The following is a 144,179-nucleotide window of genomic DNA, read 5'->3' on the forward strand; positions in this document are numbered from 1 at the left end:
TGACAAACTTAAATCCCATCACTTTCAATGGGTCTATTCTAAATATGACTAAGTCTGGATCCAACCCAATATGGTTCTTGTCATTATGCCCCAAATGTATACTGATACACTGTATTATATAAACCGATTTTAGCCATAAACTTTCATTCATATTTTATGTCAGGAAAGATATTGATGCCAAAAGAGAATATGGTCTGAGGGCATATGTCATTACTCAGAAATGCAGTCAAGCAAATCATCAATATTACTTTCACTATCATCAATATCACTCTCCATCCTAACTATTCCAGTGTTAACATGGATGTGGAGGAAGGAGGACAGAGAATGAATTTAATAGCCAACTCCATGTATTAACAGAACAGGAAAAAAATCCTTTACCCAGGTGTTTTGCTTTACACTTTACAGTCTATGGCAGCCTTCTCCAACCAGTTGCCCTCTGGATGTTTCGGACTTCAACTGCTGTCATCCCTGACCATTGTCTATGCTGGCTGGATCTAATGAGAGTTTTCCATCTAAAAGCTTGTTCCAACCCGTGTCTGTAAAGGGTTGTGAGTATCCCTCCTGCCCCACATGGCCACTCATGCATATTTCAGTGTGCGTCTTTCAAAATGTACACAAATTTTGCAATTGTATGCATTGACTAAAGCATTTTTGTGCACATCTTAAAACTGTATGCTTTTTGTGTGCTTTTTCCAAATGCACACATTTTTTTTCCAACACACTTTTTGGTTGCACAAATCGCACTGCCAGCTTGGAAAAGTACAGACTTTCAACTGCAAATTGCATTTCAGGCCACATTCAGTTCCAGGAGGTGAAAACTGGATAAAGTGGGGTCAAAACCAAACTAAAACTGATTTCTTCCCCATCCCTAGTAGTCACACAAACTGGATTTGATTTGAACCAATGAAAGTGTCATGCTAAGAACAGAACAACTGGAGTGAACTTTCCTTCATCATGTGGAATGCTATATAGAACATGCTCAGGTTTGCGAAGACCTGTGGTCTTCATCCACTGGAGCTATAATAATTTATAAATATAAAATAAAGCTATAAAAGAAATAAATATCCTGTGCTGTTTATTGTTTTGTGTTATATTGTATTTTATTCTTTTAAATATTTGAATTGTAACATTTTAACTATGTTTTAAAATAGCATTTTAGTTTTTTAAATGGTTTCTAATCTCCAACTGAAGCTGTCAGCCAGATCACTGCAATGACTCAGATGTGCTGCATGCTAACCAAATCGTTGCTAAGCTGCCTGACATCTCTTTTTGCTCATTCCACCTGCCAAGATGGTATGCACAGGTCTCTGCGGAAGCAGCAGTGTCAGCTGCTCATTATGCTACAGAGATTTTGTCGCATGGAATACTAAACTACACAGGGGACAGCCATTGTTTAAATAGTACCTTTGATGGGAACTTTTCAGCGAGAAGAAATACTACAGGGGTTCTCTCATCACTTACACAAACATTTTTTTTTTCATCTCTGATTACTAAAGTGGCAGCTTCCAAAGATGTCTCCTGGCATTGCTGTGAGGTACTTGAAAACTTAATGGTCTGAACACTCTGTAAAATGGATACCTACCAGATGAGGAAAATAAACTATCCTATCAAGCAATCTTCTTCTGTATCAAACACATATGTCAAGAATGCAGCCTATTATTTTCCAGTAAGAGATTTGAATACCTTTATTTTACACTGAAGCCAAGTGGTGGTAGTTTTCTCTCTCTCTCTCTCTTACTCTTTCTCTCCAGATAGATCATGAAACAATTATATTCCCTTTTTCTGCTTATAATTATAATTGATTTGAAGACATATAGATACCATGAACATATTTACCTCCTTTAACCAGCACAACTGGTTTAAAAAGATATTTTTGACCTTTTCTATCCTGTTCATTTGATTAAAGGAGCAAAAGGGGGTTCAAAATTTTTGATTTGAGAGATCCCTCCAGATATATTGCATGTGTCTGCAACTGCCTCCCAGAACACCTATATGAACTGCTTTTTTTTTCCTTACCTCCCTCAGATTCCCCCCACCCATCCTCAAAACCCACATTTACCAAGAAGGTTTTCACACAACCCCATAGTCCCCATAATCTACTGAAACTAAGCCAAAGTATATGTATGCACCTGAAATAAACACACATTCTTCTGCTGTTTAGCCTTTCTCCATTTCCCTCCCTTTCTACTGTTCTCTCCTCGTGTCCTGTCCTAGCTTAGCATGAGGCTCCTAGGGGAGTCTGAGTTGTAGCGGTGGTATTATTTGGAAAGACTGGATCACATCTGGTACAGCAAGGTCTCATCTGGTAAGGCAAGGTCAGGTTAGGCAATGCAAGTTCACAACAGGCAAGGCAAACCATGTCAAGGCAAGGTCTGTTAGCACCCTGGACAGATCACTGACTGAAACTCACCCAGGAAAAGCAATTGTCTCAGCAACATGCAGAGGCCTTCTAAAGCCTCGTGAAGGCTGGCAGGTCTGGACCTTCTGTTATTTAACACTGCACCCTTTGAGGAGCTGTCTACTTCTTAAAGGGCCATTGTCTAATTCTACAGCCACTGGCTTCTATGGTGGGGGACCAGGGGTGGGTGGGGTAGAGACAACTGTCTTGGGGGGGTGGCCTCTAAGGAGTCTGGTAAAGTCCAAATAATCTTTCCTGACAAATAACTCTCATACCCAATCAACTGGCTTGTGGGGGTGGGGGGAGACTCTGCTGCACCCCTGCATTTCCCTCCACCTGAACAAATGATCTGTAACATTCAAGAGCCTTTTTCTGGAGCTATGTGTACACTACTCCAGTTCCTAGATTGCTGTTTTCAAGAATAGAAAATGCACATGTTTTTCCTCCTGTTGGGTCTGGGCAATCTTCATTTGCCTGAACTATAGCCCTGTTCACAGTTTCACTTGAACATGTGAAGGATTAAACTGAGTAGAGGAATGGGGCTCTGCACACCTTACATTCCCATGCATGCCCCTGACTTCCTTGCAGTGAGCAAGGAGGTCTGAAGGGGTGCTCTACTTTAACAGAGTCCCTGCTCATGAAGGAAGTTCTTTTTAAAGTTTATTTATTATTAACATTTATATAACACCTTACTTGCTAAAAAAAACTATCAAGGTGATACAAAATAATTTAAAACAATTAAACCTTAAAACATTTTTTGAAAAAAAACACATTAAAAACAGGAAAACATTAGAACATTAACTGCATAATTTAAAAGGCTAAATAAGAAGTTGTTTCTTCTTCACACCCTTTCTAAAAGCAAAGAAAGTGGTGGCCAATCTTAGTTCCTGAAGGGGCACATTCCATAGTTTCGGAGAAATACAGGAGTAGGGATGGATGAACTCACCTCGGTCCAGGTTGGCCGGGGGCTCAACAAGCCACTGCCCTCACTCATGTGGTCCGCCCCCACCTGCCCAGCCACACAAGCCTCCTGACAGCGCCCACTGCTGTCCATCCTCTGTGCGAGTCACCATTATACGTAAAAATGGCGACCTGCTATTTTCCATAAATTAAATCTTGCGCAAAATGGCCAGCCCTTTGCTCTTTTCACCCCCTCCCATCCCAGGCCAGCTACCGTGGAGGCAGTGGCCTGATGGGAGAAGGACAACAAGAGGAGCTTCCCTCTCATCCTCCTCCCATCAAGGTGCTCCCTTTGTGGTGGCTGGGATGGGAAGGGCAGAAAGGATCGTCTCCCCCGCTTGCCGAGCCATGCAGCCACAGCTGCCAATCCTCTGTGCAAGTAGCCATTATACGTAGAAATGGTGACTCGCTCTTTCTTGTAAATTAAATCTTGCATACAATGGCTGGCCAGAAAGTGCGCAAGATTTAATTTACAGAAAAGAGCAAGTCCCCATTTTTACGTATAATGGTAACTTGCACAGAGGCTGGATGGCTGCAGGCGCTCTAAGTGGGACTCCTAAGTCCCAGCAGCTCACGCAGTTTGGAAGTAGGGGGTGGGGGCTCGGCAAGCCACATCTAGGGTACGCGCTTTTTTTTTTTTCTTCCCAAAGTCAGCCATGATAGGCTATGTAAACATTTACGTAGCCTATCACGGCTGACTGCAGGCGATCAGACTCCATCCCCTACACGGGCACTCATAACATCACTATACAGGAGGAAGCCTTTTCATGTAGGGATGGACGAAAGTCACCTACCTGATCCCGAAGCTTGCTTCGCGGTGGGGGGGAGGCGCTCCGTCCCTCCCCCCGAAATTCTGGGCATGGGGGGAGGCGCCCCATCCCTCCCCGCCAAAATTCTGGCCGGGGGGGAGCGCCCCATCTCTCCGGCCGCGAAATCCCTTCTCCTGCCGGGACGCAAATGGCGGCGGCCGTAGCCACTGCCGTTTGCGTCCCTGGCCTGCAGTCAGCCGTGATAGGCTACGTAAATGTTTACATAGCCTATCACGGCTGACTTTGGGAAGAAAAAAAAAAGTGCGTATGCAAATGGCGGCGCCCATGGGTGCCGCCATTTGCGTTCCTTATTTTGGCCCTGGTAGTCTACGTAAATATTTACGTAGACTACCCGGGCCAAAATAAGGGCAACGCATATAGCGTTGCCCTTATTTTCACCGTAGTCTATGTAAATATTTACGTAGACTACCCGGGCCAAAATAAGGAACGCAAATTTCTGATCGACTACCCCCTGCTCATTTGCGTACGTGCTTTTTTTTCCCCCCCAAAGTCAGCCGTGACAGGCTACGTAAACATTTACATAGCCTATCACGGTGTTTTTTGAAAATCTAGCCGTGATAGGCTATGTAAATCTTTACGTAGCCTATCACTTAGGGATGGATGAAAGTTCCTTACCTGCTCCCACAGCTGTTTTTGGTGAGGGGGGAGGTGCTCCGTTTCTCCCCCCGAAATTCTTGGCGGGTGGGGAGGCGCCCCGCCCCTTCCTGCCGAAATTCTCGCTGGGGGGGAGGCACCCCATCCCTCCCCACCAAAATTCTTGCCGGAGGGGAGCACCCCACCTCTCCAGCCACAAAAGAAAAAAGTTATGTAAAAAAAAAAAACACATGATAGGCTATGTAACGATTTACGTAGCCTATCGCGGCTAGATTTTCAAAGTCAGCCGTGATAGGCTACGTAAATCTTTACGTAGCCTATCACGGCTGACTTTGGGGGGGGGAAAGCGCGTACGCAAATGGCGGCACCCATGGGTGCCGCCATTTGCGTTCCTTATTTGGGCACGGGTAGTCTACGTAAAGATTTACATAGACTACGGCAAAAATAAGGGCAACACAAATAGCGTTGCCCTTATTTTCGCCGTAGTCTACGTAAATCTTTACGTAGACTACCCGTGCCCAAATAAGGAACGCAAATGGTGGCACCCATGGGCGTCGCCATTTGCATACGCGCTTTTTTTTTTTCCAAAGTCAGCCGTGATAGGCTACGTAAAGATTTACATAGCCTATCACGGCTGACTTTGAAAATCTAGCCATGATAGGCTACGTAAATCGTTATGTAGCCTATCACTTTTTTTTTTTTTTTACTTTACTTGGAAATGGCGGCGGCGGCGCCGCCAAACCGCTGCCGGGAGCCACTGCCACCAGGGACATTCGCTCAAGGTAAGTCCCATCCTGGGGGGGGGGCGGGGGGCAGACCGTTTCTCCACCAATTTCGGGGGGCCAAATGTGTTGGCATTCAGCCTCTCAGAGATTCGTGGAGAAATTATCTGACATCCCTACCATGCATGCTTGATGAACTAGCCTCTGAGGGTAATGGTGCCTTCAAAAGGGCTTCTTCTGCATATCTTAGTACCTGGGCCAATTTATATCAAGACAGGTAGTCCTTCAGATAGCCAGATCCTAAGCCATTTAGCCTAGGGCAGGGGTGAGCAGAATGTAGATCTCCAGATTTTTGAACTTCAACTCTCTGAAACCCATGCCAGCATGGTCAATGGTCAAGAATGCTGGGAGTTAAAATCTAAAACATCTGGAGATCTACTTTCTGCCCACCCCTGGTTTAGAGCTTTAGGGCGCAATCCTATCGAGATAGGCAGCCGCCTCCAAACTCGGAGGTGGCCACCTATCCAAAGCAGGGAAGGAGAACCACAGAGGGGATCCTTCCCTCCATGCTCCTCCTGCCCTGCTTTTTCAGCTAGACAACCGATTGCAGCTGTCTAGCCGTGGAAGCATGGAGCAGGGAAGGAGGCTGCTGTATCACACATAGGATGTGTCGTACAGGCAGCTACACTCTCCCCTCCCCAGAACACCCCCAGACATGCCCCCTTCCGGCCGCTCCGTGCTCCTCTTGCGAGCACAGAGGATGGGGCTGTTCCGTGCTGCCTCAGAGGCTGCGCTGAAGTGGCGGGAAGGTTGGTTCCCCAGGAACTGATCTCGGAGTGCAGGCTCTGAGGTTGGTTCCCAGAACACCATTCTATGGCCGTCTAGCCACTGTCTAGCATCCATAGGATTGGTCCCTTAAAGGTTAAAACCAACACCTTGAATTGAGCTGAAACGCAATTGCCAACCAGTCCAGTTCTTTCAAGACAGGTAGAATATGGTCCTCATACCATGCACCAGTTAACAGCCTAGCTGCCATATTTTGCACCAATTGTAGCTTCCTGACACTCGTCAGAGATTGTCCCACAATCTATTCACATAAGAGTGAATGCAGGTAGAATGACACTTCAATTCCCACTGTTCAAAACAGCAAGGTTGGGAACTGAGCAGGCAGAAGTTGGTATGCACAGGGATGTAGGGGCAAGTCCAGCATGGGTGGCCCCATTCCCCTACCCAGTTTAAGCCTTCACACATTCATGCAAACGCCTGAACAGGGCTCCTTTGGTTTATATTTGTAATATGGCCCTCCCTTCATCTTTGCAAGAAGACCTTCATGCCTTCTGAAGCTCTAGTTCTACAATCATGTAATCAATGGCTAATTATTATATGATAATGACTAACTTAGGTCTCATTGATTTCAGTGGGTCTACTCTAAATACAAGTAAGTCTGGATCCAACTCAGAATTATTAATGATCAAACAACGGTTTGTTTGTTTGTTTGTTTGATCTTTCGAGATAATTCTCCTCAAACTTGTAAAACTAGTGATTTATCATTGGAAGCTAACACAAACGACTTTAAAAAAGAAGAAAGAATGTAAATTGTTTGAAATATTATCAAGTCTTTCTCCGATGCCATTTCAAAGCCAAACTTATACAAGGTCAAGGGAGTCGAAGGCACTTCCACTTAACTTATATTTATGCTTCCTCCAGACTGAGGTGAGCTTTGCATTTTCTTTCTAAAGGAAATAAATCAATACAAATGGACATAACACAGATAAGATACATGGTTAGATGCAGCTTAATAGAACTGGGATCACTAGGAATGTAAAAATAAAAACATTTATCAATGCCTTGCAGACTTTCTCTGTGTCCCTGAGCAGCTCCTGCCCACCTTTACTCAAATGAGACAAGCTGTAAGCGGATGGAAATTGGCTCATCCACTCTTTGAGAGTCTCACCCTCAACCTTCAGTGAACTGTGGTTCCTAGGATGATAAACCTCCCTATCACTCAGATAAACACTGTCAATGATATATATCACAGCCACTTCAGGATACATCGATCTTTAAGGCTTGCATATTTGTCCCTTATCAACCCCGAAGGGCTCCCAACAATTTCATACCTATGTACTAGCTTGTGACTGTCTTCCAGCAAAGTGGTGACTGATGGTGCATGCATGACATTTAAAATGGAGCAAAAGCAAACTTGAAACAGCTGTTCGTTCACTTTAATGCTTATTTTTCTCAATATTTACTGCTAATTCTTGGGTTATCCCCACAGATGTAGAAGAACATTAAAATGAATCCAAATTTTACTGCGAACAGAACTGGTTTCTCTGGATTGTATACGCGAAATGGCCCATTTCTGTATTTTTTACAGGCATCAGTGATGCCGCAGGCAATCTAAACTTGTGTCCCAGTCTTTTCTGTGCTGCCATGTGGGTTCCAAGGGCCAAACCCTTCACATCACATAATGTAATCACTTGTAGCAGCAAAAACTATGTGCACTGCTGTGAAGGTTGAAGCCTGCAGAGGCAAAGAGAAAAATGGTCAGGCTTAGAGACCTGGAGTTTTCTGTTGGGAGGGGGTATCCCTGAGAAGAGTAGTTTCATTTCTCTGGTTAAGTTTTTCTTTCACTTCTGGTAAGTTTCATTTCTTTAGGTTTGAAGCAGTACTTTCAGTTTTGGGGGTGGAGGGTATAAAAAGAGAGAGTCATAAAATCATAGAATCATAGAATAGTAGGGTTGGAAGGGGCCTACAAGGCCATCAAGTCCAACCCCCTCCTCAATGCAGGTATCCAAGTCAGAGAATCCCTGACAGATGGCTGTCCAGCCTCATCTTGAGTTCCTCCAGTGTGGGAGAGCCCACCACCTCCCTAGGTCATTGGTTCCATTGTCGCATTGCTCTAACAGTCAGGAGGTTTTTCCTGTTCAGCCAGAATCAATAAGGCCAGCAGCAGAAAGAGCAGCAAGAGCAACAGTGAGAGCAGACCCTGAAGAGAGAGCAGGAAGAAGCAGCCTAGATAAGTCTACGGACAGCTAAGGTAAAGGTACTTGCATTTTGCAATTTTTCTTTGCTTTTAATGCCTTCTGTATCACTCAGCAATATTGTGTAAGTACCTTTAGTTTTAATTTGTTTGCTTCAAATCTACTAGTAAACTGTTGGGGTTAAACCCTGTGTTTAGAGTGTCAGTCACCCCATGTCTACAGTCTAAATCCCACATTACTGGGAAGGAGAAGTTTAAAAGAAGGAAGGTGGGGCTCTTAAGGAGGCAAGAGATCCTTAAGGGGTTGCTCAGGGGGTCGAGGTCATAAGGGGAACCTTGACAAGTGCACAGTGCCAACCAAAATGCATATAATTCACATGGAAAGTCATCATTTTACACAAACCATCATTCATCATTAATGTTATAATTATGAACACAATGTTAATTCACAGCTAACAGAAACCTAAACAAATATATATCTGAAATTCTAACTGAAATCTTCTGACTTTTACAATGAATCCTATACTTGCCTTAAGTTAAATTAAGTTCAAAGGGGTTTACTGCCAGGTAAGTGGGTATAGAATTGGCGCCTTATCTACATAAGGACTCTAATATAGTTCTCTCTCCCTCTCCCTCTCTTTCTCTCATACCATTATCAGCAGAAAGGCTTTACCACCAATGCTATTCAAGCACAAGTCAGATATGCAAGCTGGCTAATGCTAGGTTGTCCCAGCTCCAAATGAAAACATCCCACCCATCTTATAAATGGAACAATCATTCCAGGACTAAAGATTGTGGCTTGGAGGCGGGGGAGGAGACAGAAGGTTAAAAAATGTCACATTTGCATCTTTGGTTTCCAGAAAATACCAAAACCTTCCAGCTTTTATTCTTTTCCATAATTAAAATGGGTAAATTCAAAATGTTATGGCCTGTAATGTTCCACTTTGGTGGGGTCCCCCTGCAGTATGAAAAGGGGAGAAAATAATTCTAAGCAAGGTCACATTTGATGGTTGAATTGCTTAACAGACATTAGAGATTTCTAACTGAAATCTACACACACACACATTCAATTATCCTAAAAACCTGCCAGTTTAAAAGACTAGAGTTAAGGCCATGTTGACTAAAACTCCACAAAGCCAGCAAATGGGAAGCTAAGGCTGATGCCTTACAGACATGCCCTGTGATCAGTAATGATGTTGTGCAGTGTGCTTGCTTACAAGTTACCCTCCATGCAGCCATGCTTTTCCTTGGTCCTTTAGGCCCAAATCCAGATGGGGAGGATGGAGTTCCCAGGACCAGCCCCACATTGCACTGTTCCTGTATTGCCTTCTGAAGCATCTGACCCTATTGCTACAGTTATTTTTGCTTACCAGAAAAAAGGTTGTTGTGTTCTGTAAGGGCTATTCAGCTATGCTCCAGGCAACCCTAAAGTTTTTCAGGGTGGCACAGTCTGTGACTACAAACCAAGATCTAGGATTTGAAACCAACATCTGATCCTGATTTGTAAATAGTGCCACATGAAAGAGAAAGGAGAAGGGAAGGTGAGGTGAGGAGGCAGTATGCACCTATATTAGACTGAGATTGTTACATTTCAACTAGTTCAAAGTCTGGCGGTAGTTGCTACTACAAATTTAAAACATAAAATGAAAATATGTAATGAAGATCAGCCTAATTGTAACTAAACATAGAGCTGTTGATGGGTTTATTTTTGACAGTGTAAAAGAGGATTAGACTCAAGAAGATAGCCTAACATCTTGGACATGAATATAAAATTACTCCAGGACTGTATGGTCCTTCCTTCAGTTTCAAGTCAGAATGTCTTATTGATGAAGGAGGAGAAGATTAACTATAGTGATACAGAACTAGTTATTCACAGTGGATCATAAATCTTGCCATCTTTTCAATAGCAAGTACATGATCCTGACATTGAACTTTGCCATTTTTGTAGCGGCATGACAAGTCCATATGTTATTTCGGGTTTTGTTATATATCATAGGGACTAGAATGCCTAACAAGGTAAAACTGTCTGAGCTGAGGACAGTCAGGATTATTAATGCAGAAGGATCAACGTAGAACTTGAGCCACCTGTTTCCCCTTACTCCTAGGATGTGTGTGCTCATACCACAGCACACCAGGCTGTAACTGGGAATGGAAGGTTCACATGGCTGTACCAGTTTCCATCCAGATTCTTTTATCTGGTTAGCAGTTCCAGCAAAATTCTTCCATGTGAACCCCCTGGAGGGAACCCTCCATTACCTGAGCAGATTTATCTCATTATCTGTCATTTATATGTCCTGATCATCCCCTGGATTAATTGAACAACTACTCAGCCACTTTAATTGGCCTTCTGAGAGTCATATGCCCCCTGTTTTACTTCATCTTGACAAATTCAATATGTTGGTACTTTGCATTCTCATGGAACTAAGAAAATGCTCTGTCTGGGAAGTTATACAAGCTGCCAGTGCCATCAGCAAAATAGTCTTAAGTATGGTTCACCATTTACAGAGTTCAAATGTTACATCATATGGATCAATCTAGGACCAATTCACAAGATTCTTTGGTGTGTCAGGACATGAACTGAAGGATGCTATTTTGCTTATGGTAAAGCAGTTGTCTGAATTCTTCCCTTGTGTCAAACCACGTTATGTTAATTACGTCACTTGTCGCTGACCCCTTTGTTCTTTATTATAAGTCCAGGCAGTCCTGATTCAGACTGGGGCCACAGTGAACTGGGAGGGGAGGATTAAACCTTCCCACCCAACACACACGCACCCCATTAGTTTACCAGAATCCATGCATGCATGCATGTGCACACGCGTGCACACACACAGGGATTTTTAAAAGAGGAAAGGCCTACAGTGATGCCACTGAGTACTTTTTTGTTTTGTTTTTTAACCTCCCAGGGATGGTGGGTTACAGCAAACGGTGGTGGGACATCATAGCTCCTGAGGAAGCACATTCCACAGTTTGGGAGTGACATAGGAGAAAGCCCTCTCACGCGTGCTCGACAAACAGGCCTCTACAAGCAATGGTGTCCTCAAAAGGTGTCCTGCAGATCTTAATAACCAAGTGGGTTCATAATGAAATAGGCGGTCCCTCATATAGCCAGTTTCTAAGCCTTTTATGGGTTTAAAGATCAAAACCAACACCTCGAATCTCACTGCGAAAGCACCTGGCAACCAGCGCAGGTCCTTTAAGACAGGTGTAACATGGGAGACATTTCTCTCTCTCTCTCTCTCTCTCTCTCTCATAATCGTAGAACCCGGGGTTATCCCATGAAGCTGATTGGTGGGAGATTCAGGACAGATAAAAGGAAGTACTTCTTCACACAGCCCATAGTTAAACTATGGAATTCGCTACCACAAAATGTAGTGACAGCCACCAATATGGATGGCTGTAAAAGGGGATTAGACAAATTCCTGGAGAAGACTATCAATGACTACTAGTCCTGATAGCTATATGCAACTCCAGTTTCAGAGGCAGTATGCCCATGTACACCAGTTGCTGGGCAGGAGGGTGCTGTTGCACTCATGTTCTGCTTGTGGTTTTCCTGTGGGCAGCTGGTTGGCCACTGTGTGAACAGAATGCTGGACTAGATGGACCCTTGGTCTGATCCCGCATGGCTCTTACGTTCTTGATAATCGGTTAGCAGCCTAGCTGCCACATTTTACACCAACTGAAACTTCCATATAGCCCCACATAGAGCACATTGTAATAGTATAAGTGTGGTGTAACCAAGGCATGGATAACCACTGCCAAGTCAGCCAGACTCAGGAAAGGTTGCAGGCAGCTTGCACAGCAAGTGTAATTGTTCAAATGCACTCTGCCACCTAAAGTTCAAGGGACAGCAAAGGATCAAGGAGCTTTCCCAAGCTACAAACCTGATCCCCACACAGTTCAAGACCTTCCAGCTTCTCAAAGTCAACAAATAAGTTCTAGCAGTTTTCATCTCTACCAGGGGCAGTCCTTTTGTAAATCTAATGGGTCTTCATTGACCATTCAAGACCACCACCACCACCCCAATACTTTGCATTACCCAATACAGGGATAGCTCACAACAGTATATTGTGAAAATCCATTCCCCCCCAGCTATAACAAGTATTGCAGCTGAACTCAGAGAGAACAGGGACATTTGAGGGGGCTGGGAGATGATGTCATTACACCTACTAATGAAAAAGACCTGGAACCTGTAAGTCCTGGCTGCACTACACCACTGGGCATCCCTCTATCATGTCTGCGTCCTGCTCCAGCTTCATTCATTCATTCATTCATTCAAAACATTTCTATTCCGCCCTATATCACTAAGATCTCAGGGCAGCGTACAGATAAAATCAATTTAAACAGTATAAAAGAATAAATAATTTAAACAGCTAAAAACATATTAAACCATTAAGCAAGCTAATACCAATTAAAATCTAAAACAGTGGGCTACTTTAGGGAATGCATTTAGCCCTCAAAGGCTTTGATAAAAAAAGCAATGTTTTAACTTGGCACTGAAATGAAAACAATATATGCGTCAATTGGGCCTCCAATCAGGATGGCATTTCACAGCTGGAGTGCCATAGCAGAGAAGGCCTTCTCCCACATCCCACCAGAGTGTATGTCTTGCACTGGTGAGACACAGAGGAGGGCCTCTCCAACAGACAGGCAGGCATACATAGGGAAAGACACTCCCTCAAATATTGAGGTCCCAAGCCGCTTAGGGCTTTAAATGTCATCATCAGAACCTTGAATTCCGACCGGAAGCGTATTGGTAGCCAGTGCACTTCCTTTAAAAATGGTGTTATATGATCTTTATGAGATGTCCTGGTCAGCAGTCTACCTGCTCCATTTTGCACTAGCTGCAACTTCCAAGTCATCTTCAAGGGTAGCCCCATGGAAAGTGCATTGCAGTAGTCTAATCAGGAAGTTACCAGAGCATGTACTACTGTGGCTAGGTTATCCCTGTCCAGGAAAAGCTGGAGCTAGCTGGCAGATCAGCCGAAGCTGGCCCCAAGTACTCCAAGCCATGGAGTCCACCTGGGGCTCCAGTGACAGGGATGGATCTAGGAGTACTCCCAAGCTACACATCTGTTCTTCAAGGGGAGTGCAACCCCATCCAGGACAGGTTGCTTACCCAATTCCCAGACTCAGGAAACACCAATCCACAAAGCTTCCATCTTGTCAGAATTTAGCTTCAGTTGATTGGCCCTCATCCAGCCCATTATAGCCTTCAGGCACTGGTCCAGCACCTTCGCCGCCTCTCCCAACTCGGATGACAAGGAGAAATAGAACTGAGTATCATCAGCATACTGGTGACACCCCACCCCAAAACCCCTAATGACCTCTCCCAACGGCTTCATATAGATGCTGAACAGCATGGGGGATAGAATAGAACCCTGTGGCACCCCACAGCTTCATAGCCATGGGGTAGAACAGGAATTCCCCAACACCACTCTCTGGAATTGGCCCTGCAGGTAGGAATGGAACCACTGTAGCACAATGTCCCCAGCTCCCATCCTGCAGAGCCAATCCAGTAAGATACTATGATCAATGGTATCAAAAGCCACTGAGAGATCCAGGAAGATCAACAGGGTAGCACTCCCCCTGTCTTTCACCCGGAGTAAGTCATCAGTCAGAACAACCAAGCGTCGTACCCTGGTCTGAAACCAGACTGAAATGGGTCCAGATAATCAGTTTCCTCCAAGAATATCTGAAGCTGCCCAGCCACCACATTCTCAAGCAACTTTCCCAAAAAGGGAATATTAGCTTAGAATTCTATTCCTCCCAGCTAACATCTGCCATCACCAAGGCCATCAGAGGGAGGGGGAATAGCATTGAGGCCCATTTTTCATGCCTGGAGTCAGATGGAGAGGACAACCCCCTCCCCACCAGAATTTTACAATGCATTTTAATTTTGTGAGCTGGTTGGGACCGAAATTTTTGGCTTAGAAGTAGGAATGATGATGATGATGATGATGATGATGATGCAATATGAACATGTGCTCATACCAAGAACTACATGTGCTCAATATGACTACAGATAATGCAAGGAGATCTTTCTCTGAAATATTTTCTTTCCAAACATGTCATTATAAAAATGATGTAGTACACAAATACATCTTTTAAGGCAAAATACATTTGGACATGGGTGTCTGTGAAGACTCACTCTGTCAAAAGCTTTTTGTCAAAGAGTTGGACATCAAGTATAGATTTGTGTTTTGCTCTTGGTGCTTCTCTTGCATTTATCATGTACAATATACCTTTCCAAAGGTGTCTCATTTGTCTTGGAATCCATTGTGATTTTCAAGTGAAGTGACACATCCACCATGATTGAAGACTTGCGTTTGCACAACCATACATGAAAGAAAGAAAAAGATGTGTTCTCCATTGATTAAGGAATGTTGCCTAATTACTGTACTCATATCTATCTACTTCCATGGAAGGTGCCATGCTGTTCACGACTAACTGGCATCTCTGCAGCACAGTCAACCAGTCACACCATTAGGTGGAAGTGATGTGGATGGCTGGAGGAAGTCTCAGGCTCTGTTCTAGGATTAAAGTTTGCAAGGGCAGAGATTAGGGGCAACTGACTCCATACCAGAAGAAGAGACACCTTAACTGATGGACAGGAGCTCCTTGCCTGACCAGCTAGGTGATACTCCTAAGGACTAACTATACTGGCTGGCCTGCAGACAAGACTGGCATAGCTCCATCTCAGTGAGTTGTCTGAGAAGCGTCCATAGGTGCCACCAAAACATTAAAGTAGTTATTCTCCTTTTTTATTCACTTTCTTCCTATTTTAGATGCCAGTGATAAAGAGCTCACCAGCATCTGACTGGTAAGGTGAGATACCTAGGGACATACCAATCAGGCTGGAGCTGTGCGTTCTGAAGGATCAAAGTCTGCACTGCTTGCCAGTTCTGGTACTCATCTTGAAAGCTTCATTCAATCCTGAAGGATCACTTGCTTAATCTCTGGTCCCAATCCAACCTGGCCCATGCTCAAGTCCTATGGAACTGAACAAATTCAATAGGACTCATGTAATTACACTTTCTCATAATTGTAATACACTTTCTGAATTGGAGTGTTTGGGTATGTTTAGTTGGGATGAGTATCTGATTTACTAGAAGGCTGGCCAGGCATGATTTAGAATCCTTTAGTCCCTGCCCAAAGACAGTCTGATGGTACCTTTGCTTACCTCCTTTCCTTAAAGAAAAGCTACACAAGGAGCCATAAGGACCACAAACTAGATTGGCGTCATGGTGCTAGAGGAGGTTAACACAACCTTCCTGCACCATTTTCTCTGATTTAAATTACCACCACCACCACCACTATCACCACCCCAAGCTCTTATTAGCCATGGAATGAGAAAAAAGACAAGTACACTATTGGTAGAATTATATCGTCTCCCTGTAGCAAATACCAGCTTCAAAAGGTATCCATTAAGACAATTCATCTCCTTTCCTCCTCACCCAGCACCGCAGCTTGGATCCAAACTAGCCCTACTTCCTACACTTGCTTTTGAGTAAACAAAAGGGGGTTGGACTCGATGGTCTTGTAGGCCCCTTCCAACCCTACTATTCTATGATTCTATGATTCTATAAAAACATTGGAAGATCACATCTTCTGTGGAATGTGTAGTAAGTCCAGCTCTCTGAGGACCAAACAGACGTTTCTTTAAAGATGTAGCTAGCAGCTATGTCTTCCCCCCATTGTTCTCTAGAATAGGTGCAGCCCCCCCAATCCAGAATGGAACCCTAGCTTGGGGGTAGGGGGCATTAACCTTCCCCCTGCTGCTATGTGCCTAATCCAGATCACACACACCCATCCCTGTAATTTCTATGCAAAACAGTGATCCATTTGCTTTATTGTACGGCCCCCAATCCAGATTGGACCCATAGAGGAGAGAAAGGGTTAAAGCCCCCTACCCCCCCTCACTATAGTCCCAATACCCCCTGTACTTAGAGAAAAATCCATACAGGTAGTTCTAGCATCAGTTTATCAATGGAAGCTTATATAGGGAACCCAGTTTTGAGGATCTTCTAAGGAAAAAAAGGCTTGTGGATAACCATTTTCAGTGTTCCTTGTTCACATCCATGCCTTCACAGGAGTGATGATAAACACAGTAATGATAAACACACAATTCTATGGCAATCAATCCTAATTCAGGGCCAAAGCAAACATTACTTTAGAGAGGTAGCTGCTTGATTTGCAATATTTGTCACATGGTGAGCTAATTATGATTTATAATGGGGTTAGTTCACCCATCATTAGTCGTAATAGTGACTGGGTAAAAGGTAAGCTTTTGTAGAGTGGTTAACAATACCTATAAACAACTGCCATTTTTAGATACATTCCCCATGCAATTAATAGGTGCACAGAGCAAGAAGCTGGACCCTAAGTTCAATATCTACATGTTTTGCCTTTTCGCTCTTCAAAAAGGGAACTTTCATACTACACACACACACAAACCCTGGTTCAGTGATAAGCATTCCTACCACCTCATTATTGATTCTATTCTTGGGTTTCCTATTAGACTTAGAAATACACATCCTTCTTCCAAGTGGTAAATAATTAAAATGCAAAGACATTACAAAGCTCTGAGGGCCAATTTGAGAGCAGAAGCTATTTTACTTAAAGAGGAAAGCTTCGAGTTATGGACAGCAGTTGGGGTTGTCTTTATTAGTCCAGACTGCTACTATTATCTTTTTTCCCCAATACAAACACTGCTGAAAAGTGATGCTGATTATGTAGTAATGGGAGCAGTAAGTAACTATTTATCTGCAAAAGAAAATAAAGGCTAAGCTACAACTTCCTTTCTTTTTTTCCTGTTATCTGTGTGCCTATAAAGAAATGGAGTTAATTACTTGACCCAGGACTAAGAGTAGGAGCAATAGTCTTAATCATAGTACATGGAACTATCTTCATTGTAGCTAAAGCAATGCAGATTCTTAATATGCATACCATGAACTCTCCCTATATTTTTTTAATATATTTATTAAGTAATATTTTACAGTGCAATCCTATGCATGCCTACTCTGAAGTAAGTCAGTCCCACTATGTTCAGTGGGAATTACTCCTACCTTAATGTATATAGGATTGTAGCCTCAAAGTCTGTTCCTAAGTGTAATAAGTTTGGGTCCATATCTTAAGAAGATAACACTGTGGTTTTATTAAACAGAGTTATAACAATAAACAGTTCTTTGCTGTAACTCCCTCAGCCAGTCTAGACTCCACCCCCTCACCCCACTCTCTAGGGATCATTTCCAAATTCCCATCCCAATGTTTCTTGTAAGAAAATGTCTCTAAATTGCTACAATCACTACATCTCCTTTTTTCTCAACCAACAGTAACCGACACCAACAGTCAACTCTGAACTAAATTCTGCAGAGGAGAGGTTACTAGCACATCACTCTAGAGTGAGTCTTTACCACTCACTTCCCTGCTTTATACCAGGCTGCTCAGCAAGTTTCTATAAGTCTCTGTGGAGCTTTCACTGTCCTTCCTGACTGCTGGGGCATCTCACCTTCCTTCACCTTTTCTTCCATAATGTCATGCTGAGGAACAACTCCTTTTTCAACCTGCTCCTGTGAACATTCAAGTGGTGCTGATGTACAGCCTGCTCTGTTCTCACCCGCTGGAGTAATTTGTGGGGAGTGCTTGGAGATCCCAATGATTTCACCGAAAATCTCTCCCTGATCTGCCTGAACTAAATATGATCATAGGTGTACTAGCTGCTGGACAGTGCCCCTCTGATCCCAGATATTGGAACTGTTATTTCTCATGCACACGTTGTCACCTAGTTGCAGACTAGGGAGCTCTTTTGCTCTTTTGTCAAAATGATGTTTTTGCAATTGCTTCAGAGCATCTTTCTTTTTTCATACATCAACATGCTCATACATTGTAAATAATTCCTCAGTTATGGGTAGTGTAGAGCATATTCTTTTTCCCATGAGTAACTGTGTAGGGGACCAGCCATTGTCCAGTGGAGTACTGCGGTAAGCCATTAGTGCTTTATATAAATCCCCTCTGCTGTCAGCTGCCTTTTTAATCGGGTTTTTAACAGTTTGGATGGATCTTTCCACAAGACCATTGGATTGGGGGTAATGGGGACTGGATGTACTGCGATGAAAGTCCCAATCCTTTGCAAACTGCTTAAACTCTGAACTGGAAAACTGAGGCTCATTGTCACTAAAAAATTAACATGGAATTCCATGCCTTGCAAACACTGCCTTCAGGCTAGCTATTGCTGACACGCTGCTTGTACCATTCAGATTGCATATCTCTGGATACAGAGAGTAATAATCGGTAACGATCAAGTATGTTGGTGAATTCCAAGTGAAGAGGTCAGTGCCTACCTTCTTGTATGCCCTCAGTGGGGCAGGGTGCAGATGCAGAGGCTCTGCCTGCTGGGTTGGCTGGAACTTTAAACAAGTGGAACAGCTTGCTACTGTGTTAGTAATATTCTGGTTGATCTGTGGCTGATACATGACCTCCCATGCCCTCTTCTTACATTTTTCAATTCCTAGATGACCTTCATGGATCTTTCTGAGCATTTCATGCCAGGGGATCCTTGGAATCACTACCTTGTTGCCTTTGAAGATCACCCCATCTATTACTGAGAGGTCATGCCTGCAGTTCCAGTACTCCCATAGGCTTGGATCACAGCTATAGCGGCCCTGTGGCCACCCTGCAAGTATACATTCTTTTTAGGAGACCCATGGCTTCATTGTTCTCTGTTTCCACTTTGATTTGCTGGAATTTTCTATCAGATATGGGAAGTGACTGTACTATCAGATCTTCATATGCCTGCACCTCCATGTCAGAAATATGCTTTGGGTGTAATGAAGGTTGTACAGCCCTGGACAGTGCATCTGCTGTGAACATCAATTTCCATGGTGTGTAAAACACAGTCAAGTCATATTTTTGTAGTTTGAGCATCATCCTTTGGATTCTCAAAGTGCAGTCATTTAATGGCTTCTCAAAAAATACTATCAGAGCTTTATGGTCAGTTTCTACTTGCACTTTCTGTCCACTGATACACTGATGAAATCTCTGGCAAGCAAACAGGATACTCAACAGCTCTTTTTCGATCTGGGCATACCTGGCTTCTGCCTCTGTCAGTGCCTTGGGTGCATATGCCACTGGTTGCCAGTAATCACCATGGTCCTGCATAATCACTGCACCCAGCCCTGACTGTGAGGCAACAGAAGAAATCTTGAGTGGCTTGCCAGGGTCATGGAATTTTAACACAGGAGCTTTGCTAAGTTCCTGTTTCAAGATGGTCCATGCTTCCTCCTATGGTGCATCCCAGAACCACTCAGGTTTGTTTTCAAGAAGTGCCCAGAGGGGTGTTGCTTTAGATGACAAACTTGGTATAAATTTCCCAAGGTAATTAACCATCCCAAGGAATCATTGCACATCTTTCTTGGACTGGGGCCATGGCATCATTTCAATAGCCTCAACTTTTCTCTTGTCAGGTTTTACCCCCTCAGTAGAGATCACATCTCCCAAAAATGTCAGCTCAGTGACCCCAAATACACAGTTTTCTTTATTTAATTTCAGATTTGCTGCTCTTGTTGCATCTAAGCCTTCCCGAAGCCTCAGAACATGTTCAGCTTTGGTAGAACACAAGGTGTCCACTCCATCAATGTGTTCATATAGCATGTGTATAGTTCTGTGGTACACCTCAGATGCTGAAGCCACACCAAATGGGAGCCGCAGAAAGAGATATCACCCAAAGGGGGTATTAAATGTGCAGAGCTCGGAGCTCTCCTCTGTGAGCTGCAACTGCCAAAAGCTGGAGGACACATCAAGTTTACTGGAAAAACAGGCATTCGCAAATTGTGCCATGATTTCCTCCCTAGTGGGAAGTTTGAAATGCTCCCTCTCTATAGCCTTGTTGAGGCTTCTGGGATCAAGACACACCCGTAACTTGCCAGTAGGTTTCTCTACAATGACTAGAGAGCTCACCCATTCTGTGGGGACCTCAGTCTTCTCTATGACCTTTAAAGGCTCCATCCTCAAGAGCTCCTCTCTGAGTTTGTCACGAAGTGCAAACGGCACTCTTCTGCATGGATGGATCAGGGGAAACTGATTTATTTATTCGCCTGGTATGTTCACCTGGTAAACAGCCAAGCCCTTCAAATATATCCTGATAACGCAAAAGCAGTGTCTCATACTCTTCTTCTCCATTGGTTTGTATGGCTAGTACCTGTTTAACCAGGTTCAGCTTCTCACATGCTGCCAAATTGGAGTCATCTGTTTAGGGGCTTATAATAAATGCCAAGTTATACACAATGCCTTTGTATCTGATGCTGGCAATACAGTGCCCCTGAATACACAGTTAGTTGAACACCTGTGGGATGTCTTTTCGGCCTTACTTGGAATCTTTCATAATCTTCTTCAGGCAACACATTAACCTGAGCACCTGTGTCTAGCTTAAAGGACACCATTGTTCCTTGTACTTCCACTGGCAGATTCCAGTCCTTCTTATTCTCTCTGCCTGATTCCACGACATCCACAAAAAAACTGCTTCTCCTGCTCAACAGCATGTACTTGTGGTTTTAGTACTTGTGACCTACAATATTTTGCAAAGTGGTTGTGCTCACCACAGTTATAACAGACCTTACCAAATGCAGCACACTGTTTTTGCCCATGCTGCCTGCCTGTTTCTGCAAGTTTGGCTCAACCCTCTGTTTCCTTTCCCAGCAGCTTTGTTAGGTGGCTGCTGCACTCTCTGATTTAGTTTTCACTGACCCTGTTGTTGCTTGCTTAATGCATGGATAGTCTCTTCAGCAGGCCTCAGTTCTTTTGTTTGGGCCCAGACTACCTCTGCTGCCCAATATATCTTGAGTTTTTCCTAGTGTGAAATCTTCTTCATGCTACAGCCTTTCTCGTATTGCATTCTCCCTAATACCACAAATAATCCTGTCTCTGATCAGAGTCTGTTAGGGTCCCAAAGTCTTGCTAAGAGTGTTGAGCTCCATAGCATATTGGTGTATGCTTTCATCCATTTTCCGCATGCGTGTAAAAAATGTATGCCTTTCAAAGGTCTCATTCTTTGGGGGTATACACTACTCCCCAAATTTTAACATTACTGCACTGAACTTCATGTTTTCCCCTTCCACAAACTGGAACTTACTGTAAATCTCTAATGCTTCCTCCCCCACTACATGAAGCTGTATTATTTTACTTTATCAGGTTTCCCTTCAGCCCCTGTGGCTGTCAAACAAACTTCAAATCTTTGCTTGAATTTTCTCCAGTTTTCTGCAACATTCCCAGACATTTGCAGGCTGGATGGGGGTTGTAACAGCTCCATAGTTATGTCTGTGCTATAGAAGCTGGTGGTTCTGTTGCTAAATTGAGGACAGGCCACAGGCCTTTGAGTAGAGCCCTTCTTGCCCACAGTACTCAGCTGGCTCAAAGCAGAAGAAAGCTACACAGCTTCAGAAGCCTTGTGGCCTCCACTTGTGACACCATGTAATAAGTCTGGGTCCATATCTTAAGTACATAACATGGTGGTTGTATTAAATAGAGTTATAACAACAAATAGATCTTTGCTGGAGCTGTCCCAGCCAGTCTAGATGCCAACCCTAACCCCAATCTCTAGGGATCACCTCCAAATTCCCATCCCAATGTTTCTTGTAAGGAAATGTCTCTAAATTACTACCATCACTACAATAAGCATGTTGTTGTTGTTGTTGTTGTTGTTATTTCTCTACTGCCCCATAGCTGAAGCTGTTTGGGCATTTCACAAAGGTTACAAAGGTTAAATGTTTATTTGGAAGTAAGTCCCAATTATTTCAATGGGGTATACTTACAGTTAAGTCTGTTCTGGATTGCAGCCTTAGGAGTGTCCTCATCTTCATAACACCCCTTGTGAGATAGGTAGGGATGTCAGAGAATTCTGCGACGGATCTCAGTGAGGCCGAATGCCAGTGCATTCGGCCCCCTGAAATCCATCGTGGAACGGCCTGCCACCCCCCCGCCCCCCGTGGATTCCCGCCCCCCAGGACGAGACTTACCTGGGGCGGGTGTTCCGGACGGCGGTGGCTCCAGTGGCAGCTTCGGAGGCAGCAGCTTCAGCAGTGGCAGCGGTGGCAGCTTTGGCGGTAGCAGCGGCAGCAGCTGGTCTTCCGAACGGTTGCCGCCGCCGCCATTTGCAGTCTGTGTCTCCCCCCCCCCCCATAGACGTGATAGGCTACATAAAGACTATGTAAAGTCTGGGGTTTTTTTAAAAAAAATGCGTACGCAAATGGCGGCGGCTACAGCTGCCGCCATTTGCGTTCCTTATTTTTCGCCGTCTTAGTCTTCGTCAATATTTATGTAGACCAAGACGAAGAAAATAAAGGGGAACGCAAATAGTGCCCACTACGCTATTTGCGTTCCCCTTTCTTTTCTTTGTCTTAGTCTACATAAATATTGATGTAGACTAAGACGGCGAAAAATAAGTAACGCAAATGGCGGCGGCCGTAGCCGCCATTTGTGTACACGTTTTTGTTTTTTGTTTTTGTTACACAGAGCCCTCCGCAGCTGGAAATCTGGCTGCTGACAGCCCTGGCCTGGGCCTGGCCGGCTGCTCCGCGGAGCCACCGCGGAGCACAGCCGGCCGTCGAGGATTCTTGGGGGGAGGACCGGATCGCCTCCCCCCCCCGTCGAGGATTCCGGGGGGAGGGACGGAACGCCTCCCCCCCCACACCATGAACAGAATCTGCGAAAAGGTAAGTCACTTTCGTACATCCCTAGAGATAGGTCACCACCACCATTTCATTTGTGAACACAAATAACACAAACAATCTGGTATAATGGAGAAAAGGGCTTTGAATCCAAAACCCCAATTACCAATTATTTAGTTCGTTCATTTCCATACCACCCAATAACCGAAGCTCTCTGGGCAGTTCACAAAAATTAAAACCACAAAGCACAGCCTGAAACAATATAAAATCCGAAAGCTTAAAACCACAGTATAACAGTACAACCAGAATAAAACCTAGCAGCAATGCAGATATTTAAAATACAGATTTAAAACACCAAAACTGAAAGACTAGCAAACTAAAATGCTGGGAGAATAAAAAGGCCTTCACCTGACGGCGGAGAGAGTACAATGTAGGTGCCAGGCGAACCTCTCTAGAGAGCTCATTCCACAGCTAGAGTACCACAGCAGAAAAGGCCCTCTTCTTGGTAGCCACCCACCTCATTTCCTTTGGCAGGGGCTCACAGAGAAGGACCGCTGAGGATGATCTTAGGGTCCGGGCAGGCACATATGGGACAAGGCAACCCTTCAGGTCGTTAAAGGCTTTGAATGTTAATACCAGCACTTTGAATCAGGCCTGGAAATGGGCTGGCAGCCAGTGCAGCTGGAAAAGTACTGGCGTAATGTGATCCCATTGGCCAGTCCCTGTTAACAATCTTGCTGCCCTATTTTGGACTAGCTGAAGTTTCCAGACCATTTTCAAAGGCAGCCCCATGTATAACGCATTGCAGTAATCCAGATGAGGGATTATTATCAGAGCATGGATAACTGTAGTGAGGCTCTCTGTGTCCAGATAAAGGCATAGTTGGTATATAACGAAAAAGTGCTTCATAAGGTATTGGACCTTCTGTAAGGTATTGGACCAAGTCCAATACCTTACAGAATCTACTGAACCATAGTTGTCCAGGTACGTATGCACTGCAGAATGCAATCTTGCCTGTGCAGCTAATACAAGGGATAATGCATGACAGGGATGTTGAGCCTCTGAATTCCATTTTGGAGAAATCACATTCCAGCTATTGGCCAAGGAGGCAGGACAAAAACACCAAAAAGACCATCATATTTTAGCTTAAAGCGCTTAGTGCCAATAACAAAGCTTTAGGAGAGGCATGGCAATCTATTAGAATGGGGGAAAGGCACAAAAGCTGGAAATCAGAAAACAATACGTGGTTGGGGAAGGGGGGTGGGACCAGGGGAAAGGGACGTGGCCATCTGGGGAACCCCAGAGGGCCAGATTTGGCCCTGGGTCTAAGGTTCTATACCCATGCTGTATGACATCACATGGTCATCCATCCAAGGGTGGGTAGTAATGACGTGACAAAGGAGGGATTTGGTATGACTTAAATTAGAGCAAACTATATGGAGAAATGAGACTTGGATCACTACAAGTCTCTGAAACTAATAGTAGGAAGACTATCCTCCAGCAAGTGGCAAAGCCTGTGATGATGACAACCATGGAGTTTATGTGGGGAATCCTTGGAGGGGCATGCATGCATCTTGCAGGTGCATGGGATTCATTTTATTTGCTTAGGTGTTTGAGTGGGCAGAACTGAAGCTTATTGGCAAGACCAAAAGAAAGGTTGCCAGTGGAGTTCTAACTAATTTAAGGTCACAATCCTATGGCCACTAGACAGCAGCTAGATGGCTATAGGATTGGTCGGTTTCCAGGAACTGCCTCCCCGCCACCTCATAGGTGGCGTGGAACATCCCTGGGCTCCAGGCTCATAAGAGCAGCGTGGAGCGGGGCAAAGGGGGGCATTCCTGGAGGTGGGGAGGGGTGTGGACAGCATAAGCCTCTTTACAAGGCTTCTTATGTGCCGTCCATCCTCCTCACCCCAAACTGCTCCAGCTAGATAGCCAAAATAGGCCATCCAGCCATAAATGCAGGGCAGATCGAGCGTGGAGGAGTTGATTCCCTCCACATTCCGCTCACCCTGCATTGGATAGGTGGTCACCTCCGAGTTCAGAGGCAGCTGCCTATTGCCATAGGATTCCTCCCTTAAGGAAATTAGTCTCCACTGATATAACTCAGACCAATATTTCTTAAAATCACATTATAACAAACTTTCTTTCAGTATGACTTTCTACCACTTAACTTTATACTTTTAAGTGCCTGCATTTCATTCAAAGGGCTCAAATACAGTTTTCAAAACTGATTCAAGAATGGGGGAACTTATTGTCATTTACTTTCATTGCAAAGTTGAGGTGTTAATGTCATCTCTTAGTTATTCCATGAGCTCAGAATGGCATAAGTAGACACAGAGTGTGATTATACATTTCTGCTTGCTTCCAAGAGATTTAGCTTCATTGTACCTTTGAAGTTTAAACTGTCATACCAAAATATTCCATTTGTATATTTTTCACAGAGGGCTCCTAAGATCCTTGTCTTTTTTATTACTTTCAGTTTAGCACTATAATCTGACCTCACAGTCATTGTTGTTGTTGTTGTTCAGTCGTTCAGTCGTGTCCAACTCTTCGTGACCCCATGGACCATAGCACGCCAGGCCTTCCTGTCCTGCGCTCTCTCCCGGAGCATGCTCAAGTTCATATTCATTGCATCAGTGATGCTATCTAGCCATCTCATCCTCTGCCGTCCCCTTCTCCTTTGGCCTTCAGTCTTTCCCAGCATCAGGGTCTTTTCCAGGGAGTTTTCTCTTCACATTAGGTGGCCAAAATATTGGAGCTTCAGCTTCAGTATCTGTCCTTCCAAGGAGCACTCAGGGTTGATTTCCTTTAGGATTGACTGATTTGACCTCCTTGCAGTCCAGGGGACTCGTAAGAGTCTTCTCCAGCGCTACAGTTCGAAATTATCTATTCTTCGACGCTCAGCCTTCCTTATAGTCCAGCTCTCACACCCATACATTACTACTGGGAAAACCATAGCTTTGATTAGACGGACCTTTGTCGGCAAGGTGATGTCTCTGCTTCTTACTATGCTGTCTAGGTTTGCCATAGCTTTCCTCGCAAGGAGCAAGCGTCTTTTAATTTCATGGCTACAGTCACCGTCTGCGGTGATCTTGGAGCCCAAGAAAATAAAATCTGTCACAGCTTCCATTTCTTCCCCTTCCATATGCCAGGAAGTGATGGGGCCAGATGCCATGATCTTAGTTTTTTTAATGTTGAGTTTCAAACCAGCTTTTGCACTCTCCTCTTTCACCCTCAACAAGAGGCTCTTTAGATCCTCTTCGCTTTCTGCCATTAGGGTGGTATCATCTGCATATCGGAGGTTGTTGATAATTCTCCCGGCAATCTTAATTCCGACCTGTGATTCATCCAACCCGGCGTTTCTCATGATATACTCTGCGTATAAGTTAAATAAGCAGGGTGACAATATGCAGCCTTGTCGTACTCCTTTCCCAATTTTGAACCACTCGGTTCTTCCATGTCTGGTTCTTACTGTTGCTTCTTGACCTTCATACAGGTTTCTCAGGAGACAGGTAAGGTGGTCTGGTACTCCCATCACTTTAAGAATTTGCCACAGTTTGTTGTGATCCACACAATCAAAGGCTTTAGCATAGTCAATGAAGCAGAAATAGACGTTTTTCTGGAATTCTCTTGCTTTCTCCATGATGCAGCGAATGTTGGCGATTTGATCTCTAGTTCCTCTGCCTCTCCGAAACCCAGCTTGTACTTCTGGTAGTTCTTGGTTCGCATGCTGCTGAAGCCTAGCTTGTAGGATTTTGAGCATCACCTTGCTGGCATGTGAAATGAGCGCAATTGTGCAGTAGTTTGAACACTCTTTGGCGTTGCCTTTCTTTGGAATTGGAATGTAAACTGACCTTTTCCAGTCTTGTGGCCATTGCTGAGTGTTCAAAATTTGTTGGCATATTGAGTGCAGCACTTTAACAGCATCATCTTTTAGGATCTTAAATAGCTCAGCTGGAATACTGTCATCTCCGCTAGCTTTGTTGTTACTAATGCTTCCTAAAGCCCACTTGACTTCACTCTCAAAGATGTCTGGCTCAAGTTCAGTGACCGCACTATCATGGCTATCAGGGATATTAAGATCTTTCCTGTATACTTCTTGTGTGTATTCTTTCCACCTCTTCTTAATCTAATCTGCTTCTGTTAGGTCCCTGCCTTCTTTGTCCTTTATCATGCCCGTCTTTGCACAACACGTTCCCTTGAGATCTCCGATTTTCTTGAAGAGATCTCTAGTCTTTCCCATTCTGTTGTTTTCCTCGATTTCTTTGCATTGTTCATTTAAGAAGGCCTTCTTGTCTCTCCTTGCTATTCTCTGGAACTCTGCAGTCAGTTGGATATATCATCCCCTTTCTCCCTTGCCTTTCGCTTCACTTCTTTCCTCAGCTACCTGTAAAGCCTCATCAGACAGCCACTTGGCTTTCTTGCATTTCTTTTTCTTTGGGATGGATTGAGTTGCTGCCTCCTGAACAATGTTACGGACCTCCGTCCATAGTTCCTCAGGCACTCTGTCTATCAGGTCTAATCCCTGAAATCTATTCCTCACCTCCACTGTATATTCATAAGGGATATGATTTAGGTCATACCTGAATTGTTTAGTGGTTTTCCCTACATTCTTCAATTTAAGCTGAAATTTTGCAACAAGAAGCTCATGATCTGAGCCACAGTCAGCTCCAGGTCTTGTTTTTACTGACTGTATAGAGCTTCTCCATCTTTGGCTGCAAAGGACATAATCAATCTGATTTCGATACTGACCATCTGGTGATGTCCATGTGTAGAATCGTCTCTTGTGCTGTTGGAAAAGAGTGTTTGCTATGATCAGCGTGTTCTCTTGACAAAACTCTATTAGCTTTTGTCCTGCTTCATTTTGTACACCAAGGCCATGCCTGCCTGTTATCCCGGTGATTTCTTGACTTCCTACTTTAGCATTCCAATCCCCTATGATGAAGAGGACCTCTTTTTTTGGTGTTAGTTCTAGAAGGTGTTGTAGGTCTTCATAGAACCAATCAACTTCAGCTTCTTCGGCATCAGTGGTTGGGGCATAGACTTGAATTACTGTGATGTGGAATGGTTTGCCTTGGATTCGTACTGAGATCATTCTATCGTTTTTGAGATTGTACCCCAGTACTGCTTTTCCCACCCTTTTGTTGACTATGAGTGCTACTCCATTTCTTCTAAGGGATTCTTGCCCACAGTAGTAGATATGATGGTCACCTGGATTAAATTTGCCCATGCCTGTCCATTTTAGTTCGCTGATTCCCAAGATGTCGATGTTCAGTCTTGCCATCTCATGTTTGACCACCTCCAGCTTACCTTGATTCATTGATCTGACATTCCAGGTTCCTAAACAATATTGTTCTTTACAGCATCAGATTTTCTTTTCACCACCAGACACATCCACAGCTGAGTGTCCTTTCGGCTTTGGCCCAGCCGCTTCACTCTTTCTGGCGCTACTTGGAAATACCCTCTGCTCTTCCCCAGTAGTATATTGGACACCTTCCGAACTGAGGGGCTCATCTTCCGGCGTCATATCTTTTTTTATGATATGTTCCATGGGGTTTTCTTGGCAAGAATACTGGAGTGGGTTGCCATTTCCTTCTCCAGTGGACCACATTTTGTCAGAACTCTCTGCCATGACCTGTCCATCTTGGGTGGCCCTGCATGGCATAGCTTATGGCTTCACTGAGTTACGCAAGCCCCTTCGCCACAACAAGGCAGTGATCCGTGAAGGGGTCACAGTCATTAGGCATTGCTTTTTGCGCATAATGTGCAAGGAAAAGGAATGGATAGAATGAATGTGGAGGACCAATAATATAGAAAAACAGAATCTGCATCCAGTTTTGGTGACGCTGAGCATTTAAAGGTCTTATTATTATCTCTGGTCAAGGAAGTGGGATCCTGTAGGAGAAAAGGCCTTTTCTGCAGGCCTGAACCAAAGTCACCAAGATGGAAAAGTATTAAGAATGTCATAGGAGAATTACTGTGAAAAATAATACACAAACAACCGGGTGAAAAGGTGGAATAAACATGCCTAAGCACAGATAAAGACTCTGACTAACTCTTTCTGAGTCTTGGGACTCCTATCTCATGAAGACAATGGTTCCCTGTTGCTTCATGAGATAAGGAACTGCTTATGAGATAAGTATTTCAGCTCAAGCTGTGCTTAGGGGATGTATAGGGATGGCGAAGAAATCTGCCACGGACTCCAGTGAGAATTCTAAAGAATCCAGCCCCCCAGAGTCCATGGCGGAACGGACTACCCCCCCCCCCGCCACCCCATGGAATCCCCCCACCCAGTCGGACCCTACCTGGTCGTTGGCTGTCCGGTCCATCCTCAGCTGCCTCATCCCCTCTGCGGATGCAAATGGCGGCCAGCATAGTGACCGCCATTTGCGTCCCTGCCTTAGGCTGTGATAGGCTATGTAAGTATTTACGTAGCCTATCACAGCCTAAGGCAGGAACACAAAATGGTGGTCGCAGCCCAGCAGCGGCCAGAAGTCCGGCTACACCCAGCTCTGGCCGGCAGCTCCGTGGCCTTGCCGCAGAGCAGAGCCAGCTGGGGAAGATTCCAGGGGGATGGACAGATCGCCCCCCCAAAGCGGACACCCCCGGTGAATTGGTGAGTGGGGTTCGTACACCCCTAGGTATTCCTGGTTCTCATAGAAAGAAGCATCCTGTACATGTGATAAATGCCAGATGCATGTGTGATCAGCTTAAACTCTATGTGATTGGATATAGGTAGCCTAGTGGGCCTTAGGAAGCATTAGTAACAACAAAGCTAGCGGAGATGACAGTATTCCAGCTGAGCTATTTAAAATCCTAAAAGATGATGCTGTTAAAGTGCTGCATTCAATATGCCAACAAATCTGGAACACTCAACAGTGGCCACAAGACTGGAAAAGGTCAGTTTACATTCCAATTCCAAAGAAGGGCAACGCCAAAGAGTGTTCAAACTACCGCACAATTGCGCTCATTTCACATGCCAGCAAGGTGATGCTCAAAATCCTACAAGCTAGGCTTCAGCAGTATGCGAACCGAGAACTACCGGAAGTACAAGCTGGGTTTAGAAGAGGCAGAGGAACTAGAGATCAAATCGCCAACATTCGCTGCATCATGGAGAAAGCAAGAGAATTCCAGAAAAACGTCTATTTCTGCTTCATTGACTACGCTAAAGCCTTTGATTGTGTGGATCACAACAAACTGTGGCAAATTCTTAAAGTGATGGGAGTACCAGACCACCTTACCTGTCTGCTGAGAAACCTGTACGAGGGTCAAGAAGCAACAGTAAGAACCAGACATGGAACAACCCATTGGTTCAAAATTGGGAAAGGAGTACGACAAGGCTGCATATTGTCACCCTGCTTATTTAACTTATATGCAGAGTACATCATGAGAAATGCCGGGTTGGATGAATCAGAGGTCGGAATTAAGATTGCCGGGAGAATTATCAACAACCTCCGATATGCAGACGATACCACCCTAATGGCAGAAAGCGAAGAGGATCTCAAGAGCCTCTTGTTGAGGGTGAAAGAGGAGAGTGCAAAAGCTGGTTTGAAACTCAACATTAAAAAAACTAAGATCATGTCATCTGGCCCTATCACTTCCTGGCATATAGAGGGGGAAGAAATGGAAGCAGTGACAGATTTTACTTTCTTGGGCTCCAAGATCACCACAGACGGTGAATGTAGCCATGAAATTAAAAGACGCTTAATCCTTGGGAGGAAAGCTATGGCCAACCTAGACAGCATAGTAAGAAGCAGAGACATCACCTTGCCGACAAAGGTCCGTCTAATCAAAGCTATGGTTTTCCCAGTAGTAATGTATGGCTGTGAGAGCTGGATTATAAGGAAGGCTGAGCGCCGAAGAATTGATGCTTTCGAACTGTGGTGCTGGAGAAGACTCTTACGAGTCCCCTGGACTGCAAGGAGGTCAAATCAGTCCATCCTAAAGGAAATCAACCCTGAGTGCTCATTGGAAGGACAGATAATGAAGCTGAAGCTCCAATATTTTGGCCACCTAATGAGAAGAGAAAACTCCCTGGAAAAGACCCTGATGCTGGGAAAGACTGAAGGCCAAAGGAGAAGGGGACGGCAGAGGATGAGATGGCTAGATAGCATCACGGATGCAATGAATATGAACTTGAGCACGCTCCGGGAGAGAGCGCAGGACAGGAAGGCCTGGCGTGCTATGGTCCATGGGGTCACGAAGAGTCGGACACGACTGAACGACTGAACAACAACAACAACAATGGTAACTTTTGATTAGGGATGTACGAAAGTCACTTACCTTTTTGCAGCTTGGATTCGTGGTGGGGGGGGAGGCACTCTGTCCCTCCCCCCGGAATCCTCCCTGGGCTGACTCTGCTCTGCAGCGGCTCCGTGGAGCCGCCGGCCAGGGCCGTCTGCAGCCGGAGTTCCGGCCGTGGACAGGCTGCTGCGGACGCAAATGGCGGCCACCATAGCAGCCGCCATTTGCATCCAGAGAAGCTGCCATGATAGGCTACGTAAGTATTTATGTAGCCTATCACGGCAAGCCAAAAAAAAAAACAGCGTATGCAAATGGCAGCGGCTATGGTAGCCGCCATTTGCATTCCCTATTTTTCGCCATTTTAGCCTACGTAAATATTTATGTAGGCTATTACAGCGAAAAAAAGGGGAACGCAAATAGCATAGTGGGTGCTATTTGCATTCCTTTTTTTCCCCACCGTAATAGCTTACATAAATATTTACGTAGGCTAAAATGGCAGGAAAAAAAGGAATGCAAATGGCACCCACTACGCTATTTGCGTTTCCCTTTCTTTCGCCGTAATAGCCTACGTAAATATTTACGTAGGCTAAAACGGCGAAAGATAGGGAACGCAAATGGCGGCCGCCGTAGCCACCGCCATTTGCATACACTGTTGTTGTTTGGGGGGGGCTTGCCACAATAGGCTACGTAAATACTTACGTAGCCTATCTTGGCTATGACGAAGAAGTGAATGGCAGCCGCAGGGCCAGGACGGACGGCAGCAGGTAAATGCTCCATTTCGCGCACCTTTCGTGGGTTGGGGGGGGCAGGGGCTTCATTCTGCCATGGATTTTGGGGGGTCAAATGCACTGGCATTCAGCCTCACAAGATCCGTGGCGGAATTCTCTGACATCCTTACTTCTGATAGGCTAAGACCTTTGCTTACCATGTTTTTTGTATGTATTTTGTTTTCTTTATAAACCATGTAACCTGTAGGGATGTACGAAAGTCACTTACCTGTTCGCGGATTATGTTGATGGTGGGGGGGGAGGCGTTCCGTCCCTCCCCCTGGAATCCTCGCCGGGGGGGGAGGCGCTCCGTTCCTCCCCCCCGGAATCCTCCGTGGCCAGCTGTGCTCCACGGCAGCTCCGCGGAGCAGCCAGCCAGGCCCAGACAGGCCAGAGCCGTCCGCAGCCGGATTTCCAGCCGCGGAGGGCTCTGGGTAAAAAAAAACAACGCGTACCTTATTTTTGCCCTCTTAATCTACGTAAATATTTACATAGACTATGACGGCGAAAATAAAGGGGAACGCAAATAGCATAGCGGGCGCTATTTGCGTCCCTTTTTGATTCCCTTTTTTAGCCTACGTAAATATTTATGTAGTCTAAAACGGCAAATCAAAAAGGGACACAAATAGTGCCTGCTACGCTATTTGCATTCTCCTTAGGGATGTCAGAGAATTTCTCCACGAATCTCAGGGAGGCCGAATGCCAGCGCATTCGGCCCCCTGAAATTGGTGGAGAAACGGTCTGCCCCCCCACCCCCACCCCCACCCCCCAGGACGGGACTTACCTTGTTCGAATGTCCCTGGCGGCAGCGGCTCCGGCAGCGGTTCAGCGGTGGTTCAGCGGCTGCAGCTGTGGCAGCCGGTCTTCCGACCGGCTGCCGCCGCCACCATTTCCAAGTAAAACAAACAAACAAACAAACAAACATGATAGGCTACGTAAAGATTTATGTAGCCTATCACGGCTAGATTTTTAAAAAACACTGTGATAGGCTACGTAAATGTTTATGTAGCCTATCACGGCTGACTTTGGGAAAAAAGAAAGCGCGTACGCAAATGTGGCCATGGCCATTTGCGTACGCGCTTTTTTTTTTTTCCAAAGTTAGCCATGATAGGCTACGTAAACATTTATGTAGCCTATCACGACTGACTGCAGGGACACAAACGGCGGCGGCTACGGCCGCCGCCATTTGCGTCCCAGCAGGAGAGGAGGTTTCGTGGCTGGAGGGACGGGGCACCTCCCCCCCGGCCAGAATTTGCCATCCCTAGTAACTCTGCCATCCCTAGTAACCTGTTCCCCCAATTGGTAGTTCTTTGGTGAATTACCCATGTATACACATTTTGAATAAAGTATGATTTCAGGTACATGACCAGCCTCATCCTTTGGGCAGGGATGGTTCTCACTCTGTTTTTTCCCCCGACAATCCTTAATCACTTTATCCTGGAAAATACACAATTATTATTCCTCCAAGTCTACTACCAACATTGAACAAGCATTGATCACACATAGCATGGGTAGTTTCATATTTATAAGTGCTTCAGTGATCTGATGTTAAAAGAAAGGATTCTTTCACAATTTTGAAGCCGAATCTCAAACAGGGATCAGTGAGAATTTCAATTCAGTTATTAAAATTCATTTAATAATAATTTACCAAAATTTGCAAAGTTCTCAGTTTTCAGGACAAAATGAACTTGACATTTTTTTTAAAAAAAACCTGAATGTGGAAGAAAGTGAAATGGACAGATTTAGCCATCCAGGCCCAGGGCTATGAGTGCTTAACTCTCTTAGAGGCCTGAATGCAAATCCTTGTGTATTCAATCAGGTTAATGCTGAATTATGGTTGACACCTCTTTTTTTCTGACAGACTCCTAATCTTTAACAGCTATATGTCAGGAATGTACATCGTTGTCCTCTCCATGCTGGAACTAGCTGTGCCTACTGAATTCAGCTGTGTAGATGGGTGAGAATTTCATTTCAGTTCATTTTTTATTAAAGTATCTACCAATATTTGCAAAGTTCTTCATATTCAGGATAGAAAGACCTTGATAATTTAAATACAGGACAAAATAAAACTGACAGATCTGCCCATCCCTAACTTCAAATAAGACAACATTAATGGAACCAATGCCTATTTATTTGAGGAGTATGCCTGCTTGAATGTATAAGTCTTAAGGCAGAGATGTTAACGCTCCAACAAAATATATAAATCCACTTTCCCTACTACCACCAACCCTGGTTTGTTCTTGACTATTTTTCTTGGAAAATTCTATTGCTTCCTTTTCTTGGTGTTTATAAAATGTGTGGCATTCATCTTGAAAAACATTCAGATAAGAATACCTCCCAGGTAATTGCGAATACATTTTAATTATACACTTCCATTTCTATTTTTCCTCACATTGCTTACAGAAAGTAAGCAAGAGGAAGAAATTACAGAACATTGCATTCACACTAATTATGCAATTTAACTTACTTAATGTTGAGGTGCTCTGGGTAGCAAAAACATTCCAGCTTCCTCTGCAGAAACTACAAAACATTTTCATGCCCAAGCACTTGGCACACTGTGCATCAATCGTAAAAATAAATATTACATGTACTGTTGGTGATGAGAACTATGTAGTTCATAGTAGAAACAATATTCCAACAGAAAATTTCCTGGGCATGGGACCAAATGTCCCGAGTCAACATTGCTGTTGAGCAAAAGACAAAAAAAGGAAAACTCTACAAAGGGGAATATTCACAGCCAGCTATCCTACTGTAGCTTGATGTAGCCCCAGAAACATTACAGCCCAAAGCAGTGCTTCCAGAACATTTTGTCTTGCATGTAGGAACATATGAGAATTTCAGTTCAGTTCACAAATGAATCACCTGTTTGCAACCTCAAACATGAATGGGAGCGCATGTTCTCCAAAAATGTTCATACAGGTGTATGAACTTCTGCTCGCATTTGAAAAAGTGCACTTTTTAAAAAATGCACCATTTTCCCATTTGAAATGGGCACTTTTCCTGTTTGAATAACCCCAAAAGCAGGTCACAAACAAGAACGGGAGCAATCAAAACTGAGCTTTGAAGAAAAAAACATAATTCCATTATACTGATATGCTGAGAATATATAACCATTAAAAAAATACTCCATAGATATTAAAATTCATTTGGGTGAAAATACAAAAAAAAAAAAAAAACACTAAGGCTTCCCACTCCCTTCGTTTTCAATAGCTTTCTTTTAAATGGCAGTATTATAGAGTTTTTTGTGGTTTTGTGTCTTGTGGTTCCACCTCAAAACAAATACCTCAATGGCATTCCAGTTATCAGGGACCAGGACAAGTCTACCATTAGGCAGAGGAGGGCAAAAGCAACAGTCCCCTGGCCATTCCTCTTGAGCCTCTCTCCCCCTTGGTCATCCCGTCTGTTAGAGGACAGAGTGGTGTGTGCTCTGCAGCCTACCTTACCACATAGCACACACAAGCAAGCCTGCTGCCCTCAGGTGTGGTGGAGGACACTGTCCCATTACCAGTGTTGAAGCAAGATTCACCTGCCAGTCCAATCACATGGAATGTGTTGGGCTGCCATTTTGCCCTTTAGTGCAGGGAGCAATTCTGACTGATCGATCGATTGTGTTGATAGCTTTATTGTATTTCATTATGGATTTGTGATGTCAGAGTCATGGTTTTAACATTGTTTATGAGGTGTACTGTGTTTTATATAGGTTGTTGGTCACCGTCAGGTTTTTGTAAGGAAGGGCAGGATATAAATCAAATCAAATCAATCAATAAATAAATAAATAAAATGTCCTGGGCCAGTCCTGGGGACAACAAAAGAGAAATCGCAAGGGCTTACTTCTTGTTTACTGAGACCTGAAAGGATCTCCCTGTAGACATGATAGATACCCATTAAGACATCTATGCAATTAGTGTTTTAAATTAGACATGAAAAAAGTGTAATTGTTTGGGTTTTGTGTTGTGTTTGTTTATTTATTTATTTATTTATTAAATTTATTAATCGCCCATCTGACTGGTCACCCAGCCACTTTGGGTTTGTTTGTTTGTTTGTTTGTATTATTATTTTTTATTATTACATATTAATTTATTTGTTATTATTAGTAGTAGATGATGACTATTAGTAGATGATGATGATGATGATGTTGTATACACTGCCCTGAAATCCTATGGTTGAAGGGTGGTTTATAAGTTTATTTATGTATTGATTTATCACATTTCGATACCACCCAATAGCCAAAGTATAAAAATTAACAAATAAATGAATGAATAAATAAATAAATATGGGAAATGCCTTAGAGTGAACATGGACTGATGGACATAAGAATAAGAGCAAGTGGAAGAAGGTATATATGAACATGCAATAACTGAAAGCATCAATTCTGAATATCATAGAGATGGGGTCAATAAGCAGCCCACAGGCAGATTAATTCACAAAATCTGTGGTACAACATGCCACAAAGCATAAGATAGAATAGATGGCACCAAAATTATTTTAGCACCATTTGGCAAAATTAACTTTGTTTGGCAAAATGGGCATAACTTTAAAAGGGTCTAGGGTAAGCATGACTGGATCCAACCCATTATGCTTTGTCAGATCATGGACCGTGGGAGAACTCACATTTCTGCTCTCCACTATAATTTGTATTATGTTAAAAAGGGAATTTAGGCACATCCCTTGTGGGGGGATACGTGGGCTTTCCCCACATCTCCAAGTCACACATCTTCCCATGAGGTGGATGTTGAAGTTCCATTTTCACATATTACAAGTTGCAGCAGAAAGCCAGAGCATGAGTCCACTCATATAGGCATGTACAAAAGTCACTTACCTTTCCGTGGATTATGTTGATGGGGGGGAGGTGGTCCGTCCCTCCCCCCGGAATCCTCAACAGGGGGGAGGCGATCCGTTCCTCCCCCCTGGAATCCTCCACGTCCGGCTGTGCTCCATGGCAGCTCTGCGGAGCAGCTGTCTAGGCCCAGGCCAGAGCCGTCCGCAGCCGGATTTCCAGCCGCGGAGGGCTCTGGGTAAAAAAAAAAAAAAAAAGCATACACAAATGGCGGCGGCTACAGCTGCTGCCATTTGCGTTCCTTATTTTTGGCTATCTTAGTCTACTCAAATATTTACGTAGACTTTGACGGCGAATATAAAGGGGAACGCAAATAGCGTAGCGGGAGCTATTTGCGTCCCTTTTTGATTTGCCGTTTTAGCCTACGTAAATATTTACGTAGACTAAGACGGCCAATGTAAATAGTCTACGTAAATATTTACGTAGGCTAAAACGGCAAATCAAAAAGGGACGCAAATAGCGCCCGCTACGCTATTTGCATTCCCCTTTATATTCGCCATCAAAGTCTATGTAAATATTTGAGTAGACTAAGATAGCCAAAAATAAGGAACGCAAATGGTGGCGGCTGTAGCCGTAATATTTATTTTAATAGTCTACGTAATATTTACGTAGACTAAGATGGCCAATGTAAATACTCTACGTAAATATTTACGTAGGCTAAAACGGCAAATCAAAAAGGGATGCAAATAGCGCCCGCTACGTTATTTGCGTTCCCCTTTATATTCGCCGTCAAAGTCTACGTAAATATTTGAGTAGACTAAGATAGACAAAAATAAGGAACGCAAATGGCGGCGGCTGTAGCCGTAATATTTATTTTAATAGTCTACGTAATATTTACGTAGACTAAGACGGCCAACCCCTTCATGGATCACTGCCTTGTTGTGGCGAAGGGGCTTGCGTAACTCAGTGAAGCCATAAGCTATGCCGTGCAGGGCCACCCAAGACGGACAGGTCATGGCAGAGAGTTCTAACAAAATGTGGTCCACTGGAGAAGGAAATGGCAACCCACTCCAGTATTCTTGCCAAGAAAACCCCATGGAACATATCACAAGGCTAAAAGATATGATGCCGGAAGATGAGCCCCTCAGGTCGGAAGGTGTCCAATATACTACTGGGGAAGAGCAGAGGGTATTTCCAAGTAGCGCCAGAAAGAGTGAAGCGGCTGGGCCAAAGCCGGAAGGACACTCAGCTGTGGATGTGTCTGGTGGTGAAAGGAAAGTCCAATGCTGTAAAGAACAATATTGTTTAGGAACCTGGAATGTAAGATCAATGAATCAAGGTAAGCTGGAGGTGGTCAAACATGAGATGGCAAGATTGAACATCAACATCTTGGGAATCAGTGAACTCAAATGGACAGGCATGGGCGAATTTAATTCAGGTGACCATCATATCTACTATTGTGGGCAAGAATCCCTTAGAAGAAATGGAGTAGCAGTCATAGTCAACAAAAGGGTGGGAAAAGCAGTACTGGGGTACAATCTTAAAAATGATAGAATGATCTCAGTACGAATCCAAGGCAAACCATTCAACATCACAGTAATACAAGTCTATGCCCCAACCACTGATGCCGAAGAAGCTGGGGTTGATCGGTTCTATGAAGACCTACAACACCTTCTAGAACTAACACCAAAAAAAGAGGTCCTCTTCATCATAAGGGATTGGAATGCTAAAGTAGGAAGTCAAGAAATCACTGGGATAACAGGCAGGCATGGCCTTGGTGTACAAAATGAAGCAGGACAAAAGCTAATAGAGTTTTGCCAAGAGAACACGCTGATCATAGCAAACACTCTTTTCCAACAGCACAAGAGACGACTCTACACATGGACATCACCAGATGGTCAATATCGAAATCAGATTGATTATGTCCTTTGCAGCCAAATTGGAGAAGCTCTATACAGTCAGTAAAAACAAGACCTGGAGCTGACTGTGGCTCAGATCATGAGCTTCTTGTTGCAAAATTTCAGCTTAAATTGAAGAACATGGGGAAAACCACTAAACCATTCAGGTATGACCTCAATCATATCCTTTATGAATATACAGTGGAGGTGAGGAATAGATTTCAGGGATTAGACCTGATAGACAGAGTGCCTGAGGAACTATGGACGGAGGTCCGTAACATTGTTCAGGAGGCAGCAACTCAATCCATCCCAAAGAAAAAGAAATGCAAGAAAGCCAAGTGGCTGTCTGATGAGGCTTTACAAGTAGCTGAGGAAAGAAGTGAAGCGAAAGGCAAGGGAGAAAGGGGAAGATATATCCAACTGACTGCAGAGTTCCAGAGAACAGCAAGGAGAGACAAGAAGGCCTTCTTAAATGAACAATGCAAAGAAATTGAGGAAAACAACAGAATGGGAAAGACTAGAGATCTCTTCAAGAAAATTGGAGATCTCAAGGGAACGTTTTGTGCAAAGACGGGCATGATAAAGGACAAAGAAGGCAGGGACCTAACAGAAGCAGATGAGATTAAGAAGAGGTGGCAAGAATACACAGAAGAACTATACAGGAAAGATCTGAATGTCCCTGATAGCCATGATAGTGCGGTCACTGAACTTGAGCCGGACATCCTAGAAACTGAAGTCAAGTGGGCCTTAGGAAGCATTACTAACAACAAAGCTAGTGGAGATGACAGTATTCCAGCTGAGCTATTTAAGATCCTAAAAGATGATGCTGTTAAAGTGCTGCATTCAATATGCCAACAAATTTGGAACACTCAACAATGGCCGCAAGACTGGAAAAGGTCAGTTTACATTCCAATTCCAAAGAAGGGCAACGCCAAAGAGTGTTCAAACTACCGCACAATTGCGCTCATTTCACTTGCCAGCAAGGTGATGCTCAAAATCCTACAAGCTAGGCTTCAGCAGTATGCGAACCGAGAACTACTGGAAGTACAAGCTGGGTTTCGAAGAGGCAGAGGAACTAGAGATCAAATCGCCAACATTCGCTGCATCATGGAGAAAGCAAGAGAATTCCAGAAAAACGTCTATTTCTGCTTCATTGACTACGCTAAAGCCTTTGATTGTGTGGATCACAACAAACTGTGGCAAATTCTTAAAGTGATGGGGGTACCAGACCACCTTACCTGTCTCCTGAGAAACCTGTACAAGGGTCAAGAAGCAACAGTAAGAACCAGACATGGAACAACCGAGTGGTTCAAAATTGGGAAAGGAGTACGACAAGGCTGCATATTGTCACCCTGCTTATATGCAGAGTACATCATTTAACTTATATGCAGAGTACATCATGAGAAATGCCGGATTGGATGAATCAGAGGTCGGAATTAAGATTGCTGGGAGAATTATCAACAACCTCCGATATGCAGACAATACCACCCTAATGGCAGAAAGCGAAGAGGATCTAAAGAGCCTCTTGTTGAGGGTGAAAGAGGAGAGTGCAAAAGCTGGTTTGAAACTCAACATTAAAAAAACCAAGATCATGGCATCTGGCCCCATCACTTCTTGGCATATAGAAGGGGAAGAAATGGAAGCAGTGACAGATTTTACTTTCTTGGGCTCCAAGATCACCACAGACAGTGACTGTAGCCATGAAATTAAAAGACGCTTGCTCCTTGCGAGGAAAGCTATGGCAAATCTAGACAGCATAGTAAGAAGCAGAGACATCATCTTACCGACAAAGGTCCGTCTAATCAAAGCTATGGTTTTCCCAGTAGTAATGTATGGCTGTGAGAGCTGGACTATAAGGAAGGCTGAGCGCCGAAGAATTGATGCTTTCAAACTGTGGTGCTGGAGAAGACTCTTACGAGTCCCCTGGACTGCAAGGAGGTCAAATCAGTCAATCCTAAAGGAAATCAACCCTGAGTGCTCATTGGAAGGACAGATACTGAAGCTGAAGCTCCAATATTTTGGCCACCTAATGAGAAGAGAAAACTCCCTGGAAAAGACCCTGATGCTGGGAAAGACTGAAGGCCAAAGGAGAAGGGGACAGCAGAGGATGAGATGGCTAGATAGCTTCACCGATGCAATGAATATGAACTTGAGCACACTCGGGAGAGAGCGCAGGACAGGAAGGCCTGGCGTGCTATGGTCCATGGGGTCACGAAGAATCGGACATGACTGAACGACTGAACAACAACAACAACAAGATGGCCAAAAATAAGGAACACAAATGGCGGTGGCTGTAGCCACCGACATTTGCATACGCGGGTGTTGTTGTTTTTTACCCAGCCATGATAGGCTACGTAAATCTTTACATAGTCTATCACGACTTGTAAAAAAAAAAACAACGACAAGACTGCAAATGGCAGCGGTGGCGGCGGCAGCAGACGGTTGGAAGACCAGCTGCTGCAGCTGCTGCCGCCCGGAACATCCGCCCCAGGTAAGTCTCGTCCCGGGGGGGATCCACGGGGGGGCAGGCCATTCCGCCATGGAGTTCGGGGGAATGCCCATGCATTCGGCCTCACCGAGATCCGTGGTAGAATTCTCTGACATTCCTATTCATGCACCTTCTTATTCCCTGGAAGCTGGAAAATCCTAAGCGGTCATGAGACCAGCAGCATCCATAATAAGGGCCTGTGATGTGGTTGGGTAGTGATATGTGTGCCAAATGTATTTACTTGGAAATAAATCCCATTTGGTTTCAAAAGAATTTAGGAAGCTGTATAAAATATTAATGCCAGATTAGACTTTTTGATCATGTAGACCAGTGTTATCTACTCTCTCTTCCCCATCACTTGTCACCTGATTCTTCACCTGGAAATGTCAGGGATTGGATCCAGGACCTTCTGTGTGCTTCCAGTATGCTTCTCAGCTGCCACTGAGCAGTTCCTCTCCAGGCAAGGAGGCTTAGGAGCACAACTTAAATATTTTAGAAACCCTTGATGAGTTCTATCAAAACATTTTATTTCATATTACTGTCAAAAATAATTCAGTATCTGAGACCTCTGTTTGGCTCATTAGCAAAGGAAATTTCATCTTTTCTGGAGGAGAAATGTTAAATAACTTTTTTTTTCCATATCCACTGCAAACATCTGCTTGTCCCAGTTAGCATATTCACAATGAGTGTAAGAAATCTTCAAATTAGGACAAAGGGACTAATACACAAAACTGGGAATCCTGCCATTGTATTTTCCTTTTAGGTAAAAAAAAAAAAAAAAAAAAGCTCATTTCATCCATTCTCAGATGTTTAGAGTTAAAATTACAGTTTAAGTAATATCGAGTTAGATATTGCAAAGCTACAGCGATTTGCAAAAGAAAATTAAAAAATAAAGCTAAAGCAATTTTAGAGGCTTTGGGTTCCAAGATTAGAAGTAAGCTCTGATATATATGGGGAACAAACAGAAGGATTATTTCTCAATAAAAATCAATCTGGGGCTAATCTTAGGGCAGCATTTCTTTTGGTTCCTTCCACCCTCCACCCCCATACTAGTATACTTAAATTTTTCCACTAAAAAAAAAAAGCAGATCTCTCCTTCCAAAATTTAACACACTTTCATTTTCAGAAAACAACTAGGAATATTAATATTTCAAGAATGTTACTGCCCAATACTATGCATGCTGAAAAGTAAGTCTCTCTGATTTATTCCCATGAAAGTGAGCATACAAACACGGTGAGACTTCCTTCAAGGTCAGCAGGTTTATGTGCAAATAGTTCCACTGAAGCTAAGATAACACTTGTGACCTATGTGGTCCTACATTCTTAGAACCTTTTCTGATAGATGTGTGTGTGTGCGTGTGTGTGTGTGTATGTATGTAATGGGACCGCTACGTACTTCCATAGGATTGCAATCTGAATGTTGTACCTGCACTTACTTACTTATTTATTTATTTAATTATTTATTTATTTTATTTCTATACCGCCCAATAGCCGAAGCTCTCTGGGAGGTTTACAAAAATTAAAACCAAACACACAATAAAACAATTTAAAATATATAGAACATTAAAACCACAGTATAACAATACAACCACAATAAAATCTAGCAGCAGTGCAGGAGTTTAAAATACAGATTTAAAACAGCAAAGATAAAAATTTAGAAAGCTAAAATGCCTGGGAAAATAAAAAGGTCTTCACCTGGCGCCGAAAGGAATACAATGTAGGTGCCAGGCGAACCTCACTAGGGAGCTCATTCCAGAGCCGGGGTGCCACAGCAGAAAAAGCCCTCCTCCTAGTAGCCACCCGCCTCACTTCCTTTGGCAGGGGCTCATGGATTCCACTAATTCCAATTCAGCACTACTACTGTGATTTCCAGGCTGAATCTATACATAGCAGTTACACTGTTTTTATTAGTATCATGTGTACAAATAGTTATGATAACTGTATAAATGCTATGTGTAGATTCAGCCCCAGTCCCGTGTAATGAATGGGGAGGCAGTCTAAGGCAGAATCTACACTTGGAATTTCTGTCGTTTAAAAACAGTAGTCATAACTGTTGGGGCACATGACATTCCTTGTATACCATTATAGTTGCATCACAGTTCACATTTTCTAACATTACTGATCTAGCAGTATATCTTCTATTTCACCATTGTAATAATGTAATATATTATCTAGGGGTTTTTTTTAACCTTTGCATTTTTGTTCTCTGTGTTTAGGGTTTTTTCTCAGCCATTATGTGGGACAGGCAATAGCAGCAGAGCGGGCGTGAGTGACTGCTGTTGATGGCTCTACCACTAGGGATTTTGTTAAATCCCTTCCTTCTGTCCTCCACAGTGATACTAGGTTTGTATTTAATCCAGCCAAGGTTTTCAGGTCCACCCTTCCATTGGCAAATCCCTGAAGTCTGGTCTGCCTGTGCCTGAGTCTTTTCAAGGAGGGAGGGAAATCTGATTGAAAGCAAGTTGCCTTTAAGGGTTCTTTCTGATCTGGAGGCAATGGAGAACGCCTTTCCCACCCAAGCATGAGTGCCTTATCTAAAGAAACTCCTTAAAAACATTTTAAAATGACCATGCCAAGCTCTGCATGATGAATGTATTCAGGCGGGCAGGGGGGAAGGCACTTTAAATTAGGGATGTACAGATTCTCTACCGGAATCTTCATGGAGTGGCTCCCCTCCATGTGGATTCCGCAGAGCCGAGGGCTGCCCCGTTCCGCTGTCCGCATGCCCCGGATTCTGCCACTTTTTTCGGCTCCCAGAACTTATGTAAATAACTCCATAAGTACTGCCAAAAAATCCTTTTCGCGCGCCTGCCGTTGGTCTCTGTAAGCCTCGGGTCACAGGGAAAATGCCTATTTATTTTCATAAAAAAGATAAAGCCCTTTGCAGGGTTTCCCCACATAACTTCCAGTCACCTCACCTGACCTCACCGGACCTGACCTCACCTCACCTCACCTGACCTCACCAGACCTGACCTCACCTCACCTCACCTGACCTCACTGGACCTCATCTCACCTCACCTCAACTCACTCCACAGACAATAAACAGAAAAGATGGAGCATTTCCATGGACTTCGCGACTCAGCCCCAGCTAAAGAAAGCCTCGGGTCACAGGAAAAATGCCTATCATAAAAAGGGTAAAGCTGTTTGCATTCTTCTTCCATTTCTGATTTACGAATTTCTTTTTGCGATTATTTTCGTAAAATCCGCCATTCGGTGGACAAAAAAAAAAGGGTCCACATGAGCTCCAGGCCGCCCCATTCCGAGGAGGATTCCGCAGACCGGATTTGTCAAAATTCGATCCCATTTAAAATTTGTGTGGAATTCTCTGACATCCCTACTTTAAATAGCCCCCCGTCCATCAAACTGGTGAGCAAAAGGCAGAGGAAGCAGGCAAGGGTTAAGGATGCACTCCTCTCATAGATAAAAACTACACTGAAGTCAATGGGAGGGGGAGGTTCCAAGTAAATCCACTGAAGGGGATGTGGGATCCTAAAACTGCTACTCCAAGCAGACTTACAATGCACTCCTATGCAAGCCCACTCAGAAGTAGGGAAGTACGAAAGTTCCGCCACGAATCTCAGGGAGGCTGAATGCCAGCGCATTCGGCCCCCCGAAATCGGTGGCGGAACGGCCCGCCCCCCCCCGCGGGACGGAACTTACCTTGGGCAGATCTTCCTGGCAGCGGTTCAGCGGTGGCGGCTGCAGAGGTCAGTCTTCCGACCGGCTGCCACCGCCGCCATTTCCAGTTAAAAAAAACAAAAAAAGTGATAGGCTACGTAAAGATTTACGTAGCCTATCATGGCTAGATTTTTAAAAAAAACACTGTGATAGGCTACGTAAACATTTATCACGGCTGACGTAAAAAAAAAATGCGCGTACGCAAATGGCAGTGGCCATGGCCGCCGCCATTTGCGTTCCTTATTTTGGCCCATCTTAGTCTACGTAAACATTTATGTAGACTAAGACGGCGAAAATAAGGGGAACACAAATAGCGTAGCGTCTACACTATTTGCGTTCCCTTATTTTCGCCGTCTTAGTCTATGTAAACGTTTACATAGACTAAGACGTGCCAAAATAAGGAACGCAAATTTGCGTACGCGCGTTTTTGTTTTTTAAATCAGCCGTGATAGGCTACGTAAACATTTACGTAGCCTATCACGGCCGACTGCAGGGACGCAAACAGCGGTGGCTACGGCCGCTGCCATTCGCATCCCTGCTAGCCAGCGGCCAGATGTTTGTCTGCTGGCGGAGCCGGTCAGCAGCTCCGCAGAATCGCTGCGGAGCACAGCCGGCCGGCCAGAATTTCAGGGGGGAGGAACAGAGCACCTCCCCCCCTGGCCAGGATTCCAGGGGGAGGGACGGAACGCCTCCCCCCCAGCATCAACATAATCCGCAAAAAGGTAAGTGACTTTGGTACATCCCTACTCAGAAGCAAGCCCCACTGAATTCAATGGCACTTAGTCCCATGAATGTAAAGGGTCAGGTGTATTTATGAAGCCCCACTTTTCAATGCAATCTACAAGTCAGTTCAGTCAAACTCCCTCTTTTATTATTGATTGGCATCCTGTTGAAGATAGAACTGACACTGGATTCTAAACACTTGGAGGACTGGAGCAGTAAAGCACAAGGTTTGTTGAGAAGACGAGACCTCCCTGTGCCCTTACAAAAAAAAACCCCAAAAAAGCCTTACAGCCAATGTGTTTACTCAGAAGTAAGCATTGCTGTGTTCATTGGGATCTCAGAGAAGCACTGGAGATGGTTAACTAATTTACAGCTCAAGTCTGTGCATGTGTACTGAAAAGTATGTCCTACTGATTTCAGTGACAGTTACTCTCAGGTAAGTGTGGATAAAATTGAAGGCAGGAATGCTATCAGTGGGCACCTTCCCTCCATGCAGGCAACCTTTCCCTGCAGACAACCATTCAGAAAACTTTCTGCAATACCCATGAGAGGAACTGGAGTCCTTTTATGGAATTCCTGGAAGTTCACCAGCATGGAAAACATTACTGCAGACTAGGATTTAAATTGAAAAAAAGAACATCCACACCACCCACTGTGTTACTGGTAAGTAGGGATGTTGGAGAATTCCGCCACAGACCCCAATGAGGCAGGATTCCAAGAATCCGGCCCCTTTGGGGCCCGTGGCAGAATGGAGCACTCGCCTCCACCTCCCCCGGAATCCGTCCAGGTCGGCTCCCTCTGCGCATCGATCCTGTGGAGCTGGCTGCCAGGTCCACATAGCTGGCGATACGGCCAGCCACCATTGCCGTGCCGTATCGCTTCGCTGGGCTAACTCCGGATGCAAATGGCGTCCGCTATGCCATTTGCAGATGCAAAGCTGTTAGATTTACCTAAATGCAGCCGTAAATGGCTGCATTTAGTTTAACCTAACAGCTTTACGGCCGCAAATGGTGTAGCGGATGCCATTTGCATCCGGAGTTAGCCCAGCAAAGCGATATGGCATGGCAATGTCGGCCGGCCGTATCGTCAACGGTGTGGACCTGGCGGACGGCACTGCAGGATCCCCATGGAGCGGAGCCAGCCTGGACAGATTCCAGGGGGAGGGACGGATCACCTCCCCCCCTGCGGACCCCCCCCCCCGGACAGGAAAGGTAGGGGATCTGTACACCCCTACCGGTAAGCACAATACTGCACACACATACCCATATTAAATTTATAAGGAAGTTGCTGCTTCAGTAAATAAAATTTTAAAAGCCAAGGAAATCACAGACCAGTCCAGACTCATTAGAGTCTGCTTTGGATTTCTCCAGCCTCCCTAGTCAGGCTAATGTGATTTCTGGAGGTATAGCTTGGCCAGTCTGTTGCTCTTTCTTGAACCACCCTCTTTTACCACATTAACCATTCCCCTAATGAAAGTGTGGGGCCAGGCAACACTTTCCAGGAAATAAGAGAATGAGGAAAATGAGTGGGTGTGAATTAGGATGTTATAATCCAATTATTTTTAAAGTGATCTTCTGCTGCCTTTGTTGCACTTACATGCAAGATGTAGATTCTCCTTAACTGCAGGGTGATATTTTTTAAAAATGGAAAACATCCATACTCCTGTGGTTGACTTAGACAAAAATAGTCAAGGGAGATGTATACCCCTCTGAAAATGATAAGTAGATAGCAAGCAAAAGAAAAAAGAAAAAGTTCACAAATGGTGTTGCATTATTGCAGGCAATTGTATTAGGGTGGAGATATTGTTATGATATTCACTGTTGTTGTTTGAAAGGTGACTCCTTCCATGGGGAATCCTTGCATTTTGGAAGGTGTGAAGAGAAGGTTGGGATCTCTCTGTATTCTAAATGGTCCACTGGCCAGAGAGCATGAGACAGGCAAAATGGCAAAGCAACATGGCACCTGGCTGCAAACAAATGACTGGCCACATGAAGCAACCAACAGAAGGGGCTGAACTTCAAGCCCTATGCCTTCATTGGGAAATTCTAGCTTTATACACATAGTTGTGGACTCACATTCAGTAATCAGAATCCCTGCCTCAGATGGGGGAATACATTGCTGGAAAGAATCAATTACCAATCCCAGAGGCAAAAGAGGAGTGTGAATGAGCAGCATGGGTAGAAATGGGACTTGGCCGCAAGCTATTTTGGCAATGACACATGGATAAGCCACCCACCCTCTCTTAAAATGTGGAAAAGATAGTTGGTGACCAAATCATTATATATTCTATTTTACCCCTTCTTTCATGCTATCAGAGTAAAAAACAACAAGATTCAGTAGGTATATAGATACGACTTGTAGAATAGCATATTGAAGGACTTGGTAGGGAGTGCAAATAAAAAAGCAGGTGACTAAAGTGTCATTGGTTGCTTATAATTTTTTGTCAGGCTCCCCAATGTTTCAACACTTCAACTAAATACGTTTTTAGTTATAATCCCCTTTCTAAAAAGGGCCTGCCCATCTTGTTTCCGCACAAACTAGATAAAGCGTAATGTGATTTTCAAAATCTTAGCAAATGGTAATCTTTAAAAAAAAAAAAAAAAACCTCCTTTAAACTGAATGCATGTGTTCCTCTATCACATAGCTTTCAAGACAAATATAACTCTGTGTGTGTGTGTGTGTGTGTTTTAAATCCATTTATGCTGAATAAAAAGCAAATTTGCATTTTATTAATTATGTTTAAATACAAGAAGGGTGTGACAGCATCAGAGCAAATGAGGCAGATGAGTGTGTGCCCGGGTATGCATAAAGAGGAGATGTGAATTGTTAAAAACAATGAGAAAATTTAATCAAGGAAGGGAAGTTCAGAGGCATAGCAGAATAAAAATTAGTTTCATGACACACAAGTAAGGCTTTCATTTTTGAAAAGGAAAGACATGCTTTTGTAACAACATAATTATCAGTGCAGCCAGAAAATCCATTTGCTTATAGATTAAAATCTGGATAAGTGGTTTCAAACATGCAATTAAATGCCTCAAACACTCAGACATGGAATATGTGACATATCGGGGAATATTATTTACTTAAAATATGAGGATAAGATACCCCTCTCTGTTGTTCTTGCACGGTCAGGTAAAAATGTTTTTATTCAGGCAGGCCTTTGGCACATAAACTGATCTGTTTTTAATTGCTTGGTTCTGTTTATTTGTTCTATTGTTGTGTTCTTATTTGTTTTTACATTATGCTGTTATGCTTTAATTAACATTTGATTTTAATCAGGATTTTATTGTTAGCCACCTTAAGTGCCATTTTTTGGTGGATATAAACTATAGCACACACCACCAGGAGTATGTAAGACCCAGCCAGGAATTCTGATCTCATAGATCAAGGCACATGGGATGGATCTACATCACTCTCTTCTCATATCCACACTGTTTGGAGAGCACACAAGATGATGAGCGCTTAGGAAGCACACAAGGGAGCAGCTGTCACACAGGAACTGCTCAGCTGCTGGCCATGAGGAGCTAGCTGCACCAGTGGAAGCTTGGTTATGCTACACTGTGAAAAGGCACTCTGCATAAACAACCAGCTTGGTGAGCAAAGTGGTGAGGCCATATTGTTCACACTTGCCTTTACATAGCCCTTGCAGCAGGAGTGGGCAACTTATGGCCCTCTAGATATTTTGTCCTACAACTCCCATCGACCCCAGTCACCACAGCCAATAGTGAGGGATGATAAGAGTTGTAGGCCAAAACACCTGGAGGGCGACAAGTTGCCCGCCCCTGCCTTCCATGTACTCTGCTTTGGTGTTCCAGATACAACCTCCCAGCAGGAGGGAATTCCTACTTGCCATGTGGGTGCCCTCTCTCAAATGCTTCAGAAGCCAGCCATTCTGCAGCTGATAAGGAGAAAAAAGCCTGATTATAGGAGTGATAGAGGTTTAGATTCGGGCTTCAAGACAAGATTGTTCCTGCTTCTTTTCTTTGAAAGTCCTCCATAGATTTGATTGTTTAAATGGTCCGTTAACCAGACAAATTTGTGTTTTTTCCCAGTTGGAAATGTTTCTAGAGCATAATACTGCAGCAAAGCCCTTCTGGTATATTATGCATTGTCAGGGATTCTAATTAATATCTCAGTGGACTGCATTCCCCACAGGCCTGCAGGCAGAGCTGCAGTGCAACTCTAGCACTTGCTAAAATAAAATGTGCATCTGCCATTCATTTCAATGGGATAGTTGCACACATGGCTTCCCAGTGGATTGTGCCCAGGACACTCGCCCAAGCCTTTACTTTTCACCTAGTGTCTTTCCCGCCATCAGCTTACTTTCTCCTAACATGAGTACTGCAAATTGAATAAAACCTGTTTGCTGTTAGTTATCTGAGGATGATCAACCTAAATCAAACAGCTCTGACTGCTTTATTATTTAAGCATTTAGATTGCAGCCCTTTCCCTTCCCATTTGCCAAATCACAGCAGATGCTCATGCTTTAATTAATAAGTAACATTCAGTGACCTATCACTCATACCGACGCTAATTAAAATCATCTCAAAGAAAGAGTGCATGTGTATTTTACCAATAGTGTTGGAAAATAATTAACATAGTTTGCTGAAGTACAGTTTGCCATATGTTTCAATTTGACCTTTTAGCTGAACATGAATGCTCTCAAGGTGTGGGGTTAAAATGTACTACCTGTTACCACTTAAGATCAAACTAATTGTTCTGGGGCAGTCAGGTGAATCATTTCAGATGAATTTCCATTAGAAGCATGACAAAATACAGGGCTGAAATATCTCTAGTAGTAAATCAAACAAACAAAAACAAGTTTGGATGTCCTGTCTTCCCCCATCCAAAGAGAACAACCCCATCTAGTCAAACAGCCACAGGCCTGAAAAGGGGTAAACATGGATTTGAGAAAGATGCTCTTTAAATAAAATGACATTGGATGTGATCCACCACTCTGCCATGCTGCACTGAAGCAACCTTCTCCACCCCCTGTGCAAGCAGATGAAACTACAGCAAAACCCAGGACAGAGCAAGCATAGAGCATAATTGAGACAAAGGACAGGAATATAGGCAAAACTTAGCTTTGTTGAGAGCTAAACCAATGTATTTTTTAAGAATGAAAAAAAAGCAGATGGTGGGAACGGGAGCTTCAATTCAAGGGTTGCAAACCAAGTTGATATAGAGAAAAACTGACAGATTATGCTACTCCTATTAAACATATGGGGGGAAAATAACTTTTGCCCTGTCAAACATGTTCAAAAACCCTGGTCTAAGGCTTCTCAAAATTAGGGATGTATGAAAGTCTTACCTGACTCCATGCTGGGCAATCCACGGTGGGGGGGAGGCGCTCCATCCCTCCCCCCGGAATCCTCCCTGGCCGGCTCCACTCTGCGGATCTGCCGGCCACAGCCAGGCAGCGTAGCGGCCATCATAGCGGCCACAATTTGCATCCTTGCAGTCAGCTGTGATAGGCTACATAAGTATTTACGTAGCCTACCATGGCAAACAGCAGGGACGCAAATGGTGTAGTGGCCACCATTTGCATCCCTGCTCTTTGCCATGATAGGCTACGTAAATACTTACGTAGCCTATCACGGCTGACTGCAAGGACGCAAATGGCGGCAGCTATGACAGCCGCCATTCATGGCCGCAGCAGTGGCCAGCTGGGAGACCAGAGACCAGTGGCCAGCTGGAGCTGCCGCATCTGCCGCCGCATCCGCCACCAGGTAAGCTCCGTCCCAGGGGGATTCCACAGGGGGGGAGGCCGTTCACATGGACTCACTGGAGTCCATGGCGGAATTCTCTGACATCCCTACTCAAAATATATGTTGATGGGGGGCTGAGATGGCAGTGACTGCTCAGAAAAGGGATCTTGGGGTTGTAGTAGATAGCTCTATGAAAACTTTAACCAAGGTGCAACTGCTGCATCAAAGGCAAATTCCATGTTTGGAATGACTAGAAAAGGAAGCAAAATAAAATTACTAATATCATAATAGCTTTATATAAATCTATACTGTGAACACATTTGGAATACTATGTACAGTTCTAGTCACCACATCTCAAAAAGGATATTGTAGAGCTGGAATCGAAGAAAAGGGCAACCAAAATGACTAAGAAACTGGAGCAATGGCACCATGAGGAACGGTTACAACCTTGGGGGCTTTTTAGCTTAAAAACAAGATGAGTAATGGAGACATGATAAAGATGTATAAAACTATTCATGGTGTGGAGAAAGTGGATAGGGAGACTCTTTCATAATACTAGAACATGGGGTTATCCCATGTAGGTGAATGGTGGAGATTCAGGACAGAGAAAAGGAAGTATTCATACAGTACATAATTAAACTATGGCATTTACTAACACAACATGTAGTGATGTCCACCAACATGGACAGTCTTAAAAGGGGACTAGACAAATGTATGGAGGATATGGCTATCAATGGCTACTAGTCATGATGGTGATATATTACCCCCAGGTTCAGAGTCAGCATGCCTCTGAATGCCAGTTGCTGGGGAACATGAGCAGGAAGGTGCTATTGCACTCCTATTCTGCTTTTGGGCTTCCTATGTATATCTGGTTGGCCACTGTAGGAACAGAATGCTGAACTAGGTAGGCCTTTGGTCTGATCCATCATAGCTCTTCTTATGTTCAACTGAAACATCTGTATTATTCTCCAGGTCCCATCACTGTCAGTGGTGAAGCAGGTAGTGTCCAAACATAAGGCCTTCTCTGTTGTGGCACCCTGGCATTGGAACTTTCTCCCCAGAAAAATTCATCTGACACAGAGTTTGTTGTCTTTTCTGCACCTTTTATTTTCCTTTTGAGACTTTGTTTTTAACTTGAATTGTTCCTGGTTATGCTGCTGTTCTTTTGTTATTAATTGTTCATCATGTTAACTCATTTTCTGTTTAATATTTGAAAGCCTCTGTGGGACCTTTATCAAATGCTTAAATAAATGAAATACTAAAATCAAGTTTTGAATTAAAGGAGGAGTATGGGAGGGAAGGGCAGGAAAATCTCTGGACAGCATCAAGCTACTAAGGAAAAAGTTCAACCACAAAGCTTTAAAATATTTTTTTTTTAAGAAAAAAAAAAACATTTGATAAACTCTTAAAAAAATATCTGGAAGTACTGTTATTCTCTAGCTCAGATTATGAGAAATACTGAATAAAGTTATTGAAGAAAAGGCTAAAGGAGTATTTGTTCCTCAAAGTTTAATTTACAGGTTTAATATATACCTGCCTTTAGGAGATGTCAAATACTTTCACAGATACGACACAGTTATGTCAGGAAAAAGTAAATTATTTCTGCTCTTGGTTGGTCAGTTCATGTCAAGAGCTGACTAACTTTCCATTTTTCTTGATTCCTGAGACAACATTCTTGCATTTGTCAAAACCAGATATAAGTTGACAGGAAAGAGGTTACTGAGGTGGGAGACAAGATAAAACATGTGCTTTAAAGGAAACTACTTTTAAAAATCCAGTGTTCAAACATACTTTAAGATGTTAAAAACCAGTGAAAACCTCCAAAGTCTAAAACAGAATATGTCTCCAATAAATAACTTCAACTCTATCAAATTAACAAAAAAATTGTTAGTAAAAGATGTCAGAATCTGGACAAAATGCATTCACAAAGCATGAATCTGGGCTAGTGGGAGTTGCCTTTTAATGGTCAGAATAGAGCTACATGATCTCATTATTACCAACTCTTGACATAAAAAAACAGTGCTTCCTGGAAAAGTGACTATTAAGAAATGTGTTGGTTTTCTGTTCCAATCCACAGGGCATAGGTAATAGCTGGCTTAAATCCACTCCTTCTTCAATATGCCTTAAAAAAAAGAAGAAAATGTGAAATCAAGAATGCCCAAGTTCAGAGATACATTAGAATGTGTGTCATGGTTATTTTCTGTCCCTACACAAACAATTCTATCTCACATCTTTACAAAACTGTCATGTCAGACTATCTAGGTAGACTATCATATACGATGGCATTATGATAGATTTTTAAACCAACGCTAATGTAGGGCAACCCCCCCCCCCAAATTAAGGATGCCATCCTGAACACATTTATTGGGAGTAAGAAGCACCACTGAAAACAATAGGATATTCCCAAGTACTCATGGATAGGTTTGAGCTGTAGGTATCATCTGTTTGTTGTATTGCTATTAGACACATTAACAACAGTGTCATGTTACAAAACTATGATTGCTGCATTTAAAAAAATTCTTTTTCACTCTTGACTCAGGCTACCATCCAGCAAGGGGCTACTTAATATTGATCAGACAGTGTAACTACATCAGCTGTGTTATTCAATAAAATTAATTCATTACTTCCTTAGAACCAGCAAAATCTTTATTAACCTTGAAGGAATAATCATGATCAAAATATCACTCAGCAACTATGTAGAACAGCAGCTTATCCACCATTTTTTGGATCCTCATGGACAACTCAGCTCAACATGGATCAAACCTATAGGGGATGGGAAACATTCATCTTAGTCTCATTCGCTTTGATGGTTCAGACCTACACTGTTGCAAATTCCAGCCAATTTCTGTACAACTTATTGCTGAAGTACACAGTTGCAACTACTTGTTGGTTGAACAGATCCCATTACTATTGCATGAATGGTAACCACCTGCAGTACTATTTTTGAGAATTGACATACCTAGCGGAGGCTGATGGCTCCAGTTTCAGAGGAGTGGTGATTCCATTCTGGGTTTTAGTTAGAACCAGCCAGATCTCTAAAGATGCTATACAAGGTACTGAACCCATTTGGGGGATAGCATGCAGCACCTTGGATAACAGCTTTAGGGTTCTGGATGGTTTAAATAAAACCCAGAATGGAAGCATAACCCCCCCCCCCAAACTGGAGCCACTAGCCTCTACTGGACATACCCATTTCTGGCTTCTAAGGGACACACAGAATTTTCCTAGTGACCATCACTATCTTTGAATGGAGCCCGGTGTAGTGACATTTTATCCAGAATTTTACATATCACTATATATCCAGTCTCAGTATGGCTTTGTAGGTCTTTAAAATATAAGAGCCAGTTACAGAGAACTGATTGGTTGGTTTAATGTTACTGTAGTACTTGGCTTGTTGCAGTAATGTTCCCAAGGTTTACAAATGTGAAATCCTATAATTAGCAGTAGTTCAGGCAAGATGTAAAATCTTATAATTAAAACTTACTAGTCATTCTAACTGGTACAAGCAGTTCTACAATGAGGACTGTGTCTTAAATTTTGTTCTTCAGTATGGATACTCAAACACAAAAGTGTATGCATGCATCAGTCAATCATTTAATTTATTGGTAATTAGTTTTTGGTTGTTTCTGTTTTTTGTCTTTGCTTCTGCATTTAGCTATTAGCTTGTTGAATAGGTGTTTTAATGATTGATTTTTGGTTTTTTTGCTTTTTATATTTTATAAGTTGCTTTAAGCTTTTGAGGGAGGGGAAAGCAGAGTATAAATTCTTTAAATAAATAAGCAGGAGCGTATACATTTATTCCATATGTGCATTTTCCCCTTCACATTCACTGCCATGGTATTTCCCCTTCATGGTACATTTAGAACAGAAAAGCCACCACTGAAACTTGTTTGTATCCTTCACAATTCTTTTATAGATATAGATATAGATATAGATAAATGTAAAATTGAATGCTTGATTTCAACATCCAAGTTTACAACAACAAAAGTCTTTCTCATCTTATAGAACTATACTGCATATTCTGTAAGAAAATGAGTTCATTTTTCTGTGAAGCCAGTCAGTAGTGCAGCTCCATGTCTCTAACGGACATTCATTATGTCCATTAATTTGTCCATTTCAGCAATGTCCAATGTTTTGATACACCTTTGACAACTGACATGTTCCATGTGTACTTCATACCCAGATAACTGTAACAGAGTGTAAAATATCTCATGAAAAGTGGCTCTCAGTAATGAACATTCATTTTTTGGAACACAGGTATTAGCACCACTATGTCAAATAGCAGTAATTTACTCTACATAGTAGTAAAGTAGTAAATGGTCCTCCAGGTGTATGAGCATCAGGGCCAGCATTTGCATTCAGCACTCTCAGAGCTTCATCACACAAGGCTTTTTATCCCACAACTTACCGGGGATTCTGCTTCTGGATTCTTTGCAGGATTAAGCTTGGTTCTTTACACAGCAGTTTTTTCTTTAAATGCATAATGCTGTCTGCCATTTACACTGGTGGGTGGGGCCTGCTGTGATGTTATTGGCTGTCAGCAGCATTGTACGTCCTCTATCCACCCTCTGTGGGATAGCCCCACCCCCTCTCAACATGAACTTCTCCATTTCAACTTCCTTGTCTCCCCTTTTCACTTCCACTTCTTTGGATCCTTAGCTTGGCAACTTTTACATAGAATTCACAGTACTTTGGAAGTCTGTTCTGTGCCCTGCCCCACCTCCAAGCATTCAGTTACCTTTTCCTCATTTGTGTGTACATGGGGATTGAGTAGAAAGGAGTTAAACTTTTCTGGGCAGCAAATGCAGAGCAGAGTCCAGTACTAGCTACAATCCCCCCGCGCATCTCATTATAAAGCACTGAAAGCAGGAGGGAGCTGAAAGGGGTTGCATGTATAGAATCCATAGTACTTCCACAACTTCCGAAGTCTGCTCCCCCCACACACATGCACACACAGAAAGCAAGCAGTTACACTTTCCTCATGTGTGTGGATGTGGGGGCTGGGTGGAAAGGGGTTAAAACTTTTCTTTACAGCATCTGCAGAGCTGAGCAATTTCCCCATCCCATGAGGCAGCTGCAGCCGACGTGGCTGATGGGGGAGGAGGCAGCAGAGGGGACTCCCACTGCTTCATCATTGCTGACATCACACCTGGACCACATAGAGCAGATCTAACACAATGGCAGAAGCACACAGGCAGGCAGTCGTGGTCTCATTCTGGAACTGCAGAAAATACCGCCCTTCCCCATTCAGAGAAAACATAGGAAAAGCCAGTAGAAAGCACAGGATGAACACTGGAGGAGAACATCATGCAAAGCAGCGGAAAATACCATGCCTGAAGAATGACAGCCGCCGCACTACAAAACTCTTGCATGGAGAAGCCCTCAGTTTCTGAGACTTCATTGGTGCTGACGCCTTCTACGGCCAGGCAGCAGCCCATGCCCCCAGTTTCAGGTTTACCTTGTGACAGGTGACTGTGAGCTGGCTATCATTTTAAATTTCTTTTAATGTCCTGAACACAGCAGTACTACATTGGGGCACTGTGGGATATTTAAAATGAAACCCAGCTTGCAGCTACCCACTGCAGATTGTGGCACCAGTCCCCGCACCGTGGGAGAAAAAAGCTACCAGGGAGCCTCCTTAGGGATGTATGGATTTTGTTAGATCTGTTATGTCTATGTTTCATGGATTGTCAGACGTCTTTCATTCCGTCATCTGCTTGTCAACAGAACTGCACTTTCTCAGTTCACTGCACTTTCGTTTACATTGGAAATCACCCCCTAACCCGCATTTTCCTGCTTTAGCCTATGGGGGAAATGCACATTTTTGGTCAGTGTTTAACTCAATGGGACTTACTTCTGAGAAGACATGTATGGGATTACACTATTCGTTACAAAAATGTGACAAACAGCAACAAAGTCAAACAGCTCTTAGGTACTTTATAAATTACTAAAAGGTAAAGGTGTCCCCAACCAGTCATGTCCGACTCTAGGGTGTGGTGCTCATCTCCATTTCTAAGCCAAAGAGCCAGCGCTGTCCAAAGACGCTTCCGTGGTCATGTGGCCGGCGCGACTGAACACCGAGGTGCACGGAACGCTGTTACCTTTCCCGCCGAGGCAGTACCTATTTATCTACTTGCAATTTCTTGCTTTCGAACTGCTAGGTTGGCAGAAGCTGGGAATGAAGACGGGAGCTCACTCGGTCACGCAGCACTCGAGTCTCAAACTGCTGTCCTGCCGATCTTCCGGTCTGCAGTTCAGCATCTTAACCACTAAGTAGCCATTTCTTTTTGGAAGTACTGACAAAATTCAATAAATGGTCATGTCTACCTTTTTGTGCCAAGTTCTTATTTCTGAGTTATTACCTACTTCTTATAATTTTGAGAGATTAAGGGCACAACCCTATGGATGTTTAGACAGAGAAAAGGCCTACAACTCCCAGCATTCTCCAGCCAGCCATGCTGGCTGGGGAATGCTGGGAGTTGTAGGCCTTTTCTCTGTCTAAACATCCATAGGACTGTGCTCTTATATATTTTCCTGTATTTCAACAAATTCATGCTATTCTAGAATTATAGCTTTTGGTTGTGATATTCTAGAATTATAACACACAAACATGCCCTGCCCTTAATTTTGAATACGCAATTATTTAAAATAGTACTTTCTGAGAATACAACAAATATATAAAATTAACTCCAAATGTGGTGGACTGAGTCCCTAAGCTCAGTACGGAATGACTGAAGCATGCCAGAGACAGTGACCAAACAGGAGAGAACACAATATGATGGTTGAAGCATCTTTTACAAATGAAGGAGAAAAAACGTTTAGGGAGAAATAAATGATTTTCTTCCAGCAAAGAGTTTTAGACACCTTATGCTGCTCCTTCAGTATAATATATTGTTGGGATATAATTTCACTTCCAACGGCAAAACAAGGATATTCTTATCCTTCTGGTGTATATCTAGCTCCGACACATTGCTGTTTTTAATATCCACTAAATCCTAATAGGTTTGACTTACAATATGCTAGGAGAACATACAGATACCATTCTTCCCCAAAGGGACAATCAAGAAACTGATTGCAAACACCTCAGTTGCAGTGGATTGTGGAATGTGAACTACCTACTTTTTTGCTCCTTTTCACGCATCACAAGAATAAATCAATGCACAGCTAAAACAGCTATATTCCAGTGTTTTCCAAATCAAATTACCTATCAAAACATTTTTACCTTTAGCTTGGTATCCACCCACAAGCAACCTGGCTATTTATTAGCTCCTGAAATGCAGCCCATTCCCATGAATGATTACTCAGAAAGATATCCCACTGAGTTCAATGGGTCTTACACTCAAGAGAGTTTGGGCAAGATTGCAGCTATTGTGTGATGGACTACTGTTGGGAGACTCAGCTCTTGCTGAGTCAGCCAAGGTTTAGGGTGGCACAGTCTAAGGAACAAAACATGTCAAAGCAAGGAGACATGACAAATAGTTCAAGTAAAGACTGAACAAGGTGGGGCACTACACTGGATAGCAAGGAAAAGGAAATTCTGTTGCTATTTTGAGAAGCAACCCTTAAATGGGTCAGCCTGTGCAACATGACAGTACATAGACTGAATCCCAGCTTGTCACTCCAGTTTTAGGACCTACTATTTGCTTTAGGCCTAGCAGCTGCTGACCTGAGTGAAAATAATTAGGGCAGGAATGGGGAGCCTGCAGCCTAGATCGCAGGGGTTCCCCATATGGCCTTTAAGTTCTTCTGCTGCTATCTCCTATTAGTGATTGTAGATAAAATGGTATTTAAAGGTATTTAAACTCTGCCCTTAAATACCGTCCATAGAACTGAGCCATGGTTTGCAGGCATGAAAGCTATTGCACTGGGGCTTACGCCTGAGTACACACATGCATAGAATTGAGACATGTTTTTAATGCTTGGTGGGAAAATGCGCAAACTGGTAAGAATTACATCTGATCCTGCCCTCTTTGGTCTCTTTGTCCTTGACCCTGCCCTTAGCCCCCCCCCTTGCTTGAAAGTGCCTCCAAAACCCTTCCCAAATTGGAATTTGGCTCCCAGCTGAAAAAGGCTCCCCACCCCTTAATTAGAGGATGGTGAAAAAATGAAACTTTCTCCAAGTCTAGCTCAGACATTAGCAGCTCCTCTTACTATGGAATCTGTTGATGGCAGACTTGCTAAAATGGTGACTCCGCCTCATCAGCCTGGTCATTCTCATCTAGAGAATGTAAAACCATATAGAAAGTATGGTTCGCCATTTAGGAAGTAAAAACAACATTTATGGAGGCCATGAGGATTATAGATACAATAACTTTTCCTTGCTTTCAGTACACAAAGTAACATTTAAATTATTGGTGTTACAGCATTGTATGGGTTTGACTCTAAACTATAAATTCTTGAAAGTGTCTTGATCCAGAAATAAAATGTGGTATTTTTTAAAAACAGAAAAATTGCCAGAAAATTGTATAATGCCATCCTAAACACATCTGCTCAGAAGTAAGCCCCATTGAGTTTAATGGGACATTTTCTCTATGTAAGTGCCTAATCATCTACACCTTGCTATTCACTGGAGTATTTATTTATTTAATATCCAGACTTTCTACTATGAAATGGCACTCAGGGCAGCTAACAATAAGAGGCAATATTTAAAATAAAAATGTAGTTAAAATAATCATAGAAGAAATATATTAAAAACACAACTAAAACACAACAGTACAACTGAATTGTCTTTTTGATCTGCTTATAACTACAATGTAAATCAGTGCAGAAATTTCATAAAAGCAAGCATTATAGCTTTCCAAATCCAAAGTACATATAACTCCTCTCAGAAATACACTTTGGAATCTCCCTGATACATACATGCGTACGCCAGAGAAATGTAAAAGTCTGTAAGGTTGATGCTTACAGAACTACACAATGAACTGTTTTTGAGTCTCTGTTCATAGGGAGTATTCCATGCTACTTTTCCAGCAAGATGAGATAGTATGATGTGGTAGGAAGGAGCAGATCCCAGATCCCAGAAAGTCCATTTCAAGAAGCTGTCAGAAACAGGATTATCTCCCTGAATCAACAGGAGCAGTGATGCTGCCAAGATACATTTGCCCAAGAGGCGAGCATTACAACTCTTGGATTTTTCTCCAGCTTTGACTTTAACCCCAGATAAAGAAGTGTTCTCTTTCTACCCATCCAGACCCCAACCTATTCTCTCATTGAGTCCTGCACAACTCCTATACCACTTACCAGGCTAGTACTTTGTTAGTGGTGGAAGAAAGCCATGGGAAGCAAGAAGAAGAGAGGGACATTTCACTCCCCAATAGCACCTGGCATACCACTAAGCAGCAACACCAAGCTGCAAGGGTCCTGCTTTCCCAAGGCTCAGGCTGGACTAGCAGACGAAGGCCAATAACTAAAAGATCCTTGGGAGTGTCACACAGATTAGAGAGCAATAGGCAGTCCAAAGGTACTTGTGAGGGATGCAGTCAAAGAGGAAGTGAGATAACACACCACAGCTGACAAGGTTCAGCTGGAAAGTGTAGTCAAAAGGCGGCCCAGAGATAGTCACAAGGAGTTCAGTCTAATGGAGAGCTAGGGATCCAAGGGCAAGGAGGACTGAAACCAGAACAGTAAGATAACATTGTGTTAAATAACTCTTCCAGCTCACAACTGCTGTTCTTAAGCAGAGGCTGTCAGAGCCCCACCCAGCATCCAGCTGCAGCTTGTTAGTAGCATCTGGAAAAAGTCTCCTCTTGATGAGCCCCCTTAACCCCAAGGAGTCCTCTGCTGCAGTCTGGCACTTCTCCTGGGCTCAAAGAGCTTGGCCTGCCTCTTCACTCTACATTGCTCTTGGGGGGGTCTCTCCTCTTTTGACTCTGAAGTGGGTCCACCCTCCTTCTGCAGGGGTAGGTCCTGGGTGGGCATTACTGGGAGCTCTGGCAGGTCCTTAGCCCCAGTAGCTGCTGGAGGCTCTGGGTCTTCCTCCAAGGAGGACTTGTGCAGTGGGGGTATCACACCGTAGCCCTTGAAAGGGATATGGCCATTATCTCCCAGTCCTACTTCTCCCTACTTGCTTCTGCCACTGAAAAAGCACTGCTCCTCCCTTCCCTCTGAATTTTGATTGCCTTGGAAATAAGCTCAGCTATTTTCCTATTTAAGGAGGGGGCAAAGGAGTACTGAAGGAGGATAAGGAGATTGTAGAGAAGCTGAATTAATTCTTTTCAGATGTCTTCACTGCAGAATATATGGGACAGATACCTGTGCGTGAACTGATGTTTTCAGGAAGGGAATCTGAGTAACTGAGGCAAATAGTGGTGACAAAAGATGAAGTTCTCAACCTTATTGATAAATTGAAAGCAAATAAATCACTGGGCCCAGATGGTATCCATCCTAGAGTTAGCAAAGAAATCAAATAGGAATTTGCTGCTCTTCTAACCAAAATATGCAACATGTCCCTAATATCAGCCTCTATGCCAGAAGACTGGAAGATGGCCAATGTAACACCAATTTTAAAAAAAGGGATCCAGGGCAGATCTGGGAAATTACAGGCCCATTAGCTTAATGTCTGTTCCAGGGTAAATTGGTTGAAGGCATTATTAAAGATAAAATTAGTAAGCATTTAGAAAGACAAGCCCTGCTGAAAAAGAATCAACACTAACCTTTTAGAGTGTCAGTAAACATGGAGACAGGGGTGATCCGGTAGACACTGTTTACTTGGACTTCCAAAAGGCTTTTGACAAAGTCCCTCACCAAAGACTCCTGAGCAAACTTAGCAGTCATGGAATCAGAGGACAGGTCCTCTTAAGGATCAGTAACTGGTTAAAGAACAGAAAGTAGGAATAAATGGTAAATTCTCCCAATGGAGAGAAGTAAACAGTGATGTCCCACAGGGGTCTGTATTAAGACCAATGCTTTACAGCCTGTTCATAAATGATCTGGAATTAGGAGTGAGCAGTGAAGTGGCCAAGTTTGCAGATGACACCAAATTATTTAGGGTGGTTAAAACAAAAAGGGATTGTGAAGAGATCCAAAAGGATCTCTCCGAACTAAGAGAATGGGCATCCGAATGGCAAATGTGGTTCAATGTAAGCAAGTGTAAAGTGATGCATGTTGGGGCAAAAAATCCCAAGTTCAAGTATAGCCTGATGATGGGATCTGAGCTAACAGTGACCAACCAGGAAAGAGATCTCGGGGTTGTGGTGGGCAGCTCAATGAAGATGTCAGCCCAGTGTGTGGCTGCTGCAAACTCCATGTTAGACATAATTAGAAAAGTTATTGAGAATAAAACTGCCAAAATTATACTGCCCTTATACAAATCTATAGTGCGGCCACACTTGGAATACTGTGTCCAGTGCTGGTCACCACACCTAAAAAAAGATACTGTGGAGCTGGAAAAACAAGTGCAGTAAAGGGCAACTGAATTGATCAAGGGGTTGGAGCATCCCCCCTATGAGAGAAGGCTACAACAGCTGGGATTGTTTAGCTTGGAAAAAAGGAGGATAAAGGGAGACATGATAGAGGTGTACAAAATTATGCATAGTGTGGAGAATGTGGATAGGGAGACATTTTTCTCCCTCTCTCAAAATACTAGAACCCGGGGTCATCCTATGAAGGTGATTGGAGGGAGATTCAGGACAGATAAAAGGAAGTGCTTCTTCACACAGCACATAGTTAAACTATAGCATTCACTACCACAGGATGTCATGATGGCCACCAATCTGGATGGCTTTAAAAGGGGGTTGGACAAATTCCTGGAGGAGAAGGCTATCAATGGCTACTAGTCCTGATGGCTATGTGCTGTCTCCAGTACCAGAGGCAGTGAGCCTATGTACACCAGTTGCTGGGGAACATGGGTGGGAGGATGCTGTTGCACTCATGCCCTGCTTTTGGGGTTGACAGCTGGTTGGCCGCTGTGTGAACAGAACGTTGGACTAGATGGGCCGTTGGACTGATCCAGCATGGCTCTTCTTATGTTCTTAAGCCAACTATGTCCAAAGTTCAACTGAGTGCTTATCCAAGCAGGATTTGAAGACTCCTGTCAAGATGTTCCTCTAATAGAAGCAGCATTGTGGATTGGGAGCCTCACTTTGTGAGATTATTGTTGCACCCTCTACCTGCTCCTCTGAGGACCTCTAGGAAAGTGTACCACATTGTTTGTTGGCTGATTTAGACAGGTATGAGATATTCAGGTTCAGAACCTTTTAACTCCTCCTCCTTCTTTCACCTGAAAGAACAATAGAATAGAGAGTTCCTTCACAGACTGTAGTTCTGGCATGCATCTTTAGAAAATGTAATATGATAAAACATTCATTTTTATCTGTAGTGTTGATTATTTACTATATTTAATTCTGATTTTAGCTGTGGCAGTTGCAAGGGCCATGAGACCTCCCGACAGACAATCTCTGGGTCTATATCAAAGGGGGCTGAGAGCTAGATTACACAAGTGGTTAATTAGCACTTCTGAAGAGTAATGTTTTGCCTACCATATTTTCATCTCAGTGTAATTGTTCAGAGGTTAATCCCAAGTATTAGCAAGGGAAACTTTTCTTCATTGACTTTCTAGTTCAAAATATTAAGAATACTTTCTTGGACTCACTCTTAATTTAATTTTTAAATATAGTAAATACTAAACCCTGAGGAGAAAAATTAAAATCTATTATCCTACCCATGCTAATTCCAAGCTTATTTTATATACATGAATCACACTAGCTGTTCTAAATGCTTGCTTTAAAAGATTACATGTTCATTACCCTTTGTTATGTAGTCTAAGCATGTATTTTGCTATAAGCACCACCATTTGAATGAGGGATTTGTTCCTGAATCAAAACATTTGTAAAAGGCAGGCAGCTTAATTTGTGTATATGCTGTGGTTAATGTAAGTTCAATGGAGAATATGCAAAACTAGCACACATACACATTACACACATTCACATTAAAATGTATACATATTGACACATCCTAAACAGGAAATTTCACATATTGGCAGGCCAGCATGCACCTAAGGCCTGAAATTCTTAGCAGAAACAGATATAGCTATGAAGGATCTCACAGTAGCCAGGAGAGCTGGAAACGTCTATCTTCTTTAAAATATAGTTCCTATTATCTAGTAGCAGCAGATCTCAGATTTTGTGCCAGAACTTCCTGTGTTCATCATTTGGTGGAGTAATGAATGGTCACACACTCCCACTGGGAAGTACTCTGTGTATTATTTACACCATGAGGAACTGGCATCACCATGATAAATATCTGAAATCTGGACATAGGGAAATCTAGATCTGTGTAGTATTTAGGGAGCAGAGGCAAACCTGAGTACTCTCTTCTTCTAGTACAGTTTGAGAGGCAGAAAATGTTACATCTTTTAAATGTCTCCTGAAAACACACCTTTTCACCCAGACTTTCCCTGGGCTGTAAGTGCTGCTGGGTTTTACTTTGGTTTTACCTGGTACTTTTAAAAGGTTTATATTATTTTTGATCATGTTGTATTTTATGGTTTGAATTAGTTAGTGTGAACTGCCCAGAGACCCTCTGCTATTGGGCAGTATAGAAATGTAAGCAAGCAAGCAAGAAAACAAAATAGCACCTATGTAGAATTCAGGTAGAGCAGTCAGTTGTGGGGTGAGACTGTCCAAGTACAAGCTCATTAGGGTGCAATCCTATGCATGTTTAGACAGAGGAAAGGCCTACAACTCCCAGCATTACCCAGCCAGCAAGAATGGCTGGGGAATGCTGGGAGTTGTAGGTCTTTTCTTTGCCTAAACATGCATAGGATTGTGCCCTTAATCAACTCCAGGTTTCTAAACTGAGGGGATGGATCCAGCAGATCTAGTCATCCTTAGAGCAGACCCACTGAAATCAATGAAACTGGTTATTTATGACTAATTTAAGCCCCATTGATTTTAATAACTCTGTCTAGGTATTACTAAGTCTAGATCCAACCCCAGATATTTATTAAAAGTTTCAAGAGAATAGAATAAGAGAAAATGAAGTTGCGCTAACATTGGAATTAACTGTATTTCCTAAATGGTCTTATATGGTTACTATTTAAGACAAGTTCAGCACTTACAAAGAGGACAGCATCCTTTGACGTGCATCCCTTACACAGGAGATAATTATACAGTGTTTATAATTATGTTGCATTTGGAAGGTTTTAAAAAAAATCAAAAATTGCTTTGGGACTCCCTTTAGTTGCGTGAAGTTATACATAAATCTAATAAACTAAACCATGAGTAGGCAACCCTTTTGGGCCATGGGCATATTTGGCAGTTTAAGAAACTGACATGGGCACTACCACAAAATGGTTGCCATGAGAGACATGGAAAAGGCAAGGTAACCTTCCCAAAAGCTTAGGTGAAAGGTAGAGGTTGCATCTGAGCCCCAGCACAACAAACAACTCCTCTGAACTCACAGTTTTCAGCACCAGCAGAAACCTATTTCACTTTCACAGCAATCCCAGTTGCCAGTAACAAAATGAGTTAATTTTAAAAAATGTGGGAGAGGTAATGCACCTTGGAGGGTCCCAAGAAAGGTGTCTTATATTGGTGACTGTGGGCACCATGTTGTTGTTGTTGTTGTTCAGTCATTCAGTCGTGTCCGACTCTTCGTGACCCCATGGACCATAGCACGCCAGGCCTTTGTGTCCTGCGCTGTCTCCCGGAGTGTGCTCATATTCATTGCATCAGTGATGCTATCTAGCCATCTCATCCTCTGCCGTCCCTTTCTCCTTTTGCCTTCAATCTTTCCCAGCATCAGGGTCTTTTCCAGAGAGTTTTCTCTTCGCATTAGGTGGCAAAATATTTGAGCTTCAGCTTCAGTATCTGTCCTTCCAAGGAGCAGTCAGGGTTGATTTCCTTTAGGATTGACTGATTTGACCTCCTTGCAGTCCAGGGGACTCGTAAGAGTCTTCTCCAGCACCACAGTTCGAAAGCATCGATTCTTCGGCGCTCAGCCTTCCTTATAGTCCAGCTCTCACACCCATACGTTGCTACTGGGAAAACCATAGCTTTGATTACACGAACCTTTGTCGGCAAGGTGATATCCCTGCTTCTTACTATGCTGTCTAGGTTTGCCATAGCTTTCCTCCCCAGGAGCAAGCGTCTTTTAATTTCATGGCTACAGTCACCGTCTGCGGTGATCTTGAAGCCGAAGAAAATAAAATCTGTCACTGCTTCCATTTCTTCCCCTTCCATATGCCAGGAAGTGATGGGGCCAGATGCCATGATCTTTGTTTTTTTAATGTTGAGTTTTCAAACCAGCTTTTGCACTCTCTACTTTCACCCTCAACAAGAGGCTCTTTAAATCCTCTTCACTTTCTGCCATTAGGGTGGTATCGTCTGCATATTGGAGGTTGTTGATAATTCTCCCAGCAATCTTGATTCCGACCTCTGATTCATCCAACCCGGCATTTCTCATGATGTACTCTGCATATAAATTAAATAAGCAGGGTGACAATATACAGCCTTGTCATACTCCTTTCCAAATTTTGAACCAATAGGTTGTTCCATGTCTGGTTCTTACTGTTGCTTCTTGACACTCATACAGGTTTCTCAAGTGACAGGTAAGGTGGTCTGGTACTCCCATCTCTTTCAGAATTTGCCACAGTTTGTTGTGATCCACACAATCAAAGGCTTTAGCGTAGTCAATGAAGCAGAAATAGACATTTTTCTGGAATTCTCTTGCTTTCTCCATGATCCAGTGAATGTTGGCGATTTGATCTCTAGTTCCTCTGCCTCTTCGGAACCCAGCTTGTACTTCTGGCAGTTCTCGGTTCGCATACTGCTGAAGCCTAGCTTGTAGGATTTTGAGCATAACCTTGCTGGCATGTGAAATGAGCGCAATTGTACGGTAGCTTGAACACTCTTTGGCATTGCCCTTCTTTGGAATTGGAATGTAAACTGACCTTTTCCAGTCTTGTGGCCATTGTTGAGTGTTCCAAATTTGTTGGCATATTGAGTGCAGCACTTTAACAGCATTATCTTTTAGGATCTTAAATAGCTCAGCTGGAATACTGTCATCTCCGCTAGCTTTGTTGTTAGTCATGCTTCCTAAGGCCCACTTGACTTCACTCTCTAGGATGTCTAGGATGGCTGAAGTTCAGTGACCGCACTATCATGGCTATCAGGGACAGCAAGAACTTTCCTGTGTAGTTCTTCTGTGTATTCTTTACATCTCTTCTTAATCTCATCTGCTTCTGTTAGGTCCCTGCCTTCTTTGTCCTTCATCATGCTCGTCTTTGCACAAAACGTTCCCTTGAGATCTCTGATTTTCTTGAAGAGATCTCTAGTATTTTCCATTCTATTGTTTTCTTCGATTTCTTTGCATTGTTCATTTAAGAAGGCCTTCTTGTCTCTCCTTGCTATTCTCTGGAAATCTGCATTCACTTGGGTATATCTTCCCCTTTCTCCCTAAAATAAACTATAGGACTTCTCAGGAAGTCCATCAGGCAACAATGGTCAGGCAAACAGAGACAAACACATACTCAAAAACCACCCTATTTTGTGGTGTTTTCTAGAAGGTTTGTGACTGACAGGGGAAAGCATCACATTACATAGGGCCTTGGGGTTCACCAGATTGGGCACATATACAAGATGGCAGTACATAGCACCTGGCTGCTCATGGAAATGGCTTTTAGCAGGGTATAAAAATGAGGAGATATTTCTTTTCCTCCTCCTGTCAGAGACTTACCCTGGTATGTATTCAGGCACCACCCAGCCTATGGCTTCTCTCTGATAGAGGAGATATTATTTGAGGGGAGAGTTTGACTATGGTTATTTTCTCACTAGGAGTGAGAAAACATGACCCAAGGAAAAGATTGTTCCTCAAAACACTCCAGATGTGAGTGCAGGAAACCAACTGGAAATACTGCATCTATACTGCAGTGGTAGGAAGTACAGAACTTTCTAGAGATCAGATGGTGATATCAGTGAAGATCATAAATGTGAAGATTTTTATACAGTAGAGCATGCTTATAAAAGTGTGGCTGGGGAAAGCCATATTCCTTCAGAAAAGAACAGACATAAATGCCTAAATAACAAACAGCTGACAGAAGGAATCCTCAGAGCTCACTTGCAGATTAGGCTCTTCAGCAACCAGGCAGTGCTATGCACTGATAGCTGCCATGAAAAAGACAACCTAAGCCAATCCTCATTGACTTTATTTGTTTCTTTTAGTTGAATTTGGCTTCCTTTAAAACTCTGTTAATTGAAGTTGTTAAATGAACTAAGCAATTTACACAAAACTGACACACTTTATTCCCCCTTGTAGTCATTTAAAAGGGAATTTTAACAACTTATTTCCATTTATTGTGAAAATTAGATTACTCTGTGGAAACATTCACTTTGATACAAGTAATTAACTTACTTGTAAATTTCAGATTGACAAGTGGAAATTGATTGAGTTATTATTTCCTTTTCATCATCTATTTATAAAGACACACTCCCATCTCCCCCCCCTCTCTCACACACGCACACACACACCTCGCCCCTCCCTCCTCCCTCCCTCCCTCCCTCTCTCTCTCTCTCTCTCTCTCTCACACACACACACACACACACACACACAAATGTAATGCTGTCATGCAAAGTGGATAAGGATTAGAAGCTTTCCTTTAACATGCTCTTCTTGGCCTGGATAGGACCATCCTCACCATTCCCTCTCCCTTGGCTGTGGATGATCTAGCCATGCAGGCTTAAGGAGCCATTGCTGTTCTAAGCTAAAGAAACCTCTATCACCAAATTTATTTCTCCCAATGGATTACACTCTACTGCTGTTCACTGGAATATACAACTGAACGTATGCCTCGCATCTCATAGATTTTGAAAATGCTTACAATGGTTTTGGAGGCATCAAGAAAAAAGTAAACTAAAAGTAAAAGTAAAAAAAGTAAACATGTTAAAAGTAAACTGCCAATAAAACAGTCCCTAAACATACAGTGGCATTCAAGTGGATCATAAAACAAAGCTCTCTTCCTAGCAATGTGAACTTTCCCCCTGGAATTAATTGTCTGTATACAAGGGGGCTTTCTAGTTTGATGAGGCATTGCTTCTTGCTTGCCTTCAGGCATGGACCCATGGTAAACAGGTTTTCTGCTTTGAAAGGAAAAAAAAATGCCATGCAAAAGCATCACAATTGCAAGACTGTAATTCCAAGAATATTTATCCGGAAGTAAGTGCCTGTGCAACTTAGTCCTGAGCGGCACTGATAGAATTGGGCTGAATTTTATATTTTTTAAAATAGAGGATTTACCATTGTTTCTTTGTTTCATCTTCCCGGCAAACCTTGGAAAGGTTCCAAAACTGAAAGCAGATACAGTGGATTAAAAGCCTCGTGTAGAAAAGTGTGCACAACTGAAGCGTGCTTGAGATCACTAGAGCAGACAAAAGCAAGGAACAAAGAATTGAAGATTTAAACATTTTACAAGCTGAATGTATTATTATCCAAATAAAATGTCCAGCTTTGGTTAATGTTTTTTGTTTGCTCATTTGGTTGTTTTAACAATCAACAAATAATACCAATAAAGCCTTCAAGGGGCAATTATTGTGTCTCAAAAGCCGCCTTAAAAGCAAACCACTTACTTTGCAGATAGTTTCTATGCTAAATGCCAATCTCTCTGTTTGTCTTTTACTTCACCATGCATTAAAGGAAGATTTTGTTTAGCTTATTCTATTTTGTTTTTTACCCTATGCATATTTTAGCTGTTATTGAATAATCAATTGCTTTATGTTAACTATATCTTCAAAGTTATATCATCATTACATTTTACAGAGTTTCTCTATTACATATATTTTATCCCATCCATTAACATTTTGCTTGATATTTACTACTTATCAGTTTTTTTTCTATCTGTGTTTTGACTCTTTTTTATTTTTCTTGTCTGTGCCAAGATTATAGAATGGGAAGCACAACTAGGGCCCAATTCATATACGCAAAAATCCTCCATGTAAAGTGGTCCTATAGCTACAGCCATGTGGAAGAAGTAACCTATGACCTGTTGCAGCTGTCCTGCAACAGTTTACGTGAACAGATGAGGTTTAAAAAAAAAAATGCTTACAAAACCCCACACTAGGAAAGAGTGTGGTTCAATCAGCACATATATTACTGCCCTTTTATGGCCGTGGCTACATGACCACATTGGCACCAATGGATGCTTCTCTCCAGATATGACAGCATGGGGGGATTTCATTAAGAGAATGACAGGGGGTAAAGATTAAACTCTTCCTGCCCCCATTGTCCTGATGCTGTTTGTGTGTCTCCCCAGCTGCTATTTCCATATTTAAAATGACCATATTTATTGCATTCCCTCAATTAGCATCATGTCCAGTTTGTCCCCTAGTTAGTAAAAACAAGACAAAGAATCTCTGATCCAGCTGGAAATTATCCTCCAAATAATTTCCATTGATTCCTGACCATTAATGATGCATCACAGGCAATTCATTCGAAGAATTAGAAGACATGAGCTATCCTGCCCTCTGTATCTTCCCCAAATACAGTATTAAAAGTAACAGCTCTTCCACAATTGCTTAAAGAGGTGCATATGAATGGACCACAACAAAGGAGAAGTTGTCACTTGTACAAAGTAAACAAGAGGACAGGCATAGAAAAAGAGAATTCCAGGATGGTCCTTAAAATCCCTTACCTGTTCAAATCCCATTGAAATGAATGAAACCTACATTGGCTGAACACGTTGAGAATCAGGATCTCTGAGGTACATTCCTGGAGAAGATATGAAACATTTAATTTAAGGCTTTGCCACATCACTGGAGCAGATAATTAAGAAATTAGAGCAATTAAGACCTGACAGAGCAACAGCAACCCCCCCCCCCGCCCCATGAACTGCGCCATTGATAGAAGGTTTTTTGGTGTGTGTTTTTTAAGTAAAAGAGAAAGTCTTTGGCTCTTTATATGGCATAATTTGAGCCAAGATGAAACAAAGTATGTTCTGTTGTGGCTTCTGCACAATGTTCTGAAAATGTACACACACACGGAATTTAAGGGCTTCCTTTTCGATTAGTCATTGGGCCAGTTTACCCAATAACTGGCCATGTGTCTAGTTTTTTGCCCTGATAGTTCCCTGCTGATGGAAAACAGCCGGAGTCACTTGTAATTAGCAAAGCCTACCCTTTTGCATAACATTAATTCTTGTGTTCGGATCCAGTAGCACATATGCAAGTGGGTGCCACATATAAATTCCTCAAATGAGAACGCTCCAGTTCCAAAGTTGGTCTGCACTCACAGAGCCTCTCAGAGCCTCTGCTATCATCTGTTTGGAGGACAGGAGGAAATGGGAGGACTGGATCCAGCCCCTGCTCTCCTCTTCCATTCCCCAATATGCATCAGGGGTGGGCAACTGGTGCCCTCCAGGTGTTTTGGCTATAACACCCATAAGCCCCAGCCAGCATGGTCAATGATCAGGGATGGGAGTTGTAGTCCAAAGCATCAGTTTGCCTCCCCCGGTATAGATGATTGGTGTTATTACAGAGATTGTGAGTAGATCCCTGCCTCCTGGATCAGGCTTTTCAGGTTGGGGAGATTCAAGTACAGCACCACTTAGTGTGCAAATTTCCTCCTGTTGGATTGCAGAATCAGTGTAGGATGGTGAGTCGAATGATCCATTTTCCACAAACAGGATCATGCTAAGAAGTATAGTGTGTCACGTTAATCTTACTTTGTCTTCTTTTAGATCATTTACCTATGTGATTTGTTTCTGAGCAATGTTCCACCTTTATGGGTGTTTTCCAAATGCAATACAAAATGGGTTGCAGAAGCTTCTGTGATGGGAAAAACGTTGATACCTCAACAGTGCAAAGCTTCCAGAGGGGCAAGCTGCATTAGTCAGTTGCAGCAAACACAATAAAGATGAAGCCTTGAAACCAAACAGATTTATGGCAGCACAAGGTTTCACAGATGAGAGCCCGCTTCAGTGGAAGCATCTGATAAAGTAGGCTCTAGTCCATGAAATCTTATACCAACTGCTGTAAGACTCTTTATTGTTTTACTGTAAATCTTGCCACTTTTGAGCAGTGGGCAGAAGGGATTTCAGAGCTCAATGTGCAAGAGAAAAGCTCTTATAATAGGAGAAATGACAAAAAGTCTTGCAGCACCTTAATGACTAATGAATTTATTGTGGCATAAGTTTTCATGGCAGGACAGGAAGGCCTGGCGTGCTATGGTCCATGGGGTCACGAAGAGTCGGACACGACTGAACGACTGAACAACAACAAAGTTTTCATGGACTAGAATCCACTTCATCAGATGCATCCAATGAAATGAACTTTATTCCATAAAAGCTTATGAAATAATACATGTGTTGGTCTTCATGATGTCTTTTCTGTTTTGTGGTCTTCATGATGCTATTGTTTTGCTCCAAAAGACTAATATGGCTACAGCTCTAGAACTCATAGTAGGAGAGCAAGTCATGAAACATAAACCCTTCTTTGGTCAAAGTGTGTTGATTCGTTTCAGTACTGAAGTTAGGGTGGGTGAGATGGGATGGTGCTTGGGGCAATTTTTTTTGCTGTTCATCCTATTGTCTACATTTGTTAAAATAAATTAAAAAGTGCCAATAAAACAAAAAGAGCAGAGTAGTAATGGCCTTCAGTGGCTGCCACCTTTACCTAGAAACAGTTGAAGTCTGAAAGACTTTCTGAAGCTATCCAAGACTTCTTATCTGGCAGAGGTTCCCATCCTTTTTGGGCCAGTGGGGACATTTGGAATTTTGAGAGAGTGTCATAGCAGCCTCCCATGGGAGGGACTTGCTATTCACAAAATGGCAGCCATGGTGAGTGTGTGGCCAGTCACAAAACACCAGTTTCCCAGAAAGGAAACTGGTGAGACTCAAAGAAAAGTATCTATCCAAGAACGTAAGTACAAGGCAGACATGGAGGCTGAGCTCACACACACGGGCAAGACACCCATACATATCACACAGCCACACTACCCCTCCTCCAGGCAAAACACAAATACCAAAAAAACCTCCAGGTGAAACACTCACACAAGCCAGGCAAAGCACACACCAAACCCAGACAAAAACACACCACAAACACAACAAACCCAGTCAAACAAGCACGTGCACACACACACACACACACACACACACACAAATACCCTGACAAGACCAAGGTACTTTTGGTGGGAGACAAGAGGAGGCTGGGGGATGTTGACCTGGTGTTGAATGGGGTACGGCTACCCTTGAAAGACCAGATGCGCAGCCTGGGGGTCATTTTGGACTCCCAGCTGTCCATGGAGGCTCAGGTGTCAGCTGTGAGCCAGACAGCACTGTATCAACTCCATCTGATACGGCGGCTGCACCCCTACCTTCCCAACCATCTTCTCCCATCGGTAGCACATGCCCTGGTCTCCTCTCATTTAGACTACTGTAATGCGCTCTACGTGGGGTTACCCTTGAAGACAGTTTGGAAGCTGCAGCTGGTTGACAGGGTGGAAACTGAGCCGATAGAACCACAGAGCAGTTCTGATTCTGAGGAGGATCAGCAATCTCTGAGAGGGGAGCCAGCTCATCCCTCACAGGCACAGCAGCTGGCAGAGATTCCTCCTGCCGGCATTCCTGAGATAGATGGTGATCCTAGCAGTGAGAAAGTGCAGGAGGGGGGCTTGCTAGACACTCGATGCAGACGCAGGGAGCGATGAGCGATGGAGGGCACGGAAAGGAGGCGTAGCGCCCATTTGGTGCGCAAGCAACAGCCGCCTCCCATGGACCCAAGGGAAAGAGGGAGGATCTCTCCCTAGCCCATAAGTGCAGGGTCTTCACATGACTCTCCTTCAAACGGGGATCAACTGCCTACTCGGCGCATAGGCAACTCTGCTGTTCCTTGCTTAGTTGCTGGTAAATAGCATCTGAAAGAGTCATTAAGTTGTAAAGGATTAAAGCCTTGAAAAGAATCCTTTCATCTGTGTCTTGAGTTGGCTATTGGGGTGTACTGAAAGAGGCCGCTAGGGCACTCCTGACACTGGTACAGAACATGGCAGCTCACCTGATTACAGGCAGCCGCCGGCGAGATCACATCACTCTAGTGCTGAAGGAGTTGCACTTACCAGTTGTTTTCTGGGCCAAATTCAAGGTGTTGGTTTTGACCTTTAAAACCGTATATGGTTCCGGCCCAGCCTATCTTAAGGAGCACCTCCAGCAACAACAGACAGGCTGCTTAACAAGATCAGCCTCGGATGGCCTTCTCTCTGTCCCATCAGCCAGGACAGCTAGACTGGTGGGGACGAGGGAGAGGGCCTTCTCTGTGGTGGCCCCCACTCTGTGGAACTCCCTCCCTAGGGAACTCTGCCATGCCCCCTCTTTAATGAGCTTCTGCCGTGCATTAAAAATGTGGTTGTTCAGGCAGGCATTTGGGATGGGTTAGGGTATTTTAGAAAAAAAAATTACTGTATAATTTTATTGTTTTAAACTTTTTTATTATATACTTTTTACATCGCCCAGAGTGGCTGGGTGACCAGCCAGATGGGCAATTAATAAATTTAATAAATAAATAAAGCAAGCAAGCAAGCAAGCCCAGGCAAAACACGCACTACACCAAAACAAACAATCTAAGATGCAAGCAGCCCAAAAAGGCAAAATTAATTTTAATGTCATTGTAGCCGTATTTGCAGTTACATGTAATGAAATAAATGTCTTTTAAGGTAGTGAAGCTATAAACACAATCTTGACTGCTTTGCTCAGCCAGTTTGGTGTGGTGAATTCATAGCCATCAGGCCTATCTGGCAGATCCTGCTAGCAACAATGCCCCCACCCATTTTCTACAGCCAGAGATGCAGATGGTGCTTTGCTTTTGAAAAACCACTGTTAGTATTTTCAAAACTCTCTGCTAGTAATAAACAGATTGGCTAGCTCAGAATTTCAACCAGCGAACCAAGAAATTTTCTGAACCCCTTTGCATTTTTTTTACTGACCTCAGAGCATATTCATTAATTGCAGCAGTGTCATGGCGGGAAATAAAACATAGTCTTCTGGCTTCAGCCCGAGAGTACCTGGCAGCAGATATGGGAAATAGGATGTCATGTTGCCTATGGATAGGAAACTACGCAACGCTCTTTCCTAAACTTAGAGTGGAATCCTATGCATGTTTAGACAGAAAAAAGTCCTATAACTCCCAGTATGCCCCAGCCAGCTATGCACCATTAGTAACACCAAGGACCCTTATTCTTCCAATATTTAGCATGTCGCCTCTTCATTCCATGCCCATATGCAAAGACTACTTGTGAACCTTAGAAAGTCTCTGGGTCGTAAATAGTTCCAGAGTAATCTAACTAGATTTCTTATTGATGCCACCAGTCAGTAGATGTCATGCTGGCTGTGGAATGCTGGGAATTGTAGGACTTCTTTTCTGTCTAAACATGCATAGGATTGCACCCTTCATAATTAAAAAGAGCGAGGAGGAGGAGGAGGAAAATCAGGCCTCCAGTTCTGATACCAAGGCAGCCGTGTCTGCACACTTCACTGCAAAGGAGCAGGCAAAGCAAAGGACAAACAAAATCACCAGAGCAAGTAGTGCATAAAAGATCAATTTGATCTTTTATGCCATCAAATCCAACTCCTGGGCATCAAATCCTGCGCATCACATCCAGGCATCAAATCCCACCTGAGCACCAAATCCTGGGCACCAAATCCCACCTGGGCACCAAATCCAGGCATCAAATCCGGGCACCAAATCCCACCTGGGCATCCAGTCTAGGCATCATATCAAATACCACCTTGGCACCAAATCCAGGCATCAAACCCTGGGCACCAAATCCCACCTGGGCATCAGATTCAAGCATCAAATCCTGGTCATCAAATCCCACCTGGGCATCAAATCCAGGCACCAAATCCCACCTGGGCATCAGTTCCCACCTGGGCATCAAATATTGGACATCAAATCCCACCTGGGCACCAAATTCAGGCATCACGTCCTGGGCCTCAAATCTCAACTGAGAACCAAATCCAGGCATCACATCCAGACATCAAATCCTGGTCATCAAATTCCACCTGGGCATGAGATCAAGGCAGCAAATCCTGGCCATCAAATCCCACCTGGGCACCAAATTCAGGCATCACGTCCTGGGCCTCAAATCTCAACTGGGAACCAAATCCAGGCATCACATCCAGACATCAAATCCTGGTCATCAAATTCCACCTGGGCATGAGATCAAGGCAGCAAATCCTGGCCATCAAATCCCACCTGGGCACCAAATCCAGGCATCAAACCCTGGGCATCAAATCCAGCCCTCCAGGGTTTCCCAGACAGTGATGTTCCCTTTTTCTGCCCCTACCCTTTTTCCCCTGACCACCAATAGTTTGGAGATTTTCCAGCTTTCCCACAGTCCCACCCACCCCCTTCTAAAGGTTGAAATGTCTCTCCCAAGGCTGAGTTACTGGCAGTTAGAGTTTTGAGCTAAAAGATGTCGGCATTCTATTTTGGCCCCACCCATTTTGCCTTTGGTCCTGCTCCCTTTTGCCCACCCACCAGTGGAATGTGGCCCCCAAGATCTTCTCAGAAATTGTATTTGGCCCTCAGGCCGAAAGAGGTTTGACTCCCCTGACCTAAAGGATGACATTCATTCAAAACTAGCAACATTATACTCTTCTAAAACCCTGCTTTTGTAAGAGCTGTTTTCTTTTGCATTCTAAGGTGTCTGTGTGTGTATGTTGTAAATATTAGATTCCATTGTTATTGAAAAGGCTAATTCACACCACCATGTTTATCATGCAATTGTATAGTTGCTTTTAATCCCTGAAACATGATGGGATTTTTTACAGGGGAGTAAAATACTTTAGGCTTGCTTTGCAGCACTTATACTGTCTGACAAATGCAAAGAAATAATGTCCTAGATCCTAAAGGTAACAATTAAACCATGTAAAGAAGAGCAACCTTTATTTTATTTTTATTATTATTTATTTTATTTAAAACATTTATATCCTTCCCTATATCATTAGGATCTCAGGGCAGCGTACAGATAAAATCAATTTAGACAGTATAAAACAATAAATAATTTAAGCAGCTAAAATCATATTAAACCATTAAGCAAGCTAATACCAATTTAAAATCTAAAACAATAAAAGTTCATCAAATCATCGAATCACAGAATAGTAGGGTTGGAAGGGGCCTATAAGGCCATCAAGTCCAACCCCCTCCTCAATGCAGGAATCCAAGTCAGAGCATCCCTGGCAGGTGGCTGACCAGCCTCGTCTTGAGTTCCTCCAGTATGGGAGAGCCCACCACCTCTCTAGGGAATTGGTTCCATTGTCGCATTGCTCTAATAGTCAGGAAGTTTGTCCTGTTTAGCCGGAATCAATAAGGGCAGCAGCAGAAAGAGCAGCAAGAGCAACAGTGAGAGCAGACCCTGAAGAGAGAGCAGGAAGAAGCAGCCTAGATAAGTCTACGGACAGCTAGAGCTAGAGTAAAGGAACTTGCATTTTGCCATTTTCCTTTGCTTTTAATGCCTTCTGTATTACTCAGCTCTATTGTGTAAGTACCTTTAGTTTTAATTTGTTTGCTTCAAATCTACTAGTAAACTGTTGGGGTTAAACCCTATGTCTAGAGTGTCAGTCACCCCATGTCTACAGTCTAAATCCCACATTACTGGGAAGGAGAAGTTTAAAAGAAGGAAGGTGGGGCTCTTAAGGAGGCAAAAGATCCTTAAGGGGTTGCTCAGGGGGTCGAGGTCATAAGGGGAACCTTGACAAGTGCACAGTGCCAACCAAAATGCATATAATGCACATGGAAAGTCATCATTTTACACAAACCATCATTCATCATTAATGTTATAATTATGAACACAATGTTAATTCACAGCTAAACCTAAACAAATATATACCTGAAATTCTAACTGAAATCTTCTGACTTTTACAATGAATCCTATACATGTCTTAAGTTAAATTAAGTTCAAAGGGGTTTACTGCCAGGTAAGTGGATATAGAATTGCTACCTTATCTACATAAGGACTCTAATATAGTTCTCTCTCCCTCTCTGTCTCACTCTCTGTCTCTCATACCATTATCGGCAGAAAGGATTTACCACCAATGCTATTTAAGGCACAAGTCAGATATGCAAGGCACTAGTCACTTCACGTATCTGAAGAAAGCCTTTTTGTTGCTTTTAGCATCCCTCGCTAACCTCAGCTCGTCCTTTAGCTTTCCTGACACCATCCCTGCAATTCCGTGCTACCTGCCTGTACTCTTCCTTTGTAGCTTTGCCTTCCTTCCACTTCCTATATGTGTCCCCTTCTTTTGTTTTCAGGTCATCTCTAAGCTTTTTGTGAAGCCACTTTGGCTTCTTCTGTTGTCTTCCACCTTTTTTCTTGTTGGAATTGTTTGTAATTGTGCCTTTAGAATTTCCTTTCTAAAAAAACTCCCACCCATCTTGGATTCCTTTTCTCGGTAGAGTCACTTGCCATGGGACCTTACTTATAATTGTTCTGAGTGTATTAGAATTGGTTTTCCTAAAATCCAGGGTACGTGTTTGGCGACACTGAGTTAAAACAATGTGCTACTTTAGGGAATGCATTTAGCCCTCAAAGGCTTTGGTAAAAAGCCAGGTTTTAACTTGGCGCTGAAATGAAACCAATGTCTGCACCAGTCGGCCTCCAAAGGGAGGGCATTCCACGACCGGGGGCCACAGCTGAAAAAGCACCTTTCTATATCAGTCAACTCAATTTATTTGGGGGATGTACAAAGCAGTACATTCTCCACATACACTTTTTCAGCATATTACTGTTACACATTTAGTCACTCAAAAGCATGGGGATCTTATAGAAAATGGCATCACGAAAGGATACAAAGATTTTCACACACACACACACACACACACACACACCTTTTAGGCATAGTTTTATAGAGCAAAAAATGATTGGGCTAGTGAGAGAACAATAGGAAGGGTCTGTGATTTATATAAAACATCTAAAGGATACATGAAAAGCCGAAAAAAAGGCAGACAGATTTATTTATAATGCAGAAAGGACTATAGGCTCCAATAGGACAAAGAGATCTAGTATTGTTTTGTTCCGTCAAGGACAACATAGTCACAAATACTCACACATGATAAAAGTAAAATTAGGGAAGACAGATAAATTCATTTGACTCCAGAATTACTGAGTTCAGACAACATGATAACCCACACTCAAGGGTTGAGCGTGGTTTGAGTGTGGGTTGTTGAATCATAGGTTGTTGTTGAAACATGGGTTATTGTGTTGTCTTAACCCAGCTACTATAACAAACCATTGTTCGTTAACCACAAACACCCCACAGTTCACAACCCAGCAGCAAACCATGAGACCATTTTTTTAAGCCATGGTACAAAGATCTCTTTTAGAATCCAGGTGTAATCTAGAATAACGAGGTGGAGATCAATATGCATTCATTTCGATACCCCCTTTGTTTTATTTAAATACTTCTGTATTTTTATCTTGCTCCCAACATGACAATCATACAAGGTTTTGTGCTTTATTAGGCTGCATCTACTTAAGAGTTGCTTTTTTCTGCTTTGGTCTAGAAAACCAGTAGCACTAAGGACTAGAGCTTGAATTCAGATTTAGGGTGCAATTCTATGCATATTTAGACAGAAAAAAGCCTAGAACTCCCAGCATGCTGGCTGGGGCATGCTGGGAATTATAGGCCTTTTTTCTGTCTAAACATGCATAGGATTGTGCTTTCAGTTATCTTTAGAGGAGATCCATTGCAATCAATGGAAGTTACTTAAGTCCCATTACTTTTAATAGGTCTCTTCTGAGTATGACCAAATTGGGATCCAACCCTCGATATAGCAGAGCCAGGCATGGGTAAGAATTTCACTTGCTTACCAAAATTTGCATATTTCATCATAAATGGGACAGAAAGAACTTGAGATTTTAACATTTTGATTGTGGGGGAAAAGCAACATTGATAGATTCATCCATCCCTAAGAACAACATTACTAATTTAAAGAAGTTGATTTAATTTAAGCAATGCTGCCTTCTCTTCCAAATCAAGCTTTGTTATCTGGTACATGTATTCCCCCTGAATTATATCTCTTTATTTATTTTCATTACCTTTAAACCTATGAAGTAATTCCATTTATTAAAATGTTATTAGAGTGATCTGACATGAGGTATATACTCACATACTGTCTGCGCAGCCTTCGGTTCCAATAACTGATCAGTAACAGCATCTCAGCAAGAGCCATATCTTTGGGATACAGCAACTGTAAGGTATTGATCCCACAAACATACTACAGAAATAAGAGATGGAAATCTCCAGAAAAAGTTGCCAGCAATACAGCCTGCTTACCAATTCACCTTCCTTATTAGCTCTAATTTCCTATTTGTAAGACTGTCGAAGCCTACAGCACTTTGCAATTGCACTAAATATCAAGAAAAAATAGATCCAATAAATTTACCTTACCAAACAAATGTATTGGTTTCCAGTTTTATTTTTACAAGACTTGTTATAAGCAATTGGAGTCTCTATGGGTCTTTTGAAAATACAAAAGGCTCTAAATTAGCTTCTGAAATTAGCTAGTATATGAGAATATGGTATATGTTTAAGATCATATGTTTACAAACCTGAAAATGTTACTTACAGTTTCACAACGTTTTCCCCTGCAGCTTCAGACCTATCTATCTTCTCACATGATGAACTTAATGATCGCATGAAGTTGTTGATCTCAATTATAAGGAGAATTCTAGCCAGTTTTTTTGGCCTCAACCCACAAAGGGGAAGGAAGAGCCAAGGGACATAACCTGAGCATTTTAGTATAGGAAGAGCAATTTCAGGATTCCACCCAGCCTTCTGGAAAGTGGCAGAGACCTTTGAATCATTCCATGCATGGTTTTAATTCAAATAATGGGAGATTCAGACAACAGAAAGTACTTCTTCACACAGCACATCATTAAACAGGGGAATTAGCTGCCACAAGATGTACTGATGATAACTTGGATGGCTTTAAAGGAGGACTAGACAAATTCATAGCCGATGAGGCTCGCCTGGCACCTACATTGTTATCTGTTCAGCGCCGGGCAAAAAAAAGTATTTTCTTACAATATTTTAGAGTTTAGTTTTTTAGATGTCATGGCTGTCTTTATATAGTTTTTATTTATTCCTGTGCTCTCTGTTTGTTTTTTGTATTGCATTTTATTATTTTAGATTTTATGTTGTATTTTATTTTTTTGGTTCTTCTGGTCAAGCCAGAGAACATTTGTTATCAGTTGGATTAATAATATAGGGTAGTATCCAATGGTGGTGCAGTGCTAGTGCTAATGTTGTTGCATGAGTGTAAACTAACAAGAGCACAACATCATTAGCACTAGCACTGCACCACCATTGGATACTACCCACTATAAACAGATAAATACATACATACATAATATTACCTTCACAATGAGAGGCAGTAGGATTTGAATACCCATTGCTGGGGAACAAGACCGGGAGAGTGTTCTTTTGCTCTTGTCCTGCTTCTGGGCTTCCCATAGGCATCTGGTTGGCCACTGCGGGTACAGAATGCTGGACAAGATGGGCCTTTAGTCTGATACAGTAGGCTGTTCTTATGATCTTAAAAAGTGGGGGAGCAGAATATGGATGCTTTGTCACTAGTAAAAGTTACCAACTTAGGAGTTAATAAAACAGGTTGATAGGATCCTACTTTCAGTGATCTCTCAGTGGACAGTATCCTATACTGCTGTTGCCCTCGACTAGTTCTGTTGTGCTAGCAGAATGGACCCCTAGTACAACAAGAACTAGCAGTCCCTGGAATAATAAGCAGGAAAATGAGTGGGAACACTCATTTCCAGAACAGGGCAGGACAGGTGAGCTCCCTACTGTCTGCCCTGTTCCTAACACTCATGCTGCCATTCATTTCTGCTTGTTTCAGGAATGCCTAGTTCCTGTTGTGCTAGCAATCACTTCTGCTAATGTGGAGGCAGTAGAAGATATTGCCCATAAGAACATAAGAAGAGTCCTGCTGGATCAGACCAAGGGTCCATCTAGTCCAGCATTTTGTTCGCACAGTGGCCAACCAGCTGCTGACCAGGGACCCACAAGCCGGGCATGAGTGCAACAGCATCCTCCCACCCATGTTCCCCAGCAGCTGGTGTGCCTCTGGCAGTGGAGGTAGCATGCTGGCAGAGAATGCTGGTAAAATGCTGGCAAAATTGGCTCATTTTCTCTGAAACCAACTCCAGATTCAGAGTGGTTGTTGTCACTGGGAGAACACAGGGATCAAATGCTTCCTCCCAAATGCAAATTGCACCACAGTCTCCCCTAACCTCCCCCCTTGTATTAGCCCCAGAAACTTGCAGGGAGTTGGAGGCTTTCAACTCAACTGCGGCCCAAGTGAGAGGGAATGAGGACGGCACTGGAGCTCTGGTTCAGATTCAACCCGAGCTACAAGGGAATCTGGGCAGATGTTGTTCACTTTGTAATGCTGCTGAGTATTACAAGTGCAACCAGTTCATATTACAAGCTAGGTAATTACAAACTTTGATAGCATCAAGAATCCCAAGGGTCTTTTGGCAAACTTTTTGGCATTGTCAGCTCTTCACCCAGCTAGGCTGTGAATGCTCACTCATTCCAGCTGCCTCTCCCTGGCATTGCCAAGAAAGAGAGAGAAATGTTCAGCCTATTATTGTGTGGAGAGTCTCACCACTTGCTCCCTGAGTGCACACCTTTTCCTGCCTTTCCCCTGCTAGCAACCAGTTGAAACACAACAGCAAGGGGTGCTGGTTCCCTCCTTCTCTCCCACTGGGGCCCTATGGCATGGGGAAAGGAGTGGCATGCTAGGGCCTGTTTAGATGGCATTTGAAAGATCTGATCCTGCCTATACATGGAGCTGGAATTGCTTGCTTCAACCTCTGTGTCCAATGTGGTCTAGTTGCATAAAACTGATTCTCAAATTTTAGCTGGAAATCAACCAAGCAATATTGGCCTATGCACATAGAATGTGATGCATGTCGACTGCATGTAAATGGCTCATTCCCACCTGGATGTAGGGATGCACGAAAGTCACTTACCTTTGCGCGGATGTGATTCGCAGTGGGGGGGAGGCGCTCCATCCCTCCCCCCAGAATCCTCAATGGGGGGGAGGTGATCTGGTCCTCCCCCCCGGAATCCTGCCTGGCCGGCTCCGTTCCACGGCAGCTCTGCAGAGCAGCCAGCCAGGGCAGTCCACAGCCGGAGTTCTGGCCATGGACGGGCTGCTGCGGACGCAAATGGTGGCTGCCATAGCGGCCGCAATTTGAGTCCAGCCAGGCTGCCGTGATAGGCTACCTAAGTATTTATGTAGCCTATCACGGCAGGCCGAAAAAAAAAAAACAGCATACGCAAATGGCGGCGGCTACGGCAGCCACCATTTGTGTTCCCTATTTTTTGCCATTTTATCTTACGTAAATATTTATGTAGGCTATTACGGTGGGGGGGGGAAGGGGAACGCAAATAGCGCCCACTACGTGCTAAATATTTATGTAGGATAAAAAGGCGAAAAATAGGAAATGCAAATGGCGGCTGCAGTAGCAGCCGCCATTTGCGTACGCGTCGTTTGTTCAGCACGGATGGCAACAGGTAAGTGCTCTGTTTCATGCACCCTTCGTGGGTTGGGGGCTCCGTTCTGCAATCTGCATGCCTTTCGTGGGTTGGGGGAGTGGGGGCTTCATTCCGCCACGGATTTCGGGGGGCTGAATGCACTGGCATTCAGCCTCACCGAGATCCGTGGTGGAATTCTCCACCATCCCTACCTGGATGGCCAGAGATGGTAGAAGCAAAGATTTCATGATGGCTCCGCTGATAGGACTGGATTGCACCAATCCCTGGACATCAGTCATGGCCCATGGGGAGAACCATGGAAAGAATTCTGTTATTGGGATTCCCAAGTGCTGTAAGCCAAAAGTGAAAGATTTTCTGGCCAAGTGGAATATGTCCCATATTACAGGCAAAGAAAACATTGCTCATAAGTTAGAAACTAATGTTTCATGGGGAAAATGTCTTCCCAACCTCTTACTCAGCAATGTTAGACTTTAGTAATCTGTCAAGAGTCCTGACTTCCCCAGTTCCAAGAAATCCTTTGATAAATTTCCAGTCTACCCTTTCCAAATGCCAATTTACTTCCTAATCTTAATAAGCTACTTCTGAATAAGCAGAGTAAGAATTGCTAAAGTGTGTGATCTCTCTGAGAACTTATCTTATTATTCAGTGGGCTCAACATTACAGAAAGAATACAACCCTAAGTAGTAATATTGCATTTCAGTTCAGTGAGCCTTAAGTACTCCTGTATTCAGCCAAAATTATGCCAAGATTTAACTGGGCAGAATATATGTAACCAAGTTGGATTTGGAAAAAGTCAAAGAATTATAAGAATTTTAACATAACTTTATAACATATAGGCAGGACCGTCTCTATGTATTTTGAAGCCCTAAGCATAGTGGTATATCAGCGCCCCAGTGGACATGCCACTTCTGCGGCCCCTCTTTTGTCTCCCCCGCCATTGCCTGGCCATGTCCTTATCTCCCCCCACCCAGGCCACTGCCACCACCCCCTTGTTCCATCCTTTTCTTTTCCAGCTGCCACTATCCTCCTCCTCTTCTTTACTCTACCTGCTGTCTGCCTCCTTCTCTGTACCATGCTTCAAGGGGTCCTTCCATAAAGTGAGGCATTCAAGGTGAGGTGGCCCTGGAGATCACCTGTGCCATGGCAGCCATCTTCATAGCCACCTCACCTAGAATGCCTTTTCTTTAAGGAAGGACCTCTGTGAAGTTTGGAGGCCTATAGAGGCAAAAGGTAAAATGGTCAGGCTTAGTGGTCTGGAGTTTTTGTTGGGAGGAGGTATCCCTGAGAAGAATAGTTTCATTTCCCCAGTTAAGCTTCATTTTCATTTCCCCAGTTAAGATTCATTTCTTCAGGTTTGAAGCAGTACTTTCGGTTTTGGGGACGGAGGGTATATAAAGATAGTGAAAGAGCCAGTAAGAGCAGAGTTGGGGAGACCAGAGCCTGAAGAAGAAGCAAGAAGAAGAAGCCTGGAGAAGTCTAAGTATAGCTAGGGTAAAGGAACTTGTGTTTTGCAACTTTTATTTCCTCTTAATGCCTTTTGTATAACTCAGCTCTATTGTGTAAACACCTTTAGTTGTGATTTTCTTGCTTTAATTTGCCAGTAAATTGTTGTCGTTAAACCCTGTGCCTAGAGTGTCAATCACCACACACCAAAAGTCTAAATCCCATGTTATTGGAAAGGGGAAGGTAAAAGAAGAAAGGTGGGACTCTTAAGGAGGTAAGAGATCCTTAAGGAGTGGCTCAGGGGGTCCAAGCCATAAGGGGAAGCCTGACAACTTCTCAAAGCATGGCATTCAGGCCTGGCTGGCTCTTTAGAGAGTTCACCCACCCAATCGATCTCTCGCTCTGGAAGAGTCCTCAAAGTGAGAGATAGGGCAGGCATATGGGCCCTCTGGGCAGCACGGATTGGCAGGTGGCCAGAATGGGAGAGGAGACTTTGAGGTTAATTTTGGCACCCCCAGAATTTGGCCCCAAAGGCAGCCACCCTGTTTGCCCCCTCCCTCCAAGAAACAGCCCTGAGGCTTAAACAATAATGTACCATTGATGCCATCATGCCACATGCCATCATGTTATTTTGTGTGGCCCTTTCTCTGCATACATTATGTTTGAAACTAAATTTGCCTTTCCCTCAAGGGCAACCCACTGCCCGCACCCCAGCTCCACAGATGACTAGAGCTATTGATAAGTGTAGTAGCAAGAGCATCACAAATTACCTGTGTGATATTGGTACAGCATGGTGCTGAAATTCTCAGTGTGTTCTAACTCAAAGCGGTTCTGTTAGTTTAGGAGACTAGGCAAGTTAAGCTCTTAATTGGCATAGACCTTATTAATATTTTAAGTTCAAAGAGTGTGCTTGTTTTATTCTGCCCAGTGGAGGCTGGTGGCTCTGATGTCAGTAGGGTGCTGAATCCAAGGTGCTGGATGGCTCCTCCAGAGTTCTGTCTGGTTCTGACTGAAACCCGGAGTGGATTCACTGCCCCACTGACATTGGAGCCACCAGCCTCCGCTGATTCCGCATGCCCTTTGATTCTGGAAATGAAAGAAAGAAATTGCATTTAGCAGTAACTCCTCCCTGGTGGAAGGCTGCTGCTATGGCAAGACATGCTTAACACACACTAAACAAAATCTGCACCATTATTCGAGCCAAACTGAACATGATGCTAACTGTGTAACATGTAGTACAGGGTTACTTTTTAATTTACTCTAGTATATGTCTGTGTGGCCCCAATTTGGATCAGGAGCACCACACTCCAGAATAGGGGAATTAAACCTCACCACCACAATTTACTTCTTGAAATTCCCAGCTGGGGTTAACAAAAGAAAAAAATGTATCCATTGACATCATTTCAGGAAACAAATGGTGGAGGGGAAGAGTGCTGTGGTCCTAGTCAGAATCAGGATCAAGTGCACTAAAGTAAATAAAAAGATAGTCCTGAGTGTAATTAGTATAACATGTATTTTGGCTCTTAGATTATTTTTAGTGTGCAAACTGTTATTCCAACAGCCTGACCTATACTAAGTCAGGATCTGAAAGTAAATCTCTCATATTTAAATTGAACACATCATGTGCTGTATCACCCACCCAGTGAATTCCCCCTCCATTGACCGTTCCCCCTCCCCATTCAATATGAATCTGAGCTAATTAATTCACAGGAACAAGCTGGTGTGTTCATAATGTGTTCAATTGATCTGTCTGAAGAGATGGTACAGCTCACAACTAGAGATGGTCTGTTTCCCCAAAGCTCTCTCCATTTTAACTTGGGATTGTTCTGAGCTCTTTCCGTGGCCTAGAGCTGAAAACCTGGATCTGCGCCAAAACTGGGAGAGGAGCTTGGAAAAATGCCAGCCCTTGCTACCTCCACCAGCCAGCTTCCCCAAAACACACTACCTTCCTCCCTTTACTTACCTTCCAAGCTGGGCAGCAGCAAGACCAACACCGACCAGAAAATCATGGAGAGTTTTAAAAGATTGGTTTTCCCCTTCCTATCCTTTCCCGCAACATGATTAGCAACTTATGGGGAAACAAATCCTAGGGGCTGATGGGAGATAATGTTCTCCCAGGGCTGCAATTGCCACCTGGAGTTGCCCCCCACCCAACAAGCTGCTAATTGTGCATGGAGCCACTCATCCCAACATTTTTGACACACCAGTTTTGTCAGGTGAAGAGACCCTCACAAACAGCTGACATTTTGAAAGTTGGGATTTGTTGGTGTTCTCGGTTGCATGTGACAGTAAGGTTGCAGTGTAATAAGAAAGCCACAGCAAAAAAAAAAAGTGTCTACGCAGCTTGTAAGGCCTAGCACAAGCTTCCCTGATCTGGCATCATCCCTGACCATGGGCTGACAGGAGCTGTAGACCAAAAGATCTGTAGGGCACCAGGCTAGGGATGGCTTACCTAATGTATATACCTGTCCATATTGATCAGTGTCACTTTTATTAAAAGAAGCAATTATGGTTACTATGATGCAGCTGTCTGACCTTGCTCCGAAGCCTCTTCCTATGAAAGACCTGCCATTCACAGCAAGCCTAGGGCACAATTTTAACTCCATTGAACTGTGGCACTAGTGAATAAACAGCATGAACTCTCACAAGCTTTTAAAGCTCTAGTAAACTGTTTCCTGAAGCATCATCCAGTTTATTTCCTAGATTTAATTTAAAGCCTTTGTAATCTGATGCAATAAATAGAGGTTTATTTGTAAGCTCCACAAACCTTGCAAAATATTGGGGGCTGAAGATGGGCACAATTATAAGAATGGTTCTCAAATGAAAAATCCGTCAATATCAATAGGAGCTTTTTCCTGAGCCATTAAAAACATTGATTCAGATTCAGTGAGCTCAGACCTTCCCACAATTCTACAGAGGAAACATATGAATTTCTGCTGGAGGGGAAAAAAACCCCCACCACATCTAGTGGAAGAGGAAGATGGGCTAGAGATGACCCACTGCTTGATGCCCTAGAGGCCACCTACAAGACCTGGTCCCTGGTCCTGTCTCTGGCTCATTTCCACCTGGGCTGGGTTGGTGGAGCCCTGACATGCCAGCTACAAAGGCTGCTCCTGGAGGCACCCAGAGACCATCAGGCTGGAGCTTTGTTTAGTTTTTGTGGCTGTGCTAACATATAGCTTTAGATAAGATGCATTATTTTCCCGGCTATTTAGATTCTTTTTTTATATTTCTTGTTCATTAGGCCTTAATAGGAATTATTACTGGGTTGTTTAATCATAGTGCAGGGGGAGGCAACCTCAGGCCTGGGGGCCCAAGCCAGCCCTCCAGGGTTTCCCAGAAGGCCATGCCCCTTCTCATGGCCCCACCGCTTTCCACCAACCAGTGATTGTTCGGTGGTTTCCCAGCTTTTGTGCAGGGCCAACTTCATTCTAAAAGGTCAATAGGCCGGTTTTGTTTTGTTTTTTACATGGCACCACTCCTTTTGCTCTTGTCTCTGTCCCCTTTGCCTTTGGCCCTGTCCACCACTGGAATGTAGCCCCTGAGAGCTTCCCTATAATTGAATTCAACCTTCTGGCAGAAAGAGGTTCCCCATCCCTAAGATGTTAGCCTATTTGTATGGCTATTTAAATTTTGGTAAGACTTGTAATTGTTAATGAATTATCTGGAAATGTTGCTATACTTTATTATGCTTTTTTCCGATGTTGCTCTAAGCTACTTTGAGCATGGAAAAGTGGCATACAAATAAACTGATGGTGACAGCACATGTGTTACAGTAACACAAGGATGCTTCCCAAAATAGCCTAGCTGTGGTGAGTGATGCCCACCCTGACTGTAACATACAGAATCATCTGCTGCATGAAACCCTTCCTGATAAGATGATCAGTTGCACTCTTGGGCAGGAGTGGAGGAGCAATAGATCAGTGGTAGGGCACATGGTTCGCATGCAAGTGGTTCCAAGTTCAATCCATGGCATATCCAATATAAGCAAAAGATCAGGCAGTGGTGAAGACCCCTGCCTGAAACCCTGCCAGTCAGAACAGACAGTACTGGGCTAGATGGAGAAGTAGTCTGACCAGGTAGGAGACAGCTTTCTATGCGTAGACAATTTCCCATGTTGTCTGGGCTGAGTTAGTCAACATCCTTGAATGGGATGCTTGGTACATGTTGAAATGTGTTCTTTTGCCTGGATATTCCAGTCTCCTCCACAGAACTCAAAGGGTAACGATTGATTTATATAATTATTTACATGTGTAGTGGAAATGCAGAAAACCACTGGTATCTCAAGGAATTAGTGGTGCACAAATTCCCTTGCCCTTGTCTATAATTCTGTTTGGGCCTATTTATTGAGCTGGTTAGCTGTGCTAGTTCCCAGGGTCATAAAAACATAAGAGCCATGCTGGATCAGACCGAAGGTCCATCAAGTCCAGCATTGTGTTCACACAGTGGGCAACCAACTGTTGACGGGAAACCCATAAGCAGGACATGAGTGCAACAGCATCCTCCCTCCCAGGGTCTATTCTGTTGATGCTGTACAGCTAGAGGCTGGTAGAATGTAGATAAGCCTTTGCCATAACCTCAAGGCTGAGCCACTTGTTGTTAGCCAGAGTAGGTGAAATGAGAGTTGTCTATGCTGGGCTAGCTGACTGCCAGTGGTTGAGGCTGGTTCTTTTCCAATCTGTAGGAATGTATGCACATTCTTGGAGCTAGTAGGGGAACATCCCATTAGGTGTGAGCTCACCATATAGATCTCTGAGACAGTGTTGAGTGAGAACCTCAGCAGACTGATCCAGAACGTGCAGTGTGTCAGGTCTATTGGGGGCTGCCCATCATGGGTTAAGAGGGTTCCCGGTGACTGAAGTGGCATAAGCCTCGAAGTAGATTGCTGCATTACTGTCTTCTGCTCCGTTAATGTGTTCCTGAAAAATAATTTATTTCCTTCAATAAAGTGTGTTTATTGTATGCTGAATCAAAAAGAAAAAAAGAAGAACCATTCCCTCTTGGCAAAATAGTATGCCACTGTAAAGAGTCCAGGAGCAGCTGCAGTGTGGACCAGCATTCTGTGGCTGCTAGCCAATTGGAAGTAGATACAGCTGAACCAGAACAGAGCAGGGGTGAGGAGGTAGAGGCACACAGGATGTCCTGTGATATGCAGCTACTTGATATGTCAGAGGGGAGAGGGTGGTGGGGCAAGGCAAAGTAGAGGCAAGAGAGATGGAGGAGGAGAAGGCAAAAGGAAAGAGAAGTGGAGATGGAGGAAAAGGTGGAGGAGGAAGAGGTAAAGAAAAGGGCAGAACTCAGCCCAGGGAGGGACTGTCATTCCCAGCAGCCAGTTCCTGGGAGGGAAGGATCAACATTGATCCCTTGGGGAGGGAGAAAGAGGGAGAGCAGGTTATGCAGAGCATTGCTGCCTCCCATGATAATTGGGGACTCTCCGTCCTGAAGATAAGACTGAGAGATAGCTCACAGCCCTGTTTTTCTGGAGTGAAAGAGGGCTGAGCTGACTCTGGGCAGTACCCAACTGGACACTAGTGCTGATGTAAATTACATTATGCTAGTGTAAGGGGCCTCTGGTGCAATAGTGTTAGCTAGCATGATGGGATTCTCCAGAAAACCTGTCATGCCAGCTAACACTGTTGGAATTGCACTAGATGTATTTTATCCTAGTGCAATATAGTTTACTATTATATTTTACTAGTATATTATAATTTACTAGTCTGAGACTGAATCCTGCCCTCTGAAGGACAAGGTAGACTGACACCCACCTTTTAGGACATAGTCCTACAATTAAAATAAATAACCCACAGCAACCATTTCCACCATTACATGAAGGCAAATGGCATACAGTGGAGGTACTGTTCCATGGTGGGTATCCTAAGAGAAGGGTACTGGATTTTGAACTTGCAATCAGGAAGACTGGGGTTTTTTACACATAAATTGAGGGATATTTAATTGCAAATGAAGTATCTCAGAAATCTTCCCCAATGTTCTCCTCAACTTCCATTTGAGAGACTAGCAAAGGCTCTAAAGGGGAAAGGACCACAGATGAGCACAGGGCATTTCTGCCCATAAGTCCTCACTATCCTTTTTTCCCTTAGCTTTGCTTCATCTTTCTTATGAAACATGCTTAATTAATCTAAATGAGAATTCATTTTTACACAGTTACTTAGAAAAATTACTAGATTCAGAAGATTTCAGTAAGGCATTAGAAATCACAGTATATAACAGTCTGACAGGAAAAATGCTCCATCATCAGCGTGACTTTGAGACGTTTCAGCAACAGAGCTGATTCACTAAGGCTGATTGTTTCCCTCAGCCACCTTATTGACTATCCAAGTTCCAGCTTCTGAGGCAGCACCTAAATATTGATGTCTTTCTCAGGTACATCAAGAAACAGCTAAGCAGATGCACTTGGACAACCCTGTCATGGTTTTCTTTTTCTTATTGTGCAATTTTAAATGTATCTATGTTTTATTAGCACTATGAAGGAGCAGGAAAAAAGGGGATAGCTGCTACTATACGATTAATTGGTTATGCTCTGTGGCAGCCAAGGAGCGAACAGCAACCTAGCTGCACCTTTACACATGCATTTGTAAAATCCCAAGAGGGAAATGTGAAGCAATTAAATGTCATATATCACAGGAAAAGTCACACAGCCAACACACCCTTCTAGAGACCACATTTGGCACATGTAAAAATACTCCAAGTCCTGCCACTGCATCCAGTTTTAAAATCAGATTATGGAAATCCATTATTCACTGGATAAAATGATCATGATTATTTTTTGTAGTTAATCCTAAACAATTTAGATTAAAGTCTTAATCCTGTATATACTTAAATTCCTGTAGAAAGATTTTGGGCACACACTTTACAGCCATCTGCTTAAGTGGATGATGTAAGGTCACATAGAAAGGAATTCTTCAATGGACTTCCCCCACCCACCCACCCACCCACCCAAAATCAGTTGTGGATGCTTTTGAATCATTTGTCTGTGGAAAATGAAGAGAGAAATGTAATAATTTTAGATATATTAATTCAAATGAAATTACATCATGAAGTGTGGAGTTTCCTAATGACATATCATTTGTGCCTCTGGTATCTGTACTCTGTAAAATAAATGTAATATTTTGTATTTTTAAAGCAAAGTTGAATTTAGTCCTGCTGTCATATCATAGAGAAAAATGTCATAATTAATGGTGGGCAATGGGTCACTAAGATGACATTACACATCAGGATGCCACAGCGAATCAAGATGAAGTAGCTAGCAAAAAACCTCACAGCAATACAACATAGGCTGATAGTACATCAAGCAGATCTTTGACAGTTTAGGGAAAAAGAGGTTGCCTTCAGAATATTGTGAGATAAATTATAGGTTTGGTTCAAACATACAGAATCTTCCATTGCCATCAAAGTCAAGGTCAAGAATCAAATTAAGTTATTTATTGCCTTGAATTCTATTCACAGGAGCTTCTGTCAATGTAGTAGCAAATACCTATTAATCAGAAGTCTAGAGTAATTTTTTGTACAATTATAATACTATTATTTCATGATGCACTTTTTCAGCATCACAATCCTTCTGCAAAGAGTGTACACTCATTTTTCAAACATTGGCAGCACTGAGTTTTAGGCTGCAGTCCTACACCTGCTTACTTGGGAGTAAGCCTCACTGAACTCAGTGGTACTCAGTGGAACAGAAGACATGTATTAGACTGTGTATTAATCATTATTTTTACATCACTGCATGACTTAAGGAAACAAATGAGCATTTCATTGTTAAAACACACACCCACACAACACTTACCCTTGGGTTCACATAGGAATGAATTCACTCGGAGAATGCATTGTATGTAGTGGATTTCAGTTACTTTTTGAGTATTATGGAGGGTTAAGGTATTTATTTGCTAGCTTTTTAATAAATTGCTTACATTTACAAAACAAAATTATCTAGGGAATGTTGGTGTGGTACCTTGTAGATAAGTTGACTTGTTGGCCTTAGATCAGTTGGGTTGCTGGATCCCTGAATTCAGTGGGCTGGCTCATACTAGCCAACAGCTGCCATGTGGGCATCTTGGAAGTCTGTGGTCTGTTGGGAGAGTAACTGGGGCACCATAATGCTAGACAAATGCATCTCACAAGCCAAAAATGCAGTTCTATAGGATGTATTGGAACCTAATCTATATGTTGAGCACATTAGCCCTAGACACATTCCAGTGACTTTATGGGCAGAAGGGAGAGGGAATCACATGCTTTGCAGAGTTTCGGATTGCATGTAAAGAGCCTTTCATGCATACAATGGGCTCTTTGCAGAATCAGTATTTGCGATCTTGTTCCTGCATCCCTGAATGTACTGTGTGCATATAAATATGGTAAATAAATAAAATAAATAAATATGGAGTTATGTGGAGCTCTGAATACCCAGGCCGCATTTTCCACTCTTCGCATTTCCTCTGGGACCTTCATCGCTGTGCGATCTTATGGTGGTTAATGAGGTAGCCCTGTTGAATTGGATCTTAGCAGAGCTGATTTTTGTTTGACTCTGATCTCTCTAATATTCTTTCTTGAGAAAAAGATATGTGTCTACAATACATTTCTGTGAGGTTATGAATTTGATTTCTTCTTTCCTTTGTGCTAGATAGTTGTAGCATTTTTTTCTATTTCAACTGTTCTCCATTCCTAAGATCAAGCAGCATTTTTGACAACAACCTTTTTTCTCTTATTAGGTTCAGTGTCCCAAGGTTTTTTGTTTGCTGGTCTTTAAAGTGCATAGTATTGGAACCCCAACTCTGTTTTCAAACCCAATCTAAGCCATGTACCATTTCTCTCACACTCTGGACAGGTGGCCCGTCCAGAGATTTTCCAGCATTAGCGCTCAATTCATTTTGTGTTACACCACAGCTGAGTGAGCTTTGGTCACAGACAAAACCTTCATGACCTCCTCTCCCTTCACTGTCCTTCAGTTCTATGCTAATCACACCACCATCAGCCCCTAAAAAGCAATCTTACATAATATGTAGCAGGCAAAGGGAATTGTAAGTAATTCTTGTCCACCACCCTACTGCTCACATCCAGTTACAAAACAAAATTTAAATGCTAAATGCACACTTAGAGCTATTAGTCTAAACATACTGGGACTGAAATGGCAACTTCATCAGCATCCTTGGGTACCAATGAGGAGATCAGCTGAAGAATGTGTTGCTTACACAGAATCAAGGTCAAATTTCAGCTAAGGGAAATAGTACAAGGAGATCTATTCCAAAAAATCTCATGTATGACAGCATAATCAAATTGGGGAAGAGAGAGAAAAACATTAGTCCCTTGTGTGGTCTTGCATTATCCTGACATTCATATTTCAAAGAATATTATGAGATTCTTCACAGCAACTTGCACAAAAATTGCAATGTTTTGTCTTTTTTAAAAGAATCATTGTGTCATTTGTTATTTGCCAAGTGTATACTGCATTACAATGTTATCACATTCAAATACTTGCTTCTTACTTATAGAGAAGGAAGAAGACAACATATATCATTAAATTCTAACTCAAGAATGGGAAGAGGGAAAAAGACCCCTAGATTTAAGGACACTGCCATGTTTCAATGGAATTTAACTGTCAGCTTTTCTGTTGAAAGTTAATCTGGATCAAGGTGTTGGATTTTCAACAACGAAAACTATTAGGGCAATGTTTGCCTCCCACTGTGAAGAAATTATGGTTGCTGTTGTTTTCAATGAATTTTCACATATATTTAGAAAATCAAAGTTATGTGTTCCAAGGATACTTTACAAGGTTCTTTAAGATCTGGTGTCCTTTGGGCTCTTGGAAAGTAAAACGAAGGGTGCAATCCTATGCATGTTTACACAGGAAAAAGTACTACAACTCCCAGCATTCCCCAGCCAGCACTGCTGGCTAGGGAATGCTGGGAGGTGTACGATTTTTTCTATCTAAATATGTATAGGAATGTTCTCTAAATCTCCTTTCTTTTCATTTTTCCTTGAGCTGGGCTGAAGGGAGGGATCCTTGTCTATAGGGCTTAGCACTCCCTCCCCCAGCAGCTGGACAATCTACAGCAGATATAATCTACGTAAATATTTACGTAGGCTAAAACGGTGAATCAAAAAGGGATGCAAATAGCGTCCGCTACACTATTTGCGTTCCCCTTTTTTTTCACCATCATAGTCTATGTAAATATTTACGTAGATTCAGATGGCCAAAAATAAGGAACGCAAATGGCGGCAGCCACCATTTGCGTATGCGGGTGTGTGTTTTTTTTAAACCCACCCAGCCATGATAGGCTGTGTAAAGATTTACATAGCCTATCACATCATTTTTGTTTTTTTTAAAACCCAGCCATGATAGGCTACGTAAATTTTTACATAGCCTATCAAGTTTGTTTGTTTTTTTAACAAGACTGGAAATGGCAGCGGCGGCAGCCGATCGGAAGACCAGCCACTGCAGCCACCGCCGCCCTGAAGATCCGCCCCGGGTAAGTCTCATCCTGGGGGGGATCCGCAGGGGGGCGGGGGGTGGCAGGCCGTTCCGCCACGGAGTTCGGGGGGCCGAATGCACTGGCATTCGGCCTCACTGAGATCTGTGGCGGAATTCTCTGCCATCCCTACTTTTTGACCTTCTGTTCTCTGCCTTGTCTGAACTGAGTTTCAGTTTGTTAGCCCTCATCCAGTCCATTATCTCAGCCAGGCACTGATCAAGCACACCCACTGCCTCAGCAAGCTAAGAAGGAAAAGAGAAATGGAGTTGTGTGTCATCCTCATGGACTCCAAATCCCTGGATGACTTCTCACAGCGGTTTTGTGTAGATAAACACAACATGGGGGATAAGATGGAACCTTGCAGGACCCCAAAACACAAATACCACAGAATCAAGCAGAAATCCATGGTCTGAAAATGACTATCCAGATATGGTTGGAACCACTGCAATGCAATGCCACCCTTACTCAACTTAGACACTCTGGAATGATACCGTGATCAATGGTATCCAAAGCTGTGGAGAGATTGAGGAGAAACAACAGGGTTGCACTCCTGCTCGCTCGCTCGCTCTCCCCCTACATCACAGGGGCAGGGATGGGGAACCTCTTTCAGCCCGAGGGCCAAATTCAATTTCAGAGAAGCTCTCAGGTCCACATTCCAGTAGGGGTGGCTCTGAAGCAAAGGGGTCAGGGCCCAAAACCCAACAATTACCAGCATATTTTAGCTAAAAGCTCTTACTGCCAGTAACCTTTGGTATTTTGGGCCCTGCCCTCTTTGTCTTAAGGCCTGCCCACCACTGGAATGCAGTCCCTACAAGCTCCTCTGAAATTAAATTCAGCCGGCAGGGTGAAAGAGGTTCACCACAGAGTATATAATAGTGCTGTGCCAAATCCTGCCCCCTGGTTTCGGGAACTTTTCCTCTCCCTGAGAAAGAGGCATGGTTTTTCTGCCTCTTTCGCAGGGAGGGGTAGAATTTTGTAGAATTTTCACCTTGGGGAGGGGGACAGGGTTTCCACATGCCTTTTTTAAAGTGTAGGCAATTCTCGAGGGGCCTTCTGTCTATTATTTACTTTTTCAAAAACACCCCCTGCACTTCCAGGACCTGAGGCCTCTTCACCAGCCAGGAGTTATTCCTGAATGCTTATTGGAGAGGGAGAGGTCACATGGTCTCCTGGGAGTTTAGAAAGAACTTCCAGGCTGGAGAAGAGGCCTGGCCTTTTGGAAGTGCAGGGGGTGTTTTTACAAAAATAGAAAATACAAAGAAGACCCCTAAAGAATTGCTTACACTTAAAATGGTATATGAAAACCCTGTTCCCCTCCCCAAGAGAGAATTCTCAGAAATTCTCACCTTTCCCAGCCTATTTCTCCAGAGTTTTCATTTTTCCCTCCCCCCACCCGAAATGATCAAACCAGTCCATACTCCAGGAAATAAAGCCAGACTACTCACTTGAGGGAATAATATTAAAGGCAAACCTGAAGTACTTTGGCCACATAATGAGAAGACAGGATACCTTGGAGAAGATACTGATGCTAGGGAAAGTGGAAGGCAAAAGGAAGAGGGGCCGACCAAAGGCAAGATGGATGGATGATATTCTGGAGGTGATGGACTTGACCTTGGAGGAGCTGAGGGTGGTGATGGCCGACAGGAAGCTCTGGCGTGGGCTGGTCCATGAAGTCACAAAGAGTTGGAAGCGACTGACCGAATAAACAACAACAACACCCGAAATGCCGAAAATGAAAGAGTCAAAATTTTCAGCACAGCACTAGTATACAATAGAAGGTATGCCTTCTCATCTCTTGTTGTCTCTCTGCTTATAGTGGCTTCAAGAGTCTTCTTCTGGGGAGTTTGATGATACCCAGTCCTGACACCATCTCCTTTTCCTGACCAATTAGCTGAGGAGGCTGTCAGGGCTAAGGGCACAATATGACCTGTACAGTTTTTATTCAAGGGTCTTGGGGCCTGCCTATGGTGATGGAGCTTGACCCAGAACCATGTCTCAAGGTACATGACACAAATGTAGAATAGGCTGCGTTGAATCTCTTGGACCTATTTGTAAGTCCAAGAGATTCAGTGAGTGCAGTATATGATCAGGCAGGCAGGTGTCAACAACTTTGTCCTCATTCTCCAACCTGACTGAGAGTAAATGTAACTGATGATTAGTTAACTGCAACAGGGGATACATCTCACTCAATGTTGGATCAGTCCAGCTCACTAATCAGGTGGCTATTTCTGCCAGGGGTTACAGGACCTCAGTCATGGTTTTCATGACCTCCCAAAGTGAAATGGGAAGGTCTACTTTCTTGTCTTAGTCAAAATACTCATGCAACACATTTCTCAGAGTGTGTATCCTTTCCAGCATGTAGAATTCTAATGGACTCCAAGCACCTCAAGGGCTGTGAGGCTAGCAGAAGTCAGAATTTGTTTCAGGCATTCCTGTGCTGCTGAAGAATAGTAGAAGTGGTAACCGCCTTAGTATGTTCAGCTATCCAGAACTGTACTAACTAAAGAAATAAAATTGGCTTCATTTGTATTCCACGCATCTTGTTTTGCAGGAGGAAAAATGAGGTTTGACTCAAGTTCAAGCACCTAACAGATAGTCACACTTACGTGCTTAAGCTGTGCAGTAGAATATATCAGAGTTTGAACACTCAGAGGTGGAAGCAGTGAAACCTTCCTCTTCAGCATTCTACAACTTTGGCTAAAAAAGAAGAAAAATGAGATCTCTCACTGAGAAGGAAGGATTGCAGAAAAGAAAAAGAAAGAAACTTTCAAGATATAGGAACAGACTATACAAAAATGCTTAATAAGGTGATACATTAATGGATTTCTACTTCAGCCTACTTACAGGTTTGACAGCCTCTCAATATGTTAGGTGCAGTTTTAGTACTTCCCTGGGAATCCATGGGCAAACTTGTCTTGCATATTTGAATCTCTCTGTCTCTGATCTGGAAGACCTGGAAAACTGATCAACACAAATTATAATCTAACCACTGTGAGGCATGGCCGTATCTTGAGTATTGGCTGGACCTCTCCATTTTTATCTTAGACAGATAAGCCCATCTAGCTGACTTACCAGCAGTAGGCAATGATGGCAACAAACAGGCTTCAGGATTCTGTGGATCCTGGTCTCTCCCCTCACCTCCCACTGTCACGCCTCCTTTCTTGCCTCCCCAAGGTCCCCTGAGGTTGCTGTTGCAACCTTGGAAGAGCAGCTGCCCTGGTACTTTCCACAGCAGCTGCAAGGGAATGCCTCATTGGAAATGTCCCAATGTTGAATTCCTCCTCCTGAGGTTGTAGGACTGTCTGTAGCTTTGGAAAGGGTAATCCAACATAACCTGTGGTCCCTGGGACCATAGGATTGCTCTGCCTGACATTAAATTAGAAATTTAAAAGTAGTTAATACAAACTGCATCTCCCTGGCCATCAGTGGCATATGAAGTTACCATGTAATTAGGGATGACATAGGCATTTGTTAGGTTTGCATTGGTATGAACTTACCTAATTTTGCATTTGTGAAACAATACAGGAACCAAAACTCAGTTATCCTTCAAGATTCGCTCTTCTCCAAAATTTTGCAATGGAGTTCTCCAGTATTTTTTAGTTAAAATGCAGATATTACAGAAATGTGCGAACAGCATTTGTATATTATTAAAAAAATAATATTCAAAAATGCATTATATTAGGGAAATTGCTTACAAAAATGTGTGTGTGTGTGTGGCAAAATTACAAAAAAAAAAGTGTATTTGGGGACATGCACACAACAATTTGTACACATTTTCATGCAAGCTTTTTAAAATAAACACCAAAATCTCAAAGTTCATGACAAACTGAAGACTGGAAAATGAGAAACTGAGATAAACCAAAACTGACAGATTCATCCATCCCTACATGTAATGCACCCAACGTATGTGAATCCTAGTTTCAGATGTGATTTCTGCTGCACATAAGCCCATCCCTGCCACCGCAATTTGTATGGATCGCCTCTTAGTTCAGCATTCAGAACTAAGAATACACATGCGCACACAGTGCTATTTTCAGAAAATGCTCTAGCAATATATATTCTTGTCTCAGCCCTTTGTTGAAACTGCTCTCATGCCTAATCCCTGAACTGCAGTAGTTGCAAGAACATGAGGAGGAATTTCCCTGAATAGCACTGCAAATGGCACCAGTTCAAAATGGTGCCACTCACCTCTACAAGATGAAAAATCCATTGGAGGGATTTGACATCAGCAAATGCAAACACATTGTGTGATAGGCTTGACATATGGTTGGTTGTAAGCACGTTATATGATGTGACTGCAAAAAGCTGGGAGGCAAAGATAATATTCTTTCCATTGATGAGCTCAGCAATACACTTGTAAACAGATCATGAGATGAACCATTTTAAAATGAAAAAATCCAGGAAATGCTAATTAATGTCACAGAGGTGTCTTTTTATAAAGCCGTCCACCAACTCCAATTTTCTAAAAGTAGAGAGCGCTTGCCGACTCTTAATAATTTGTTGACTTTGCAAATCCACATACCAACACCATACCAAGTCAGTCTGGTAGCATTTCTAATTCAAGTAGTATGGAGCAGAAAAGTAATTTGCTGTAAAAGGATGTAGGTAGGGGAAACAAGAAAGAATGTTGTCAGCTAGAACTGAGAAAAGTAAGTGAAGAGTTAAGTATCTGCTTCGCTTTGAAAGCCATTGACTATTTACAACTGAATGAGATTCTTTTTCCTCCCCTTAAAACTCAGAATAAAATAGGAGTCTGAATAGCATTTTACTACACAACATTTACCCACACACTGAATTATGTGTTTCTTTTCAAGTCAATAAGGGTAACCGAGTACACTTCAAGTTAAAAACATAATACATTACAAGGAAGGTACGTTCTATTATACATGTGTACATTCTGACACACATAATAAATTATTTCTTCATGTCACAAAATGTTTCTCTTGGGGGGGGGGTGCTATATCAGGCCCACACAGTGATATCAAACCATGCTCTGGTGTCAGCTTTATATTCGGATTTATTCATTGCCCCATTGGACAATAGAAAAGGCAAGAAGAGTTTCAATTTCCTCAGCTCATTATTGCAAATAAGCAACACCTCTTGTGCCATGTCCTTTTTTGTAGCAGTATTTGTAGTATCAAACTTGGGTTCTCCAAATTATTAATGTTTCTGCCTACTAAGTGTTTCAAAAGTGTATCTGGCATCTCTCCCTCTTATCCTGGGAATTTCAACAGCAGCCATCTAACTAGAAAGGTTAGTCACAAATCATTAACTATTTCTTTTTGCCTTGGTGGTTCTTTTCCAGGTCAAATACAGCACACTGCTGGGGATTAGTTGGTAATGATATTTGCTCCGAGGGAGTATTCAAGTCTCTTGAGGTGTGCCTAAGAGACCTGGCAGCCTGAACTACACTGCTTGTCTCATTGAGTGAGCTTCAGTCTTCATGCTAATAGGTTAAACTCTTGTATTTTTGCCAGTAGCCTTGTATCATTCACTATCAGAATCTCCCCTAAACCTGAGCAAAAAAATTGCTAGCTGCTACACCCCAATGAAGTAGGCTTTCACCTATTGAATTTCTGACTCAGGGATGTAATTTTCTAATCCATAAGGTAACTTCTGTATATCCTTGCATAAATCAAAGGAATAGCTGCCCATAAAGTCATAGCACATCTTTCATATACACAAATGTACACTATATTCTACTTCAATGTGCTCTTTTGATTTACTTTGACATGAGATGCAGGTCAGCAGATACGATTGTCAGCTTTCCTGCAGCTCCCTGTCTATCTTCTCCTCTTTCTGCTTCTGTTCTGCCTGCTTGCCCTGTTTATCTTAACAGATGTTTTCCACAACTGAATGTGTGGAACAGTTGCTGTATCAAAGGGATCATTCAGAATTACCCAAATCCATTTCAGTCAGGCTTCCAGCCCAGGATTGGCCTGAAGACTACTCGAGTCACCGTGATGGATAACCTGTGCCAGAAAAATTGTGCCCAACTAATTCTCCTGCACCTCTCAGCAGCTTTCAGTATCATTGACCATGGTGTACTTCTGGACTGCCTAGCCTGGATAGGAATAGGTGGTGCAACACTCCAGTGGTTCCATTGTCACCGGGCAGGTCAGTTCCAAAAGGTGATGCTTAGGGACTCTTGCTCTGTACCAAGGCATATATACTATGGTCATCTAGTGGGCTCAGTTCTGCCCCCCATGCTATTTAAAAATCTGCATCAAACTGTTGAATAAAGCCATCGAGAAATTTGAAATAAGGTATCATCAGTATGTTGATAGCACCTAAATCTATTTCTCCTTTTTATCAGAGCCAGTTCAAGGTCTGGAAGTTTTGAACAGAGGCCTGAGGTCAGTCATAGGCTGGATGAGAGGGACAAATCTGAAACTCCTTATTCCAGAAGTCATGATATTGTGAAAACCAAGTGGATCATAGCCACTCCCTTGCCTTTCCTAGATTATAACTCTGAAAATCATTCTAGCCTTAATTCTAGCTAGCGACCATTACCCATTTTATCCTCTATTTTGTGCTGCCATTTGTGAAAAAAACTTTTAAAATGACCATGCTGGTCCTGGAGCAGCATGGTCATTTTAAAAGGTTTTTTCTTTCTTTAAAACAGTGTTGCTTTAAACAAATAGTTTATTGCTCAGGCACACCTAAGATAGCCTTCTTTTGGGAAGCCCCTAGGAAGAGGAAGTGTTTTGGCTGAAAGTAAACAGAGTCAGAGGATTTCAGTTTAAAAAGAACACCCACAAACAAGGCGGTGAGCAGAATTCATTTTTTTAAAAAAAACCTTACGTATTTATTATTGGAATATACTACACTGCGTTTTTATTTACAAAAAATTAGTGACTCTTTACGGACGACAAAAAAAAGCCGCATGACTGCTGGCTCCGCAGGACCTCGTGGTGCCGTTCCGCAGAAGATTCTGTGGCATGGACTGAAGAGAATTCGATCCCATTTCAGTCCATGGTGGAATTCTCTGATATCCCTATCTAAGCAAACTGGAAGATTGGCTAGGACTATTAAATTAATAGTTGAAGGATGAAATAGAATGCCCTCACTTATACTTCTGAGTGTAAGGCAGGACCATGGGGTTTGATCCAACATTGTGTAAGAGGACATCCACTGGCACAACAGGACTTTGCTGTCCTCTCTTCCATCCCTGCAGCCCCCCTGCCCCCTGCACATGCCCCCAATCTGCTCCAGAAGGTTCTCTAACCATCTTGAGCAGATTGGGGGTATGTGGAGGGCTGTGGGTGAGGGAGAATATGTTCCATTAGCAATTTTAACTCCTCAAGTGCAGAGATGGGCAATTTTGGAGGATTGGGGAGTGTACCCCTCCCCCACCATAGCCAGCACTGCAACAGGAAACGCCCATTGCAACCAGAAGAGGCTGCACCAAACAGTCTGTCTAACATGAAATTGGTGAAATACAGCCGATACTTAAGATACAACCAGGCCTCATAGTGGTTACATTATAATTTATGATGCCATGTTTATACAAATTGCCCCCTCCCCCCAAAAAAAACATGGGGGGAAGCAAATCACTCACCTCCCCACCCCAAATTTGAGGGCTGTTCAATCCTTCTGAAACTTTGCAGTTTTCTTACATAGGGCTACCTCTATGTCATTTTCAGAAAAATAATCCACAAAGAACAACAGGGGATAAACACAACAGTTTTTGAATACCCTCAAAATGGAAAGGCTGCACAAACATCCCTGAAGTATTAATCTGAAATTTGGCAGGCTAGATTCACTCAGAAGGGGCAACAATCTCTCCAAATTTCATCCTATTCTGCCAAGAACTTTTTAAAAATTGACATTTCCCTCTTGGGAAAAAACCAAAATATAAAACTGTGTAGCACAAAAATGTCTGCACCTATTTTCCCCCCTGAAATGTGGCAGGCATAATCTCCTCCTAACAGGCTCTTATGCCAGAAAATTTCATCCATATCTGACAAGCAAAAAAAAGTTATAGCCATGTAGGGTTTTTTTTATTATTTCTCATGATAGTCACAAAGCTTTGGATTTCTGAATCTCAACTCAGGTTCAGTACCCTGAGTCAAAGTATACAGTCTCTAAATTGATGTGAACAGAAGCAGTCCATTTTCCAAAGTGCCAAGTTGGAGTCCAAGTCGAATCTTGTGGGCAATGCACTCCTCTAATATGTATGTGCACATGCGTGCATGTATGCGTGTGTATGTATGTATGTGTATATTTTTATATATATATGTGTGTGTGTGTGTGTGTGTGTGAAAGATAGATAAACTAACAACAGAGTAATTTAAATATATTTTTAGTGCTAAACAATTCATTTCCTACCTTCATCAGGAGCTGCGATGTATAATATTTGTACTGTGAGAATCATGGCAGGGCATCGTTTCTTTCTATATCTCTTAAAAGCTACATACATAGAGTTTTTGCAAGAGGGTGGGCATCAAAGATGCAGTCAATACATACATAAGCATATCCCAAACTGTCATAGATATAGAGCTAGTGTGTGTGTGTGTGTTTATTTATTTAAGCAAAGTGAGCATCAGTACATGCAATGATTTGTTGCCTCCTGAGGTGAGGGGTTCTTTCAATAGTTGCTATATTCTTTGCTGGGGTGTTAACATCTTTTGTGTAAATTAGCTTTGACATCTGAGACACCATATCCTGTTTCTTATCAGGGACACTGTATGTTTGTTGTTCTCCCAAGATCACTTTTCTCTTCCCCTTTGTAGGAGCTCATGATATGATTGATGAGTTGGCAGGAATATCAAATGGTGACATTTTTAAGCTCCACAAGAAAACAGTAATTCTTTCAAGTCACACTGCGCTGAGAAAACACTTCCTTAAAAACATTAATCTACTGCTTGCCTTTTGCTCCAAGAAAAGCAATTTGAATATTACCTTAACTGAACTACACATGATTTTGGCACAAAATCACAATAAAGCATTATTATGTCATTTGGGGCTCTTAGATGGAAAATTAGGTGTTGTTTAAAAATAATTATATTGGGCACCATAGACACCATTCGTTCTACTTATGATCAATTGGAGACATTAAATGGCCAAAGTATACATTTAACATGTAAGTACCAAGCAGCTCAAATTGTATCTGTAGGTACAGCACCAGAATGTTTCTGTAGGCCCAACACAAAACTTGGGTAACATTGGCTGTCATTCCCTGACTGGGCTAGACATTTGTTCATCCTGGCTGGGGCCATAGAACAGGTGCTTCATAAACACAAAAACACATAATGTAACAACAGTTTTCACCCTCCTTAAATCAGTTGTTGCAGAATTCAAAGAGGAAACTATAGCTTACAGAGCAATCTTTAGAAAGGTGAGGGGATGAAGGGGTAGATGATCTGCCACATCTAAAGCCTTCTGGCTCTCATCAGCCAAGGTGGGAGGTGGGGAGGTTTTACCCGGAGAATTCTCTGGTGGTTCTTTTTTAAAATCCTTGCTCCATGGGGTGGGGGCACCATAGGTAATGTACCTAATTCTAGGTTCTCTCAGGAAAACAGAAGGGCTTTGGATCAAGGCTGTCTTCAACCCACCTCCAGATCACCCCATTATGAGGCCTACCACTGGTGAAAACACTACATCTGTAGAATTTTCCGGAGGCATAACTGGGGCCACTATGGCAGATGTCCCCACCCCAACAACAACAGAGTGACACTTCCGCCCTATCCTAACTCCCTCTAGCCAATGGGTCTGGGGGTTAGGATTGTTTTTCTCTTAGGGCATTCCTTAGAACTCCAAGAGTAGGGGTGGAATTTTGTGGTTAAAAAAAAAAAAAAACCAGGAAGAGTTTAACGCACACACCCTTCCTGGAGCACTGTAGTCCAAATCTGAATTGGGCTGTGGACATTTAAATGGAGATAAGAAAAATCTGCATGCATGGCTGCACCATGCATGCTAGACAGAACATTTAGTTTGGCCCTAATATCCATCACTGAAAAAGACCAGCCCAGACAATGATCTTAACAAGACTTGCAAAAGTAGAAAAACCTAATGTTTATAATTACCTGGTTCAAAATATGAATTTGTCCGGCTTGTAATGTTCTGATGTATTATGAATAGGAACACAGAAAGCTGTCTTATACTGAGTCAGACCGTTGGTCTAACCCAGTATTGTCAACACCGACTGGCAGGTTCAGGCAGGATTCTTTCCTAGCCCTCCCTAAATATATCAAGGATTGAACCAGGAACTTTCTGAATGCAAAGCATGAGCTATGACCCCTCCTGAGTGGGAGTGTCAGATGCTTTGCGAGTGCATGTACAGAAGTTCTTTCATGTAATTGTGGGTTCAGATGAGCAGGAGCAAACTGTAAGAATGGAATCCAATTTAATTACTCCAGGAAAAATGTCAAATGGCAAACACTATCTTGGTATAAAATGTGGCTTATTTAAGGTGAGAACTCTGTAACCATACGTTTGTCAGCTTGCAGGCACAGAGGTTAAGTAACTTGTTCAAGGTCATCAAGAGAGCTTTAAATCATTTTGGCTGAGCCCAACTAAACATCTTCAGGTCTTTCCTTTCTCAGAGATTAATCCTTCCTGCTTTTACACAGCCCAAGGTCATGAAAAAACATTTTCTGAGACTTACTTAATGAATTGCAAATTGAGAACATGGTTGTGTATTCGCGGTTGAAAGAATCTCTTGCTCATTCATACCTGAACAGCAGCGGTACGGACTGCATGAAAAACAAGTAAAGAGAGCTATTTTCAAGACACTATTGTATCTAAGTTAATATGAGAAGGGAAATGCAATTGCAGCAGGTCCTGAATGAAAAGTAATAAAAGTTGAAGATAAACATGGTATTTGCAATGGCATGTGTGATTAAGGAACGCATGAGAGATTAGGGTGGAGGAACAGCAAACAGGAACAGCAAGCTAGAAAAAAATGAAAGGAGAAAGTTAAAAAAAAAAAAAACAAGAGGGACAATTGCAGGGAGTTAAGAAGCAAGAAGTAGCAATGGCAGAAAAGAAGGGGAAAGAAGTAGGAAAGCCAGAACTTGTACTTCCTGTTTCTTTATCAATTACTAGCATGAGGAATGTCTTTATCCCTACTGTCCTAATAAAACAATTGTTATAGCCTCAGGCATTTCAAAAATAAGTTCCTATTTCTACAGCAAATGGAATGGAAATCACTTGGAGAGGTTTTTTTAGGACTGTATTTATTCATGTTTTAACACATTTTCTATATATTAATGTTGGCTTTTTGTATTTGCATTTGCATGTTAGTTGTTAGCCAGTTTGAACAGTTCCATAGAGAAATGCCCTCACCCCGGCACCAGCTGGTCTGGCTGAAAGGGGGGGGCCATTGCGGGCGGGTGGGGTGACAAAACGTAGGGGCCTCTGATTGGTGCACCCCAGTGGCACCACCATGCTAGGAGGGGCAGGCTGAGTTGCCTTAAACTCAGCCCCCTTCCCAATCTCAGCTCTCTGGCTCGACCCAGCTAGAGAGAAGTACAGCTCCGCCCAGACAACGAAGGACACCTGCCTGCTGGAAACCGTCGTCGTCATTGTTCCAGTCACTTGAACTTCTCCTTCTCCTTCGTTCCTCCTTCTTGGTCCCGAGGGCTCAGCATGCCTGCTGCGGCTCCGGCTTTGCCGGCAGCTGCGGCGGAGGCGCACGTGCTCAGGCGCCGCCGCCTTCACGGCCGGCACTTGATCGCGCTGGCAGGAGGGCAGGCAGCTGCGCCAGCGGCACTCACCCGGGGGTGGCGCCGGTTGCCCACTCCTTGTGTGCGGCCCCGCCCGGCCGAGACTCCTCCGAGCGCCCGCCCCCCCTTCATCGTCCCCCCTCGGGCGGTTGCCGCGTGCCTGCGCTGCCGCGGCCTCGGTGTTGCCGGCGCTTGTGGCGGGGGCACGTTTGTGTGGGTGCCGCCCCCTCGGCCGGCACTTTTCACTCGAAGGGGGCGCCGTTGGCTGTGACAGCGCGGGCCCAGGCGCGGCGCCTCCTAGTGCGCTCCCCTTCTGTGGTGCCCACGATCCCGGTGGCCGAGCGCCCCCCCCCCGCTCGCCTCCTTGGGCGGATTGCCGCGCGCCTACACCAGCACGGCCCCAGGGTTGCTGGCGCTCGCAGCGGGGGCGTGTGTGCGCGGGCGCCGCCCCCTCAGCCAGCGCTTGCCGCCCGTCAGGAGCACGGGTGGGTGTGCGGGCGCGCGCCCGGGCACGGCGCCTCCTGGCGCGCTCCCCTGCTCTGGCGACCGCGCTCCTAAATATATATATATATATATATATATATATATAAATTAATTAATAAAAGCAGCCAGGCGCCCGTCCACCCCACCGTGGGGGGGGGAGCACCTGCTTGACAAACCAGGGGTCCCAGGTTTGATCCCCGGCACCTCCAGGCAGGGCCAGGAAAGAATCCTGCCAGACAACCCTGGAGAGCCATTGTTGCTGAGCCGTGTTGGCACTCTTCGGCTGGATGGAGCAATGGTCTGGCCCAGTATAAGGCAGTTTCCAACGTTCAGCCAACAACAACAAGAAGAAAAAAGGGTTGCACGGGCCTGGGCGCCGGCTCTTGCTGCCTCCAGCGAGCATGGGGAGCTCGCAGCGGCAGCACGTGCACCCCCCAAAAAAATACACAAAGAAATTCGAAAATAAACAAAACAAAATAACCACCTGGGGGCGCCCGTGCTCAGGAGCGGCTCCCGTGGCCACAGGCCCTTGCTGCGCCTCTTGGGTGCTGGGCTTGCAGCGGGCGGCAACTGCACCCCCTTCAAAGCCACTGTGTTATAGTGGCTAGAGTGTTGGACTGGGACTTGAGAGTCCCAGGTTCTAGACGCCTTTCCAGGGGCATCGTTTAAGGCTGAGCCCCTGCTGGGCATGCAGAAGGTCCCAGGTCCAGTCCCAGCATTTCCAGATAGGGCTAGAAAACCTCTATCTGAACCCCTGCAGAGCCATCGAGTGAGCCACAGATTCTCCACCCCTGCCCTATAAGCTAATAAGTTAATGGCTAGACACACGGTGTCTTAACTGTGAACACATAGACACATACAGAGAGAGGGTCTATGTTTTTGAGCTCACCTCTCTAGCCGCTGCCAGACACTGAGGGCGCCCCCCCCCCGTCTGGCAGTAGTGGCGGCACTGCCGCCTGTTGCCCAGGATGCCCAGTGACTAGCCCACTGGAACCTCCTGCTATGTGCTTTGACCCTTGCCACATTTACTTCTTGGGGTGGTGGTTGGTGTGTTCGACTGGGTCCGGGCACACGGGCCCTTGCTTCTTCTTGCCAATGTCATGCCAAGCTTATCTCACTTTCTATATCATGCCCCCCCCCCCCAAGAAGGGCCTAGGTTGAAAGATCGAGAAGGGTAGGGCCCCGGAAGAGTAGGGCCCCGCCTCCCATCCCCAACAGTCTGCTGCCAAGGCCCGATTCTGAGTTGAATGATGAAACAGACCCGGTTTTGGTGGCAATTCTTGCTCAGCATTCGTCAGGGATCCTGTTGGTCCAGCCTAAGTGAACGTGACAGCAGACCCAACGCTCGCTACTTATTTCTATTTCAGCTCGTCTCTGGGTTCAGTGCACCTGGACGCCATTGAGGTCTCCATCTCGCCTTCGCAGGTTCACCATGGCAGCATTCCACCACTGTAGGCAGTCCACCTTCCTGCGGCATCTCCATCAGCAGCAATCCAAGCAACATCCTCCTCCTTGGGCCCAGGCCAGGCGACACACCACAGCTGGAGGCGGTCCGCCCTCATGGGGCATCTCCATCAGGAGCACTACAAGTGGTATCGCCCCCCTTGCTCCCGGGGACCCAGACATGGCTGCCCTGGATATGGGTGAGATGACTGCACCTCACCCCAGTTGTCCAGTCGGGTGACCTTCAGGGCCGTGGGGTTGCCACCTTAGGTTACCTCCCTGGGGCGGATGTCCCTCCCAATGTCATCTCCCTATATGATGCCCAGGCCGCTTGTAGCTCTGCCAGTCACACCCCAGTAACTCCAGCCGCTTAATGCAGCATCTTACTGGGTTTTGCTGGATTAATTTAGGATCCCTCGCCTGCCCCCGCCCGTTCAGGCATCCACGTAAGGGGCATATCAGATCCCTATGCTAATCTGGCAAGTTGTATTGTCACCAGGGCTACTCCTTCTCGTAATGTCTTTCACCTGAGGAGGTGAGTGAATGGCTTGTTAGGCCTCTCGCAGGAGGGCCGCCATTGCCCTGCTCTGCGTAAGGACCTGTTGGACCAGGACCTTTCACTCCAATTGTTGACTCCTTCCCGGTCGGGGTTGGCAACAGATCTGGCAGTGGCCACATTCACCAGGCAGTCTCGTGCACTGGCCCTCAGCCTATGGCAGGTCCGCTGCTTCAGCACTGCTATCTGTACAGGGAATAGAGCCCCAAGGGCACATACTCCCAGGACACGTGCAGTTTCCGTCGTGAGTGCTCCCTTGTAGCAGTCAGCACTCATGCACCTCTTGTCCAATGCCTGGGGATGGGGAGGTCCCCCTTGGAAAAGCCGAGGCAGTAGGAAGCTCTGGATGGCCCATGCCTAGTTAGGTTGGCGCCGTTACTCCGGCTTTAAGACACTACCCCAACTGGGGGAACGCGTCTTAACTTGGAACTTGGTTTATGCTAGGTTCTAAGCAGTTAACAAGGCAGTACTGGCAGAAGGGTTTTTAGCCCCTCCCTTTTTCTCCACACCCCGTTAGCTACTCTAGGCATCTCCCTTCTCGAAATGGTACCCAGGAAATCCTCTAGGGAGTTATCCTGATTCGTAACCTCTCTTCCCTGAGGGCCAGTCAGTTAATCACAAGTTCCCTGATCATCTCTGCTCGATGCGACACACCTCTTCATGAGGCAGCTGTCTTGGTCTGGGATCCCGTCCATGGGTCCCTGAGGGGTATGTGCTACATGGAGTCCAAAGACGGTGGTCAATGTTCTGACCTAATGCAAATATTGCTCCCCTTTCCTGTTACTTCGGTGCCCCTTAGCTCGCAAAGGCTGAGGGCCTGTTTCCCACAGCAACGTTCGGTGAAGCCTATCTGATACCCTTAGGTGTTATTCTCACTTCCCTCAGGACAACTTTCAGGTCTTTTAGGCACAGCTCCAAGCAGTTATACATCAGGCATGGCTTCAACTTAGTAGGGCTTTAATGGCACCTCCTTCCGGAAGTGTGAGCCTCTCCTCAAAGCCGGACTGCGGACTCACATGGTTCCGCCGCTACCCCAAGGGGTTCCAGACTCTTAGGGCAGGTCCAATCATGCTGTGGGTAGTGGAGAGTGGGGCCTGTAGAGTGGAGACTGCTGCCCCCTCCAAGCACATTGTGGGATGACCTTATAGCCAAGTCAGTAACACACACCCCTTCGGTATGACAACATGACCACGTTATTCATTCTCTGTCCTCCTGAAATTGGAGGGTCATGTCATGTGTCAGTGTGTTCACGCTCCAGAGTCAGTGTTACAACATCTGGTTCTGGGTCCACCATGTGCTGGGTTAGGCAAACCCAATTGTCGATGCCTTGTCATGCAATTAGGTCAACATCTTCCAGGCTTCAGCCCCGTAGGTGCTCCATTCCCAGATCCCATCCTTGCAGTACTATGGGAGACCGAGATACTGAAGCCAGGCATGCCAGCCTGCGTTCCATGGCTCTCCATACAGGAGCCGCCTGCGACAGAGCAGATGGGGTGTGCCGCACATTAGGCAAAGCCTCAGTGATAGGATTCATGGCCATTATCTATAGATCATTGGCCACAATTTCACGTCTCCTTAAGGAACAACAGAATATTTGGGACCATAAGTCGCAAGCTGGCCATTTAGCCTTCAGCCCACAAAGGTGGGTTTCACTGACTCCATGTCAGATTTTAGGTTTCAGCGTGCAAGATAGTGTTGGGCACAGATGTTGCCTGCATTAGTAAATTAATCACCCTCTCTCTCCGGATACCCCTTTCGGGCTCCGGGGGTAATGGCCCTCCATTTGAGCTTTCCAATAAGACTTTCCCTGTTCCACGTAGCAGCCTTAACAGAATGCAGGGTTGGTCTGGGCTCACAAGGCCGACTCGTCCCGGAGGGCCTTGATTTGCTTCAAGGTACAGGTCTGGCCCAATGTAATCCATTTACATATTTGGTGATCAAACTGATCGGTATGGCAAGGGCACGGCAGTGGCCCATGGCCAAATGCAAATCAATGGATTATGCTCTGGTGGCACCTTACGGGTTTTATGGAATGCCACGGGTCTGAGGATGGGCCTCCATTTTTATTAATTCAGTGGTTTACTGTTGACTTAAGGGCAATTGTACAGTTTCTGCATTAGGTTTACCCCGCTATGCCTAGGTAATTTGCAGTTCAGAACCCACTGTTGTTACATGGAAGCAGTCTCCATGGCAGCCTCTGGAGATTTCTCTCTCAGGCATGTTACGACATTTTAAATGGGGCTTCTCAGCGTTTTGGCCTGCATTCGCGAGTTGTCCACTTCTTCCTGACGCAATTTTCACTTTGCTTGCCCTAATGTGCTTATTCCTTAGACCAGCAGACTAGTCGTACGCCAGTATGGGTGCTCTTACATGGGCACGTTATGATGTCTGGAGCTGCACGAAGGGCATGTATGTTGTCTTCAGACGTCAGCTTCTGTCACCCCGTCACATTAAGATCCAGTGGGTCCATAGACCTGGCATACGGTGGGAGTCCCCTCCTCACTCTGTCCCACCAAAGTTTGTCAGTCTTTTTCCGCAGGTCCAGGTACTGCACATTGGAAGGAATGACTTCGGCTCTAAGCCAGGCGAGGACCTGATCGAACAGGCCTTGGTTGAGATGCAGGTGGTCCGGCATACCTGGCCGGAAATAGCCTATTGCAGCCCTCAGTCCTCCCATGGATCAATGGGAAGGAATGGAATGACGTTGCCAGTGGCAGAGCATGTCTGAAAGTGCACAGAGAATTGGCTTATGGCCATGTGAATGAGGTGATGGATTCACCACCCGCCAGGGAATTCTGTGGACATGGAGGGAGCGCTACAGGTAGGACAGTGTCCGCCTGTCTCATTTAGTGAATAAACATATGTCTGTCTGATCTGCAAAGGGGCCTGCAGGAAGTTCTTCTGCGCAGGTGGGGGGAGTTTCACAAGCTCTAGGCTTGTTACTCCTGTGGCGGCTAGGACGGGCAAAAACAGGAAAGTAGGGATGGTGTGCATGCAGAGGCACCTTATGGTGACAGGTGACGCCTGAGGCCCCCCCGAACGGGTTGTGCGGCTCGGCGGGGGGATAAGGGTTGCCTGGGAGACCAACCCTACTCACTCACCCAGGTGTTGTGCGGCACCAGGTCAGGGGTGACACCGGAAGGTCTACCTCCCCCAGAAGGGGCAGTCCGGAGGGATGGCGAGATCACCGCCACCCCTCAGGCTGGGTATGTTTTCGCCCAAGAAGTGCCAGCTAGCCGCTGACACAGTTAGATGCCCGTCCTAGTTACCCCTTTGCAAGTATTTAATAAATGTGGCCCAATTTTCAACCCAAGCTTGTTGTCTGTGTCTTCTTTTAACCCATCTCCACTCGCAAGAAGGTCATTAAGAAAGTAAATATATACATCACCCATCTAGAGCCTTCAGTCTCATTCCATTTGTAGTATCCAAGAAGACACAAGCACAATGGTTCAACCTGTTCCAATTTCCCAGTTCACCTATTCTGTTCCAGGCGGTAGCCCTCATGGCTACAGGCTAGACTTAGCAGGGATACATCATGCTTGTGGCTGGGAGGTCAGGACCATGGTTAGCTCACTGTGGAGTTAGTATCAAAGTCATGCTGGATGTAAGGCAACCCAAAGCAACCAACTTGGCTCTAATTAGTCATGCAGCTGAATTTCATCATTAGTCAGCTGGTCATCCATTCATAATGCTCATCTTTTTCATGAGCCTGCACTGAAATTTTACAGATTCACTATCAACTTTGGAATTGATCATGTGCAATCTGGATCTAACCAATATTATTTCCGTACATATGCTGAGTTATGCTTGTCTCTCTGATTAGAGATAAGAAAGGGATTCCCCTTTGTCCCAATTGCCCTCCCCTGTTCTTAGCCACTACATTACAGTCATGATTTTACATGTGCGCGCACACACACACACACAGAGTACAGTTGAAACACAGCAGTTGAAGAAGGTGGAAGCCAAAACATTTTGCTTTAAGATTTCAGTTTTTCTGTTTTCTTAGTCACTCTGTGTGTGTGTGTGTGTGTGTGTGTGTCCGCGTGCGCGTGCGCGCATATGAGACAGAAACAGAAAAATATATAAAATTATAAAACAGACTTACCTTGAATGATCCCTTAAATTCCAAAAGTGGCATACAGTAAAAAAATAACACAATAACAAAGAATCAAAACAAATTACAAGCACAGCCAACAATCTAAACAGCAAAAAACAGCACTAAAACAGATTTAAAATGCCTAGGGGGAAAAAAGGTAATCTGGTGCCAGAAAGATAAGGAAAGGAATCTGAAAGCTGGGGTACCATGATCAAAAAGGGCCAATCTCAGGATGCTAGCTGCTTAACATCTAATGGAAATGGGGCCTGGAAAAGGATATCTCAGCTGAACTTTAATGCATGAATGCTTAAGGAGAGAAGGAAGAACTTAAGCTACCCATGATTGGGAGTTGCTTGCATATGGTTTTGGGTTTAATATACCATATCACAGTTTGAAACACAGTTAGGCACAAAATATCAGTTGTAAAAATGTAACAACACACAACAGCTTATTGCTATATAGAGACCCAGGAATCCATAAAAATAACGGTTCCTTAGCATCTAAACTGGCAATAATTGGGATTAAAGAAAAGGCAACAGAGTGCAGCTGAAATTCCAGAATGTGGCTTTGCCCCTTCTGAAGAATGGCAAGAAGTCAAAGTACTTCTAGAGTTTCATGCTTTCCTCACTGTTTAATGTAGAAAATTGCATTATTGGTTCTACATTCTCCTTTCTACCTCCTTGTAACCATACAAGCACCATGAGGTATATATTCTACTCTCTCTGCAGATAGGGCTTAGAAAGCAAGAGCAGTCAGAGACAGGTCCTTGTGACCCTGGAGAGAAAGGAACAACTTACTCTGACAAGGCCTGGTTGCTGACCGAGCTCTTATATAGTCCCTCAGCCTGAGCACCCCTCACAGCTCCACCCTCTTGCTGCAGAATGGAGATGCTTAAAGGGACAGGTGCCAGGTTGGAGCCTGAACCTGGCACTCTATCGTCTATCACCCCTTGCTGTGAATGCTGACTGTTGTAGTGAGCAGATTTGGCACATGAGGCCTCAGGGAGCAAGGATGCTGGTTCCTTTGTGAGGTCTGGATCAAGGACTGAAATTCTGGGGGAGGGGAGCTGGCTCTGATGGCTTCTGGTTGCTGGATGTGGGCTCAGCATCAGGACTCAGATCTAGTGCTTCCATGGGTGGTACTACAGATTCAGTTGGCCTCCTTCTCTCCAAGTCATTGTTGGCAGTCAGGGCTAATGACAGTATATGCCAGAGTTCTCCCACTGCTTCATGAAAGAAACTTTGTTTTAGCAAGGAGTGGTGCAAGATCCTGTATGTAAAAGGTCATCACCTTTCCAATCTGGTATCTTTCAGCAACAATTCTATTTGTCATACTTCATTCTCGACTGGGAGAAGTAGAGAGTCGTTGCTTCCAAATGTATGTTATATTGGTTATATTGCTATATATGCATCTAAATAAATTGAAACATTTATCTTTTCACTGGAAAATGTCACATTAACTTGCAAAATTATATTATCAAAATAATACTATAGCTTCTGGTAATGTATCATCCAATCCTGTTATTTTTGGCCCTGAAAATGCCTTTTTGTAAGTTCATTTATTTCTTAACTTCATAATGGCCTTTTAATACATAGTTATACTCTACCCTTAGGCCTTAAGATCAATCATTAAAATGCTGGGTGTTAGAGGTAATAGCCAAATGTCACCACTTTTGTGGGTGGATTTCTATAATGGTCATGTTTTTTTAGATATATAGCAGTAATGAGCTATTAAGGACCCATCTATTTCCTCTTTGAAGTCCTGGATGTAAAACTTGATCAAAGTTAAAGAAGGCTTGGTATGAATAAAATTAGAACTTTAAATCATGTTACCTCATCAGCTTTTGCTTGTGCAACAACTGGATTCACAGAAATGGGAATTAAGTATGTCGTTTTGAGTCTTGGTGTTGTTGTTTTAGTCTAAACATTTGGGACTTAACACACACCAATTGGTCTTTATACCACCTACATTTGATTGAGTTGTGGTCCAAGTTTTAGGACATCAGTATTAAGGGTGCTGTAGAAGAATATACATGGTAAAATATTCCCCTTACCAATATGAACCCCACAGGTCATATTTACTTTCAGAACCTAACAATGGGAACAGAGCAGAGCCACTTACCACATCAAGACACCCTTAATTAATGATGCTATAACTTAGACCCTTAATTTGCTTAGGAATCTACACAATAGCATTTAGTGCAGCGGATAATCCAATAATGGGTGGGGTTAGTCCCTTGACGTTCCTCCACACAGAACATGAAATGTCTAAACATTCCTCAATGATCTGTGAATGCAGTCGTATCAAGGAAGTATTGCCAAATGGCAGAGGAAATACAAGCAACTGTGGTGACTGGAAAACGTTTTGCCAGATTCGCTCAAATCAGTGCCAAGAAGTGCCTGTAGCTATGGACATGCCAGGTCAGAAGTTACTTCCTCCATGCTGCAGTATCCAAAGGAATCCTCGATGCAGAAGAAATCATTTGAACCAACCCTTTTATTTACACCTTCTCAATGAAATCGTGGGATTGATATTTTTCATTTTAAATATTCCCCAAACTGTATCATAACCTTTCAGTAAGAGATCTGCTGCATTCCCCTTTGTGGAAGCAGAATAAATTACACACCAATAAATCCATAGTGTAGCTAGATGCAGCTGCTAGAGATGGGTTTAGGAACAACATAAGAAGCTGCTTTATACTGAGTCAGACATGGGCCTATCTAGCCCAGTATTGGCGACACTGACTGGCAGCAGCTCTCCAGGGTTTCAGGAAGGATTATTTCCTCACCCAACCTGGAGAAGCCAGGGATCAAACCTGAGACCTTCTGCATGCAAAGAGGACAGAACTGCTTTGCTCCCACTGTGTGCCTTGATTATCTGGCATTTTTCTCTGATAGCCTCTTTGGGGATACCCAAGGATCTCATTCAGACATTGCCCCCTACTATATTTCTGGTACTCCCGAGTTTCCTTCCTGGGCTCTTGCTCACCCCCCATGATGATTGTTTTCAGGGATCTCTCTGCCATCCCAACCCCTGTCTAGAATTGCCTTGCCCACACCCCCTCCCTAGAATCCCCCATCACGCTTCCCACATTTACTCTCTCACATGTCCTCAATTTAAAGCAATATCCCTTTCTGGCCCATTTTTGGAATTGTGGGGGGGAGGCAAAATGTGCATCTTAGCAGTGGCAGTGGCATTCCTCTCATCTGCCATTGCCCCCATCCCTGAGTGATGATGTAGCATAATTCGCAGGGTCCATGGGGGAGTGGGGGCAGCCACTAGCCAGCAAGCACAGGAGAGCTGCCACTGCAAAAAAAGATGAACTGGGACAGGTGAATGGTTACTCTAGAGTAAAAATGGGGGCTGTACTTGCTAGAAATGGATTTAAAGCAATATCTCTTTTGGCCCTTGGTCACTTTGTAACTATTTTGATTTTGCTCTTTTTAGAGAGGACAAACTTTTGTCCTTTCCTTTTGCATATTTTATTCAACTACCCAAATGCAATAATCAGGTAACTTCCCAAATTTATCCATTTAGCCTTGACTCAACTAAAACTGCATTAAAATATGACCATGACAAATATTGATATTAAGCAGGATCCAGGGAAGCATGAGTAGAGTTCTGCTCATGCAGCATTAGTTGCCCACCTCCCACTGTAGCCCCTTGTTCTTACCCCAAAATAAAGCTATTTCTGAGGCTCGGGGCATGTTCCAAAAAAGCATGGGATGTAGGGAGCTGCATGTGGAATGAAGTGAAAAATAATGTTCCTCTCTGTATCTTTCCCATTATCAATAATTATTGTAACTATAGTGGGCAACAGCTGGACAATTCTTTCTAGCTTTAATCCCTTTTTCTTCATCTAAAACAACTATGACATTGAAGATTAAAAGAAAGGAAGATTCTTCCACAGCTTGGTCAATGGTGTGATCAAAAGAAGATTGGTTGAAAAAGTTAATCCCTTTTAACCACCCATAATGATGCCTGGAGAATAAGTAAGATAGACAACTAATAGAAAGTCAAGAGAAAGAAATTCAATTCTCCTTTTAAAAATACATGAAACACCTTCCTTTTTCTAGTGAAAGCTAAAGATTTACTTGCTCCATTCAAGGCTAATTGTTTCAGTCAGATTACTGTAATAGGTTCTTTGTCTCAAAAGTTATTTATTTTCCCCAGGGCACAACTTTATTAGATTCAAGGTTTTATTCTGTTTTAAACCTGATTTAAAGAGCTATTAAAGGTTATCACAAGATAATTTATACACAGTTGTGAAAAGGCATTCATGCAAGAGGTTTCATATGACAAATGAAGCAGGCATGATTTAATGCTAGAAACAAGCCAAAGATATACATTCTCCTTCAAAACAGTGTAAGGAGTGGTGCACAGATTACAGCTGACCCATGGAGGGCACTTGAATGTGTGCTATTCAGCGGCTCTCTCATTCATTCATTCATTCATTCATTGCATTTACATATATCCTGCCTTTTTTCCTCTTGCAAGGAACCCAAGGCGGCTTACATTATCCTCCTCCTCCATTTTATCCTCACAACAACAACCCTGTGAGGTAGGTTGGGCCGAGAGTCTGTGACTGGCCCAAAGTAACCCAGTGAGCTTCCATGGCTGAGTGGGGACTAGAACCTGGATCTCTCAGCTCCCAGACCACTCTAGCCACTATACCACACTGGTTCTCACCATGTAGAGAACAGTTTGTCTGAAACCAGTTACAAAAATGATATCAGGAGAATTCTTCCTCAATAATGTAGACCAAGACATGCTGGGAGTGGTAGCCTGAAACATCTGGAGGGCACCAGGTTGAGGAAGGCTGATGTAGACATTTTAAACCAATGCCATTTGTAGTGGTGTGGGGGGGGGGAATTGACTCAACTTTGTGATAAGCCCTCCATGCAAATGGCTCACCACTTGGAATCAGCTCTCGTGTGGGCCACCTTAACATGACCCATTTGAGGCTGATGTAATCCACGTACTGGCTCCACAATGATAACTTGTCAGAGGTGATGAACCTCTGTGATTTCAATGTCAAAGAAGCTCTTGGGGGCCATGGTGATGGGTGGGACCAAAGACAAAGGGAGTGGGGGCAAAATGCCAAACATACCAGCATACATTAGCTTAAAGCTCAGTGTCAAGGGGCCATAGCTCAGTGTGACAGAGCACATGCTTGGCATGCAGAAGGTCCCAGGTTCGATCCCTGACTTCTGCAAGTAGGGCAAGGAAAGAATCCTTCCTGAAAGCCTGGAGAGCTGCTGCTGGGTTAGATGGGCCCATGGTCTGACTCAATATGAGGCAGCTTCCTATGTTCCTATGTTACAGCTCTAACCACCACCAGTCACTAAGCCTTAGGAGAGGCATTTCAAGCTTTTACAAGGGGGGAAAAACCATGTGAACATCAGGAAAGCACCAGATGATTGGTGGTCTGGGGAAAAGGGTGGAACAGGGAAAGGGGGCATGGCCATCTGAGGAACCCCGTAGGGCCAGGTTGGAGCCCCAGGCAGGCTGGATTTAGCCCATGGGCCTGAAGTTCTTCACCCCGATGTAACTGATGTATGCCATTTCTGGGTTAAGTATTTCATGGCATTATAAGTTTAGGAACTCCTGACTTGCATTTTATCATTAAAATAATGTGGAAGTTATATGTAACATAATCAATGGAAGTGCTTCCCATAACTCTCAAGGTAATGTGAGTGTTATGGGATGGTGAGATGTGGGGAGGCAGAAAGGGGTGAGTTGTAAGTAGAAACTGCAGAGTCAATGGGCAGAAGTGACAAAAGAGGGGACGATGGTGCATGAGATTTGATGGATTCAATATCTACATGAAGTTGAGATTATATGCATGGAGTTCTCTTTTGTGGCATTTTGTCCTGTCATTCCCCAGTGGACTCAGTGGAGTATAGTATACACTGTTCTTTCCTTCCCATTTTATCTTCATAACAACATTGGGCTGGATCCAGACTTAAGCATGTTTAGAGTAGGGCTACTGAAATCAATGGGACTTAAGTCTGTCATGCCTAACTTGTCCCATTGATTTCAATGGGTCTACTATAAGCATAACTACATCTTGATCCAACCCCCTGTGAGGTAGGTTAGGTTCTGGGATGGTGGCTGGCCCAGATCACTCAGTAAACTTCACAGCTGTGTTGGGATTTAGACCTGGATTTCCCCAGCTCTAGTCCAACACTTTAACCATGACACTCCAAAGTGTTTTAGGGCACAATTCTATGCATGTTTAGACAGAAAAAAAGTCCTACAACTTCCAGCATTCCCCAGCCAGCTGGGGAATGCTGGGAGTTGTAGGATTTTTTCAGTCTAAGCATGCATAGGATTGCGCCTTTAAAGAATTAAATTAGTAAGCTTCATTTCCCCCTTATATCAAATGTAATTTTCCCAATACATTTGTAGATGCAGACTTATCAATGGCTTAATTACATTAGAACACAGATGAGAATGAAGAAACAAAATCATATTTGAATTAGCAAGGCAAGACATGCAAGAAAGATAGAGAGAACCATATAAATAATACATATTAGTGGGCCTGTGACATGTTGACTAGGGATATACGGATTTTGTTAAATCTGTCCTGTGTGTGTTTCATGGATTGTCAGGAGTCTTTCATTCCATCATCTGCTCATTGACAGAATCGGATTTTCTTTTAGGAATGTACAAGAATTCCATTCTACTTGCACTAATGCACATTAGTGCAAGTGCACATTAGTGCAAGTGCACATTTGTACAAACCACCCCCCCAAGAGTTTTTTTTAAAAAAATGGTCTGCAAGTCTGTGGAATTCACACAACTTGGAAAAAGCTGTTCCGCTGCAGAATTGGCAGATCGAATTCATAGAAATCCGAACTTGTTTAAAACTATTGCAGATTTCTCTGACATGACATCCCTAATGTAGACTGCCACAAATTTAAAAAGAATGCTAGAAATCCCACTCACCAATTTATAAAGTAGAGGACTGCAGTGTAAGGACTTCAGGAAAGTACTAACTGGCCAGGATCTAGTTTGACTACTTGTACACTGTGTTTTCATTTCTGCCTTTAGAAAGACTATGCCAAGTTCAGACATATGCTAATTTTTGCCCTGGCAAGCCTTGAGCTCACATGCCTCCCCAGTCTCTCTCCTTCTTCATGTGCAAAGGAAGGAGACTGACAACTTCCACTTTGGGGTTTAAATAAACTGCAGTTTCCAAAAGAGCCAATGTGGTATAGTGGTTAGAACATTGGACTGGGCCTTGGGAGACCTGAGTTCTAATCCTCATTTGGTCATGGAGCTCACTGGGTGACCTTGGGCCAGTCACTGACTCTCAGCCTAACCTACTTCACAGGTTTGTCAGGAAGATAAAATGGAGAAGAGGATTATATACACCATCTTGAGCTCCTTGGAAGAAAGGTGGGATATAAATGTCGCTAATAAATACATTATGTCTGCACTCATGAAACTGCGGTTTATCCTAACTGCGGTTTGTTCAAAGAAACCAGAATGAAACTGTAGTTTCAGATCCTGTTTTGTCTGAACTAACCACAGTTAGAATAAATCGTGGTTTCCCAAGTTCAGATGTAATGGGAAACTGTGGTTTATTCAAACTCGAAAGTGAAAGGTGTCAGTCTCCTCCCATCATGTGTAAAGGAAATGGAGAGGGGAGAGGAGACACATGTGACCCTGAGCCTTGCCATGGCTCATTCTCAGAACATTATTGTTGTTGTTCAGTCATTCAGTCGTGTCCGACTCTTCATGACCCCATGGACCATAGCACGCCAGGCCTTCCTGTCCTGCGCAGTCTCCCGGAGCGTGCTCAAGTTCATATTCATTGCATCCGTGATGCTATCTAGCCATCTCATCCTCTGCCGTCCCCTTCTCCTTTTGCCTTCAGTCTTTCCCAGCATCAGGGTCTTTTCCAGAGAGTTTTCTCTTCGCATTAGGTGGCGAAAATATTTGAGCTTCAGTTTCAGTATCTGTCCTTCCAATGAGCACTCAGGGTTGATTTCCTTTAGGATTGACTGATTTGACCTCCTTGCAGTCCAGGGGACTCGTAAGAGTCTTCTCCAGCACCACAGTTCGAAAGCATCAATTCTTCGGCGCTCAGCCTTCCTTATAGTCCAGCTCTCACAGCCATACATTACTACTGGGAAAACCATAGCTTTGATTAGATGGACCTTTGTTGGCAAGGTGATGTCTCTGCTTCTTACTATGCTGTCTAGGTTTGCCATAGTTTTCCTCCCCAGGAGCAAGCGTCTTTTAATTTCATGGCTACAGTCACCGTCTGCGGTGATCTTGGAGCCCAAGAAAGTAAAATCTGTCACTGCTGCCATTTCTTCCCCTTCTATATGCCAGGAAGTGATAGGGTCAGATGTCATGATCTTAGTTTTTTTAATGTTGAGTTTCAAACCAGCTTTTGCACTCTCCTCTTTCACCCTCAACAAGAGGCTCTTTAGATCCTCTTCGCTTTCTGCCATTAGGGTGGTATCATCTGCATATCGGAGGTTGTTGATAATTCTCCCAGCAATCTTAATTCCGACCTCTGATTCATCCAACCCGGCATTTCTCATGATGTACTCTGCATATAAGTTAAATAAGCAGGGTGACAATATGCAGCCTTGTCGTACTCCTTTCCCAATTTTGAACCACTCGGTTGTTCCATGTCTGGTTCTTACTGTTGCTTCTTGACCCTCGTACAGGTTTCTCAGGAGACAGGTAAGGTGGTCTCGTACTCCCATCACTTTAAGAATTTGCCACAGTTTGTTGTGATCCACACAATCAAAGGCTTTAGCGTAGTCAATGAAGCAGAAATAGACGTTTTTCTGGAATTCTCTTGCTTTCTCCATGATGCAGCAAATGTTGGCGATTTGATCTCTAGTTCCTCTGCCTCTTCGAAACCCAGCTTGTACTTCCAGTAGTTCTCGGTTCGCATACTGCTGAAGCCTAGCTTGTAGTATTTTGAGCATCACCTTGCTGGCATGTGAAATGAGCACAATTGTGCGGTAGTTTGTACACTCTTTGGCGTTGCCCTTCTTTGGAATTGGAATGTAAACTGACCTTTTCCAGTCTTGCGGCCATTGCTGAGTGTTCCAAATTTGTTGGCATATTGAATGCAGCACTTTAACAGCATCATCTTTTAGGATTTTAAATAGCTCAGCTGGAATACTGTCATCTCCGCTAGCTTTGTTGTTAGTCATGCTTCCTAAGGCCCACTTGACTTCACTCTCGAAGATGTCTGGCTCATGTTCAGTGACTGACCGCACTATCATGGCTATCAGGGATATTAAGATCTTTCCTGTATACTTCTTCTGTGTATTCTTTCCACCTCTTCTTAATCTCATCTGCTTCTGTTAGGTCCCTGCCTTCTTCGTCCTTTATCATGCCCGTCTTTGCACAACACGTTCCCTTGAGATCTCCGATTTTCTTGAAGAGATCTCTAGTCTTTCCCATTCTGTTGTTTTCCTCGATTTCTTTGCATTGTTCATTTAAGAAGGCCTTCTTGTCTCTCCTTGCTATTCTCTGGAACTCTGCATTCAGTTGGATATATCTTCCCCTTTCTCCCTTGCTTTTTGCTTCCCTTCTTTCCTCAGCTACTTGTAAAGCCTCATGAAAGCCACTTGGCTTTCTTGCATTTCTTTTTCATGATCCCCTTCATGGATCACTGCTTTGTTGTGGCGAAGGGGCTTGCGTAACTCAGTGAAGCCATAAGCTATGCCGTGCAGGGCCACCCAAGATGGACAGGTCATGGAAGAGAGTTCTGACAAAATGTGGTCCACTGGATAAGGAAATGGCAACCCACTCCAGTATTCTTGCCAATAAAACCCCATGGAACGTAACAGAACATTATACCATGATGTAAGTAACTGTCAGGGTGGAAACTGAGCCGATAGAACCCCAGAGCAGTTCTGATTCTGAGGAGCAACAGCAATCTGTGGGAGAGGAGCGCGCTCATCTCTCACAGGCACAGCAGCTGGCAGAGATTCCTCCTGCCAGCTTAGGGATGGACGAAAGTCACTTACCTGATCCCGAAGCTTGCTCCGTGGTGGGGGGGAGGCGCTCCGTCCCTCCCCCCGAAATTCTGGACGGGGGGGAGGCGCCCTGTCCCTCCCCGCCGAAATTCTGGCCGGGGGGGAGCGCCCCGTCTCTCCGGCCATGAAACCCCTTCTCCTGCCAGGACACAAATGGCGGCGGCCATAGCTGCCGCCATTTGCGTCCCTGGCCTGCAGTCAGCCGTAAATGTAAATGTTTACGTAGCTTATCACAGCTAGGGTTGGCGGAGAATTACTCCACGAATCTTCGGGAGGCCGAGTGCCAACACATTCGGCCCCCTGAAAGTGTTGGGGAAATTCCCGCCGGCCCCCCGCCCCCCCCGGGATGGGACTTACCTTCAGCGAATGTCCCTCTTGGTGGTGGGTCCCGACCGGCTGCCGCCGCCACTATTGCAAAAAAAAAATAGTAAAGTAAAAAAAAAACACCCGTGATAGGTGGCTAGATTTCCAAAGTCAGCCGTGACAGGCTACGTAAATCGTCACGTAGCCTATCACGGGTGACTTTGGGGGAAAAAAAAAGCGCGTACATAAATGGCAGCGCCCATGGGGCGCTGCAATTTGCGTTCCTTATTTTGGCACGTCTAGTCTACGTAAAGATTTACATAGACTACGGCGAAAATAAGGGAACGCTATTTGCGTTGCCCTTATTTTTGCCGTAGTCTACGTAAATCTTTACGTAGACTAGACGTGCCAAAATAAGGAACGCAAATGGCGGTCCCCATGGGAGCCGCCATTTGCGTACGCGCTTTTTTTTTTTCAAAGTCACCCATGATAGGCTACATAACGATTTACATAGCCTATCATGGCTGACTTTGGAAATCTAGCCGTGATAAGCTACGTAAATCGTTACGTAGTCTATCACGGGTGTGTGTGTTTTGTTTTTTATTTTTACTTTTTTTTTCATGGCCAGGTAGACGGGGCGCTCCTACCCAGCCTGAATTTCACCGGCGAGGGATGGGGCGCCTCCCCCCCGGCCTGAATTTCGGCCGGGCGAGGCAGGGTGCCTCCCCCCCTCACCTGAACTTCGGGGGGAGAACCAAAGCGCCTCCCCCCACCACGAAGCAAGCTTCGAGAACAGGTAAGGGACTTTCGTCCATCCCTAATCACGGCTGACTTTGGGGGGGGGAAGCATGTACGCAAATGGCGGCACCCATGGGCGCCGCCATTTGTGTACGCACTTTTTTAAAAAATGTTTACGTAGCCTATCATGGTGTTTTTTGAAAATCTAGCCGTGATAGGCTATGTAAATCTTTACGTAGCCTATCATATTTGTTGTTGTTGTTGTTTTTCACCTTGGAAATGGCGGTGGCGGCAGCTGGTCAGAAGACCGACCGCCGCTGCCAAACCGTCGCCGAACCACCGCCGGGAGCCACCGCCACCAGGGACATTCGCTCAAGGTAAGTCCCATCCCAGGTGGGGGGGGCAGACCGTTTCTCCACCAATTTTGGGGGGCCGAATGCGTTGGCATTCGGCCTCCCGGAGATTCGTGGAGAAATTCTCTGACAGCCCTAGCCAGCATTCCTGAGAAAGATAGTGACCCTGGCAGCGAGAGAGTTGCTGGACGCTCAATGCCAGGAGCGCTGACAGCTGGAGGGTGCGGAAAGGAGGCATACCACTCATTTGGCGCACAAGCAACGGTCGTGTCCCGAGGGCCCAAAGGAAAGAGGGAGGAACTCTCCCTAGCCCATAAGTTCAGGGTCTTCCCATGATTCTCCTTCAAATGGGGACCGACTGCCTAACCTGGAGCATAGGCTACTCTGCTGTTCCTTGCTTAGTCACTGGTGATTAGCATCTGAAAGAGTCATTAAGTTGTAAAAGGATTAAAGCCTTGAAAAGAATTCTTTTGTCTGTGTCTTGAGTTAGCATTTGGAGTAGACTGAAAGAAGCTGCCAGGGCGCTCCTGACAGTAACATTATGTCTGAACCAATCTGCATGTGGATAGATTTTCCATGCCTAACTATAGAGCAGAAAACTCCTAGGGCAACTTCAAACTATTTTTTCCATGCCCTTGTTGATGTTGCATAGATGTGGGTTTCAGCCACGTGTCTCTTTAAAATACACACAAGGCAATCAGAAAAGGATCTGCCCCATTTGCACTTCTTTTAATGATCATGCCTGGCTACAAGAGAAAATGTCATTTGAGGTGGTTCCTATGAACACATGGGAAATTTCCATAGCAACATGCATGTGATTCTTCTTCACTACGTAATGGTACTTGTTTCTGGAAAACAAAAAATAATATTTTCCCAGAAAATAATATTTTCCCAGTTGCATATATCTATTAGTCCAGTTTCTGTTTGCCTGTCAAACTATTTTGTTGAATCTCATTTTTGCCTCCTGTTTTCCTGTGGGACTGATACACAAACAGGTTGGTGTGCTTAAAAGTCATTTGTAAGGATAATCCTGAATTAAATTATATGTGATTTCTTCATATCTTGTCAGTAGGGATTTAACCAAGTGTTACTCTAGCATTATTGAAATATTTTTAAGTTTCCAGAAGAGATGTATCCTTCCTTCAGCATCAGTGATACAGAGGCTGTAAAATCCTTTTCAGAAGAGCTAAAATCCCACTCAGTCAGCTGCTTGGCAGGAAAACAGCAGGGAGGAAGGCATGAATTCAACTTCCCCTCCTGAACATGACCAATGTAATTTTAGCATATTTGAAAGGTCTTCATATACATAGCAGCTGCCCTTGGTCCAGAGAGAGAAATCCTGTGTATGTCACCTGGTTTCGTGAATGGTTCACTGTACAGTTGGGAGTATATGCACAGAAGCTTGGTTCCACGATGGTAGTGATGCTGGCTAGAATGAGGAATTTGTGTTCTGTGTTTGCAGTTTACAGGCTGCAATACTTGGCAACAGCAGTCCATATTTTGATGGTGGATGACATGTAGCCATCAACATTTGACAGCTGGCATGCAGTAGCAGTTAGTATTTCACAGTATATGTTAGCTAACAGCAAACAGTTTGTGATAGATAACTTGAATAAAATTTAGTTCAGATTTATATTAACTTCATTCATCCAACTAATAAAGAGGTTAATATCTAGTTTGGGGGTCAAAATTATTCGTAATTCAAATGGTCAAATTTTAACACGTCAGATTTCGAAGTTTGAAAATCCTCTGAATTTTGAAAGTTTGTAAACCAACTAGGGATTGGGGGACTCCCCTGCGCCCACTCCCCATGCCGCTCACCAGGTCCCCACTGCTTACCTGACCCTGTTCAGGGCGCTGGGCGAGCTGCCGGACAGTCCGCAGGCACCCAGTGAGCCGCATGAGGTTCCTCTTCTTCCCACGAGCCACCATTTTGCACAGAAATGGAGGGTAAGTTAGTTACATAGCTCATGATTTCCACAAAATGGTGGCCATAAATAGCACCATTTATGCAAAATTATTGTAATTTGCATAAATTACACTGTTTACAGCAGCCATTTTGCAGAAATCTCAATTTGTGCAAGTAGCTTACCTGTGATTTCTATGCAAAATAGTGCCTGTGGGTAAGCGGGGATCCCTGCACTTGCTGAACTCGGCACACACCAAGTCAAGCAAGCACAAGGATCTGCCAACTGGCATCCAGATCGCTGAGCTGGCAAGAAATCGCCGAGCTCAAGCCCCAACCTGATATCCTCCGACATCCCTAAAACGAACTGCAGTCTGCAGCCAATTTTCAGTAATGGCATATCCGGGGTCTTTCCTGAGGGTTCTCCCAAAGAAGCCTTTCAGAGGGTGCAGTGAAGAGGAGGGATGTAGGGAAGTTATGTGACAAGAGCAGCCTTCCATTTGTGTAAGATTTTGATGCAACTTAATAGCAATGTTCTGTTTCTAAAGTGTAAGTAGAAGGGCAGAGATAAGTCCCATTTACAGTTTACAAACTGTTTCATAGCCTACAAAATGCAAAATTGGTCTTCTTGCAACCTAGCAGGACATGAAGAGACATGCGTTTGTAATGTCTGAATAGCAAGTAAATTGTGTCATATTTTATTGCACAAAATAACCTAAAGAGATTTTTTTTAAACCCTTTTTGTTACAGCCAACAGAATATGAAAAGGAAGAAAAGGAAGGAAGCATATTGTTATATGAAGTTGTTGCAATACACTTAATAGCTTTAGGAAAATGGGATGTTACATCCTTATTTCTGCTCGTATCATTTCATGCCTTTAGTCATAAAAGAGCATATAATGAAAATATTATGTAGCCATATTAAAATGTCATTAAACATTTCAATGATCAACTTTGGAAGGGAAGAGGAGGAGATGAAAGTCAATGGATAAAATATAAGCTAGCAAAAGTTGGATATGGACAATGCTGCATGTATGCTGTGTTGATGTGCTTATAGGACTCCTGTGCATATCATCCTAGAGAGGCCACCCCACAAACATCAGTGCACTAAGGTAAATGGACACAATTAATAAGAATCAACAATGTGTCCTGAATATATGGTGTCTCTCAAGGAGTTTCACACTTAGAAAATACCATACAAATTGAAACCAGCTAGCTTAACTCTAGGACCTGGGACTGGAGAGCAGAAGGGAAGCACATGCTGGCTTCTGCCATCATCAGTCAGGAGACCTAGTAGGGCCTCTATCAGGATCCACCCCCTGCTTACCAGGAATAACATCAAGCCAAGGGGTGGGCCCAACCTCAGATATGCAGACGATACCATCCTAATGGCAGAAAGTGAAGAGGATCTAAAGAGCCTCTTGTTGAGGGTGAAAGTGGAGAGTGCAAAAGCTGGTTTGAAACTCAACATTAAAAAACTAAGATCATGGCATCTGGCCCCATCACTTCCTGGCATATGGAAGGGGAAGAAATGGAAGCAGTGACAGATTTTATTTTCTTGGGTTCCATGATCACCACAGACAGTGACTGTAGCCATGAAATTCAAAGACACTCGCTCCTTGAGAGGTAAGCTATGGCACACCTAGACAGCATAGTAAGAAGCAGAGACATCACCTTGCCGACAAAGGTCCATCTAATCAAAGATATGGTTTTCTCAGTAGTAATGTATGGCTGTGAGAGCTGGACTATAAGGAAGGCTGAGCGCCAAAGAACTGATGCTTTCGAACTGTGGTGCTGGAGAATACTCTTACGAGTCCCCTGGACTGCAAGAAGGTCAAATCAGTCCATCCTAAAGGAAATCAACCCGGAGTGCTCATTGGAAGGACAGATACTGAAGCTGAAGCTGAAATATTTTGCCACCTAATGCGAAGAGAAAACTCACTGGAAAAGCTGGGAAAGATTGAAGGCAAAAGGAGAAGGGGACGGCAGAGGATGAGATGGCTAGATAGCATCACCAATGCAATGAATATGAACTTGAGCACACTCCGGGAGAGAGCAGAGGACAGGAAGGCCTGGCGTGATATGGTCCATGGGATCACGAAGAGTCGGACACGACTTAACGACTGAACAACAACAAAAAGGGGTGGGCCAACCTGGCTCATCTATCAGCCAGATAAGGAGCAGCAACAGGGAACTCACTTGCCAGAAAGAACAATAGGGATTAGACAAATTCATGGATAAGGCTATCAATGGCTACTAATCCTGATGGCTATATGGTACCTACAGTATCAGAGGCAGTATGCCTATGAATACCAGTTGCTGAGGAACACAACCAGAAGGATGCTGTTGCACTCATGTCCTATTTCTGGGTTTCCACAGGCAGCTGGTTGGCCCCTGTGCGAATAGGATGCTGGATGAGATGGAACCTTGCTCTGATCCACCATGGCTCTTATGTTCTTAATAAGCTCCAACTGACAGTTGCCCTGGGACAGCAGAAGTAGGGGGAAAGCATTATGAGCCAAAAGAACAACAGCCTCAAGGAAGAACACCAGCAAGGGATGATCAGCCTGGCCCAAAGTGCATTTCAGTGCCCACTTACAGCTCACCCCCAAGTTCTGAGCCTGAAAAACTGGTCTTCCTCCTCTTCCTTTTTCCTTCTCTTTCCTTGTGCATCTTGTCCTTTTAGATAATATGCCTGATGGCAGAGCCTGTCTCCCTTTTTTATTGATGTGAGCTGCTTTGGGAAACGATAGCTGTCTGAAAAGCAGGATAAAAATGCAGTAAATAAATAACAATAAATATTAGAAATACAGTTCTTGTCCAATATTGTTGGACCTCTAGACAGCATAGTCATTCTGTAGGTAAAAGTCTTCTCCCACTCTACTTCTTCGCAATTACAAAGAATTCAGACTTATTAGTATTCATTCTTGCAAAGATGTAGGCGATGATTAAAGCAAATGCTGCCCCCTCGTTTCTTCACCTTTAATTGTAACAAGAAGTGATTGACTGAGTCAAAAAGGTTCATATTTTCCTTTGATGTAGGCTATTTTAATAATATATAAAATTTTAGTATACTTATTTTTATTTTTAGGCTAAATGAAACACAGACCAAGTTTAAAAATTAGGGGAAAAGATTGAGACTCAGGGGAACAAGAGAAAAGTAGTACTAAATGCAGACATGAATTAAAGAGAAACAACAAGATAGAAGCAAGTTCAGGAATAAAACAGAGTCATTTTTAAAGGTGGCCTGACTTCCAGTGTTCTTACTTTGAATCATTATCATGTATGAATTGTTACCATGCAATATTAATATGGCACATGGCTCTTTCTTTTACTTGTTAGGTGATGCAGTATTATAAACTTTTAATTATGGAAAAGGAAATTAGTGTTAATGACTTCTTCAGTGTTAATGACTTCTTCAATGTAAAAGCCTTTAGTTAGAAAAGGAAGCGGCCAGAAATATTAATAAGTAATCTTTTTGAGGTTGGTGAGTCATCTAATCAGAATGGGAGAAAAAGTATGTATTTTGTTTCTAGAACCTCATGATTATAGAGTGTGCTCTATATTGAAACCCGGGTATACTAAATGTTGATGATTTAAGCATCCGGAAAAGGTCTGTTACAAGGTTAAAAGGAAGGACTTCCTTACACAGCACATAGTTAAACTATGGAATTCACTACCATAGGATGTAGTGATGGCCACCAATTTGGATGGCTTTAAAAGGGGGTTAGATAAATTCCTGGAGGAAAAGGCTATCAATGGCTACTATGGCTATCGATGGCTATGTGATACTTCCAGTACCAAAGGCAGTGAGCCTATGTATAGCAGTTGCTGGGGAACATGAGTGGGAGGGTGCTGTTGCGCTCATGCCCTGCTTGTGGGTTCCTGGTCAACAGCTGGTTGGCCACTGTGTGAGCAGAATGCTGGACTAGATGGACCCTTGGTCTGATCCAGCATGGCTCTTCTTATGTTCCTATCATAGAATCATGGAATCATAGGGTTGGAAGGGGCTATAAGACCATCGAGTCCAACCCCCTGCTCAATGCAGGAATCCAAGTCAAGTCGGGGTGTATGAAACCCACTTACCGTTCCGGTCCAGGCATCTGCACGGTGGGGGGAGACAATCCGTAGGGGCCACCATTTGCATCCCTGCTCTTTGCTGTGATAGGCTATGTAAATCTTTATGTAGCCTATCACCAAAAAGAGTAGGGATGCAAATGGCGTTCCCTACGCCGGACGCCATTTGCAGCCACTGTCCGGGGCAGCGGATGGACAGCAGCAGTGGACGTACCCGGACCGGCCGGCAGCAGGTAGGGTCCATCCGGGGAGGATTTCAGGGGGGAGTAGTCCGTTCCACCACGAACTCCGGGGGGGGGGCAGATTCTAAAGAATCCAGCCTCATTGGAGTCCTTGGTGGATTTCTCCGCCATCCCTAAGTCAAAGCATCCCTGACAGATGGCTGTCCAGCTTCATCTTGAATGCCTCCAGTGTAGGAGAGCCTATGTTCTCTCACATCTGTCCACAAGTAACATTTTCAGTAGTGCACACACACACACACACACAAGCAAACTCCATGACAGGGGTGGGGATCCTCAGGCACATAACTCAGCTTTTTTCCCTCTAGAGTAGGTGTAGGGGCTGTAATCTGGATCTTAAAAGTCCCGCTACCCCCCATGCTAGGGTCCCAGTCCAGATCGGGGGTCCTGCACCTACTCTAAAGTAAAAACAAAGACAAAATATGTAGCTGCTAGACACACATACAAAGTAATGTCTGTTTTGGTCCTTGTTAAGGTTCCACTTATGACCTGGACCCCTTGAGCAACCCCTTAAGAATCTTTTGCTTCCTTGAGAGTCCCACCTTCCTTCTTTTAAACTTCTTCTCCATAACATGGGGTTTAGGCTGTAGATGTTGGGTAACTGTAGGGTTGTACGAAAGTCACTTACCTTTTTGAAGGATGACATTCACGGTGGGAGGCAGGCGCTCCGTCCCTCCCCCTGAAATTCTCTCCGGCCGTAGCCAGACATCCAGCCACTGGGCAGCCTGCAGGGACGCAAATGGCGGTTGCCATAGCCACCGCCATTTGCCTCCCTGTATTTTGCCGTGATAGGCTACGTAAATATTTATGTAGCCTATCATGGCAAAAAAAAGAAGAAGAAGAAAACAGCGGACGCAAATGGCGACGGCTACGGCAGCTGCCATTTGCGTTCCCTTCTTTTTTTGCCATTTTAGCCTACGTAAATATTTACGTAGGCTATTACGGCAAAAAAAAAAGGGGGGGAACGCAAATGGCATAGTGGCCACCATTTGCATTCCTTTTTTTTTTTTTGCCGTAATAGCCTACGTAAATATTTACGTAGGCTAAAATGGCCACACACAAAAAAGGGGGGAACGCAAATGGCGGCCACTGTAGCTGCCGCCATTTGCGTCTGCTGTTTTTTTCTTTTGTTTGCCGTGATAGGCTACGTAAGTACTTATGTAGCCTATCATGGCCTCCACAGGGACGCAAATGTCCCTGCGTTAGCCGTGATAGGCTACATAATTATTTACATAGCCTATCACGGCTATAATGAGGAAGTGAATGGCAGCCGCAGACACAGACGCCATTCGCAAAGCAGCGCAAACGGCAGCAGGTAACTGCTCCGTTTTGCGCGCCTTTTGTGGGGTGGGGTGGCAGGGAGCTTCATTCTGCCACAGATTTCAGGGGGCCAAATGCACTGGCATTCGGCCTCACTGAGATCCATGGCGGAATTCTCTGACATCCCTAGGTAACTGACACTATAGATACAGGGTTTAACCACAACAGTTTACTAGTAAATTTAATGCTAGCAAATTACATCTAATGGTATTTACACAATAGAGCTGAGCGATGCAAAAGGCCTTCAAAGAAAATAAACATTACAAAATGCAAGTTCCTTTACCCTAGCTGTCCTTAGACTTTTCTAGGATGCTTCTTCCTGCTAATGCTTCAGACTCTGCTCTCACTTCAGACTCTGGCTATCTCTGCTCTTACTGGCTCTCTCACTGCCTTTATATATCCTCCTCCCTCAAAACCGAAAGTACTGCTTCAAACCTGAAGAAATGAAACTTAAGTGGAGAAATGAAACTGACACTTAACCAGAAAAATAAAACTACTTCTCTCAGGGTCACCCCTTCCCAACAAAAAACTCCAGGCCTCTAAGCCTGGCCTTTTTCCCTTTTGTCTCTGTAGGCCTCAAACCTTCATAGTCCTCAAACTCTTAATACTAGGGATGTCAGAGAATTCCGCCACAGATCTCGGTGAGGCCAAATGCCAGTGCATTCAGTCCCCCAAAATCCATGGCGGAACGAAGCCCCCCCACCCCCCACCCCACGAAAGGCGCATGAAACGGAACACTTACCTTCTGCTGTTCGTGCTGCTTTGCGAATGGTGGCCGCAGATGCCATTCACTTCTTCATTATAGCTGTGATAGGCTACGTAAATACTTACATAGCCTATCACGGCTAATGCAGGGATGCCATTTGTGCCCCTGTGGAAGCCGTGATAGGCTGCATAAGTATTTATGTAGCCTATCACGGCAAAAAAAGGGAATGCAAATGGCGGCGGCTATGGCGGCCGCCATTTGCGTTCCCTTTTTTTTGCCGTGATAGGCTATGTAAATATTTACGTAGCCTATTACGGCAAAAGAGAGGGGTGCAAATGGCGTACTGGCTGCCATAGCTTTGGTTTCAAACTGGTTTATCTAAAGGGATCCTGCAGTTTCATGAGGGTACTGAGAATTCTTCGCTAGAGACCACTGTCCCCTGCCCAAGCGGCCCCTCTTCCTAGAGCTACAATTCCCAGAATTCCTGTATTTGGTAGCTGTAATCGCTAAAAACAGGTTTGACTTTGAAACCAGTTTAAAGTTGTAATGTAGATTGCCCCCCCCCATCTACCCTACCCTGTTAGGGAAATATATGCTGCAACTCCTAGTTTTGATATATTTGTGCATATGCTCTTACACACATTATTACACACACCATTTGCAATAGAGGAGGGAAGGATCCTCAGCACAAGAACTTCTATTCCTAATTTAATGATAGCAGCAAACGCAGGGGGAGGGGACCCCAGGGTACTGTTCTTTCTATAAATACACAAAATCCATCATGAACATGGTTTGAATAAAGACCTTTGGTCTCCTTCCCTGGGGCTAATAAATCAATATATGGATGTATTAATTTGGGAAGCCAAACCAAGTTAAAACCAAGTTAGCCTGTGCATTTAATTGTTTAAAGGCCAAGTCTTTGAGAAGCTATTACTGTTGTGACTATCACATAAATGTACAGCTTTCTAATATTTCTAATAGTTCCCTTTTTGTTTTACCCTTGAAAATCTTTAAAGAACCAAAAATGTACATACACAGAGAGAATGAAAAAGCACAGAACACCATTTAGAAATAGTGTTCATAAGACTACCAATTTAACATTTCAGAAAAGTAAGTAAATTACCATGTATTGTGCAAAACCTTGTATCTATCTTTTAGCCTTTGTACTCTGAAGCATCGTTGCTGACACAGGTCAAATGCTTTGCGAAAACATCAGCATCCATACACAACAGAAATAAAAAGCAACATTTGCTGGGACCATAGCGCCCAACCTTAGCACCCACCTCAGCAATAATGAAGCAGAACAAGTCCCTCTGTGAGCAGAGACCAAGAGAGTCAGATCTGCCCAATGCAACTGAAATGGCCAAGGCTAAACAGACATCTTAGCAGGTCAACAGAAATGTGTGGAGAAGGAAAGCTTCTGTTCCAAACTAGACATTTAAAAAGGGAACATCTCAAAATGGGATGGAGGGAGCCATTGCGTTTAGAGTACAATCCTATGCACATTTCGACAGGTCCTACAATTCCCAGCATTCCCCAGCCAGCAATGCTGGCTGGGGAATGCTGGGAGTTGTAGGACTTTTTTCTGTCTAAACTTGCATAGCATTGCACCCTTAGTCATTGATTTTAAAGTACCTTCAAGAACTCTGATGCTCCCCCCTTTTCCTCTCTCCAGTGACCCCCTCATTCCTCCACTGGCTTCCTCAGAGCCACTTATCTCCCCCGCTGCCTTCTACCACTTCCACTGGTCCCACCCTGATGGACCACAGCTACAGCTCGTGTCAAGCAGTGGGTGAGTTAGTGAATGCACAGCACCTACTTTTGGTCCTTCCTGCGGATGCTGCCACTTGGAGCCAGCCCACCTGAATCCATACCACAATCGGCTGGGCTGCAGGCAGCAATAGTGTATTAATATCTGTCCAAAGCCAAGCACTTTTCCACAAACTCATCCTTTTAGGAAATCACTTTTAGGAAGATTCTCAGGACAGGATTTTCATCCAACTTGAGAAAATGTGTTGAGGAGATGCTCTAAGCACTGGACATACATGTTAATGTTACAAGAACTGATCTGTACTTAAACTATTTTCCTTACCAGAAATAATGGGTCATATATGTAGGTCCATTATTTCTGCACTATTGCTACAATACATTTTACAAAAATTCTGTCAGAGGAATCATTGCAAAATTATCCCTTTACACAAAACATGAATTGTGTGAATGGGCCCCAGGGCCAGCGTCAAAGGTAGGCGTGATTGTGTATTTGCCAAGGGCCCACACACCAGAAGGGGCCCAATGACATGAGCCCCCTGGACTTGCTCCTTCTCTTCACCATTGCAACCTGCTTGTTCTCCTGCCTCTCACTCTGGCCCTGAGAATGGTAGAGGTGGGGAGGAACAGTAGCTGCCACTGCCTACTTGCTCACTGGCTCTCTGCCTGACAAGCAAGCTGTTGCAGAACCCAGAGTCAGAGAGACCACAGAGTGAAGGAAAAAGAGATTCTTTATTTAACGCGCGGGCTTAAGGCTGGAATCATTTCCAAAGAGCCAGAAGCCCCGAAATATATCAGCACATTGGTTTTATAGACATTGTGACACATATGAAACGGCTCCTCCTCTCCCTCCCGCGTGGGGTTGCAGTCCTCAACATTTCTTCTCTTAGCACTATTGTTTATAATACAAGAACTGGGTTATAGGGTAGCCATGATAAGGAGAGAACAGAAGAGAACAGCAGAAAACAAGATATACAGTTGTATGACCTTTGACAAGACAAGGAATTCCTGTGTCTCGTCAGCTTACAACAATATATTCAAGGGAGAAAGAGCTCAGCAAGAACATGAAGCATGAGACTGCATGAGGCTACTTAGTCTGACCCCCGATATGGCTGCTACATTCCCCCCTTAAATGCATAATTTCATTACAATTATAGCATTTCTGATAACTATACAAAGCTTTTTGTGACATACATATTACTTAGCCTCTTGTTGGGCTATTAGAGCGTAGGGGGCAGCAGTTTTACTAGCTGAGACATAAAACAGATTGGTTAAACAGCGCATAAGACAAGGAACGCAGAGACATAACAGAACTTTTATGAACAACACTGGTAGAATTAGGATGAACAATGCTTTTAAGCCAGCTAGATCTGGAAGCCAAGGGGTCAACTAATTTAGCTAATTGTTTTGTCTTATTGTTTTGTTAGCTACTATATTGTGCAGCTTGTTGATCTGTTCATCTACAGCATTGCCATTATCAGTTAAGTTAAAACAACAGAGCTTTTGGTGTGTCTCACAACTTAAATGATGAAGAAGGAAGAGGTAATCTATACCAGCTCTGTTTTCTAGAACTGCACCTCTTAGATCACGCAACTCTTTATTTAACAATGACAATGCTCATGAGGTGGCATTTATGCTTTTGGCTAAGCTGCAAGCTAACTGGTTGATCTTTAGACCATTGTTGTTGTTGTTCAGTCGTTCAGTCGTGTCCGACTCTTCATGACCCCATGGACCATAGCACGCCAGGCCTTCCTGTCCTGCGCACTCTCCCGGAGTGTGCTCAGGTTCATATTCATTGCATCGGTGATGCTATCTGGCCATCTCATCCTCTGCCGTCCCCTTCTCCTTTTGCCTTCAGTCTTTCCCAGCATCAGGGTCTTTTCCAGAGAGTTCTTTAGACCATTAGCCAAGGCTAAACCTGGAACCCTAACCAGTGACATTGCTAAGGCCAATTTTTCTGAGTCAGAATATAACTGTACATGACTATTACAATTTTTAGTTAGTTGGAGTGCTCGAGGCTGCCATCGACGGATTTTTTCGGGCCACAGGGGAAGAACTGGCACCAGTTCAATTGGCGGCTGAGGCAACATGGGTGATTATTAGACAAGGTGGCAGGAATGAATGACCAAGTGCGGGAACTACATGTCTAAAACCATCCATGAGGCAAAAGTATGTGGGCATCATTAAAAGATATGTTTTGAATTTTATTACAGTGGAAGGGGGCCAGGGATAGCTTTATATTTTCTGGAAAATTTTTGACAATTAAGCATTCGTGCACACATAGCATTTGTTTTAGCAACGATGGGGGTGCGTAGAGTGAACTCTGTAGGGGGTAGGATCTTTGCAACCACGCCCCAATTAGCATTTTGGGAATAAGTTAAACTTACACCATAAACTCTTAACATGGTTTCTTTTTGAATTTTCCTAGGATGTCTACAGACAGGTATTAGGCAAGAGCTAATAAGCCTGTTTGCAGGTATACCTCTTGGCAAGCAAAAATGTTTTACTCTCGTGATGTTAGCCAGGTGAAGCTAGTAATTATCAGCAAATCGCTGGGACAAACTTCTCTTTCTAGGGGCAGACCCCCCTTTTTGCACCTTATTAAGGAAACACAATGCAACACTACTAACACTACAACACGCATGTTTGATCTTCTTTGGGATCTGACCGTACGCTGGGCAGCTATTCACCTGGCAAGCTGCAGTAGGGTCTAGTCCCCTTCTTCAATTCTCCAGTTGCAGGTCTGACCGTACGCAGGGGGACAGTCTCCCAGTGTGTCCACAGTAAGGTCTAGCCTGAGTCTTCTTACTGCTTTTTCAGAATGATTTTTAAAGGATTTTCAGGATTTCTGTTTACAGTCTACTCTCCCCCTCTCGCTCTCTTGACTCGTGTCCAATGTATCCAGGGTTTAACTCCAGCTGCTTTCATAGCTGCGGGGGTGGAAAGTATGACAGTTTTCAGTCTTCTCTATCTGGGAGTCAAAGGGTTATTTTTCCCTCTTTAACTCATACTTTAACTCTTGGTTGGAAAGAATGAGCTTCTGTGATGGGAATGGCTTATTTTTTTAAGACAAAGCGACGCTGGGCTTGAAGAACTTCGCTCAGTGTTTGGACTTCTTGTTTAAGGCTAACGTTTGCTTGCTCTTGATGCCACTCCAGCGTCAATCATGAAGCCAATGTCATGGCCCCTCACAGTCAATGTCACGGCCCCTCTCAAGCTGTCTCCCTCTTCGCCCATTCTGGCCCCTTTGGTTTTCTCCTTTGTGTATTTGATTTATTTTATTTGGGCATTCATGCCACTAATGTCCATCTTGTCCACACTGGGCACACTGGTTCTTTTTTAAGAATCTTTTGCCTCTGCCGGGTCTTCTTCTTTTCTTCTTTCATCCACGTCTTCTTGGGCCTCTGGGTTGAGGGAGGGGGGGTATACTGGCGATAGGCATTTGAAAGACGCTCCAAGTACGCTCTGGGGCCTCGGTGGCACCTTGCAGCACTTTAGACACTTTGGTCATATTAACTGACTTCTTCATACCTGCTTTCATGGCTTCTAACAGCAGGGTTTGATACTGGGTGAGGCGCTCTAGCCCCACTTGTGTTTTGGGATTCCAGTGGGGGGGGGTTACTTACAAGGAGACTTTATTGGGTAACTTACAGCACACAGGCGTACTTAATGGTTGGATCAGACAGCTTCTCTGAACCATGAACTATTGGGCTAAATGGGTTTTATACCATACATGTTACCCATGAGGCAGCACAACACTAGTAAGCATTTTCAGCATAGGCTAGAAGTGTTTGGTTCTCAGGCACAGCTTCCTGTAAACAACTTCGCTTCCCAAAGTGCTTGATAACACTTTTATTCATTAGTATGGGAAGACAAATTTTTTCTCTTTCTTTTGCTTTCTTTTTCTTTGCTGATCTGTCTGTATTGCAGATCATGTGTCAAACTTTTTACATAAAACTTTCTGCTCCATGCACCAGCCTTGTCTCTTTATTTGTCTTTTTCAAGTTAAACTCACTTACTTAAACCTTTCTGCCTTACACTAGTCCCAATGACATGCATTTGGGATAGGCTCTTCTTCTCCTTCTAGTTACATTTTCTTCATCTTAAAGAACTATTACATTATTGTGGCTACTTTACCCCAGGTAATAAGCTCCAGGCACAATCAGCTGCTTTTAATTTACCCTGGGGGCAACTGTGGCCATGCTTCTTTTCTACAAATGTTTTTTTTTTCTTTGCCTCTTGCCTTTTCTTTCTTTTTTCTTTTTTTTTCCTCCTTCTCTATCTGTCTTCTACTTTCTCTATTTACTTCTTTTTTACTTACCTTTGTCTTTTCTCCCCTTGTCATCCATCGGGAACCACACTTAGTATTATTTGGAGTTGCAACTAACACTAATCTGCAAATATCACATATATTTTATGATATTTAAGAAATCATAAAATATATACAACAAACTTTTTCTGCGATTTAACACAATGAATGGAAAACACTTTTTGCATGGTAAGGCATGATGGAGCAGATCCAGCAATTATACTGCTCTTCTGGCTGAAAGCTCAGGGCCCATTAAAATCAAGGGACGGGCATACCCACACACGCAAAGAGTTCTAGGTCACCATTTTTGCATTGGCAACTCTATGCTGCATGAGTTCTGGCAGAAGGAAATCTAAAAGTTATAGATCAAACTCAGCCTGCTGTACGCTGAGCTGACTACAAACACAGACACATGGTCTACAGCAATGAGAGTTCAAGTTTATCCAAAGCTTCACAGCACTGTCCATGGCAAGTCTTTGACAATTTAAAATTTTAGTTCATGTGCAGAGTGTCTCTAAAAAGCCCAGACATTGATGGAGGCAAACAGAGAAGGCTCTGGGCAATGAAGATGCGATATTTCCAGCAAAGGCTCTCCACTTCTGCATCAGTTTAAAAAGGGGAAATGTGGCCCTACACCCCTTCTGACAGACAAGGGCCTTTAACTTTTTAGCAAGGCCTCTGTCTAAACAGAGCGGCACAGCTCAGCTCTCTAGCCATGACACTTTAACCTGGGCAACTCCTCTGTAAATTTTATTTTACTTCTGTCAGATTCTCTCACAGACATTTTAAAAACTTACTCTTTTTTTTTTCTTCTAACCTGGTACACGAAAGCAATGAAACACTGAGTGCCGAAACTCAGGACGCTGGGGGGTGATGGGCATCGCCTTATACTTGCATTTTTCAGGCAGCCATTAATCTTTGGGGAGGCGGTGGGGTGATTTGCAGGACTTCAAAGGCAAGCTTCTCAGTTTGTTTGTATTTGTAAATCCCAAGCTTAAAACAGGACACGATGAGGTACAGGGCAGCCAAATTCTTGCTTTGGCACGGGCAACAAATAACTCGGGTCAGCTTTCTTCGCCGGGGTCTCAAACAGGAAAACAGTCTTAATGTAAAGTTGTAACATCACTGACAGCATCAGCCAGCCAGCTACACAGATCTCATTGTTTTTTAAGACAGTTGCTCCAATATCTTCTTTTTTTCTCAATCAGGTTGGGTCTCCCAGCTTACACAGTTTATTGCAGCTTTCAGGAGCATGGTAGTAGCGTGATTTTGGCTTGGCCAGGAACATGCTGTCTGGTTCCTCGGTCTCTTCAGCACACACACTTAGGCAGTGTAACACTGGACACTTAAATCAGTGAGATTTCTTCATTGCAGGGAATCCCACGGCAAAAGCTTAATGGTTACGCTCTTCAGAAATCATATAGCTGATGGTCAGTAGCTACAGGCTCTATGCAATTCTAACACAGTTCAAAGCTAAACACGGTTACCTTGACAGAGATCTTCAACATGGTCTTTCCACTTCATTCTGCTTTGGGACAGTCTTATGGCACACTTTTCACTCGAAGAGGGGTCTAGCCTGTGCTCTGGGGCTGATTCTTCACCTTTATTTTCTATTTTGCCTTCATCTTCTGGGTCTTCATTTTCAGTTTCCATTTCTTAGGGATTTCATCTCAATTAGGCAAGATGATGAAGTTGCACAACTCAGAACGCTGTGGGCAATTTTCCTGCCCCCCCCCTCTCTCAGCGCGCTCCACTACATCCATATGTCCCTGCCATCCACTTTTCCCACTTTTTACCAGAGCGGAAAGCGGCTTCCCCAGCTTCCTCAGCTTCCTACTGAGTACTGGCGTGCTGGGTACTGGCGCCCACTTGGGGGTGTGATCAGGCCCCCCTTCTACCCGCAAGGAGTAGGTTCTTTTTGTATATGTATACCACCAACACTGACCTTCTTCATAAGGCGGGGCCCTCTTTTTTTCTGCCCAGTGGCCTTTCTCCCTAAAGGCAGGGCCCTCTTTTTCCCATATACTTGCCTTTCTCCTGAAGGCTTCCAATGTGGGTTTCAACTCAATTGCAGCTGCGATACAGGCAGGGCTCAAGTTCCTTTCTCCGCTTCCCAAGGTTCTCTTGCCGCTCGCTACCGTTTGGGCGATCCCAGGGCAGGCTTTCTCCCATTCACTCGACAAAAAGGTCGGTGGCGCCAAGAAAGGGAGGCATGCGCCAAGCTCGTCTTCCCAGTGCGGCGATCAAGAGCAGGCAAATGCCACCTGTCTGGCTCAGAGCCTGCCACATCCGAGTCACGGCACCATTTATGTTGCAGAACCCAGAGTCAGAGAGACCACAGAGTGAAGGAAAAAGAGATTCTTTATTTAACGCGCGGGCTTAAGGCTGGAATCATTTCCAAAGAGCCAGAAGCCCCGAAATATATCAGCACATTGGTTTTATAGACATTGTGACACATATGAAACGGCTCCTCCTCTCCCTCCTGCGTGGGGTTGCAGTCCTCAACATTTCTTCTCTTAGCACTATTGTTTATAATACAAGAACTGGGTTATAGGGTAGCCATGATAAGGAGAGAACAGAAGAGAACAGCAGAGAACAAGATATACAGTTGTATGACCTTTGACAAGACAAGGAATTCCTGTGTCTCGTCAGCTTATAACAATATATTCAAGGGAGAAAGAGCTCAGCAAGAACATGAAGCATGAGACTGCATGAGGCTACTTAGTCTGACCCCCGATATGGCTGCTACAAGCAAGTGGTAGTAAAGATGAGAAAGAGGGTGAGGAGAAGCAATAGCAGCTGGTGACAATGGCAGTGAGAAGGTAGACTCATTCAGGGTGGGAGACCATTGAAGATGTCTTGCCCAAAGGCACTCCAAAACCTGGAGCCAGCACTGATGGGCCCTGAGGGGAACTACAGAACTTCAGAATGTTCTATGGTACTTCTCAGTTGTTTCCTATTTAAGGTAGCTCAGAGTTGCTCAAAAAGCACTATATGCACTTGTGACCAGATCCAGGAAATAAAGAAATGAAATACATTGCATTGGTGAAATGAAACAAAATACATTGAATACATTGTATCGGTGAAATAAGAATACATTGCATTGGTGAAATGAAATGAAATACATTGCATTGGTGAAATTAAATTAAATACATTGCACTGGTGAAATGAAATGAAATGAAATGAAATGAAATACATTGCATTGGTGAAATTAAATTAAATACATTGCACTGGTGAAATGAAATGAAACGAAATACATTGCATTGGTGATCTAGGGCCACAACTTTATTAAATCTTTTTGCTTGCAAGCAAGATCTGCAGTCACTTAACCCTGTGTGGGAAAATGTTTAATGCAGAAGCCATCTGGCAACTCCAACTGCTAACTATTGGATAACAATAATTAAAATATTTTTGCCCTTCTCTTCGGCTGAAAAGGCTCCCAAAGCAGCTTACAGATCCATTTTTTAAAAATACATTATTTTAGCCAGATTTATAATATAAATGGCATGACACAAAAGGAAAAAAGGGAGGAGCGGGAGGAGGAAAAAAACAAACTCAGGCACTGGTTGTGTTTACAGTTCTTACAACAACCAGCTGGATGGCAATGAGTACAGGTAGCCTGATGGAATGGCTACTGCTAGTTTAGGAGAAATATATCTGAATACAAACTGTACATACAGATAATAATGAACATAAATGCTGCATTTTTGTTCTCTGTTGCATTTCTTTCCCATTTTAAAATACCTTACCAAAATATGTGGCAATAGTCTGCAGAGAGGCCGAATATGGGACAGCAGGAGAGAAGTTCTTGGTATTTACCGAAACAGTGTTGCAAACTAAAATACTGTTTCATTAGTTTACTGGAGGATAACATGTTCAACAGTGTAATGGGAACAAGGTCTAAAAAGATGAAAGGAGAGAAGATAAGAAGGCCTCTAAGCTTTGAGAAGATGAGAAGGAAAATCTAGACATTATGTACAAAGGAGCATTAAGGACCCTCAAGGCAAATGTCCAATATATTTTGGATCAAGAATGAAGTACTTAAATGTATGAATTCCTAACACCATAGAGAGGATTTGATTTTAAATATGTCTAAATAACACTATACATATTTTCTCAGATTTTGTAACCTTTAAATGACATCTTAGGATAATTAGTTAGGGGTTCAGGGACTAAGCCAAAAACAACAGCTAGGGATTTAAAAAACTCCCACTGATTGTAATGGGATTAAAATCTAAATCTTCTGGTTTATATAAAGGATTTTAATAATTTCTCTACATCCACAAGTAGCTATTCTGCAAAATTAAAATTAGATGGAAATATAGCATTAAGATGTATAGTTTCTT

General features: G+C 43.7%; 3 long non-coding RNA genes across 3 annotated transcripts; 1 reads left to right on the forward strand and 2 right to left on the reverse strand.

Annotated features, from left to right (window-relative positions):
• The first annotated feature begins 8,228 nt into the window (after nucleotides 1-8,228).
• LOC146347163 (uncharacterized) lies at nucleotides 8,229-52,914 on the forward strand. The gene is made up of 5 exons (XR_014790172.1): nucleotides 8,229-8,541; nucleotides 34,019-34,114; nucleotides 43,537-43,663; nucleotides 44,356-44,454; nucleotides 52,402-52,914. It is a non-coding gene; the product is annotated as an uncharacterized LOC146347163 (long non-coding RNA).
• Nucleotides 52,518-60,838, reverse strand: LOC146347164 (uncharacterized). Its single transcript, XR_014790173.1, has 3 exons — nucleotides 60,670-60,838; nucleotides 54,084-54,192; nucleotides 52,518-53,551 (listed from the first exon to the last, which is right to left on the reverse strand). It is a non-coding gene; the product is annotated as an uncharacterized LOC146347164 (long non-coding RNA).
• Nucleotides 60,839-122,517: 61,679 nt separating this feature from the next.
• Nucleotides 122,518-141,505, reverse strand: LOC146347165 (uncharacterized). The gene is made up of 2 exons (XR_014789855.1): nucleotides 141,321-141,505; nucleotides 122,518-122,628 (listed from the first exon to the last, which is right to left on the reverse strand). It is a non-coding gene; the product is annotated as an uncharacterized LOC146347165 (long non-coding RNA).
• Between the last annotated feature and the right edge of the window lie 2,674 nt (nucleotides 141,506-144,179).

Source organism: Heloderma suspectum, chromosome 4 (genome assembly GCF_057233095.1).
Source record: "Heloderma suspectum isolate Gila_16-S chromosome 4, 16-S_ref, whole genome shotgun sequence".
In the NCBI taxonomy this organism is placed as follows: domain Eukaryota; kingdom Metazoa; phylum Chordata; class Lepidosauria; order Squamata; family Helodermatidae; genus Heloderma; species Heloderma suspectum.